The 144,179-nt window shown below is 39.1% G+C and overlaps 8 protein-coding genes, 1 long non-coding RNA gene and 1 other non-coding gene across 11 annotated transcripts in view; 5 read left to right on the plus strand and 5 right to left on the minus strand.

Annotated features, from left to right (window-relative positions):
- LOC110901904 (blue copper protein 1b) overlaps positions 1-305 on the plus strand; it is a 703-nt gene extending 398 nt beyond the window's left edge. Inside the window, exon 2 of the mRNA XM_022148663.2 lies at positions 1-305. This exon is cut by the window's left edge and continues 97 nt beyond it. Within this exon, the coding sequence (XP_022004355.1) occupies positions 1-235 (235 nt within the window). The 3' untranslated portion in view covers positions 236-305.
- Positions 306-374: 69 nt separating this feature from the next.
- On the minus strand, positions 375-3,374 carry LOC110899644 (TVP38/TMEM64 family membrane protein slr0305). Of its 2 annotated transcripts, none has more exons than XM_022146534.2 (4): positions 2,946-3,374; positions 1,628-1,895; positions 1,325-1,550; positions 375-760 (listed from the first exon to the last, which is right to left on the minus strand). In XM_022146534.2, the coding sequence occupies exons 1-4, from the start codon at positions 3,186-3,188 to the stop codon at positions 574-576; spliced, it is 924 nt and encodes a 307-aa protein (XP_022002226.1). In that variant the 5' UTR covers positions 3,189-3,374; the 3' UTR covers positions 375-573. The 2 variants fall into 2 exon arrangements, with proteins under 2 accessions (XP_022002226.1, XP_022002227.1); XM_022146535.2 differs by having other exon boundaries at positions 1,325-1,542; positions 1,659-1,895; positions 2,946-3,367.
- A 23,926-nt stretch (positions 3,375-27,300) lies between these two features.
- On the plus strand, positions 27,301-30,958 carry LOC110899645 (probable sodium/metabolite cotransporter BASS5, chloroplastic). Its single transcript, XM_022146536.2, has 8 exons — positions 27,301-27,465; positions 27,562-27,689; positions 27,855-27,982; positions 29,097-29,290; positions 29,375-29,627; positions 29,909-30,162; positions 30,518-30,600; positions 30,714-30,958. Exons 1-8 carry the CDS (start codon positions 27,363-27,365, stop codon positions 30,774-30,776), a joined length of 1,206 nt encoding a protein of 401 aa, XP_022002228.1. The 5' UTR covers positions 27,301-27,362; the 3' UTR covers positions 30,777-30,958.
- Positions 30,959-32,141: 1,183 nt separating this feature from the next.
- LOC110899646 (putative F-box/FBD/LRR-repeat protein At5g22610) lies at positions 32,142-37,986 on the plus strand. The gene is made up of 5 exons (XM_022146537.2): positions 32,142-32,281; positions 33,553-34,556; positions 35,168-35,356; positions 36,743-37,603; positions 37,735-37,986. The coding sequence occupies exons 2-5, from the start codon at positions 33,618-33,620 to the stop codon at positions 37,792-37,794; spliced, it is 2,049 nt and encodes a 682-aa protein (XP_022002229.1). The 5' UTR covers positions 32,142-32,281; positions 33,553-33,617; the 3' UTR covers positions 37,795-37,986.
- Positions 37,987-57,269: 19,283 nt separating this feature from the next.
- LOC110903353 (protein cornichon homolog 4) lies at positions 57,270-60,005 on the minus strand. Its single transcript, XM_022149360.2, has 4 exons — positions 59,851-60,005; positions 59,023-59,204; positions 58,773-58,895; positions 57,270-57,593 (listed from the first exon to the last, which is right to left on the minus strand). The coding sequence occupies exons 1-4, from the start codon at positions 59,920-59,922 to the stop codon at positions 57,557-57,559; spliced, it is 414 nt and encodes a 137-aa protein (XP_022005052.1). The 5' UTR covers positions 59,923-60,005; the 3' UTR covers positions 57,270-57,556.
- A 9,473-nt stretch (positions 60,006-69,478) lies between these two features.
- On the minus strand, positions 69,479-70,514 carry LOC118485475. Its single transcript, XR_004876257.1, has 2 exons — positions 70,424-70,514; positions 69,479-69,899 (listed from the first exon to the last, which is right to left on the minus strand). It is a non-coding gene; the product is annotated as an uncharacterized LOC118485475 (long non-coding RNA).
- An 8,660-nt stretch (positions 70,515-79,174) lies between these two features.
- LOC110901911 (eukaryotic translation initiation factor 5B-like) lies at positions 79,175-82,045 on the minus strand. Its single transcript, XM_022148668.1, has 6 exons — positions 81,985-82,045; positions 81,758-81,913; positions 81,170-81,427; positions 80,033-81,102; positions 79,668-79,958; positions 79,175-79,594 (listed from the first exon to the last, which is right to left on the minus strand). Exons 1-6 carry the CDS (start codon positions 82,043-82,045, stop codon positions 79,175-79,177), a joined length of 2,256 nt encoding a protein of 751 aa, XP_022004360.1.
- Positions 82,046-88,361: 6,316 nt separating this feature from the next.
- On the plus strand, positions 88,362-88,455 carry LOC118486210. The gene has a single exon (XR_004878064.1). It is a non-coding gene; the product is annotated as a small nucleolar RNA snR60/Z15/Z230/Z193/J17 (small nucleolar RNA).
- A 696-nt stretch (positions 88,456-89,151) lies between these two features.
- LOC110899652 lies at positions 89,152-91,971 on the plus strand. Its single transcript, XM_022146542.2, has one exon. It carries the CDS (start codon positions 89,323-89,325, stop codon positions 91,678-91,680), a length of 2,358 nt encoding a protein of 785 aa, XP_022002234.1. The 5' UTR covers positions 89,152-89,322; the 3' UTR covers positions 91,681-91,971.
- Positions 91,972-136,236: 44,265 nt separating this feature from the next.
- Positions 136,237-142,009, minus strand: LOC110899651 (primary amine oxidase). The gene is made up of 4 exons (XM_022146541.2): positions 140,320-142,009; positions 138,961-139,074; positions 137,121-137,668; positions 136,237-136,553 (listed from the first exon to the last, which is right to left on the minus strand). The coding sequence occupies exons 1-4, from the start codon at positions 141,604-141,606 to the stop codon at positions 136,340-136,342; spliced, it is 2,163 nt and encodes a 720-aa protein (XP_022002233.1). The 5' UTR covers positions 141,607-142,009; the 3' UTR covers positions 136,237-136,339.
- Between the last annotated feature and the right edge of the window lie 2,170 nt (positions 142,010-144,179).

Raw genomic sequence — 144,179 nt, forward strand, 5'->3', positions numbered from 1 at the left:
TGGACGAGACGTCATCACCCTTCAAACTCAAGGAAGGAAATGGTACATTTGTGGTGTCGCGAAGCACTGTAAGTTGAGAAACATGAAGCTTGTGATCACGGTTCTTCCACAAACGATGAGTCCGGCTCCAACTCCGGCTCTAAGCCAATATGCATCGTCCGCATTGGCGGCACCAACAAGTTATGGGTTTGTAGTTGCGTTGTTGTTCGGAGGTCTTATGTCACTCTTAATTTAAAATGTCTTGTGTTAAAATATTTCAGCATTTGTTTATTTATTTGTAGTCGTTACTGAGTTTTACCTGCTCTTAGATCCGAATTTCTAATCACACATGACACGAAAATGAATAAACAAAAGGCGTCAAGCCATTCGAAGCATGAGAAACAAATTATATACAGTACTAAAGACGAGAAAGAACAATTGCGAGCAGAGTAAAGAAACACAGTTATATACTTTCTTTCTGTTAGTAACCGTTGAGCTCGTATCCACCACAGAATTGAGTAAATCCGTTTGAAAAAACATCTAATGTCTCAAAGTTTCAAGCGAATCAAACTAAACGATAACTGACCTTTAATGTTACTGTAACAACATCAGTTGTTCATCTTTTGTCTGCAACTCACTGAGCCGTTTCTTTGCATAAACCGTGACTATGATTGTACTAACGATCGTTATAACAAACCCACAAACCGTGAACACGATCTGAAGGGGTGCAAGCGATCTTTGTTCTTTCGAGGCATCTGCCAAAGTTCGTATCATTATACCCCTGCAAAAAAATGAGCAAATAATAAGATTTTTTTAGCACAACGCCTCACAAATGGGGGTGTGAATTTCTGACACGACCCGAAAACACAGAACCTAACACGAAATTCGTGGGTTTGGGTTTAGTCTAAACAGGTTCGGGTCATTTTCAAGTTGAACCCGCGAACCCGTTTAGCTAACGGGACAGGTTCGCCTTTTAACCCATTTATATTATATTATATTATATTTTTTTACAATATGTATTATGTCACAAATTAAATTGGGTGTGTATTTCGTGACATAATTATAACTTGAAAATAAAATTTGACATAAAATGTATAATTTAAATGTAACTGTATTATATACATTTGTGTTTTTATGTAGTGAATTTTAACTTCAATATATTAATTTGCAGAAAAAAAAAATTAAAATTAAAAAATTCGGGTTGAAGTGTTGAACGGGTCATGTTCGGGTCAACCCACAAATATTTGGGTCGTGTTCGGGTTCATATGTACACGACCCGTTTAACACCCCTACTCGCAAACATGATGCGGCTTTTAACCAAGGTAAAAAAGCACAAAAATCTTACGTGTAAATTGCGACAACAACCTCCGGCACCATCCCGAGAAGTGTGCCAAATAAGTAAGGAACATACTTAACACCGGTAGCCACCGCACAATAATTGTAAACAGCGTACGGAAACGGGGATATCCTCAATAACGTCACAGCTCGAAACTGATCATACGCGTCTCCTTCACCTGCTAACCGTATAAGCGATGCTTTCCTCGGATATCGTTCTAACCAACCCTGCATAACTTACAAAAAGAACACCTTGAACTATCATCCGTGCAAAAAAAAAAAAAAAAAAAAAAAAAAAAAAAAAAAAACTTACTGTGATGATAAATTGATAATAGGATACTCACTTGAATTTTGTCGTAAAATAGGGAACCAATGAAATACGGAAGTGATGCGCCGATAGTGACGCCGCACATTATTAGTAAAAATCCCAATACATAACCGAAACTCAAGCCTGCGACCCACATGGAGGGTGTAGATGGTATAAATACGGTTGGGAATATTGCGACTGAAGAAAATATTATGAATGCTAACACGGGCTTGCTGAATGTCTCGGTTTCCCAGTTTAAGATCGGTATAACCTCCTACAAAATGCGCACATATATTAGTTCGGATCGAAGAATTGTTGTTGTTATCTGGATCTTAATTCTTGCAGCTAGTTCATCTTTGTCTATGGATAACTGATAAGTAACCGAACCGAATAACTAAATAACCAATTCGGTTACAGTTACGAACCAAATAGCCGAATTAGAATTCGCTTCAGTCCAGTTGGTTTTTGGTTTATTCGTTTCTAACCGAATAACGAACACCCCTACTTGCAACTGGATCTTTGTTTATGGATAGATGATAACCGAACCGGATAACTGAATAACCAATTCAGTTACAGTTATGAACCAAACAACAAAATTAAATTTCGGTTCGTTTTTTTGGTTCTAGTCCAGTTTGGTTTTTCGGTTTATTCCTTTCTAATCGAATAATGAACACCCCTACTTGCAGCTACTTCATCTTTGTCTATGGATAATTGATAACCGAACCGAATAATCAATTCAGTTACTGTTACAAACCGAATAACCGAATTACATGTGATTCGTTGTCTGTTCCAGACCGGTTTGGACCGTTTGGTTCTTGGTTTATTTGTTTGAATCGTTTCTAACTGAAAAACAATAACCCCGACCTGCAGCTATTTCATCTTTGTCTATGGATAATTAATTACCAAACCGAATAACTGAACAACCATATCAGTACTGTTATGAACCGAATAGCTGAATCATAATTCAGTCAGGTTTTTTCGGTTCCAGTCCAGTTCCGTTTTCGGATCATTCCTTTCTAACCAAATAATGAACACCCCTGCCACTCTACCAGCAGCTGGTTCACCATTGTCTATGGATAACTGGTAACTAAACCGAATGACTGAATTAGAATTCGGTTCTGTTTTTTCGGTTCCAGACCAGTACAGTTTTTGGTTTTATTAATTTCTAACCGAATAATGAACACCCCTACTTGCACTTAGTTAATCTCAAATCCATGGATTAAAAAAAAATAAAAAAAAGTAAACTTTTATCTTCAACAAACAATCATTGTCCAATATTAGGGTTTTAGAACTATCAATGCACTTTCAACAAACAAAATCATACCTTTTCCATTACATATGGTCCAATCCACACGAAGAAGCAAAACCCTAAAACCGCCAAAAACAAAACCAGAAACACAAGCTTTCCCCACCACCAAAACGACCACCAGATACTAGTACAATCTGCAGACGACGAAAACGACGTCGTAGCAACACCTTCCGGTGAGGCTATGATGACGTAATCAGGTCTGTGGTCTTCACACTCGACGTTTAATCGTGAGATTCCGGCATTGCTTTCGATCGTCATGCAGATTGAATTGAATTGAACCCTAAAATTTGGGGGGTTTTGAAATGGAGGTTATAATGTGGAAAGATGGATGGATTGCTTTGTGGTGAAGGGGATAAGGGAGGAAACGTGGATTGGAATGAAGGTATGATTTTAGAGGTTTAATGGTGGATTTGGTTATGGCGTCTTGATGCTTCCATGCTAATTACGTTATCGAAGGATTATTTTATTTAATTTTTTTTTATTGGTTTTGGCTTAAAATTTTATTTTTGAATTTCGCTTGATTTCGGTATTGGTAAATTATGGTACTCGTTTAGGAGATATAACGGTACTGTACCATACGGATACCAACCGAACAAATTTGGGACGGTGTTTGTTTTAGGTTTCAATTAATAGGTACCAATCAGTCGAGTACTCCCTTGTTAAAATAATAATGGCATAACTCATCTTCAATGTTTAATAGTTAATTGATAATTTGGTTTATCTGGATATATCGGAATGATAAACTTTTTAACAATGTACCTCTCTTAGTTTACAAGACGGTGGAGGAAATCAAAATAAACTCATTTAGATGGATTAAAATAGAGGAGTAAACTGCAATTTGCGTCTCTCTGGTATGATAGGTGCGATAAACTTGCATCCCTAATTTGAAAATGAGTGAATTTTAAGTTTTGTCCTTTATCTTTATAGTGAATTTCAGGCGGTGTCCTTTATCTTCCAAATTGACGAGTCTTGTACTTAATGTTTTAAAATCTTGCATGTTATGTCCTTTAGCCCTAACCCAATTAAATTTTTCTGTTAAATCTGATCATGTGACTTGCACATAAGGGTATTATTGTCATTTCACTTTTCAGAGACTAGTTGTGCAACAACATAAGTTCATCCTCAAGAGTCCACACCCTCTTAACCACTGCTTTCTTTTCCTCATCAACACCCCCATTCAAAACCTTAATTTTCTTGTTATTGTTATTGTTGTTGGTTAAGCAACGGCGTTTTGACATTGGGGTCTCTCAAAAACATCAAAAGATTCAATCTTTTTTCCTTTATGTTTGAATTTCTTTACAGGTGATGTTTTTTATCCCTAAAAAGATTACAAAAATAAAGGATATTCATTGTAAAGAAATTAAAACATAATGAACATCTACTGTAAAAAACATCTGTTATAATTTTGTTAGTTAAAGAAAAACACCTGAAATATTGTTGAAACTTGACATAAAATAAAATAAAATAAAATGGAATTTACCCTTATTTAAACACTAGGAAGTTTTGTTCAAAATTTTATAAATGGGCTTTCTATATAGGCCCATATGTGAAGATGAAGCAGCCCTATTCAACTTTCAAGTACGTACTACGTAGCAGTATAGTACTATTTTAGAGAGTGGCCCAATACAGTCCACTGTCATGTTATAAATATAGACTATAGTGTCTTTTAGTTTTTATTTTCTGAATTGAGAAACTTTAAATTTGATTTATGACGGTGGTTGCAGCTTCAATTTTGCAGGAGATTTCAATGGTGGTGGTTTCGGTTGGGTCTGAAAATGTATGACACGACTCGTTAAAACGCTATAACTCGACATTAAACTAGTTGGTGTTTTGGTAAAGGTCCGAGTTATAAACGGGTCAATACTATTAAGACATGTCTAAACAGGTCCCCTTTATGAGACACATAACACATATAGTCTGTCGTGTTAAATAGGTTAATAGGATGACACAACATGTGTATGACCTGTTTATGAGGTAAATTGTATTTTAATAATCCTGACTATAGTTTTCTCTAGGCGATAAAAATCCACACTAAAACTGTGTTTTTGAGAGGTGAAAGGTGAAAAAACTTGTAGCCACATAGACAAGAGTGGTTTACCTTTTCACTAAGGTGTGTTACGGTAACGTGATAAGTGAGTATGAGTAATAAAAAATGAAAACAGAAATAACAAGATCCTAAATGATTGGTTTGTCAATTGTTAATAATCAAAACAAATTAAACAACTTTCACATCAACCTTGCAATGGTCTCCAAGGAAAAGGCAACACCCCTTTCACACCCTAGGGAGGGAGTGTTTCGCGCTTCACAGTGGTAATCATTTCACCACCACAAGGCATAGCCTAATAATGTGACAAATGACACTCCTAACTTCGCTTTTGTTGTCAAGAACAACTCCACTCTAATGCGGAACTAAACATATTTCCTCTTAACATTCATTTTTGCCATTTCAAAACAATTTATAACATCCTGGTTGGAATAGAAAGCAGACAGTTGTTCATTAGGAGTGGACAAAGTTACTTTTCCGTTTGACTAAACTTACCCTTGCCAACATAAATGAAAGTTGATATTGGAGTTTTATGTTTAATCATGTCAAATGTGTCGTGCCATTCGTGTTATTGAACTAGTTACATTTAATCATGTTAAAAATATGTCGTGTCGTGCCATTTGCTTATCAAAAAGATGAGTCGTCTTTGGGTTAACCAGTCATTTTAAAACGTGTCGTGTCAAACACAACCTGTTTAACACAACACGATATGTTTTTCCAGCTACGGTGCAGGTGGTCCGAAGGCGATGGCGGTTTTTGTTGAAGATATAGGTGGTAGTGTTGGGGAGGGTGTGTTGACTGTCTGATTTTGGTGGGCGGAAATTGGAGGTGACTAACATAGTAACATAAGGTGGTGGTTGTGTTTTGTGTTCCTTTCATCATTATTATCATAGCATACAAATGTTGAACAATTAAAAACACCGTACCCAAAAGTTCAAATCAGAGGAAAGAAGAGAAAAAGGTTTTCGCTTCTAAAGTTCTATATAAGGACAAAACTAACAAGAATTTACAAAATAATACTCAATATCCAAAATATAATTTGAACAAAATAAAAAAAAAGCTACATAAAAATATAGTAATTGACAAAAGATTTTTAACTTTTTATAGCATATGGTTTTCTTTTATGGATGAACGGATTGTATAAATAATAAACATTACCATAACCATAACACAAGTTAATCTATCTGTCGAATCCCCAAATCCCTGAGGTCGTTCAGAGGGTTTGACGGTACTAACCTTAGATTCGGTGAGCTCCGGTTCAGGTTCGTCCTCTCGTTGTCACGGTGACAATTCCTCTTGCGGAGTGTCGGATCCCAGGCTGCATCCACATGAAACTCTAGTTAGAGGGCCCGAGGGGGTTCACCCCGTGGGCACTCCGACGCTCAAGTCAGTATCTTGTGTGGTGAAGATGTTATAAGTGCAAGTATAATTTGTAGAGAGGGAATAGAGGGACATGAGTAATATGAGAGAAGGGGGGGAAGTAGTAACCTCAAGTGGTGGGAGATGTAATCTGTCCCTTCTTGGAGAAGAGAGTCTTCTTTATATAGTGAGACATTTGGGCCATAGCCCTAATGGGCCGACCCAAGAGTGGGCTTATCAGGACATGGCCCACTCAAACCAACTAAACATACCGAGAAAGGCACAAGTGGGCTCAAGCCCAGCCACCAATCTAGGGCGATGAGCCCGGACGAGGAGCTCAAGCGCGGATCCTCGTCGTCAAGTCATCCTTAGTCCAAGTCTATTTACTCATGAATGGGCGCAGGACTTGTTCCAGTCCCTGACAATCTAGGCGGGTTGTTATCCGCCCTTCAGCCGTTCCCTCTATTCGTCGGGTAAGCATAGCCTAAGGCACGTCATGCCAAACCAATCTACTTTGTTGTCCTTGGGGTGACCTTGCATTTAGTACTTAAAATAGCCAGGTGACCCCTTAAGTAGGGTAGCCCAATACCTTACTTCAATTTATGCCTCCTTGAAGGCATTTTTTCCAATGCACTTGTTCGGTAGTGCTTTTTTGTAGCGTTTATGCTATTTAGATCATCTTTGCATATACTTCTTAGATGCATTTCAATCAAAGTACTCGTTCGAGAGTAATTTCCCAAAGGGCATCGACCGGGATGCCTTATTTACCGTGTTGTACTCTTTTTACTGTGTTCCTCTAATGAGGGTTTTTGTATTGCTTGAGCTGTTAAAACTTATGAGTTTTCTTTGTACCCTGTTTAAGCCGTTAAGACTTTCTATGGGTCGCTTTGTAACTTTTTTAGTTGTTAAAGCTTTGTATGGACCCGTTTTGTGACTCGTTTGAAACTTTGTATTAGTTTGCTTCGTAGCTTGCTTGAGTTGTTAAAACTTTCCTATGAGTTTGCCTTGTAACGTGTTTGGGTTGCTAAAGCTTTCTATAGTTTGCTTTGTCGCTGGTTTAAGTTGTTAAAGCTTTGTACAAGTTTGCTTTGTCACTCGTTTGAGTTGTTAAAGCTTTATATAAGTTTGCTTTGTCACTCGTTTGAGTTGTTAAAGCTTTATATAAGTTTGCTTCGTAACTTGTTTGAGTTGTTAAAGCTTTGTACAAGTTTGCTTCGTAACCTGCTTGGGTTGTTAAAGCTTTGTACAAGTTTGCTTCGTAACCTGCTTGGGTTGTTAAAGCTTTCTTTAGTTTGCTTCGTAACTTGCTCAAGTTGTAAAGGCTTTTCCTAGGCCCGCTTTGTAACTTGTTTTAAGTTGTTAAAGCTTCTGTTGGGCCTGTTGTCCAACGGCGTTTGGGCCCCTTGGACTTTCATATGCCTGCTTCGGCGTTTTTTGGACGTAGTCGACTTAGTCCTAGCCCCACGGCCGGGCTTTGCCTTGTTTTGATTAAGGCGGCATGTCTGTATGCCTATGTACATGTTCATTTTATTGTAGGATCGTTCGGCACGTCTGCCTAGATGATCATGTTTGACCCGTTAGCAAGGTCCTCAAACCGTTCAGGTTTTTGTTCTTCAAGAAGGGGTGGCATCTTCTCCTTTTGGAGGGGTTTTATGAGGCCTTTAAAAACACTTGTTATGTAAAGGGAAATTTCCTATGTGAGTCCTTGTTAAGGGCTCTTTCCTCCCCTGAGGGGTGTTGTAATTCTCTAAAAATGGGTGCCTATGGAATGTGCAACCCACTACTCTTGGAGAGACTTCTTTAAACGTATGCGACCCCGAGATGGGGCTCCTCTTCTTTGGAGAGATACTTTCTAAAACACAGACCTGTGGTGGAGATCTTTTCTTTTCAAGGAGAGGATTCTTCAGATTCGAAGTCCTTTGTCGAGGGGGCTCTCCCCCCTCCCTTTTTTTTGAATAAGTTGTTCAGGTGCGAAATTTCAAGGAGGATTTTTCTCATATATCAAATCCCAGGGATGTACTTTCCCGTCCTTAGAAGTAACTTTACCAATACTTGATCCCGTAGCCGGGTGCACTTCTGTTTGTTGAATAGACTTCTGCAATACTTAATCCCATGGGAGGGGACACCTTCCTTTTCTTGGGAGAAAGTTGTTATTGTTCGTTGAAAAGACTTACGAGACCCCTAATCACATAGGGTGGGACATCTTCATTTTTTCGGAGGCGGCTCCTCCAAGGCTTAATCCTCAGAGATACTAATCCCCATCGTGAAACTCCCACTTTAATTACCTCCCATATTTAAGTTTCAAATAATGACACATTGGATCCCCTACTCATTTACTCCCACTTTAATTACCTCCCACATTCTTCTTGTATTTTCATTCAATTCAACTTTTAATTAATGACCGAACGGCCCCTGTACTTCCTCATTTCATATTCTTGGGAGGGATTTTTTCAAGGCTGATTCTCGAGTGAGGGATATGTTCCTTCCTATTCTTGGAAGGAGTTTCTTCAAGACTTAGTCCCGAGGAAGGGGTATGTTCCTGTTTACGAAAGGGACTTCTAAAATACTTGATCCCAGATAATGGGATATTCTTCATATTCTTGGAAGGAACTTTTCCTGGACGTAATTCCATGGAAAGTATACGTCCCTGTTCTTGCAAGCGACTGCTGAGGTACCTTATCCACAAGAGAAGGGATTTTCTTGTTGATGGAAGGGACTTCCTGTAACACCTCGAAAAAAAAATTTCGTCCAATAATGTCTTGACACGTGTCATAAGGTTCCGTTATGTGAAAACATACTTTAGAGGGACTAAAAGTGACAAACAGTGAAAACTATGGAACGTAAGGGTCCAAAGTGTCAACAATGGATAAATAGACTCTATGATAACCCTACATAATGTTTATAACCTTAAACGGATGGTTCATGGATCATACGACGCGGAAATTGCACAAAAGTGAAGTATTGCAAACTATAGGGGCCAAAAGTGTCAACATGTTTAATTTATACCTCTGAGTGAACTTTTGGCAGACCCGAAGCTTTGAGAAGCTAAAATATACTCACTAGAATATGTGGTTAAAATTTCATGAAGTTTCGTCAACGTATGAGAAAGTTATGGCCAAAACCGTACTTGAAGGACTAAAAGCGTCAACGTCGAATTTCAGGGTTTTTCGGTTGAGCGCAAAATGTTCCGAGGACATTTCCATGTTGGTAAAAGTCCTAAGGTTCTTAGAAATCAAGTTTGGGGGTTTACGGGTCGAGAAAAGTAGCCGAAACATCGCGTACTAGCTCAGGGACCATTTCTGCCAAGAATGAAACTTGTTTGGCTGAACCAGGGGTCAGGCGACCCGCCTGGTAAAGCCCAAGCGGGCCGCGTGGGTCTGCCAGCGACAGAATTTGCAATATAGGCTGATTTGGGTCCGATTTTGGGTTGTAAACAGCTGGTCTTGCCTCCAAATGCTCCAATCAAGTGCCATGCATGGCTACTACAACAGTAACCTACTTCAAATGCTCTGGATCCTCCTTTAAATCAGATTATCATCTCATTTCTTGGACATTTTCATTGTGAACAAGAGCTCTCAAGACTTGCAAAGGTTCTCAAGACTTTCTGGAGTTAATCTGATCATCAAGGCCGAATCCTAGTGTTCACTAAACACCTATAGGACTCTTGTAAGCTCTCAATTCAATCTTTAATCCGTTATTACCTTGATTATTGCTAAAAGTCAAACTGGGTGTTCATAAGCTTTGACTTTCTGATTAAACGGGTTTCAATCAGTCATTTCTCGAATTGAAACCTGATACATGTTGGTAATATTATGGGAAACAAACCCTCTAAAGGGTACTCTCTGATTCCCACTACATGCATGCTAAATGTCGAGTCAAACCTATTTCTAAAAAGTCAACAGAAGCGATTTTTGTGAAAAATGACATGAATAATGATATAGATGACATGCAATCTGTTTGATCTTCATAGAAAGCTTTATTATGAATATAAGAATGTATTTTACCACGATCAACTCGACGATCTTTAGTGTAAACCCGGATTGGAACCGAAAGTCTTAATAAACGACTTTTTCGTAAACTATCGGTTCGGATCCGTACATGCATGTGTGAGATCTGTATTTTAGAGCATTCTTGACTATTTTTATTTTAGTTAAACTTTCTGGAAATTTTATGTCATAAGTCTATGCTTAGCCGATTCGAATGCATGTTTCCGATTTATGCATAAAGTTGACTATTTTGCCCTTTTTGATATAAAACGTGATTTTTGGAAAAGTGAAAGAGTAGAAATCTTTATTTCTAATATATAAACTTGCACCAAAAATTTCGGATCAGTTGGTGGTCCAGATTTTGAGTTATGGCCATTAGCGTAAAACTATATTATAAATTTACATAAACGGTCCTTTTCGCGTAGAACCCGTTTCTGGCCACGTTTTGATACGAAACTCTTTACCAACAGAAGTAATATAATATTCTGGGAATTTTAATGATTTTTAATTAATTTTTGGCTGAACGGATCCTAGATCGCCTAGTCATTTCGGCTTATGTCGGTTTTGACCGTTTTAGCCATAAAATGAGTTTTATACATCCTTTTGACCCGAAACCTTTTTCTACTGATTTTATATGATGAATAAATTATTTTAAGTATTCTGGAAATATAAAAATCTCAGATTTAATTTGAAAACCCGAAAACGCCCTTAGATCGCATATTTAGCGTTTTAAGCGCATAGTAAGCGTTATACTTGTTTTAAACATGTAAGACTTATACCTACTGATGTAATTAGCCTATTTTCATATAATAACAGTAAGTATAAGTATATGATCTCAGATTTCCAGTTTTTGGCATTTTTAGCCCTTGTGAAATTACTAAAATACCCCTACGGTGCATAGTTTGGTTTTAAATGATAAATTTGGTATATGGGTCATACCCTACTGATATAATATGTTATATTAAGTATATTTTCTGTATAAACCAGACCCGAAACTCAGATTTCTAATTTGACTCTTGTATAATCCTTTAAATGACCAAAATGCCCTTATAAGGCATAAATTGAGTTTAAAATTATTCCGGGCAATATAAAACCTAACTTACTGATATTATATCATATTAGAAGCATATTATCTCAGGGAACTTGCATATGACTCTTTTGCCTACCCGTAACGCTCTTTAGCGCTCGGTTCGGTTTATGTAACTAGTTTGCATAAATTGACCGAAACGGGTCAAACGTTATCATTTTTGTCTCAAAATCCAGAATGTATTTAGTATACCCATATTATACAAGTATTCAAACTTGTCGGGTCTAAATCACGTTCTATCCGGTCTTCGCTTAATCTTGCGCTTGAACCGTATATTTCCTTAAAACTAACCGGTCTAAGCTTAGGCTTAAATTAAAGACCCGTTAGTATTCTAATTGGTTATTTATACCATCGTTCCAGACTAGAGCCTTCCGGTAAATTGTACCTACGCTTACTTAAGTGAATACGGCTGAGTTATTATAATTCTTGCAATTTAAGACAGGAGCTAGCTCAGGTAAATACTCTTAACTTATTTTCCCTATTACGGGCTTGGGATACGGTAATATAAATACCGCATGGTCAGGTATGGGATTCGAAGACCAATGTGTCGGGAAGTCCAAATAACCTGTTTTTAATTCGTATTGCTTGACTGAAACATTGGGGATTAATGCGACCGTGTCCTGGATATCCTTGACTCATTAATTGCAATGGCCACGACCTAAGCACGGGGTGTAGGCATACACCTGACAGATGCTTCATGCTTATTATTTGATTATACCCAATAAGGGATTCCCAATAAGGGAATAGTGGTGTGTCGGTTAATCTTGAACCGGCATAGGACCGGGCCCCGCATGTAGAGCAAGTTATGTAAAACTGATAACATGAGATATAGTTTGTCCCAAGTATAAAAGATTAATCTTGCCTTGTGCAACTTAATCGAGTGTCAAAATAGTTTTATGCCTTGTGCGCCTAAACCAATTTTCATAAACTCTTTTCAAATGAGTCAGTTGAGTGTATTTACCAGTGAAAACTGACGTATTTTCCAAAGTCTAAGTGACAGGTACAAGTACGTAATAGGCTGGAAGCTGCTCAGGGCGTTAGTAAGGAATCTTGCAAGTTCTAGGCGTCTAAAGTCTGTTGAACATTTATCCTATTTTATTTGATCCGCCTGTGGATCTGTTTCAACTACTTGTGATATTAAATATTACGTTTATGTAAAGTTGAAATGAATCTATTTCTGCTTCCGCTGTGCATTTATATATTGTGTTGTTTGACTGTGATGTTATCAACTACGTCACGTTACCCCCACCGGGCCCACCGGTGACACGTGGAAATTCGGGGTGTGACAGGTTGGTATCAGAGCCAACATTGAGTGAATTAAACACTAGCCTTTTGTGTTTAATCTCAATGACACAATAGCACATTCCTTAACCTTCTGAGTCTAGACTTAACATAGGAATACTCCCGATTCTAATTTGGATTTTATTGCTTCCAATTATTTTATATATTGGATACGTCGCCAAGCGAAGGAGCCGTAATAGGATTTCTCCACACCCGGAGTCCCGAGATGCTAAGCTACGTACCACAGCTAAAGTGAAATGAACATCCAAGGAGAAAGCATTCAGAAATGAAATGAAGAAGAAACTCCTTTTACTAAAGATCGTTTCCTTATTAGTCCTTATAAGGACATATTTATCTTTCTGTCCCTGCGAGGACAACATTATTCCTTTCAAGTCCCGCTTAGGGCAACTCTATACTTTTATTTTTATATAATGGAATGATTACGTTTGGACTTTCATTCTAAATAAGAAATACTAAATAAATGGAAAATATCAATTTTTATTTGATTTGCCATTTAACAAGAATCTTAGTAAGGTAAAACCTAGCTTGAATGTCTTAATAAAGGCCTGGCCAATATGGTAAAACCTGGTTGAAAAGATTCAAATTCTCTGTTAACATATGTAAACATGTTAACACTCCTGGCTAAGCGTGACCGTAAAATCACACAAGCCACTCTTTTTATAAATTATCTACAGATTATATCTGTATACAAGTCTGATAATGACTTGATGCCTACGGGTAATAAATTTGAAAATTTGGAATTTATTTAAAATTCCCTGCAAGTAAAATAGCCATCCATTAAGGATGAAGTACCTACGGGTAATAAATTTGAAAATTGGGATTTATTTAAAATTCCATGTAAGTAAAATAATCATCCCTTAAGGATGAAGTGCCACGAGCTATAATACACTGTCCGATTGCGACATAGACAGTTGTGAATCTTTTGAGATTCCCTGTCCTAAGGGGGTGAGCTATGCTCAAAAGCCCTCTAGACAATAATCTGGTCGTCATGTCATTATTATGACCGCTGAATGACATTTGATTTAAATTAAGTACTAATCCTGCCGTCATGTCATCATTATGACCACTGAACGACAGTTGATTAAATTAATGACACTGATCATGACGTCATGTCATTACTTTGACCGCTGAACGTATCATCAGTACAATGACTATATGTCTTAACATCTTACGAGATGTTAATTGATAGGCCCACGGGCCAGGAATTTTAATAAATACAGTGGTAGCTATGACTCCCTGTTAGAAAAAGGTAATGAACTAGGTTCAAACCTCAAGGCTTTGATTCTCTGAAATCCTAGCTTATAATTTATAAATGTCCTTGTGACTAGGCCTTGGTGCCACCCCAATATCCGTAATGTTTTATAACTAGGATAAATTGTAATGCCTCGATTCTCAGAAATCATGGGTTATAAATTAAACTTGTCCACGTGACTAAGCCTTTTGTTCTATTACTAAATGCCTCGATCCCAGACGATCATGGCTTATAAATTAAACTTGTCTACTCGACTAGGCCATTTGTGCTATTACTCACTCATAAATTAGGATTCATGATAAAAATCCTGAATAAAATAAACTTTATTCCTTTTCTGTTAAGTGTATGTATTAAAGGAGAATCTTAAAAGGTTTGACCTAGCTTGAATGTCATTGAAGACCTTGCTAAGACGGTAAAACCTGATTAGAAGAGATTCAGATCCTGATTAACACTTGAAAACGTGTTAACACTCCCGACAACAGTGATGCGATAAAATCGCGATTGTCACCTTTATATTAGGAACTTCCAAACCCCTTAATTAGCCTATATGATCGATAGGAATCATGGCTAATAAACGTCGAACATGATGTACACATCTAAACATCCACTGGGATGTATACCTACGGGCAAAGATGCATACATGAAAACGATAGTATTATTTCATAATTTCTTGTCAAGACAATGAATTATGAAATTTTCCGATCCAGAGGAATCATTGATTATGTATTAAAAATTTCCTAGTGACAAGGCTTCTGTACCATCGAAAAGTCCTATGGGACAAGCCGTTGTGCTATTTAAGATGTCGCTATGACATTGACAGTCGTGATTTATGTCCCCTGTCTAGTAAGTATAAAGGATTTATTCCATTTAAACGCCAAAGATGGTTTATTTAAAATCTAGGCAAAACATGATCGAATAAACTAAATACTATCTATTAGCCTATATGGTTTGTTTGCACCATGGCTATTTAAATTATCAAGTTCGACAATTCCCTATAATTAAGTAAGCTATTACATCATGGTTAGTTAGCCTTCAAAGCTTCACCATGGCTGACTCCTCTGGGGCTCACAATCATCTAGTTAGTCAGAATGATGTACATTGACTAGCCTTTGTGGCAAAATAAATTATCTTCCACAAGATGACGGTTGTAGTCTTTGACTCTCTGTCCAAAGGTGAAGAACTATATTCGAACCTTAAGATCTCTGATCCAATAAGATTGCAGCTTATATATTAATGCTTTATGTACCATATTTTGTATGTCCTTTATGACAAGGCCTTCGGGCCTATGAATATTAATGTCCTTCATGACAAGCCTTCCAACTATCTAAAGATTGTCGTTATGACAAAGACAGTTGTGACATTGTGACCCCCAGTCAAAAGGTAATGGACTCGGTCCAAACCATAAACGCAATTGATGGTCCTTTTTGACCTAGGCTAAATATAATTGACATACTTTCTAGTAGCATACTATAAGGAAGTTGTAAACCAAACAGCCATTATGGTTTAGTAATACCATGACTTTATAAATCATCCATTACGATGATCTCATAATAACTTGCATCTAAGCATACGTTATTTTTGGTGTTAGTACCAAGGCTCCAGAATGGAGGTTTCCGACGAAGCGCACAGCAGTGCAGCGGCTAAAAACAAGAATGCAAGTATAAATATAAATGTTAATGGCACTACTCTTCAGGCCTTGATTAGCGCAGCAATTAGTGAAGTGGTGGATAAGGCACTTGAGAACAAAAAGGAACCGAGTGTCACTCACTCAAAGATCCATACGGAAACGAATACACCAGCTCGTAAGGAGAGCTCCGTTCACTCTTCAGATGAAAAGAGCAAACCTCAGGAGTTAGTACTCTATGATGAGCCCCGTTCAACTGAGGGCGGGTGCACCTACAAATATTTCGTCTCATGCAAACCCAGAGATTTTAATGGCGAAAAAGGAGCAATTGATGCTATGGAATGGCTTGAGGAAATGGAAACGGTTGTGGACATCAGCGATTGTGCTGATAAAGACGTAGTAAAATTTGTTTCACAATCTTTTAAAGGAGAGGCTCTTGTATGGTGGAAGGCCATGATGCAGTCCACGGGGAAAATTCCCCTATACCTTATGGGATGGTCCAAGTTTGCGGACCTTATCAAAGAGAACTACTGTCCACAGCACGAAGTGGAAAAGGTGGAGACAGATTTTCTGAATCTCACAATGAAAAACCTAAATTGCCAGCAATATGTTACCGACTTCAACTCCCTATCTAGACTAGTACCCTATTTAATCACCCCGGAACCAAAACGCATTGCGCGTTTCATCGGTGGTTTGGCACCAGAAATAAAAGGGGATGTTAAGGCTTCAAGGCCAATCAACTACAGATCAGCTGTAGATCTATCCTTGTCTCTCACTCAAGATGTAGTGAGACAAAAGTCGTTCATGAATGAAACTAATGACAAAAGACAAAGGGAGGAGGATAACTCTCAGAATCCTAAGAAGAGCAAATCCAAGCTCAACAATAACCAACAGGATTCCAACAAAAAGCCTACATGCAAAACCTGCAAAAGAAGACATTGGGGGCAGTGTCGATTAAGCCAAAAGATAAGGCAATGTGGCATCTGTAAAAGAACTGGCCACCAGTCCCACGAATGTAGGGACATGAAGGATGCAAACTGTTTCAGCTGTGGTGATAAGGGGCACATCAGTACTAATTGCCCTAAGGCTGCCAAGAAAGGAGCAGCTAGGTCTGGAAAGGATAAGAAAGGAACCGCCTAGACTATCGGTTGAATACCTACGGCAGTGCACATCGATAATAGCAATAGGTACGTCCTATACCATTTAGCATTGATAATGACTGTCAAGTATTTTTGCATTGATGCAAGGGATAATAAACCTTTAGCAACCCATAAGCTTAGCAAAACTCTGGATTACATTCATAAGGACTTCATATATTAAATATGAGGTATAATTTACCAATGGAATCTTTAATGACCTCTCTCCCATCCTCGGAGATAATCCTTTCATAAGAATCTGGAGTACTCTTCCCCAGAAAGAGTACGACAATATATATTATTTATTTTATTTTATTATTTTTCTCATTGTTTTCTATCGTCTGCGAATGCCAAACTATGTTTGATAAGAGTACCATATGAGGATTTGCGTATCCTAGTGTGTCCCATAGATTGCTTCCATGCCTGATCAGTATGGAGGTTTAATGCATGGGATCCCCGAAGATATCCTAATGGTCATATTGTACTAAAGTCGACTAGTAGTATTCAAAGGAGATATCCAATATAAAAATGTCCTTATAAGTATCTCTACTTAGGGCATCTTTGCAATGGTAAGGGAATGTGTCATTTATCTGACACCGACAGCGATAGATGAGCCAAAGCCTGAGAATGCGGAAATCTCTAACATCTCTATGTGTCATAATTAGCTTCTTTATAAGAATTATCATGTTTACCTTCTGAGAGGCAAGAGGATGTTAGGACAAACATCCCGCTTAAGGCTGCAGTTATTGTAAGAATCTTATGTCTGTTATTACCAACGAAATAGGAAGAACTAAGAGCCAAATAAATAAGTTTTGGATAAGGTTTCGTAAAGCCAAAATTCAAGGTTCTAAGAACTCCGATTTTTAGTAAATGAGAAAGACGGTTCATCTTGCTTATGCATTGACTACCGCAACCCTATTTAGGCAATAACTAGGAATCCCCAGATTTCTGCCAGGATCGTCGATTTATTCGACTAGCTGTAAGGAACAACTATTCTTTGAGATTAGTCAAGCAGTGATTGGAATAACCATATCGCCTTAAGATAAGCTTTTCGGTAATAGTTGTTATATAAGTAGCAACGCTGCTCCTTTGGGAGACCTTGTAAAGATAAGATGTTAAACATCTATTGCTAGGCAGAGAATTGGTAAGTCCAATTATCAGGATCTAAAGGTTGCCTTGGGAACAACGAATAAGATTGAGCAAATCCATAACCATCTATAAGTTGCCAGTATTCGGCAGAGAATCAAGGATTCATGGAAATAGCAAACCTTCTAGGTTTTTTGCTAAGAAATAAGGTTCAACAAAAGATATCACCCTGGAAAGGTGTGCCAAGCTGTTAATTGTCAGGCTAGTAAGCTCTGAATATATGAAACCATTCGAAGTAAACGAATATATCGAGATCAAATAACTTATGAGCTAAAACCTATTTAAGGAGCTTGGTGGAGCTCGCAACGTATTACACCCTAAGGATTAAAGGATATGTTTCGCCAATAAGTCAAGAAGCACTGTCACATAACGGTTGGCAGACAGACGGACAGAGCGAGCGTACCATCCAAACATTGGAAGACATGCTTCGAGCATGTGTGATTAATTTAGGTGGCAGTTGGGATAACCGCCTACCCTTGATAGAATTCTCCTATAAAAATAGCTACCATACTAGTATTAGGGCCGCGCCTTTTGAGGCCTTATACGGTAGGAAGTGTAGATCGCCTATATGTTGGGCAGAAGTTGGAGATGTCCAACTATCAGGACCAGAAATCGTTTTCAAGACGACAGACAAGATCGTTCAGGTTCGCGATCGTTTGAAAGCTGCCAGGGATAGGCAGAAAAGTTATGCGGATACTAAGCGCAAGGATTTTCACTTCGATGTAGGTGATAAAGTGTTGCTTAAGGTATCACCTTGGAAAGGTGTAATGCGATTTGGAACAAAAGGCAAGCTAAGCCCGAGATACATAGGACCTTTCGAGATAATCGAACATGTCGGGGCAGTCGCTTATAAGTTAAACTTGCCTGAGGAGCTTAGTGCTATTCATAATGTGTTCCATATCTGTAATTTGAAGAAGTGTTTCGCTGACGATTCACTGGTTATACCGCATACAGATATACACATAGACGAAAGTCTAAAATTTGTGGAAAAACCTTTGTCGATTGAGGATCGACAGGTAAAGAAGCTTCGAAGGAAGCACGTGCCTATTGTTAAGGTCAAGTGGGATGCCCGTAGAGGTCCCGAATACACGTGGGAAGTGGAATCCACGATGAAAGAAAAATATCCCCATTTGTTTGAATAAATCTCGGGGTCGAGATTTCTTTTAAGGGGGTGAGGATGTAACACCTCGAAAAAAAAATTTCGTCCAATAATGTCTTGACACGTGTCATAAGGTTCCGTTATGTGAAAACATACTTTAGAGGGACTAAAAGTGACAAACAGTGAAAACTATGGAACGTAAGGGTCCAAAGTGTCAACAATGGATAAATAGACTCTATGATAACCCTACATAATGTTTATAACCTTAAACGGATGGTTCATGGATCATACGACGCGGAAATTGCACAAAAGTGAAGTATTGCAAACTATAGGGGCCAAAAGTGTCAACATGTTTAATTTATACCTCTGAGTGAACTTTTGGCAGACCCGAAGCTTTGAGAAGCTAAAATATACTCACTAGAATATGTGGTTAAAATTTCATGAAGTTTCGTCAACGTATGAGAAAGTTATGGCCAAAACCGTACTTGAAGGACTAAAAGCGTCAACGTCGAATTTCAGGGTTTTTCGGTTGAGCGCAAAATGTTCCGAGGACATTTCCATGTTGGTAAAAGTCCTAAGGTTCTTAGAAATCAAGTTTGGGGGTTTACGGGTCGAGAAAAGTAGCCGAAACATCGCGTACTAGCTCAGGGACCATTTCTGCCAAGAATGAAACTTGTTTGGCTGAACCAGGGGTCAGGCGACCCGCCTGGTAAAGCCCAAGCGGGCCGCGTGGGTCTGCCAGCGATAGAATTTGCAATATAGGCTGATTTGGGTCCGATTTTGGGTTGTAAACAGCTGGTCTTGCCTCCAAATGCTCCAATCAAGTGCCATGCATGGCTACTACAACAGTAACCTACTTCAAATGCTCTGGATCCTCCTTTAAATCAGATTATCATCTCATTTCTTGGACATTTTCATTGTGAACAAGAGCTCTCAAGACTTGCAAAGGTTCTCAAGACTTTCTGGAGTTAATCTGATCATCAAGGCCGAATCCTAGTGTTCACTAAACACCTATAGGACTCTTGTAAGCTCTCAATTCAATCTTTAATCCGTTATTACCTTGATTATTGCTAAAAGTCAAACTGGGTGTTCATAAGCTTTGACTTTCTGATTAAACGGGTTTCAATCAGTCATTTCTCGAATTGAAACCTGATACATGTTGGTAATATTATGGGAAACAAACCCTCTAAAGGGTACTCTCTGATTCCCACTACATGCATGCTAAATGTCGAGTCAAACCTATTTCTAAAAAGTCAACAGAAGCGATTTTTGTGAAAAATGACATGAATAATGATATAGATGACATGCAATCTGTTTGATCTTCATAGAAAGCTTTATTATGAATATAAGAATGTATTTTACCACGATCAACTCGACGATCTTTAGTGTAAACCCGGATTGGAACCGAAAGTCTTAATAAACGACTTTTTCGTAAACTATCGGTTCGGATCCGTACATGCATGTGTGAGATCTGTATTTTAGAGCATTCTTGACTATTTTTATTTTAGTTAAACTTTCTGGAAATTTTATGTCATAAGTCTATGCTTAGCCGATTCGAATGCATGTTTCCGATTTATGCATAAAGTTGACTATTTTGCCCTTTTTGATATAAAACGTGATTTTTGGAAAAGTGAAAGAGTAGAAATCTTTATTTCTAATATATAAACTTGCACCAAAAATTTCGGATCAGTTGGTGGTCCAGATTTTGAGTTATGGCCATTAGCGTAAAACTATATTATAAATTTACATAAACGGTCCTTTTCGCGTAGAACCCGTTTCTGGCCACGTTTTGATACGAAACTCTTTACCAACAGAAGTAATATAATATTCTGGGAATTTTAATGATTTTTAATTAATTTTTGGCTGAACGGATCCTAGATCGCCTAGTCATTTCGGCTTATGTCGGTTTTGACCGTTTTAGCCATAAAATGAGTTTTATACATCCTTTTGACCCGAAACCTTTTTCTACTGATTTTATATGATGAATAAATTATTTTAAGTATTCTGGAAATATAAAAATCTCAGATTTAATTTGAAAACCCGAAAACGCCCTTAGATCGCATATTTAGCGTTTTAAGCGCATAGTAAGCGTTATACTTGTTTTAAACATGTAAGACTTATACCTACTGATGTAATTAGCCTATTTTCATATAATAACAGTAAGTATAAGTATATGATCTCAGATTTCCAGTTTTTGGCATTTTTAGCCCTTGTGAAATTACTAAAATACCCCTACGGTGCATAGTTTGGTTTTAAATGATAAATTTGGTATATGGGTCATACCCTACTGATATAATATGTTATATTAAGTATATTTTCTGTATAAACCAGACCCGAAACTCAGATTTCTAATTTGACTCTTGTATAATCCTTTAAATGACCAAAATGCCCTTATAAGGCATAAATTGAGTTTAAAATTATTCCGGGCAATATAAAACCTAACTTACTGATATTATATCATATTAGAAGCATATTATCTCAGGGAACTTGCATATGACTCTTTTGCCTACCCGTAACGCTCTTTAGCGCTCGGTTCGGTTTATGTAACTAGTTTGCATAAATTGACCGAAACGGGTCAAACGTTATCATTTTTGTCTCAAAATCCAGAATGTATTTAGTATACCCATATTATACAAGTATTCAAACTTGTCGGGTCTAAATCACGTTCTATCCGGTCTTCGCTTAATCTTGCGCTTGAACCGTATATTTCCTTAAAACTAACCGGTCTAAGCTTAGGCTTAAATTAAAGACCCGTTAGTATTCTAATTGGTTATTTATACCATCGTTCCAGACTAGAGCCTTCCGGTAAATTGTACCTACGCTTACTTAAGTGAATACGGCTGAGTTATTATAATTCTTGCAATTTAAGACAGGAGCTAGCTCAGGTAAATACTCTTAACTTATTTTCCCTATTACGGGCTTGGGATACGGTAATATAAATACCGCATGGTCAGGTATGGGATTCGAAGACCAATGTGTCGGGAAGTCCAAATAACCTGTTTTTAATTCGTATTGCTTGACTGAAACATTGGGGATTAATGCGACCGTGTCCTGGATATCCTTGACTCATTAATTGCAATGGCCACGACCTAAGCACGGGGTGTAGGCATACACCTGACAGATGCTTCATGCTTATTATTTGATTATACCCAATAAGGGATTCCCAATAAGGGAATAGTGGTGTGTCGGTTAATCTTGAACCGGCATAGGACCGGGCCCCGCATGTAGAGCAAGTTATGTAAAACTGATAACATGAGATATAGTTTGTCCCAAGTATAAAAGATTAATCTTGCCTTGTGCAACTTAATCGAGTGTCAAAATAGTTTTATGCCTTGTGCGCCTAAACCAATTTTCATAAACTCTTTTCAAATGAGTCAGTTGAGTGTATTTACCAGTGAAAACTGACGTATTTTCCAAAGTCTAAGTGACAGGTACAAGTACGTAATAGGCTGGAAGCTGCTCAGGGCGTTAGTAAGGAATCTTGCAAGTTCTAGGCGTCTAAAGTCTGTTGAACATTTATCCTATTTTATTTGATCCGCCTGTGGATCTGTTTCAACTACTTGTGATATTAAATATTACGTTTATGTAAAGTTGAAATGAATCTATTTCTGCTTCCGCTGTGCATTTATATATTGTGTTGTTTGACTGTGATGTTATCAACTACGTCACGTTACCCCCACCGGGCCCACCGGTGACACGTGGAAATTCGGGGTGTGACACTTCCGAAATGCTTTAGTCTTTAGGAGAGAATATCGTTTTGTTCAAGGAGACCAGGGTTTCTTGAGCACGAAAGACCGTAGAAGGACTTCACTTTCCCCTAAAGCGAAGATGCACTTATTAAGGTTTCCCTTTCTTTCTTTTTCCCTGTAGAATCTTTGTAGATGGGAGCTGATGGAGGGAGCTTATTTCCATCTGAATACAGAATATGAGTGTTGGGAACTTACCTCTCGTGTTGTACTGCTCGGGTTCTTTCCTTCTTCAAGAAAAGGATTAATAATACAGCTCAAGGGTTCTTTCTTTTTCAGGGAAGGACCGTCCAGGGTTTCCTCAAGTACCAACAACGTAGTCCAAGGAGTCTTCCGTCTTCAAGTAGAGCGTCTGGATTTTTCTTAAGGACTAATAACATAGTCCGACGATTCTTTCCCCTTCAGGAGGGGAGTCAGCTGCGTAGCCCAGACTCTTCCTTTCTTCAAATGGAGGATTGATAACGTGATCCTCTGATTTTTTTTCTTTAGGGAAGGAGCCAAATACACAACCCAGGCTTTTCTTTTCTTCCAGTGGAGGAATTAGTAAGGCAGTCCTTGCCCATTCCCCCTCCCTCTTTTTTTTTTTTTTTTTTTTTTTTTGAGATCTTCGAACATGAGAACTTATGGTGGGGCTTAATCCTTTTCGGATGAGGTAATACAAAAATAAAGATCCTTTCGAGAAGTCTTCAATATAGGATCCCGTGGTGTTATACCATGCTAGCTCCCCAGTTCAGTGTTGTTAAGCGTAGTTGGCAATACTGAATCTTATAAAATAGGCTGTCCCTGAGCCCGTCTGTCTAGACCCTCAGTTGTGAGTGAAAAACATAGTTACTTTTGATGAGTATCGGAAGTCTTCTAAATCATAACCACTTCTAATGAGTGATGTCTTTATCCGAGACACGATAGCACGCAAGGATATAACTGATAGATGTATCCGGCAGATGATTCTTTGTTGAATGAGAGTAGCCCGAGGTTAGCAAAAACTTTGTCCCACAATATCCCCCTAGAATACTAGTCCCCCAGTTCAATGTTGCACAAAGGTATTTCTTGCTTTTACTAATGTTGTGTCACTTTCCTCCTACCCGAAGCTATATCCTTGTTTAAGGATGTTTAAGGTGATCGCTATTTTTCAATGTCTTTTCAAAGATCATGCCTTGTTTCTCTGGTACATATCATCCAGTCCAATATTAGCGTTTGTCGACCTATCCCGTAGATCGTGACTAATAGCTTTTTGTGTTGCTCATGTTCATACTTCGATACTTGCCACGAAAACACTTTCAAAGAGGTAAGTCATACCAAAGATCAATTTACTTATGTATTAAACATGTTGTGTTGTGTGTACAAGTGCTTGTGCCTTTTTGTGAAGACGTGATGTCATCATATCATTAAGGGGGTAGCATACGTACCCTAACAACGTTGTAATGGGAACAATAAATCTGTGTTAGAAGTGGTGTACGATGCAAGACTTCGGAGAAAGGCCTTGCGTAAATGTTTTGTGTTAGGGTATGGAAAAGGACCTGGCGGAAGGGTCTGAGGAAAGACCTTGTGAAGAGACCTGAGGAAGGGGCTAGTGGAAGGGACCCTGTGAAAGGACCTGGGGAAAGGACAGGTGAAAGGGCCTGAGGAAGGACCCGGGGAAGGACCCGGTGGAAGGACCTGGGGAAAGGCCAGGTGGAAGGGCCTGAGGAGTGACCCGGGGAAGGACCCTGTGGAAGGACCTGAGGAAGGACAGGTGGAAGGGCCTGAGGAAGGACCCGGGGAAGGACCCTGTGGAAGGACCTGGGGAAAGGCCAGGTGGAAGGGCCTGAGGAATGACCCGGGGAAGGACCCGGTGGAAGGACCTGGTGAAAGGCCAGGTGGAAGGGCCTTGTACTAGCAAAATATTATTATTTTTTCATAAGAAAGTCAAAGTAACCTTCTTTTCATAGGGAAACTTTACCACATTGATAAGAGTGAGGCATCACATGTTTCCAAGAAAAAGGGTCGCATCATGTCAAAAAAGTGTCTTTTTCACAAAAAGGGGGTGTGCCATGTGCAATATGACTTGTACATTTTCCCCCCTTTTTTTCTTATAAATAAAAATTCAAGTATTACTTATAAAAGTGTGAAGGTTATGAAAAGTTCATATTTTCATTTTCCTCAAAACGTGGGTGTGTATACGTATCAGTATATCTTATTATGCTGAATGTTTAGAGGTGTTGGCATGTGCTTGTACTTTTGAGATACATGTAAATACTCAACCATATCCCTAACTAAAAAGTTATGCTCGAACAATATTTCTGTTCTTTTACCCTTCTCTTTTTTACTTTTGTCTTTAAAGTGTCAGAGAGAGTAAAATACGTATGATGATAACTTTTTGTGAAAAGTCACATGTCATAATCTATGACAAAACCTTATGTGAGAGAGAAAGTCTCTTTCATTTATTACATTGGTCATAACACACTGTTACCCTAAAGATAATCCAAACCACAGTTCTTTAGAGTAATGTTTTATGAGCCCCACATTTTCAGCATGATCTTGAAATGTTTTTATTTTTTATTTTTGATCAACAAAACTTTGCACCGTATATCCATGGTTTTTTATCCGTAAAAATGTAATATTTTGGAGAGAAAAACTCATTACGTTTCTTTCAAAAATAAAAGTCCGTAGTTCTATTTCTAGGTGTGTTAGCACACTTTTTGATGGGTACCGATTGTTTGTAACTTATGCACTACTCCATGTACCGTACGTCTAATGCACCATCTCTAATCACTTTAAAGACTTACCTTTTTTTTTTTTTTTGCTAATTGAGCATTATCCTTTTGTTGAGTACACACTTGTATTGTCGTAAGAAAGTACGGCAAAGTGCGTGCTTGCACCAACTGAGCATTATATATGCAATCTATGGAGTGAACATATTTTATCAAGCAAGTGATTATATCAAAACCAAAGTTTGTTACAGTTATCTTTTCTTTGATGTCTTAAAAAATTGTATTCTGTAGTTATCTTTTCTTTGGGTATAAACCTGATAACTTTTCAAGATCTGTAAGTAAAATTCTAAATAGCCAACAAATTATTTGCATAGAACAGTTTACAAGATAGAGGTGTGGAACCTGTTAACCGGAGCTAAAAGTGCAGATCTGAACATCGCGGAGAGGACAGATCCAGGCGTTTGTAAGAAGGAACCGAGACACGCTTGTGCTCGGTCCCACGGATGGCGCCAATGTCGAATCCCCAAATCCCTGAGGTCGTTCAGAGGGTTTGGCGGTACTAACCTTAGATTCGGTGAGCTCCGGTTCAGGTTCATCCTCTCGTTGTCACGGTGACAATTCCTCTTGCGGAGTGTCGGATCCCAGGCTGCATCCACATGAAACTCTAGTTAGAGGGCCCGAGGGGGTTCACCCCGTGGGCACTCCGACGCTCAAGTCAGTATCTTGTGTGGTGAAGATGTTATAAGTGCAAGTATAATTTGTAGAGAGGGAATAGAGGGACATGAGTAATATGAGAGAAGGGGAGGAAGTAGTAACCTCAAGTGGTGGGAGATGTAATATGTCCCTTTTTGGAGAAGAGAGTTTCTTTATATAGTGAGACATTTGGGCCATAGCCCTAATGGGCCGACCCAAGAGTGGGCTTATCAGGACATGGCCCACTCAAACCAACTAAACATACCGAGAAAGGCACAAGTGGGCTCAAGCCCAGCCACCAATCTAGGGCGATGAGCCCGAACGAGGAGCCCAAGCGGAGATCCTCGTCGTCACTATCATATAAGCTCAAATTCTACTGAATTTGAGTTTGTTTAGTTTCAAGCTTGATTCATAAATTATTTACATGCTTGAGACATTTGCATTATTAATTTATTAGGTTAAAATCCCATACATTACATGAATTTTATTAGTAAACCTGATTTTATATAATTTTAAATATGTGCAATCATCATCATAAAGAATTTTTATTATTTTTATATTAGTTTTGTTGTATCATATAATTTTTTTAACAGTGGGATGGATATTTGGGACTTGGTACTGGTATCATACGAATTTCCCGTATTGATTTTTTTTGGGTAATGATTCAACACCTACTTTTTGATGTTTTCGGTACTTGTATTTTACCGAATTTTACACACAAAGACCGGTACCATATCCAACGTTTTCGGTACTGGTACCAATACCCATTTTTTAGCGAATTTCGCTACCGATATCATCCCTACGTTAGTACTAAAATATTCAAACAATTATAGCAAGACCGTTTAAACACAAACTCGATATATAAAAGCTTTGATGTAAACTCATACAACCTCAACTCAATTCAACTCAATTCAAATTTTTAACAAACTCGTATCACTGTCTCCCAAACTCATAGATCATTTATATTGTTATCACTCTAACATATACAAAATAATACAATCAAAATAAGATTTCACTAATTATCGTATGAGATATTACATATTGATATATATATATAGACACCTAATATTATTCATGGTGGCGGCGTGAGTTCATTCAACTAAAAGTGCTTAGAAAAGAATCAAAAGTTTGACTCATCATCAATTGTCAAACATGGACACCTACATTTCTCTTTATTTATTCCTGCACCACATACATTCTCTGTATTTATTTATTCCTTCCTTCATTCATCTGCACCTTTAGTGACAAAACTAAAAACCGTCACCAGCATGACTAGTATCTACACTAATCTTCTTCAGCTTCAGCTTCATCACCATAACCAACAACTTTTTCCATCTTTCCCGCCAAAACCCTCATCAATCTCCTCCACAGGTACACACACACATTCATTATCATTTATTATTAACGTGTAAAATATTGCGTATAGATTTGTTTAACTGATTTATAAAACATTGCTTCATTTTGCAGGAAACCGTTGCTTAGGATCTCCGGTTAGTCTCCGATCTAGATCGTTAATAGTAAGATGTGTTTCAAGTAGAACTGCGAATCCGTTTGATTCAGATGAGATTCCGGAATACGCACCAAAACTAACTCAGGTAATTGTTTTCTAGGCCGTCCCTGAGAATCCCTGAAAAATTCAGAAGCGGGGCAGTAGAAAAAATAGGCCCCTATATATATTTAGAAAAATATATAAAAAGTTTAAAAAAATATATATATGTAATGTGTTAGTTTGTGATTTGAAATTGATTGGATTGTTGCAGAAATCTGTGAAGACGAGATCTGTTCTTGAGGTTTTGCAGAATGCGAATTCGATATTGCCTCAAGTGGTTCTTATTAGTACGATTTTGGCGTTCATACGTCCGTCTTCATTCACATGGTTTACAAGCAGGTAAACATTGATCGGGTGGTTAAACTGGTGGTTATGATTATGATATATTTGTTTCATTTGAGTTAGCGAGCCAAACGGGAAGCCGCCGTTAGTAGGTTACACCATATTAGCTTGCTAAAAGCTTGAAACATGTCAAGTTTAAACAAGGACGTGCCTAAATTAGAGATTATTCAATAAATTAGTCTGAATTTGAGGTTCAGGTAACGAGCTTGACTAGGCTTATCAGCCTAAACAAATATACTATTTATATTAATATAATAAATTTTATTTTTTATAATATATATAGTTGCAAAATATTATTATTATATTATATATAAAATTATGAATTAAGTAATTAAAGATTATATATTGTTATACTATGTTAAGTTATATTTATAAATAATAAATCACCCGAATCCGAGCTTTAGGCATATACGTCAAGATAATCACATATAATAAATTAAAATAAAAAAAACATTTCAACATAACTACTACAACATGCTACTTTTTACATATACAAAAAAACTAAAAAAAAAAAAAAGATTTTAGAGTTAACTGTCATTTTCGTCCCGAGGTTTGTTCACTTTTGCCATTTCAAGCCAATTTTAAAAAATGCACCAGTTTCCTTACTGCCATACTAGAAACGTGTCACCTCAGTCAAAAAATTAAAACCCAGTTAAGTCCGACAGGTTCAATGAAGGATATTATTGTTAATTCATATATATTTTATTTTCACCTTATTTTATGAATTGACAATAATACCCTTCATTTAACTTGTCTGACTTAACTGAGTTTTAATTTTTGGACTGAAGTGGTACGTTTCCAGTATGTCAGGGGGGAAACTGGTACATTTTAAAAAAATGGTCTGAAATGGTAAAAGTGAACAAATCATATAGACGAAAATGACAGTTAACTCAAGATGTTTAATTTGATAGCTATAGCTATAGTCGAATTAAAGGAAATTTAAATCAACAATTTAATATTAAACAAGATAACTAAATAAATGCTTGAATAAATAACTTATTTCATAACATAGAATGCTAGAAAATGATGTGAGCATAACTTAAGGAAATTTTGGTTGAAGTTGTTGGTGTTTTGATGTTCTTTTTTAATATGAAGCATGACCATAATGCAGGTACTATGCCCCAGCTATAGGTTTCTTAATGTTTGCAGTTGGACTTAACTTAAAGGAAAAAGATTTTGTTGAAGCATTTAGGAGACCAGCACCTATCTTTGCCGGTTATGTTGGTCAATATGTTCTAAAACCATTTCTTGGTTACCTTTTTGGAACACTCTCCATGACACTACTCGGGCTTCCAGCCGCCTTAAGTACGATCTTTCTCTCAAAATTCCTTTTTTTTAAAAGAAATAAAAAATAAAATGGAAGTTTAATTTCAAGAAATTTTGATACAGGTCACGGGATCATGCTAACGTCTTGCGTTAGCGGGGCAACTCTCTCGAACTATGCCACTTTTCTAACTGACCCGGAAATGGCACCTCTAAGCATTGTTATGACATCGTTGTCGACTGCTTCTGCGGTTTTTGTCACACCGTTGTTGACCCTTTTGCTTCTTGGAAAGAGGCTGCCGATTGATGTACATGGAATGGTTTCCAATATTCTCCAGATTGTCGTTTCGCCTGTTGTTGCTAGCTTGCTTCTTAATCGGTAAGATAATGTTGACTTTTCGGGTCAATGACACAATTTTTTAAATTACAAAAAAGATATGAATTTGGAACCTTTTTGAATCTTTTTTTTATAAAACTTATCTAATATTATAACCAAGTACTAGTTTGAAACAGTAATTGTTGAACCTGTGATGTAATTTGTATCATTTTTCCATTTGAATGTAGTATTGTTTGACCTCAAAAGTCAAAGTGTACATTTTTAACACACTTCTTTGAGACCAAAAGTCTTAACAAGTGTGCTATTGAATTCATGTTTCACAGGTTATTTCCTCGAGTTTCAAGTGCGATTCGCCCGTTTCTGCCTCCAATAGCACTTGTGGTGAACTTTTTCTGCATTGGAGCTCCATTAGCAATCAACATGAAGTCAATTGTATCCCCTTTTGGGATAACTATTGCATTGCTTATGTTCGCGTTTCATTTGTCGGGATTCATCCTAGGACACTCATTTACGGGCATTGTCTTCCGCAACGAGCCTGATGTCGAACCGCTCCAAAGAACGTTATCTTACGAAACAGGTAGCAACTTCAACCTGTTTATTTGAGAATGGGTCAATTCAGGTTATGTTTTATCTCTAACTACGTAAATATTAAACAAAAAAAATTGCTACCCATAATGTGGTTTTAAAGTGAAAATATTAAGATACTTTTATCAGTAAAATGTCATTTTCGTCCTTGAGGTTGGACCATTTTTACCACTTTCGTCCCTGAGATGTCATTTTCATCCAAAAAGTTTGAAATCGTACCATTTTCATTCCTGAGGGCCAAATTTCTAGGGATGAAAGTCGCAATAATTTGCTAAATGCAAGGATGAAAATGACAACAAAACGCAAAACTGTTTCGTATAACATAAAATGAATACATTTTTATGTAGGTATGCAGAGCAGCTTGTTGGCACTTGCATTAGCTAATAACTTCTTCAAAGATCCACTTGTGAGCATCCCTCCAGCAATATCAGTAAGTTGGCTTTTTTATACATTTTGTAGTCAAATAAAGGTAAACAATTTTGACTATTCAAGTCAAACTGACTAACTTTAATATTTTTTTGTCCTGTAACGTATTTTCTGCAGGTCATAATCATGTCATTAATGGGCTTTTCAATGGTCAAGATCTGGGCCAAGGAAAAAAACTGACGGAATATATGATCGCTATTAATTAACAGAGTTTACTAAACTTTCATGACAAAATTGTAACGGCGTTACTAAAAGAAAACTCGTTAAAACATGAGTTGATAGAGGTAGGTTTATGCTGTATATTTTTTTATTAAAAAAATTAAGTTTGTATACAAAGTCGGTATTGGGTTGGTTCGTCAAAATACGAGAACGACACAGACACTTGGAATAACAACCGAAAGAGATACGCCAAAGAGGATATTGACACGTGTTTACTATAAAAAACGAATACATGTACTAATATCGATGTTGTTTGAACAGTATCGGTTTAGTTCGTCACACTCACAATATCGATACGTTACCGGCACTCGCTATAGCTTACCATACCAAAAAAAAAACTTTGTAGCGAATACAACTCTATTTTCAACAAAATTTATATCGGAACGTTGAGAGAACCATATAAATAAATAACAGTACCGATATTGATCACCGATGTTTAGTTATCGTATCGGTTCGTCACTTTAAAGAACAAAAAAGTCATTTATAAATGATTTAATCGATTTTGAATAATACTTGTATAGAAACGTAGATAAAAATAAGAACGGCGCAACATTATATTCAAATTCTTATAAAGCGTTATATTACATTATTAAAAAAGGAAACAAGAAAACAACGTCACTTATTTAATCGATTTATGTTTGCGATTTGATCACTTGTAAAGTACTATTCAAAACTCGGTTTTGAGTAAAATTTATATTGACATAGAGATAAAAATAAGAACATTGCAACTACATATTCGGGACTTTATAAAACTATCGTATTTTAAATTTAAATGTTATAAGATGAAAACAAAATATGGTTACAAGTAATTATAATAACTAAATAAAAACAAGAATAAGTTACTCTTCATTGAAGAGTAATCATTTTTTAATTGTTGTTATACAAATACTGGTATTGATACTCATGTTGTTTGGACACACGATTGTTTCACTTCGCCATGGTAAACAATAAAAATCAGTTATATTTGACTTGTTTGAATATGAATAAAAATTGTACCAAATATAGGTAAAAAGGTACACATCGCAACAATATATTCGAAATTTTATGTCGTTACATTACATGATTAAAATAGCGAAAAAGAAAAAAGATCTCATTTTATATATAAAAAAATAAACCGTGAAACAACTTTAATATTATCATATACATTTGTGTTTTAGCTAGTTGTACATTGCTAGTCAGTAGTCACAACCACGTTTTGAGCATAATTGTTACGATACGTAGATAAATATAATTACATCAAAGTAATTTTTTTTTTACATCAAAGTAAATTACCTGAAAATTTAATATAATATTCAAATTTTTTTTTACTCCCGCTCCCTCGAATTTTCCAACTTGTTCCCGCTCAAATTCGGATTCTTTTTATTCGGTTCTTCCGTACATACATACGTCGTCTAGGTCTCACTTCTTCTTTGGGAGACACTCACCATTGATCGAGTTCTACATTCCACACAAACTCCTTACAATAAGTTCTCTTTTTCTCACTCTCTTCTTTGCATTTGCACATTTAATTGCTGATTTTTGGGGTTTGGGTTTTCAAACCCTATTATGTTTTGTTTCACGCCAAGTTAACCGACATGAATGATTTATTTTGACCTAGACTAACTATCAATGTTTAAAGCTTAGGTTCACATTTTGGGGTAAATCATTCAAAATATGTTCAATTTTGCCATTATTTTAGCCATTTTGGCACTTCATATCTTCGTTTTGTCATTCGCATTTTAGGGCATGTTTTGGCTAAGCTTTTTAAAACAACTTATTGATTTATTTTGGTTTTTTCAAAAAGCCAATAAGTCAAAATAATGTTTGGACAAAGGAAAAGAGTTTTTCAAAATAACTTTTTGCCTAAAGTGGAAAAGTCATTTTAAAAAACTAGCATATATCCTGACTTTTCAAAACTTTTTGGCTTATTGGTTTTTTCCCACCATATAAGCTAATCCATACATTTTTTTTAAAAAACTACTTTTTAGAAACTCATAAGTCAATAAGTACTTTTAACAAAAAAAAAAAGAATTTCATTTTTAGTTAAATAAACTTACCCAAACATGCCCTTATTATTTTCTTGTGACTTGGATGATTAAAAAAAGTGAATATAGGTATGAAGTTATAGTTCGATTATTTTAGCGATTTTGGTACTTCATATCTTCCTTTTGTCATTAGCATTTTATTTTCTTGTTTTTTGTGACTGTGATGATTAAAAAAGAGAGTAAATTACTTTTTGAGTCCGTGTTTTATTGCTTTTAACCACTTGAGTCTAAAATAAAAAAGTTTAACGTTTCAAGTCCCTAACTACTCATTTTATAACATTTTGAGTCTTTGTGTTTTAGTGGTTTTAACCATTTGAGTCCAAAATCAAAAGTACATGTGTTGAAAAATTGGACTCAAAACATTATAAAATGAACGGTTAGTAACTCAGTGCGTTAAACTTTTAGATTTTGGATTCAAGTGGCTAAAACCACTAAAACATAGGTACTAAAAAAACAATTTACTCAAAAAAAATGAATACAGGTATGAAATTGTAGTTGCTTTCTCAATTGAACATAGTTCTATAAGTTTGACCATGTTATATGATATTGCATTTTCATAAACAAAGCATCAGTAGTATTAATTTAAATGGATTTTCAAGTTATCATACCCATTTTTGTTCCTTTATCTTTCTATCTTATATATGTTATTGTTTCGAGTTTTCATTGTTTCATTAGCTACTTTTCACTAATGGGTTGATAATACTTTAAAACAGTTCAGCTCTTTAAAGGCAACACAGGATCATATCTAGATTTGTGGATTGAGCAGAGTGGTGAGCAGATGGAATCGATAAGTGACGGAGCAAGCGTCATTACAGAAGACGACGACAGAATAAGCAATTTACCAGATGATATCATACATCACATTCTCTCTTTCCTTGACCTGAAATACGCCGTTCAGACAAGTGCATTGTCTTTGAAATGGAAGCATCTTTGGACTTTAATGCCTCAACTTAACTTAAACAGCGACACATTCGATAGTTTGCATAGGTTTGGCAAGTTTGCGGCGCATGCACTATCTAACCGCAACAGCCTTACGGAAGTTTCTACGCTTACACTCAAGTTTAGAGGATCCCTGACACGCCCCTTTGTTACGGATATTGTTAACTATGCATACTTAAGAAATCTAAAGCAACTGACTTTGTGGCACAATGGGACCGCACATGAACTCCCGCAATGCCTTTTTGTTTCTCGCACACTTAAGCATGTCACTCTTGTTAATCCATTCGCTATGTGCAGAAGCTGTACACCGAACTCGGCTTGGGATTTTCCCGCTTTAGAAACTCTGAATCTTACGTGTATCCGGTTAGGTGACGGTAGTGAGAAAAACCTCAATCTTTTTTACAAATGTGTGAACTTAAAAGACGTCACTTTACATCAGTGTTCGATGAAAGGTTTGGAGGTTTTCAACGTTTGTGCTCCACACCTTTCTAGTTTCACAATTACGGAAGCTTCTGTATTGCCGAAGGTTCTTAACATGGTTACCCCTCAACTTGAGACGCTGACGGCATCAGCGTCGGTTGCCATTTGCTCTGAAGGACTGGCTGCAAGCTCTAATTTTCTGCGTTTGTGTTTGGAGGGGTTTAATGCTTTAGAGAAAGTGAATATCTCTATGTCGAATAGCAGGCTGAGAAAGGAAAGACATGTTCCTAGTCTACTTGAATTGTTCCGGACGCTTCGTACTGTTAAATTTCTGATCCTTGACGTGGACGTCATTGAGGTATACAAGGGTTATGTCACTTATTACTAGTTGTTTTACTGTCGTTTGTTATAATGTTTACGCAGTGTAGAGTGGATCCAGTTTTAATGCGCAGGGATAAAGACAAGGTTTACGGTCATGGTTTTAAAAAGACGTTTGAGGCACGTGCCTCGAGGCGAAACGGCAAAAAACAAGTCTGAGGCGCGCCTCATGGTGTTTTTAATGTATATGCGCCTCAGAGGGGCTGAGGCGCTAAGAAAGCTGCGCCTCAGGTGTGCCTCAGGGGAGTTTGATAGTTGTTTTTGATGTTTTTGACTTTTTGTGTCAATTTCAAGCATTTCATGTCTTTTTTAAGTGTGTTTTTGATGAATCTGATGATGAAATTAGTTAGTATTATTATATTTATAATATATATAATTTTATTTTTATTTATTAATACCGCCTCGGCCTTACGCCTCGTTTCGCCTTGAGACTTACACCTTGTGAGGCGAAGGGAAAACGCCTCGAAACTCATTTCCGTTCTTTTAAACTTTGTTTACGGTTTAGTTGCTTAGTTTGCATCAACTATTAATCCCTTTGACTTTATTGTTAACAAGCCTCAGTTGTTTATGTGTATTTGCATTTGTATCTAGAGTCTCTCTTCATGCTTGGATCAACTCTCCGGTGAACCTTGCCCTTTTGATAACTTGAAGTGTTTGAAGATAAATACGACACCGACACAGCTGAAGCAAAGGGACTGTATACCAACAATACCCACTCAAGTCCGAAAGTATTTTCTTGAGAACTCTCCAAATGCCACTTTCATCATGGATTTACCTCAGGTATGTTACATGACCGCATGCTCTCCGTATTTGTCATCGTATACTTGTAAAACGCTTTTTGACCTTTGGGAAGTTTATTTATTAGTGAAGTTGCAGATATTATTAATTAGTATTTGTCGAATGCTATTAGTTTTTACTTTGTCCTGTGACACAACTGTAGCGAATACATCAGGATTTGGAAAAGACGACCAGGGGCGGTTTTGGGCCTGTGCAGGTCGGGCCACTGCACAAGGCCCAAACCAGAAAGGGGCCCAAAGTTTTTATATACTACGTTACCTTATAATCAGATTTAATGAAAGACCCCGTATTGCATTTACATTTAACTTCTTAACTGGACATCTGGGCCAGAAAACCTTATAAATCATAATCAGCTTTGAATTTGTGATTTAGGCCCAATTAAACAATAATCCATCAAACATCCATTATTATTCCATTTAATTACCCAAATCAGATTTGGGCCCCTCCCTGATTCACTGTTGGCGGGGAAAAAAAGACGAACAACATTCAACAACATCACCGAATAGCGATCCTTCAAGCAATTCAAGGGAGGTTTTGGGCCGACATCATCACTCATCAGGTATTATGGTTATGAAATTGTTAATGTTGAAGTATAATTTTGCATTATTGTTTCATAAAATCGACCTATGGTTGCATTCTTTTTTAGAGTTAGGCATTAGCCTTTGAATTTTGATGTTTGTAACAATATAGTTCTATTTATTGTAACTTAGTGATTTTGAAAGTAACATTTCAAACATTATGTGTGAATTTTGAAACTTTGAAGTTCGATTAATGATGTTTAAACTTTTGCAAGATGAAACTTAACGTTTGAACTTTAATGTTTTATTGTGCGTTTGTTTAATTGTTTGATTTTCAGGAGAGCTTTGCTTCCAAAAACATTAGGAGAGTCTCACGATTTGCTAGAGTAAGTTAGTTCGATCATTTTGCTACACTACTATTGTTTTGTTTATTTTATAACAATTAATCAATTATCGTTGTATTGTGATTTTTGTATATATAAGTGATAAATTTATATTATAGAGAGGGGCCTAACTTTTTTGTCTCGCACGAGGCCCAAATTTTTTTTATCATTCTCGAGGACGGCCTTGAAGACGACCTTTTCATAATTAGAAAAAGTGTATCGTACAAAATGCCTTAACGTACGAAGCGTATGCTATGGCAAGATCGCATGTTAAAAAAAAACTTTCGCATGTTAAAAAAAACTTTCGCATGTTAAAAAAGAAATCGCATGTTGCTGAAAAAAAAACAAAATTGCATGTTCAAAAAAAAAAAAAAATCGCATGTTGATACTGCATCTCGTACACAGCGTACGTTAGGACAATTTGTACAATAACCGGCCTCTTCATAATTAATCTGCTTCTATCGAAGGTACCGCAGAAGAGATCAAGACAGCAGGTAGATAGTGACCCAGTGACGAAGGTTGCGAAACTGGAGGCAGAAAATAAGCTACCACAAACAACGGCCGAAGAGACGAGAATGCAAGAGGCAAAAACACAATGGCAAGATCAACTTACTGCACAACAGAAGGCACGGATACCTATGCAATCTCAAGTTAATGGACAGCAGACGGAAAATATACGAATGAAATATCAACAACTTATTGCAAAACGGAAGGAAAAATTTCAAAAACTCGTGCAACTTAACGAATATCAGATGAAAAAAATACGAATGCAAGACGAAGTCATTGCACAACAGAAGGCAAAAATACAAACGCACGATCAAATTATTGCCCAGTACAAGACAATGTATAGGGCAAAAATAAAAAGGCGAGATCGACTTGTTGCAAAACAAAAGGAAACGTACGAGGCAAAAATGCAAACGCAAGATCAGGTTATCGCAAAGCTGAAAGCCAGGTTGGCGGCTGAGAGTTTGCAGTATGAGAAATTGACGTCTCAGATTATTAAGTGCAAAATGGCGGAACTGAAAGCACAGGTTGAGAGCGGGAATCCAGACTATGAAGTCATTCGTTTGGTGGGGCGTGACGTCGAATCGGCTATGGACTTGATGCCCCAGAGCTTAAGGGCGCGTGCGGAGACTGAGTTTTCTTTTCAGTATGAGATGTTGAAATGTCGCCTTTTGACACGCGTTGATGCTAGCCAATGGGAAAGGATTGAAACTGGCTTAGGGAATATAAGGCTTTCCGAGAGGTTTTCCTCCAGTCACAGTCACAGTCAGTCGCATGTTCATGCTGCTGAACTTCCTGCAGCACCAAGAGTGTCTCCAGCTAATGTAAGCTTTCCATTTACCTTACGTCCATGCTTATATATATATCTATGATTCAAGTTTTAAGACTCGTAAAATATGCACTCAGCATTTAAATTAGTCATTTTTTTCTGAATGCTCTCTTGCTACATTGACAGATGACTGCATTCTCAAGAGTCACGTCAGCAGGAACTTGGGGTGTGCAGAAAACCGAGTGAACCGACCCATAACTGAATTAACTGGAATGTAGTTTTGACCATGTTATCGTTCATTTATATTTTGCTTTCGTAATTTTCCCACATGTTGATGGGTTGAAGTAAACGTTTGTTTGTTAGATTTTAACTTCGACTTTTGTTTGATGTGTAGACTTACTTCAGTTGTATTCTGTGTTGATCAGTGATCACAGTTAATGTTGGTTAGCTGTTTTGATCTTGAGAATGAGTTTAAAAATGTATGGAAGTAAAAATACAAAACAATAATCTTAAATGAATTATAATAAAAATGATAAATAAAATTTAAGTTATATAACTAAAGTAAATAACAAAACTAAAATAGAGATTTTTTTGACATACTTGAGAAAGTGTAACTGCAGTAGCATTGTTATTATTACTGCTACTCGGGGTGTCGAGAGTCTTTTGGTTTTCATGATTGGTTCGGTTCAGGTTTGATTTTTTGTTTCTTATATTTGGGCTTGAAAGTTTTTTGGCTGAAAGAAAGAACAAAAATTATTGAATACAGATTTAAATTTTTTTTTTTTGTTAGTTAATAATCAATTTATTATTACATATTTTAATATTTTAGATTGCACCATTTGTTAAATTCTTATGAATCACTCAACATTCAAAATTAAAATTGCACCATTTGTTAAATTCTTATAAATCACTCAACACTCAAAACTAAAATAATCCAAATATTCAATAACAAACATTAAAAATAATCCAAATTAAGAAGGGTTAACTTTGTACAATAGTAACCAAGTTTCAAAAGTGTTCTAATTAGGTCACTCATAATTTTTTTTGTTCCAAATTAAGAAGGGTTAATGATAGGAATCATACTCTGGTTTATCGTTAATTGTCACTTGTCTATTATAGGAGGGTGTAAAGTGTATTTCTATTTCTATAAATAAGGCATTAGGGTGAACGGGGCACTCCCCTAAGAGGGGAGTCCCCTCTCTTACGCACGGTCAATCAGGTTATGCCACGTCAACTCCCCTCATAAACTCCCCTAACACCCTCAATTTGATGGCGCCACTCCTCTCTTAACTCCCCTTGTTTTTTTATTCAAAAAAAAAAAAAAAGAAATGTTTTGATTGGTTGAAAATGAGGCTGGCCCACCATCTCTCTCCCTCTTCATGCGGTGAGGGTGTAAGGGGTGCTCACATAAGAGGTGAGTCCACTCTCTTACGCCCAACCAATCCTCGTGTGCCACGTCAACTCCCCTCTTAAACTCCCCTAACACCTTAAATTGATGGCGGCACTCCCCTCTTAGGTGAATTGGTTTTTTTTTTAAAAAAAAAAAAAAAAAGAAAAGCTGTGATTGGTCGCCGCCTCTCTCTCTCCTCCCTCTCTCTTCGGTGAGCCGCCACCGGTTTTCTTCCTCTCTCTACATCACCGCATGGATGGCGGTGCATTTGCCGATCGGGAAAAGGGGTCCCCGATATGAAATCGGTGGACACCCCCGACACCCTGAGTTCTCACCGATCTTGCTCCCCTAATTGCCTCACCTAAGTGATGGCGGCGGTGTTCCCCTAAGGTGACTTGGGTCACCGAAGGTGCCCCGCTCACCCCTTAGTCATTAGTGAAGGAGAGAAAGAGAATTAGTTAGTGATTAGGCTCATTGCCTTGTGCATGAGAAGGGCTTAGCCCTGGACCACTTCGATGGGTATTATTGTGTATCTTCTTCTTCATTCTATCCGTATAGTTACTATTGTTAACTTTGTACAATAGTAACCGGTTTTGACAGTGTTGGACCGGTGGTGCATGTTATATGGCATAAGTTAGTTTTCTTGTTATTCTTTTGGATTTAAATCATTTAATGGGTGTCAAAATGTAGGGTTTGTATTTAATAATTAATGGTGGCATATAACTGGATAGATGTTTACTTGTTCGATTTTAGTTTGTTTTGCTATTAGATTATCGTCTTTGACATCTTGTATATATTTTTGGGTGCAACCAACAACTAGGATCTACCTGAACATTATCGTCTTCGGCTCTTACTAACATTCAATCCTGGTCGACCTCAAACCATTGGTGATCATGGTTCGGTTTCAATGGTGGAAAGATATATGCACGCCCTTTATCCAAGAGGTGGAAGGTTTAATTTCTGCAAGATGCATGTATAGATGGTAAATATGAGTAAGATTAAGGTTACAAGTCATTCTAAAAAAAATTGATCTATTTTGTTGTTTTTTTTGTTATCTATTTTGTTTTACACATAATTAATTTATTTAGTTCGTTGATCTGTTTTAGTGTAGGAACTAGGTTCACTTTTTATTAGAATATATTACAAAATATATAATAACGAGACTATCGTTATTTGTGGGAAACTATTCTAGTACAATACCGGTTACATAAACTAAGTAAATAAAAGTAATATACAATTTAATTGTACCAATCTTGATCCAAGTCGATGCTTTAGAAGAACTGCAACCGCACCTTCTTGTACGAAACTCCGCTGCAAGACAAGCAAAATATGGTTGACGCTTTTGGTTGAGGCACGTGTTCGACACGCTTCCCTTAAAACAGATTCCGCGCCTCCTCTCAGACGGTCTGTCTCCCAGAGTACAACAACCGGAACAGTATGTGTACTGCCGGAGATGGTGTTGGTGCACTTGTGTCTGTACTTTGTCTGTATTCGGTCTGATATAAACGATGTCCTGATTTGTGTTGTAAGTTGACCAAGTCAACCATCCTCCGGTTTGACTTGGACAACAGTTGAAAGATGTTCTGATCGAAGGATAGCCTCGAAGGATACACCTGATCCTTCGAGGTGATCGAAAGATATGGTTCGACCATGGTTCGACCATTAGACCTCGAAGGATGATCCTTCGAGGTCCATGCTGATCTTTCGTGTGACATGTGGTCGACAGATGATCCTTCGGACCATCTGTCGAATCCTTCGAGCAGACCTGCTGAGCTGGGTATATATACCCATGCATGTGATGAGTTCTAGAGTTCTGCCATTTTTCACACACCCGAGAGATAGAAGCTTAGAGAGCATTCTGCCCAGAACTCACTCACACACTTAGAGAGTTTATAGAACACTTCTGTAAACATTGAGCTTGTAACCGAACCCTCATTGCATTAATACAAGTTGTGTTAATCGGTGAATCTTGTGTGTTTGTTTCTCTACTTGCTACTAACTCGGTTTGCTTGCTAGCTTGGATTCCGCACTCGCTAGTAGGTTCGTATAACAAGGTTTAGGTTCGTAATCCTCCGCGAAAAGGGACCTACAAGTGGTATCAGAGCTAAGGCTCTTAACCTTGTTTAAAACCGGTTTTTTTACAAGTTTTGGTGTGTTGAAACACTTGGTTTTGCACCTGTTTTTACTAAGTTTCTTGCATTTTCCTTGAGTAAAAACGTGTCTAAACTAACCGGGAGTGTTCAAGGTTGGGTTGGGTAACATAAAAATTGGTTTTTAGAAAACTTTGTGTTTTCCGGTGGTATTCCGGTGTGTTTCCGGTGACTGAACTTGAGGATAAGATTTTGCCTTTTTGGGTATAATTTTTGAAAGTCAAAAAGTTTGGTGGAAAGTTGTGCAGAAACATCCCTTCTGCCGAAAGCAACTTCACCAACCCCTGTCACCTTTTCACCAACCTTTCACATCAGATCAGATTGTGTCAGAGCTCTCGAAAGATATCTTTCGACATCGAAAGATCATCCTTCGATATCTTTCGATCAAGGAGGGCTCGAAAGATTTATATCCTTCGACCCATCCTTCGAAGTCTGAAACATATCCTTCGACAGAGGAATCTTTTCGAAAGATTAGTGTCCGAAAGATTAGGATCCTTCGTATTGGTGAATCTTTCGAGATCTGTTATTCGAAAGATAAAGAGTTAACTCGAAAGATAAGGATCTTTCAAAAGGGAATCCTTCGAGCTCTTGAATCCTTCGAAGTCATTGTTCGAGAGTCAACAGTAATCTTTCGAATACTGTTGATCCTTCGAACAATAAATCGATCTTTCGACTGTGATCAGTTTACTGCTAACAAGTTTCTGTGATTTCAGATCCTTCGACCAGGATCTTTCGGTTGTGTTATCTTTCGGATCATTCTTACTTAGCATTTATTTTGCTTATCTATCATGAATCCGAGTTGGTGGGGAAGTCCGGCTCCAGACAGTGGAAAATACATGAATACCAGTCAATCTCCATCATGGGCCGAATCTCCGGTATCTACATCCTCACAAACAAATGCCACTCCAGCTGGTCAATGGGCGTTTGTTTCAAATCAAACTCCGAGTATTCAAAGTCTTCTACTAAGCGAAAGTGAAACTGGAAGTTTGAACAGGCCTCCAAAGTTGATGCATCTTCATGAATATCCAGGATGGGTTGATCGTTTCCATACATACATTCTTGGTCAAAATACAGAGTTGTGGTTACGGTTCATTACGGAATTCGATCAAACTATCGAGGTTGCTGCTTCTTCGACAGCTACATTTGCCGATCTTCCTGATGAACAAAAGAAGACGTATGACTTAGAAAAGAAAGCATACGCTATCCTCACTCAAGCACTGAGCAAGGATATTTATCATCAGTTCGTCAGTTTCAAGACTACGAAGAAGCTGTGGGATGCATTGAAGACAAGAGGAGTAGGTAATGAAGCCACACGTCAACTACGACGAGATCTACTGAAGAAAGAATTCGATGGCTTCACATGTATGGATAAGGAGTCCTTGGGAGATATGACAAGCCGTTTCTATCACCTGCTTACTGAGCTGACAAACTTTGAAGTCACAACGACTCCAACAGAGGTGGTAAAGAAGTTTGCCGATGCATTGCCTCCTCAATGGAATAACTTCCTGGAAATCTTGAAGTACAACGGAACGTTGAGAACTACAAATATCAACGATTTCGTGCAGCTTCTGGAGAACAAGGATCAGGAAGAAACGTTGAAGGCAAAGAGAGTTGCAGTGCCACAGAATCCAGAGATGTATTATGGCACCTCCACTTCTTCATCTGCAAAAGCCGGTTCACATGCTCCACTTCAAACGGCGTTTGTCACAAGCACGGATATGTATGGCAATCCAGTGCAAGTTCCTGTAAAGCCGCCTCCAGCCACAAATTTGTATGGAAATCCAATACAACCACCTCCTCCTCCTCCTGCTCAACAACCACAATATGCATGTTATGGAGGAACATCATCTGCTGCAGGTCAACAATCAAAGTCAAGTACAGTGCAGCTCGACACGTCAAGCTTCTCTAAAATCAGTGTAGAAGTAGCTAAGGAACACATGGAGCTGCTTAACACTGTAGTGAGCGCGTACTGTGGGTTGATAGAAGGTCAGATTGGAAACATTAATCTGACACAAGAAGATTACAGGCAGATTGATAAGGAAGAGATGGACTTGATGGACATCAAGTGGGCCTTTGCGAGTGCTGTGAGAAGAGCAAAGGATTGGATGGAAAGTACTGGCAGAACCAGCTTGGAAAGTAAGCGAGACACCAAGTATGGGTTCGATAAGCAAGCTGTTAAGTGCTTCAACTGTGGTGAACGGGGCCACTTTAAACGGGAGTGTACAAAGCCAGCCCAGCACGGGAATCAAAACCCCTTCAGGAACCAAGGCAACCAGCAGAACAGAAACAATGATCGTACATTGGTGCCTGTCAACAACCAAACCAACCGAGCACTTGCAGTTCAGGTGGATGAAGGTTGTGACTGGTCAATCCAGTTGGGTGGTGATGCTCCTGATGGAACAGCATGTTTTGCTCAGATTGTGAAGGAGCTAGTTCACACTAGTGGTGGAGAATCTTCTGCCAGTGGTGATGAATCGTCTGAAGATGAAGACTCCTCTGGATACAGCAGGAGTGTTGATGAAGAATCATCCAACTCTGGTGATGATCATGTGGGTGAGACATCTAATGTTTCGGATGATATTGACATTGATGAACTCTTGGGGGAAGCTGTAGCAGAAACTCAAAGAAGATCTATTCTGGTGGATCAAGCTGCTTATACTTCGTCTTCTCTCCATTCAGCCTTTATGGCTAAGGTCGACGGTTCATCAAGTCAGGTATGTGTCGATGAACCCACTGCTGTTAATTGTGATGAATGTGCTAGGATGCATGCTAGATGTGCTGAAATGGAGAAAAGTATGTCTGAGTTGCAAGGCAAACATGATGCTTTACAAGCTAGTTTGTTTGACTTGCAAGACAAACATACTACTGTGAATGAGAATTTGAGTGACTTGCAAAGTAAGCATGACGCTTTGCAAGAGAACTATGATGTGACCTTTCTCCACAATCAGAAATTGACTGTGGATCTCTCAAAATGCACAGAAGCCAACATGTTTTATGAAAACCATGAAAAGGAATTTAAGTCAGTAATTGAAACATTAAAGAAAGATAAAACTGAACTGACTAAAATGGTTTCAAGAAAACAAACTGATATTAATTTGTATATATCTCGCCTTGAGAATATGCAAAAAGAGATGGCTTGTGTGAAAACCGAAAGTGATGCGATCAAACTCAAGCTAGACAGTTATTTGAGTTCTAGCTATGTGTTAGATCACATCATTGACGTTCAGAAGGAAAAGAGAGATGTCACATGCATAGGCTACAAGAAGTGTCCACCACCAGTGAGACATAATTATGACGCCATGCCTGATGAAGAGGACAGAGTTTTCTTTGAACCTTCTGTGCCTCTAGATGTTAAGGAGTTTGCTGCAGGGCTCGGATACCAAAAGGAAGTATCCTCAGATTCGGATGTGTCAGCAGATACATTTGTGAGTGCTGAACAGAATCAAGATCCTCCAGTTGTGATTGAGGATGCTGATTCGTCTGATGATGAATCTGACGATACTGTCCCAGCAAAGTCTGATGCGGTAGCCAAAAATGAGGACATACCTCTTGAGAATCACATTCTATGTGATCCCCCTGTTCAACCCGCTAAGACTGTTGCAACTGAGTCCTCATCTGCAGGAGAGCCGGAGAGTGTGAATTTGCTGTACACTCTAGTTGGTGATGATAAAATTTACTCAGACAAAGATTTTCCCATTAAGAACGTTAATCAATCCTTAATCTGCAAAGTCTTTGAGAATTCGACGAGTAAGTTCTTGGGAAAGGCAGGACCTAAAGTTAAAGTTACACAGTGTCCTCCTATTCCAAAGGCTGAAATTCGAAAACAATTTGGCAACAAGAAATTACCAACAATGCCAACACAGCAAAATCACACCAAACCCAAAGGTAAAGCACCGGCTCAAGCTAACAAGAAGCCGAACCAAAAGAAGAAGAAAAATGTTAACTTTGTGAAATCGACGGGAACAGACAAAATTGAAAAGTTTGAAAATCAATCTAACTTAGATTTTGTCAAGAAAGCTATTGTCGAGAAAAGAAATGAACCAAGCAGTTCAAAGCCTAGTACCTCGGGTTCACAAAGTTCAACATCATCGGCTAGACGATCACATGATTCTTCGGGGTTTGTAGAACGAAGATCATGTTTTGAGTGTGGAACCATTGGGCATATTATTAGAAACTGCCCATATCTTCATAAACAAAAAGGAAAGGTTGATGATCCCCGTGGCAAAACTGACCGTAAGCCAACTGTTTCCACAAAACAAGATCCCCGCCTTGTAAAAGAAAGGGAAAAGAAACAGAAACGCCAACAGGTCAAAAAGATTGAAAAAGCGATTAAAACCGATGTGGTTCAAAACCAATCTGTTGTTGTAAAACCAGAAAATTCTAAAACTTCAAATCATCAAGAAGTTAAAATTTTAAAGAAAAACACTGGTGAAACCAAACAGACTTGGAAACCAAAAACGGTTACTGAATCAGGGGGACCATCACAATTCACCAACCATCAAAGACAAGAAGTTATTGTCATTGATGAAAATGGAAGACCCAAGACCACAATGGCTTGGGTCCCCATCTCCAACTAATTCATTTGAGTTCATGTGCAGGGTGCTTCAGGAGGAACTATCAGTAGTCATTGGATTGTTGATAGTGGGGCATCCAGGCACATGACAGGCGACATGAAGCTTCTCTACGACGTTAAATCTATTAGAGGAGGTTATGTTGCTTTTGCTGGAGATAAAGGTGGATACATTACGGGAGAAGGAATGATATCTAACGGGATTGTCAGCTTTGACAAGATCAATTTTGTGCAACAACTTGATCACAATCTTCTTAGTGTTTCTCAAATTTGTGACAAGAAATTTTCAGTACACTTTGATGCTAATGGATGTTATGTGCTGAAACCCGGCTTCAAAATTCCAAAAGAATGGATTCTCTTGTCGGCTCCAAGGATAAATGATTTGTATGTCCTTGACATGAGCCAGGCTATTACTACGTCTGCACAAGCAACTTGTTTCGTTTCCAAAGCCACAGAAAAAGACACAATCTCTTGGCACAGACGAATGGGTCACATTCACTTACGAAAAATGAATCATTTGGTTTCAAATGAATTGGTGAATGGTGTACCTCTCAAAAATTTCCATCTTCAAGACGTCTGTGTTTCGTGCCAGAAAGGAAAGCAAACAAAGAAGAAGCACCCTATAAAGAAGATCAACACAGTGGCAGTTCCTCTTGAACGTTTGCACATGGATTTGTTCGGTCCTGTCAAGCACAAGAGTATTCGGGGTGATCAATACTGCCTCGTGGTTACTGATGATTATTCAAGATTTTCTTGGGTTGCGTTCATGGCACACAAGAGTGAAACCTTTGGCATTATCAAAAACTTGATCATTCAGATTGAGAATTTGTATAAGTTGAAGGTTAGACGGATACGTAGCGACAATGGTACTGAATTTAAGAATCATTCCATGGCAGAGTTCTGCACTTCAAAGGGTATTCTTCATGAGTTTAGTGCAGCCTATACTCCTCAACAGAATGGTGTCGCTGAACGTAAGAACCGCACATTGATCGAGACTGCTAGGACAATGTTGGTAGAGTCGCAGCTACCCATTCCATTCTGGACTGAAGCTGTGGCCTCTGCATGTTACACATTGAACAGAGTCCTTACAGTCAAAAGGCACAACAAGACCTGCTTTGAGCTTCTTCAAAAACGGAAACCAGATTTGTCTTATCTAGAACCGTTTGGAGCTCCATGCACAATCATCGATCCTAATGGAAAGTTTGGAGCAAGAGCAATTGATGGATACTTTCTTGGGTATGCCACCCCTAACTTACGAGTCTGGAATCTAGAGACTAAAAGGATCGAGGAGTGGTCTGAGGTCAGAGTACAAAGGCACACCTTGCCAGTCAAAAATCCGGGTCAACCTTGGATGTTTGAGTACGATGACTTCTTCAATTCGATCAATGTTGAAGCCGTTGAAGAAAATGCTGCGGCTAGGATGTTTTTCGAGAGTGACAATGCAACAGTTTCACCGGTGGTTCGTCCAATCCTTGTTAATCAAGAACCATCTTCTTCGGTGAACAATAATACTCTCAATAATGAGGATTTTCATGATGCAAACGAATTGAACGAATCTTCAGAGGATGATGAATTTCTAGATGCAGATCAAGAAGCTCCTACAACAGCAGTTCATGGTACTTCTGAGGGTACTCCTCCAGTAGATACACATAGAACAGCTGAGACTACTGCATCATCCTCTTCGTCAATTCCGGGTCTTGAATTGGTTGTTGATCTTAATCTCAACAATCTGGGTATAAATGTTCCAGTTCCAGATAATCCAGAAACAAGGATTCATAATACCCATCCTCAGCAAAACATCATTGGAAATGTGCAAAGTGGCGTACAAACAAGAAACATGTTGCGAAACAACAACAATGCAGGCTTGTATGCAGCTATTCGAGAATCCGGGCAACAAAACGACTGGTCCTTCGCGTGTTATGTTTCACAAGAAGAACCAAGAACGTGGAAAGAAGCCTTGAAGGATAATGCTTGGGTTGAAGCAATGCAGGAAGAACTGCAACAATTCCAGAAGCTGGGTGTCTGGAAACTCGTAGAGAAACCTGCTGGATATAAGAAGATTGGTACCCGTTGGGTTTTCAAATGCAAAAAGGATGACCGCGGAGTTGTTATCCGAAACAAAGCACGTTTAGTCGTTCAGGGTTTTCGTCAGATTGAAGGGATCGACTACAACGAAGTCTATGCACCAGTGGCACGTCTCGAAGCAATTCGAATCTTTCTAGCCTATGCGTCCTTCAAAGGATTCAAGGTTTATCAGATGGACGTGAAAAGTGCATTTTTACATGGTGTGGTTGAGGAAGAGGTGTACGTCGAACAGCCTCCAGGTTTTGAAGATCCTATCCATCCCGATCGGGTTTGGTTGCTCAACAAAGCTCTTTATGGTCTTCATCAAGCACCACGAGCTTGGTATGCAACCTTATCACACTATCTGCTGGAGAACGGTTTTCGTAGAGGTCTTATCGACTGTACTCTTTTCATCAAGGAACAAGATGGAGATCTTCTTCTGGTACAGGTATACGTTGATGACATTATTTTTGGTTCTACTAATGATGTCTTGTGTAGGGAATTCGAGCGCATTATGCAGGATAAATTCGAGATGAGTGCTATGGGGGAAATGACCTTCTTCTTGGGCCTACAAGTACAACAAACGGAGTCTGGGATATTCATCCATCAGACTAAATATGTTGGTGACATCTTGAGCCGGTTCCAGATGTCTGATGCAACGCCCATTGGTACCCCATTGCCAACTAATCACGGAATTACTCCAGATCTGAAGGGAGAAGCTGTTAGTCCCTCAAACTATCGCGCTATGATCGGATCTCTCATGTACCTCACAGCATCAAGGCCAGACATAATGTACCCGACGTGCCTGCTTGCCAGATATCAAGTTAACCCGAAGGCCTCACATCTTGCTGCTGTTAAAAGGATTTTTCGTTATTTGAAGGCGTACCCTGACACCGGTCTGTGGTACCCTAGGGATAATAACTTTGAATTGGTAGCTTTCAGTGATTCTGATTTTGGCGGATGCAAAATCGACGGCAAATCCACAACGGCTGGATGTCAGTTCTTAGGAAATCGCCTAGTCACATGGCAGTGCAAGAAGCAGACGTGTGTAGCTACATCAACATGCGAAGCTGAATACATTGCTGCCTCAAGTTGTTGCTCCCAAGTTCTTTGGATCCAACAACAAATGCGGGACTACGGTTTTGAATTCCTAACTACTCCTATTTACGTTGATAATTCTGCTGCTTTAGATATCACTAGAAATCCTGTGCAGCATTCAAAAACCAAACACATCGAAATCAAATATCACTTCATACGTGATTGCTTTGAGAAAAGGCTAATCGATGTTGTTAAGGTCCACACCGATGACCAACGTGCCGACTTATTTACCAAAGCTTTTGACAAATCAAGATTTGACTTTTTATTATTGGTAAACGGCATTAAGGTCAAGCAAGAGTAAACCAACATCGGAAAATCATTTTTGTAAATACCTTTGCGTTTTAAATTTGTCTTGGTTTATTGATTTTAGGGGGAGTAAATCCAAAAATTTGAAAATCCAAAAACATCGAAAAATTTCAAAAACACAAAAACAATAGAAAAACAAAAATGAGTTTCCTGGCGAGCAAAAGAGAAAATGATAGTACATCAGTGGTCTATCCAAACCTCTTTAAACCTTAAATGAAAAACGATAAGCAGCTCTATATAAGATGTATCGGTAGGCTCACAATCATTTTAAAGTGTGCAGGGTGATATAAATCTTAATCGACTGAAGACCAGGTGGGAACCATTCATTGGCATATGGTCTTAGTACCGAAATTTCGTTTGATAGATTGCCGAGGTTCTGAGATATTCGGTCTTTATGCTGCTTATCATCTGGGTATCATGGTTGTATCTTTTACCGAAAAATAACGGGGACGCAAGTCTAGATCTTCCATGATACTATACATACGTGTACATATTACATTCTGCATTCGACCTCAATAAGTGATAAACAATCACATGTCCATATCAAATAAGTGATAAAAATATCACATTTTTCCGGGTGTCAAGTTCGTCTCTCTGCTGTACGGAAGTACTGACCTGTTCACGGACTTGCACCTGTGCCCTCATGCATATGAAAGTCAAGTTCCTCATCAATAAGTGATTATATCACAAAGGGCTTGCTTTCAAATCAAAATAAGTGAGTATCTCACAATTTATACGGTCAAACAGATGATAATCAGTATACTCACCGGTAAGATGAACTCTCGTGCATACCTTGATACGGGAATGTGTCGTGATGTGGATGAACACCGGTCGATCAGTATAAATCATACATTAACGTATCCTCTAAACATGATTACATCTGATAAGTTGAGCTTGAGTGGACAACAATACCGATAATTGTTATAGGATGCTTATCTTAATGTTAATTAACTGAACAACAAGAGTGTTTTGGCATGACCGTACACTGATATGATTCTCTTACCCTCGAAACTCGCAAAAAGAATGTCTGTATATATTTATTTACTGCTTAACTTTTATTATTTCTTTTAAACAGTTTCGTCGTTTGGTGCATATCAACACGACATTAGCGGTGATGTCGTTTGATAACACTCAAAGGATCTTAAATTGTTGTCTTTTAATTTCAAAAATACCAAAAAGATTTTAGGTTTGTTTTAATATAAACTTTATAAAAGCCAAAAAGATTTTATTTCTGCTTTATTTTCGATCGTACGATGTTGGAGCTCAAGTCTTCGTTGCCTGAAACCTGACTGAAAACCGAACTGACTAAATCTTCATAAACGGTCAGAAATTTGCATGTTTTGAAAGTTAAAGACTTAAATTGACAAATTTATTAAACTTTCAAACTGTCGGACGGTGTTTGATTATGACATGGTCATTCGTGTGTCATTTGTTTATACTATATTCCAAGCAGTTGTTCTCATTACGCGTTTAGATTTCTTGCATGTGCAGATTCTAAAGGCTAGGAGAACATGGTCGATGACAAGCCTTGGAATGAAGACACGACGAGAAGGCGCTCAAGTGATGAAAATGATCGAGTTGCCGCTGCCCATCATCAACACCACAAGGATCTTACTTCATAAAGTTAAAGTATTTCACGAGCATAACTCAAGGGGGAGCTTATGTTAAGGGGGAGTTTGTCAACACACTTCCTACATAATACGGGTAGTTTGTTGATACACTTTCTACTTTCAAGACGTGAAGACTTTGAAGATCCTCCGACATTGAAGACATGATAGGACATCAGAGTCTTGAAGACCTGAAGATCTGAAGATCAAAGACTGTCGAAGTTCAAGACGAGTCTACACTTTCAGAAGAACAAGACAAAGCTTAGAGATCAAAGACAAAGCTACAGCCAAGGGGGAGTTTGTTGGTGCACTTGTGTCTGTACTTTGTCTGTATTCGGTCTGATATAAACGATGTCCTGATTTGTGTTGTAAGTTGACCAAGTCAACCATCCTCCGGTTTGACTTGGACAACAGTTGAAAGATGTTCTGATCGAAGGATAGCCTCGAAGGATACACCTGATCCTTCGAGGTGATCGAAAGATATGGTTCGACCATGGTTCGACCATTAGACCTCGAAGGATGATCCTTCGAGGTCCATGCTGATCTTTCGTGTGACATGTGGTCGACAGATGATCCTTCGGACCATCTGTCGAATCCTTCGAGCAGACCTGCTGAGCTGGGTATATATACCCATGCATGTGATGAGTTCTAGAGTTCTGCCATTTTTCACACACCCGAGAGATAGAAGCTTAGAGAGCATTCTGCCCAGAACTCACTCACACACTTAGAGAGTTTATAGAACACTTCTGTAAACATTGAGCTTGTAACCGAACCCTCATTGCATTAATACAAGTTGTGTTAATCGGTGAATCTTGTGTGTTTGTTTCTCTACTTGCTACTAACTCGGTTTGCTTGCTAGCTTGGATTCCGCACTCGCTAGTAGGTTCGTATAACAAGGTTTAGGTTCGTAATCCTCCGCGAAAAGGGACCTACAGATGGCACTCACGCCCGAGATCACACCGGGTATCAGGGTGTTTAGAATTGTTGATGGAAATATGAAGTTGTGAATAATTTAGAGAATGCTCTTCTCTAAAATATCATAAGATGTAGAGATTGCTCTTGAGTATCTTTTCCTTATACTCAAATGAATAAACAATATTCATTTTATAAAGAGATACATCAAGACTCATTCAACCCCTTAATGTTTGTCATAAACAAGGTCATTAATCTTGTAATTAACAAGATAATTAATCTTGTAATAACAAGAGTTTAAACTTTAAATTAATGGATATTAAGTGGTAGTAAAAACAAAATTGCCATTCAACTTATGGCACCAGTGGAAACCGTCTAACATTAACTCTCTAGTAAGTAGACTGGTTTGAACGGTCTAGTGCGCATGCAGGCGCGCCTTAGTTGAGCCTACACTACGTTTCCGCGGAGACACACCTTTTTGCACCACGCGCTAATTGGATGCCACTACGCATACCAGGACGCCACCTGGTTATGTGCCATCCATATTTGTGCGCCACTTGCAGTCTTCGCCATAGCCAATGACGTGCGCCATGCGCCATGCCAAGGCATCCACCTACGCCACCCAAGGGTGCGCTATAAGCGGACCCGCCATGTATTTGACCACGCGCTCATAGGCAAAAATACAAAGGCGGTGTGCGAAGTTCAAAACGCGCCACATTGGGTTTATAGCCCACATCACGCGCGCATATGTGCAGGTGCGGTGCACCCTTTGGTCCCCACTAGTGTTTGCCTTCAAGGAGTGCTCCTCCTTATATACCACTTTAAGTTTTGTCATTCCACCTATGTGGGACAAGGTGACAAATCTCAATCCATTTTTCTCATCTTTGTTTGTTCCAAACATACAACTTCAAGCTTCGATATCTCATTCATCTTAGCTCTAGTTGGACATAGTTTGAACACAACCTATAAATAATTATTTATACAACACATATAAATATTATTGATGTCCAAAATATTTAGTGAAAAACTCATTTTCACTAAATTTCCAACATTTAGTAATTAAACTAGTTTTTCTAAATTGATGAATATACTTTGTATTTGTGATTTTTTTTGATGATTATGGATGCTTAAACCGGTAATTGCTTCTAAACATGGTCTTTCTTAACTGTTTTTTTATTCATCATTATTAGGATAATATCATGTAAAAAAGCATAAGTACGTTTTTGTAAAAATTATTTTTGTTTGATATAGCAATTAGATTTTGTTTGATATGTCTTTGTTTCGCTTTTGTTTGGGTTACTAAGACTATACGGAGTGGGAGGACATGAAGAGGTGGCATGAAACATCATGTGGCAGTTGCGTCAGCGCGCTAGGAGGAGAGCGGTTGTGGGGGTGGTAAGAAAAGCACGGAGTGGGAGGGGCGTGAAAGTGACGTTTTAAAAAAAAGTAACCCTCAACAACCAAAACAAAGCCAAACTATACCCACCAATCAAGAGGCTTCACATCACCAAACCAAAGCCCCCCACGCCAGTGCAGAATCTCCGACCCCTCCCCCACGCCACCCACGGGCTGGTGTGCTCAGCATGGAGAGGCTTCCACGCCTCCAAACCATGCTCACTCCGTATGATCTAAATATAGGTTCTGACTTGAATTTAGCTTTAACCAAACAACATACGGACTTTTTTAACATGCCTGTTAAAAAAAATAAACATGTCCGCTTCCATTTATGTTTGTTCATTAAACGAACATAATTGAACACATACAAACACCAATGAAAAGTAAACAATAATATTTGAATTAAAGTCTGAATACAATATTAATCATGGCATGATTCAACAATAACCAATATTCTAAAAGGTAAACAATAATATAAGTAGTATTTAAAGTCTAAATACAAATTAAAAAAATATGTTAACTTCAAACTTCAGAATATTCATACGGAGAAAAAAATCAAATACAAACATACTTATCATACAAAACGTACGAATATGGTAAAAAGGTAAAAAAACGCGGTGGCATTTTCGTAGTTATTTATTCATAGAGTAGTTATCAAAATTACCCTACAAATGATCTTGTAGGATAATTTTGTAAAATGTTCTTTTAGTGTAATTTTGATCCTGTAGGGTTATTTTGTAAAATGTTCTTGTATGGTAATTTTGATCTTGTAGAGTAATTTTGTAGAGTATCATAATTACTCTACAAATGATCTTGTATGATAATTTATATCTGGTAATATAATTTTGATCTTGTAAGGTACTTTTATAGAGTATCATAATTACTCTATAAGTGTATCAAAATTACCCTACAAGAACATTTTACAAAATTACTCTACAAGATCAAAATTACCCTACAAGAACATTTTACAAAATTATCCTACAAGATCATTTGTAGAGTAATTTTGATAATTATCCTAGAAGAAAATAATTACGAAATGCCACCGTTTTTTTTTTGGCTTTTTCATGTCTTTCGTACAAAAATGTACGATAAGACTGTTTTGTACGTAAACTTAACTCTACATACAGAAACGTACTGTGTTTGGCTCTAAATTTATTTTGGAAGATAGGCTAATTCTAAGTGAGCCACTAAGTATTAACAAACAAATAAATTTACATAAACTAACATATACAAGTAAACACATAAACAAATATAAACTAGAGACACAAACATAATAAACGAATTTTTACGAAGAAAAAATATCAAATGAATCATGTGTTCATAGTTATTCGATTAACTAAATAAACAAACAGTTTTTGTACATAAAATTTACTGAGTATGATGATGATAATTTTTGATATTGTTTGTTTATTACATGAACAAACTACATGCAAATGGCTTGGACACATACTTAGAAGAGCCTTAGGGGCGTTTGGTTCGCAGGAATTCAATGGAATTTAAAAGAATTGGAATTTGAATTCCATTTCTTTAGATGTTTGGTTCACAGAATTTGATGAAATTGGAATCCCAATTCCAATCTTTATGTGTTTGGTTGACAATGGAATTGGAATTAGGCATGAAGTCCTTCAAATTCCTTTAACTAAAGGAATTCAAAATCCTTCCTATATGTGAAGGAATTAAAGTAAATTCATTGGAATCTTCGACCTGTTCGACCCGCACCGTTTCAACACGTACCGTTTTGACCCGAACCGTTTCGACCCGAACCGTTTCGACCCGAACCGTTTCGACCCGAACCGTTTCGACGCGAACCGTTTCGACCCGTACCGTTTCGACCCGAACCGTTTCGAATCGAACCGTTTCGACGCGAACTGTTTCGACCCGTACCGTTTCGATCCGAACTGTTTAGACCCGTACCGTTTCGAATCGAACCGAACCGCTTCGACACGAACCGTTTCGACGCAAACCGTTTCGACCCAAACCGGTGATTGTGGGTGCCGGGGTGATGGATTCCAATTTATTTGACAACCAAACACAACAAAAATGGAATTGACATTACAATTCCAACAATTTCCAATTCCAATTGGAATGTTTAAATTCCAAATCCAGTTCCTTCAAATTCTAATTCCTATACAAATTCCAATTTCAATTCCGAATCATTCCGCGAACCAAACGCCCCTTAGAGTGTACGAAGGCATACATTTGGGCTTCATTTACTAGCCTATGTTTTTTATTAACTCTAAGTATGAGGCCCAATACCAGCTATTTAGCTTGTTTAATAAAAAACCTAAGTTAGTCTAAATCTGTTTGGGTTTTGGCTTTCTTGGTTTGGATAATTTCGAATAAAGCCGAAACGAACTGAGTTCAAAGCTGGTAAAACCAAATTATAATTTAGTTCGGTTTAAAAATCAAAGAACTTGATGTGCTCATCGATTCGGATCTCGGCTTCCTCAGTTTTGTAATGGGCTAAATATTTAATAAGTTGTACAAATATGAAAATTCATAGCCCAATACATGTAATTTTGGGTTCCTAGGTTCTAACCGAATCGAGTTTCTAGAGCTGAATACCGATTACCTAATTTGATAATTGGGTTTGGTTTCACTTAGGTTTTCAATTTAGTCAGTTTGAAACCGATTATTCGGCTTAATCTGTTTAATAGGGTAAGCTTGGGCTTACAAAGTGAAATGAGTCAGAAATTGAAGTTTTATCTAAAAAGACGACTTAAAGTCACCTCATCCATACTAGATTAATTAATTTTTTTTAACGGCCACCTTTTAATTAATTAATTTAATAAGAAACTTCTTAGAGTTTGCATGGTAGTTTAATTAACTAATAATTAATTTAATAAGAAACTTCTTAGAGTTTGCATGGTAGTTTAATTAACTAATTAATTATTATGATCTTCATGTATAATAAGTTTCCATGAAAATTCACAACCTTTTGGGACAAGCAAGTGAACAAACTTATAAAAACACACCATCCATGTATGCTTGTTAGATTTATGTTTGATCGAAATAAATGAAAAATAGAAAGGGATGAAAAACATATGGATATACACAATCCCACTACTTGTTTTGTGTTTAGTTACTTGTCTTCCGTTCGTCTTGATTTTTGGTGTTTCATGGTGGCGGTTTCTTGTTTTCGTGACCTTCAACACTGCTTTAAGCTTTGTTATCAACAGAAGTTCAAGATCGACTGACGATGAAGATATATATGAGGTATTGATAAGCTCTTTTACGTACAAGAACAAGGAAGTTGAAAAAGATGTAGATAGTTGTGTTAATATTGATGAAGAAGACCATTTTTATAATCATTATCATTATGATTATGATGATGGGTGCATGAGTGCACCCGATGATGATGAAAACAAGAATACACCACATGGTGTTGATGAAAATAAAGGTTTGGCCCAATATATTGACGAAGAAGATCATCGTCATGATTATGATGATGGGTGCATGAGTGCACCCGATGATGATGAAAACAAGAACGCATCACATAATGGTGTTGATGATAATAAAGGTTTGGCCCAATATGTTGACGAAGAAGATCATCATGATGATGGGTGCACGAGTGCACCCGATGATGATGAAAACAAGAACGCACCACATGGTGTTGATGATAGTAAAGGTTCGGCCCAAAGAGTTAATGATGATCTCAAAAGAAGAAGTGAAGAATTTATCGAAAGGGGAAAGCAAAGATGGAGAGACGAGAAGGAGAGGGATCGAGATGAGATGATGAACAAATGATCCTATTCTCTTTGTTAAACAAGTTAAGGTACTTCGTTATGCGACTCGTAAATAAATAAATACTCAAACTCGAAATGATGGCCCGTTCGATGAAATATGAAGTCGAGTTCTTTATTATTCCTTTTCTTTATTTTTTTTTTTTAATAAATTTGACATGTAAAATGTAATCTCCTAGTTTTTGGTTGTGAGATTAGATGTTGAATTTACTACCTAGTTTTTGAGCTGGGATTTTTAGATTATAGTCTTGTACATCACTACATTGTAAAAAGTTGTAATAGTCCCTACTTTATGTGCTTGGTTGTTCATAAGTATGTAAAAAGCCAACAAACTAATTTAATCATATTTTTTTTAATATTGTAAGATTTAATATTGTAAGTTGTAACGTTTACCAACACATCTTTAGGCTATATACATAAATGAACAATCAAACTAATTTGTTGATTTGTTTTTTTTTTTTTTTTAATTTCACGAGTGAATGAGAAACAATAGATATTACATTTATCTAATTTTTAAAGCTGAACAACAGATGAATGCTTAATTTTGTTCTATGTGCTGGCATGTAAAAGAGAATAGAGAGAGTTGTCTCACCTCTTAGAATATAGAAAATAAAAAATAAATCCAAAAACTATATAGAAAAGTGATAACTCATAATTCATAAACCCACATAGCTCACAAAAGTGTAATATTACAAGTGATGAACATCTGAGCCACCCAAAAAACTTAGATTGAACTCTGTTGCATATGGCTGCAATTATGGATACTTGTTGATCTACATTTCATCTTCTTCCAATGCATTATAGATCATCCTACAATGAGCACAAAAAAATAAAAACCATTAGAGACCGCACAATGGTCCGTTCATTTTGCGTATTGTTTTTGTAGGTAGTGTATCTCAGACCGGCCACCATAAAAAAACAAAGTCAGTGGGTGAACCAATTTTGATTCTTTTCCCCATAAGACTATGTGTAGTGGTTTAACTAAAAAGTGTAAAAGTTACTTCATGTCATGTCCTTGACACGTAAGCAGTGGGGCTTTAACTAAACTACACAGTCTAACTCTCACAAGTGTGTAGTGGTTTATAACTCATCATCATCATCATCATCATCATCATCATACTCAGTAAATCCCATCAATAGCAAAGCAAAGGTAGGGTATGAGGAGGGTAAGATGTAGACAGCCTTACCTCTACCCCGTAGGAATAGAGAGGCTGCTTCCAGTGAGACCCCCGGCTGGATAGTAGTTTTGCATCAAGCCTTGGACATAAGGCACATAACACTCAGCAATCAGGACAAAGACCGATTAGAGCATGTACCCTTTTGTCTTTCAGCTATCAACACCACCACATGATGCATGATTAACCGTCCTCGGCTTTTAACGTTATTTTCACGAAATTAGTAAAATAACGTTAAAATTAGTGCACTTTCACTTTTGCCCCCCGATGGCCCACACATATATACATTATATGCGCATACCGCAAGCGGGGCGTTGTGTAGTGGTTTATAACTAAAAAAATTTAATTGCACTACCTCCCCTCACACCCATTAAGGGCTTAACACCACCAGCCCTTTGCCCTCCTTCACTTAATCACTTGTATGCTGAATTGGTTTCACGGGCGCCATTTGCTAAGGTGTAGTGAGGCGCTAACCCACTACACAACGTAGTTTTAATGCAAGATCAGTTTGGTCATACCCGTTTTGATCCGGACCAAATTGATACGTTTCTAATGGTTCATTTCGTATTTATTTATTAATGCAAATAGGAGAATAAAAAAGACCAGAAATCGACTAAACCAATTAGGGGTGTGCGTCGATTACTGGTTTGTGGGTTGGTCCGGGCTGGCTACTTGGGTTTCTCAGCCCGAGCCCAGATCTTGCTCACCCCTAAAACCTATAAATCATAAACTTCTCTTCAAGTGCATATTATAAAACAATAGCTTGTGAACAAGAGTAAAATAAGATACTAATCATAAACCACTTAGTACTTACCAAAATAAAGTGATAAATAAGAGGAAAATGAGATGACCAAGTTTAAAAAGCCGCTCTTTTTTAGCCCCGTCTAGTTGGTTAAATATTTCTGTAACGTCGACAAGGTGTTGTCTCCGGGTATACCTATAAACAACAAAGAATCTTTTAAACACGACCACTTAAAGAATCTTGTGAACCCAAATCAATATATTTCATAACAATATAATGAAATTAATCTGTGGATAGTACAATGTAACATAGAAAGACTTACAGTCTCGTATTATAGTAAAGGTACGGGGCAGCCAGAATAAACATCATCCAATGCCCGGTCATAAGATACAACAAGCATAAAACGCCTTGTGTGATATATTCTGGTAAAATCACTTTGTTTATCCGCGATGCAGAGTCATAGGGATTAAGGTAATCAAACTCTAAATCTGCAAGACATATAAGCTGCAAAAGAAAGAAAGACACATAAATAAATATCATTACTATAGCTTTTTAAATTTCCTTTTTATTTAAATTGTCGGTTCTTATTCTTTTTTTTTTTTCTAACCATGAGAACCCGTTACCATAAAATTCACAAAACCTCACCAATACTCTGCTAACCTATAGGATCTAATAAATTGTGTCAGGCAGGTGGCCTTCAAGAGGCTTTGATAGGAAACCAGTGAAAGCAAGATTGTTACAGTTCCTAATTTATTTTACGGTCGTATTTAATTTGTTGGTTACTTTACAGTTACCAAAGTCGCCTTTATTATCTTTTTTGTAATGTAATGTTTATGACAACATTTGACGTATGATAATAAACTTTCTAAACGTTTGCTAGAACGTATCTAATCTTATTTACACTCTCACGTTGCATGATACGTGATGGATTGCAATCAAGTCTATGACTTAAACCAGCCGATCACTAACTCATCGATTAATATCATATATTCATGAATGAAATAAACCATGGACAAAGATATCAATCAAGCAACAAAATCCTGAAGAACCTTAAATTTAATCAACACATCATAATTCACAAATAAAAACTTTTATCACATCAAATAACTATAAATTATTCAATTCAAATACTGTAAATTGTATAATTCACCTGATAAACAACAATAACAAGGATGGCAATGAGCATGAAGAAAAACAGTAGCCATGAAAGCGTTTCCCACATCTCAATCCTCTTATTCTCTCTCTCACTCAATCTAAATTATATAATTTTATTATTATGAGGCAAAATAAATAAATAAATAGACGGTAATCTGATCGCCGGGAAGCCGGAGAAATTATCCGCCAAGATTTTCCGGTGGATAAACGAGGATTTAAGAGATCAAATAACGATGAAGGGGAGAGTGATCATGGATTAGTGTTGTTTGATATTTGTATTTTATGGGGGTGGTTTTGGTTTATTTTAGTAAGTATAGGGTTTATTTTGTGGAGTTGTTATACTAGTTTTGAATAGTTTATCTTTTTTTTTTTTATATTGGATTTAAATAATTAAACTTTCAGTAATTCACCTGTATCATTCCCAACTTTCATCTTTCAGTAAATTCTTTTGGACCGCAAGTAGGGGTGTTAAATGGGTCGTGTTCGCGGGTTGGTAGGTTCAATCCGACCCGAACCCGAAAATTTTACACAAATCCGAACCCGACCCGAACCCGAAAATTTTGTTATGCATATGAACCCGAACCCGACCCGAATATTCGTGGGTTGACCCGAACACGACCCGTTTAACCCAAATTTTTTAATTTTTTTTTAATTTTTTGCCACAAATTAGTATATTAAATTAAAATTTACTTTAAAAACACAAATGTATATAATACAATTACATTTAATTTATAAAAATTTATATGAATTTCTCTTTTAAAGTTATAATCATGGCATAAAATACACACCCAATTTGATTTATAACAAAAAACATATTGTAAAAAATATAACATAATATAAAGAAGTTAAACGGGTCAACCCGCTAACCTGACTTGGTTGACCCGAACCTGACCCGTTTAGCTAAACGGGTTCGCGGGTTCAACCTGAAACTGACCCGAACCCGTTTAGACTAAGCCTAAACCCGTGAATTTCGTGTTAGTTTCGTGTCGTGTTTTCAGGTCGTGTCAGAAATTAATACCCCTAACCGCAAGCTTTGAACTGCTTGAAGCTAAAAGAAGCTTTCGGCGAATCTGTCCGGGACTCTTCAGACGACTTGCTAGCGTTTTCATTCAGTTCGCTAACAATCTGGGGAATGACTTTCGCCATTTGCTTTGAGACGAGGGCGGCAATACGTTTGTTATCCTGGTTTCTTCGGGCAGCGCGAGAGAGACGGGATCCAGATGACGACATTGTCTGCAATAGACATCGCCATAGGACTTCAGGCACTATATAATCGAATCTCACCTCACACGTACTACTACTAAAGCTCAGGAACACAGTCAACCATGCAACCACATAAGCACAAAATCACATAAGCACAGAACACGTAAGCACGTAAGGCACATAGAGCACATAGAAGCACATAGAAGCAGTCAGAATACAGAAACCGATCATTCAAAGTCCGCGCGTGTTCGGGAATAGCGGTTGCGATTAGCGAGTACACAACGAGTAACATAGCATGCGATTATCCACAAGTAGTAGCGATTTGTTAGCGTATTGAGATAGAAGTGCAATGCGAATCGTGTGTGTCGATCAAAGCAAAGCGAAAAGCGAATAAAATCACCAAAAATCGAAACACATAAACAGGTAAAACCACATAATAACATAAAATCCACATAAAACGACAAATTATCAGAGTCAGCGGCGGCGAGTTCCAGAATCGAAACACATAAAATCGAGAAATAGATTGTCTAAGGCTCGATAGATGTCGACTACCCAAAGCGATTCGACTATTCACAAGGACTTTAGGTACACACTTTGACTTTCAGGACTATGCTCTCGCCTCGTTTTGGGCGAACGACACACATCCTTCCAGTTACAGTGTGACTTCAAGTCGTTGGAGTCCGTCGAGACTTTGATGAGAGTATTGTAAAACCAAAATAGAGATCGGAAAAAGTCGTCAAGGTTCGGGTTTCACCCCTGACTTTACAACTTCGTTCCTGTTTGATAAAATGGAGAAGAAAATTTGTGTTAAAGTGCGGATTTCACTCCTGATTCAACACAAATTCTCCTGTTTATAGATAAAAATGCGGGTCAAACAGGCGATTTAGTCGAGAGTTTGCGGTTTTCACACCTAATCTCGACCTAATCACTTGTTTATTTTCGAAAATTAGAGTTAGTGATAGTGTAGTGTAAGCGAGAATAGCAAGTAAGCTCGTACAAATCCCCTACAGGGTATGTACAAGTCGGTCTGTGGTTACTTAGACTATAGACTAGGTCGTTTCTAAGACATCGACCCGGACTAGGTCGAGTCTTGCCTAATTCCCTATAGTTATGGCTCTGATACAAATCTGTCACACCCCAACCGATGACGGAAACATCGGGGCATGACACTGAGCGAAACAGATTGTCCAGGAGAAATCCATAACAACTAGTATTACCGAATATTTAACGTTAAGTCCCATACCAAAACATATTCAGCAAAAATAATTATTACAGACATAAAATCTCAAAGACAGGAAATTGTTTCGACAACTCAGATTTAAATAAATTGTTTGTTTGTTTCTAGATTCTTCCTAACTCGATTCCACATAGCAAGCATCCTAGCAGATAACATCCTAAACACCTGTCACATACGTTAAAACAAAGGTCAATACACATAGTGTAAAGGTGGGCATACAAGTTTGATAATAGCATAATAGAGTTCAAAATAGTTTACGCAAAACCAGCATGAAACATGTATAAAGTGAAGGCAAGTAGGTTACCAACAGAGAAATATGCACAGACGTGACTGCGAGTTGTAGAATGCGCAACACATATCCCCACTGGGACACGTGAAGTAAAGCCCTTAACAACCCCTATCCACGACAGGTGCTGAGTCCAAACTATAGTACTATCGTTGCTAAGGTTTCAGGCTACAATCGTTGTGTTAACATAACATACAAGCATTCATCGAATAACACGTAGCATGCATAAGCGGTTAGCGTATAAATAGTGTTTGCGTTGTGTGTCGCTTGTGGTTTGAATATAGATAACATATTTAACACCGAAAAGTGCGTAAAGCAAAAAGTGATCGAGTATACTCACAGATTGTGTTTAACAAGTAAACACGCTCTTGGATTGAAGGGAGCGCTGAGAGAGATTAGCCTGAAAAGTTAACGATATCATAAACGATAAGCGGCGCGTAAAACGGTGCAAAGTGATGAGTGTCAGATGGTAATCCGATCGGATGGCAATCCGATCGAATGGCCATTCGATTGAATTGACATTTTGATGTGTTTGTGTATGATGGTTTGTCTTTTGAAGTTTTCGTTGTAGCATTTTGAAAACAAGGAAGTATCTCTACCCTTCAGATCGGTCGATCGAATGGCGGTTCGATCGGGTGACGATCCGTTCGGCGAGGTATTTCTCAAAGAACAAGTTCACAGCAGTGTTGACACTCGATCGGATGGTCTACCGATCGGGTGGCAATCCATTAGAACTGGTAATGTATTGAACATGTTTGAAAATTGTTTAAGTGTTGAAGTCCCAAACGTCTCATGGTTGGATGGTCGTTCGATCGGATAGCAATCCGATCGGACGGTAATCCGTTCAACGTTCAGTCCTTTGAATACTCAAATAAAAAGTTTATGTATGAAACCAAGTGCAAGCCGATCGGATGGCTGTCCGATCGGATGGCAATCCGATCGGATGGCAATCCAATCGGACGACAATCTGTCCTGACGACTCGATCGTCTTTGACACTTGTTTGTTTTGAAAGTTTTGCGGTTTTCTCGAGACGGTATGACAACGTGCCAAACAACAGAAACCCCATCAACACCCAGGTGATCCGATCGGGCAGGAATCACCCTAGTCCGTTTGGTCAACTGTTCGAGATGATGGTTCGTGTTTAACTCGAGGTCGGTTGTCTCTTTGATAGAAACCAGATCTTGAACAAACACATCACTAAGAAGGAGTAGAAGATTAGAACAAGCTCCGATTCTATCAGTTTCGTGTGTATTGAGTGTAAAAGAGTTGAAAGAAAGTTAGAGAACCATCTTTCAATCCTTTTCACCTTGAATATGTTCAGATCTATGCAAGATCTTTGTTTATTCATGTGGAAATCGACCATATCTAAGTTGTTCTGGTGGATTGAAGCCAAAACATGAAGTTCATAAGAACTCCATGATGACATCATCCTAGAACACCTTAAATCTAGTGATTTCACGGTTAAAAGTTAAGATTCAAAAGAGAAAAAGATGAAGGAGTGCGTGTAGATCATAGAAGTACAAGATTTAGGTTGAAAACTTACAAGAATCGCGAGAAATCGAAAGAAAAAAGAGCTTGAGTGCGGCTGGGTCGAGTGAGAGCTGTCACATCAAGTGATGTGACAGTTGAGGGTATTTATAGGGTTTCCCAAAAAGGAAAGTGCCCAGGGGTCGAGTGGGTCACCGATCGGATGGCTGTCCGATTGGATGGCAGTCCGATCGGATGGCAATCCAATCGGTTGACCATCCGATTTAGCAGTCACTCGATCGAGTGGCTCCGACGATTTGAGTCTCGGCGTTTCGTTTCGTGCATTGAGTTTTGCGATGCGTTTAAGCGAGTTTGCGAATTAATCCCAACTACTATATCTAACATACAATCACTATAATTAACTTGCGTTTAGCGTTTGCGATTCGATTGCGATAGATTTGCGTTTGCGTTTCGATTAATCACCACAACATAAACATAAATAAACATGTACAAGTAACACATAATTAGCACACACACGTAAAACAATATCCAGAACACATAATTCGGGTGGCGAGTGCGATTGCGATGCGATAAGCGATAAATAGCGATTAAACCTCGATTATTAACATGTACTCCACATAATACAACTAATGCGATAAAATAAATAGATTATCTACAAGTCAAAGAAGTCAAAACAGTAGTTGAGCAAGGAGTGACAGATCGCAATTAGCAATCTTTTCTTCCTTTGACTTCAATGTTGACTTTGACTTTGACTTTCGAAACACGGGGTGTTACAAAAAATGCAATTAACCTTTTTTTTATGATGATAGATGTATATAAAGTTGTTGTACCTGTATATTCATCTAATCGACTAATCATCAACAATCCTACAATTTCTTCTACTAGAACGGTTTTATCTTGACACAGATAGTTTTATAAAGTTACAAGAAATAATACAAGATAAAGTGAAAAAAAGCGAAAGCTATGGCTATTTTTCTACCTACAAATGCTCCATTTAGTCACGCATAAAAGTGTAACAAGTAAGATTGTTGAATTAGATGAGAATCGGGTCGTATGACCTTTTCCTCATAACATGAAATAGAAAGAAAACATGTTAAGGGATGAACCTTGTAAGTTATTTTGACGCTCGATTCAAGTATTGATAAACATAAAAGCATCAAGTATACTAAACCAACTGGGGTAGCCCAGTTGGCCACCGACACTCACCTCTTCCCAGAGGTACTGGGTTCGAGTCTTGGGAGTGGCATATGTCGCCCAGGGTAAGAACTTGACATGGGGAAGTCACCGCGGAGCTAGCTTGGTCGGGTAGCGGCTCCCGGAGTGAGATCACTCCGGCGGTTGGGAGGACCGTGCACTACCCCCTAAAAGCATTAAGTATACTATAGATAAATACCTCAAAGGGACTACATCCCCTTTCTTTGTATGTATCATTGGTCTTCAAGAAGACAATACAACTATAAATTTGTGAGCAAATGGTAGAGCATGTTGTCATAGCCAGGTACTACCATGTCATGTTATATTGTGACATATTTTCTTATAGAAGACCTGTTGTCTAATCAACATTATTATATCCACAGGTAATCTAGATCCCCCAATGAGAAAACCACATGAGTGATAATAGGACTTGAATAGTTGAATCTAATATCATATCATAGTAGTCCTCGTAATAAAGTGTTATAAGAATTGCTAGGCGCTAGTCGGGTGATGGGGTACCGACTAGCGATTAATCGAGATTAATAGGGATTAATTGAAATTAATCGGATTGCGATTTTTATATGTAATTTTTTAGTTATATATCTACACACACATTTTTCTATGTAGTTTTATTTTTTTTTTTTTTTGAATGGCTCAGCGGAACACACCTAGACGAAGTACCTCCGCCCCCCGGGATCGACCCCCGGGCCCCCCCTAAGGTCCAGCCCACACCAGCTTTCGACCGGCTGGTAGTCGACCCCTTAGCTCACCCGTGCGGGAAAACCGCTCTAGCCCGGGATCGAACCCGTGACCAGAGGGTAAAACCCTCACACCTCCACCCAGCTGAGCTGGGCTTCATTGGCATGTAGTTTTATAAATTAGACATATTTTAACCCCTCATTGACTTATTTTTTAAAGTAATTAGAAGGAATTTATAATGTTTGGTCGAAATTTGGCCTGCGTCTGACCAAAGTTTGGTTAGAATAGGACCGCCATTGACAGCCTAGCAATAATCGGCCATTAATTAGTGAATCTCCGATTAGTGATTAATCGACAACTAATCGAAGACTAGCGTGTATGTTCCGTCTTAGGAAGAATGTTATCACTAATACGATATTAAATTTTAATGTTGGACAACAATTACAAATGAAATAGTGCATACACTGAAAATTGAGGTCAATAAAGCTTTAAATTATAGAGAATAAAGCTATTAGTCGTCAATTTATGACATAATAATATAATGAAGATTTTCTAAATTCAACATGATAATGTCATAATTATGTAATATTTGTTAGAAACTAGTTATTGGCCCGCCCGCGTTGCGGGGCATCAAGCCGAATATTTCCCTCTCATAACATGTACGTCTATGTTTTGGTTACCTGTACATACTACTTGTACCACGTTCTCAAAAAAAAAAAATTACATCGACTCAATCAATTAAAACAAAACACTATCATACTTTTGAAAAAACTTAGCCTTAAAATCAATGGGGAAGTGCCAGGCAGCTGTCTGCACTATTCCCCTCCATGGAATATGTAGTGTACCAGTTTTTTGCCCCGCCTGTGTTGCGGGGGCACTAAGCAGAATATTTCTCTTTCATAACATATACGTCTGTGTTTCAGTTACTTGTACATACTACTCATAATACGATCTTAAAAAATTATATCGAGTCAATCAATTAAAACAAATCATTGCCATACTTTTGCTAAAAAAATTAAAACAATGGAAAAGTATATTTTTAAAGTGGGGCAAAGTTGTACGTTTTTAGGACAAATGAGCGTGTGTCAGGAGGCTGCTTGGCACGAATAAAAATTAAACCGAACCAACCAACTAAAACAAAACACTACCATAGTTTTGTCAAAAAAAAAACACTAAAACGATGGTATGTCTGCAATTTTACATTGGGGGCAAAATTGTAATTTGACAGAAAAAAAAAACGAATGGAAAACTATAAATTTAAAGTAAGAATAAAATTGTAATTTAGCTAGGAGAAGAAAAAACACAACCAATAAAAAAACCATAAATTTATATTCAGTCAAATTCGTAATTTGACTGAATAAAAAAAAAAAAAAAAACCTCACCAATAGTGAGCTGCCACAAAGGTGGCAGTCACTTTCCCCCAAATGGGTTTTGTATATGTTGGAACTGGAAATGGAAATAGAGAAAAATGCCTGGATAGTCCTTGTGGTTTCGCATTTTTTTCATCTATAGTCCCCAACTTTCTAAAATTACCTGAATAGTCCCCAACTTTTCATTTTTTGTTCCCGGATAGTCCCTGGGTCTAACTTCAGTTTGTTTTCACTGTTAAGTGGGTGTGAAATGACCAATTTACCCTTTCCTTTAAAAGGCCAAACCACAGGGACTATCCGGGCATCTTCTTCATTTTTAGAGAAAAACCCCACCACCACCACACTTCATCTTCAACCTCCACCCACCATCACCCTCCTCCACCCTCCACCATCACCTTTAGTCCTTAACGCCGGCTACTCCCACCCAAGAACACTAACCTTTTCACTAAACTCCCACACTGTTCTCTCTCTATATATCTCTGCAATTCCTAAAAAAGATCGAATGCCCAACACCCCCGACCATCAAATGAGTTCCAGGGTTTTGATTGTTTATGTTCATACATATGATAAAAGTGATAAAGATTCAATCTTTTTTAATCATTTTTAGGAATTTAAGGAACCCAGTTTAATAAACCTATAACTAGTTAAATTAATCTCCAAGATTCAATAATGGCGGTTTCTTTAAGCAAATGTATGCTTACTGAATCTGATGATGGCACAAATCCATTTGTTGATGAATAATTGAATACCATGAACATTAAACATATAAAAATTTATAAGTGGGTTTTGATCAATTGATAAAAAGATTAAATCTTAAATGATGAAAGCTATGAAGAACTCAGAATCTTGAAAAATCAAATTGCTTTTTTTTTTACAAATAAAAACAGAGGGGTTGAAGATTATTATTACCAGGTGAGTTGCTTGTTGAAAATGGAAGTCAGAAGCCCAATTCACTCATTCGTTTACTTGATGGTCCCTCTCTGTCTCTCTATCTCTATATATACGAATTGCAGAGATATAGAAAGAGAGAACAGTGTGGGAGTTTGGTGTAAAGGTTAGTGTTCTTGGTTTCCCCACCAGCGGTGGGTAGGAGGTTGCCGGAAAAAATGAAAGTGGCAGGAAAGGTGGAGGTGTGTAGTCGAAAAGGGTGGAGCTTGAGTGAGAGTAGCCGACGTTAAAGATTCACCGGAGGGTATGGTGGTGACTTGTAGGTGGGTGATGGTTGGGAATGTTGGTGATTTGACTTATTATTAAATGCCCGAATAGTCTCTGTGGTGGTGATGGTGGAGGGTGGAGGAGGGTGATGGTGGGTGGAGGTTGAAGATGAAGTGTGGTGGTGGTGGGGTTTTTCTCTAAAAATGAAGAAGATGCCCGGATAGTCCATGTGGTTTGGCCTTTTAAAGGAAAGGGTAAATTGGTCATTTCACACCCACTTAACAGAGAAAACAAACTGAAGTTAGACCCAGGGACTATCCGGGAACAAAAAATGAAAAGTTGGGAACTATTCAGGTAATTTTAGAAAGTTGGGGACTATAGGTGAAAAAAGACGAAACCACAGGGACTATCCGAGCATTTTTCTCTTAGAAATAAGTTAATCTTACATTTACGTGAAAATGTTATTCAAATAAATGTTCAATTGCTCGATTTGACACCCAAAAGCATACTCATTGATTCCAACTGCTTTCACATGCTTTACTCATTAATGGAAAGTCAATGGGAAGGTTCAAATGTTCCATTTTCTAATTTCTTACTTGATTACTTTCTAGAATATATTCAAAAGCTAATATCCCTAAATAAATATAATAGAATTTAGAAAATTCCAAAAACATAGCTAACTAAGGGACTTATACATAAGAGAGAGGGTTCAGCCCCGGTTAATGCTTTAGGATTTGAAAGTCTGTTAACCAAAGTTACTACTAATAGAACAAATGATGGTGTATTTAGTATTTACATCCAAGAAATTACCAAGTGTGTACTATGATGTGTATCTTTAGTGTTTTGGTCTTTTTGCTTTTATTGAACATATATAATTTTATGACATTTCAAATATAAAGTGTTAGTATAGATTTAAATCAACAAAAATATAAACCATATAAATACCCAAACAAGCACAACGTACAATTGTTGATGTACAACAACCACAAACACAAAAAATCACCAAATTCATATCAACAGACACAAATACTAGAAACCATTTACTAATTGATAATGTACAAATACACAAAACAAATCTGTTAGCCATGAAATAACATTCTGCATACACAGATGGCACTATTAACCAAACATTTCTAGGCTCGGCAACTTGTCATGGGCACATGAAATGATGAAAGCATGCCGAGCCAAATGACAAGCACCATCATCGCCATCACACCAAACAATTGCGATAACTTTCGAATGATCAAGAAGCCTACATATAGTAAGCCTACACCCCTTTCTACACAAAACAAGATATTCATCGGTAGAACCAAAGTAAGCCTACAACCCGAATGCATACAAAATGCCATTTTCATTAGCAGAACCAAAGCAAGCCTAACACTCGACCAAATCGCATCACCGGCTTAAAAGCCTAGCCATAAACAACAGAACGCAAAGCAACATCACATAAGCTTACCAGAAGACCAAATCGTATCATCGACTCAAAAGCCTAACAACAAACAACAGAACGCAAAGCAACATCATTGGCTCAAAGCCATAAAACACATTCAAGAATACAACCAACGTCAGCTCAAAAACACCAGCGACCCAATCACCAGAAAAATGTGTTCAAGAGTATATCAAGGATCATCGGCTCAAAGGCTTAGTGACAAACAACAAAAATAAATGCAAAGAAACCATAGTTTAAAAAATGCCAGGCAACAGGCCAAAAAAGGCATCTTAGATTGAGCCATCAAGCAAAAATCACCCAAAAAAACATATGCAACCACAGATAATAACGTCTATTGCACAAACAAGACCAAATAAACCATAAAAATATAATGGTGTATACGACGAGCCAATAAACACTCATCTGAAAACCCTACTTAGGTAAAGGTGAGACCTTTAAAACCCTAAACGGGCCAGGGTGAAAACGGTACAAAACATAACATTTACCTGAGTTCGAAAGTTACAACATCGAAACACAGAAGGCCAACACAGTTGTCAGATTGCCGGAGAAGAAAGGCGTACAAGAGGTGGAGTGTTGAGGTGCAAATGACACACCCCACAAAAAGTAAACAACTTACATACACAATCAAAGTTCAAGCCAAATAACAGTATGTACAACACACCCAAACACAAAACATCACAGTATCATTAGGTACAACCTAGTAACGTATAAACAAGTTACTAATTGATAATATATAAATTGTTTTTGTTCTTATAATATATGTGCATTATTGTTTTTTTTTTTAATTTATGTTGGCAATACTGATTCAGACAAAAAAAGCGATGATTTGTATAGCAATTTTTTCCATCACAAAATGTAGTGAAACGAGCCTCCATATCATAACCATTGAAGCATTAACTCATTACTAGCACAATCTAAGGGGCACCAATGTGCCTTACGCGGTTATACTATTAATGTCGTGAGGGTTTGGGTGTGTGGCCCAAATCACAATTTAACCAATCAAAAAGTATTTCCCATTATATATATACATTAAACCCATTAAGTCTAACTACTTTCCAAGTCAATATCTACCGTCGGATCATGCTGAAATGAAATCTCATCCGTTTAAACTCACAAAATTAACCGCTATGATGGCGGTTCAGAGCGGTTGTTTACGGTTTCCCCAGCAGGTGGTTACATCCACCTTTTCCTGCCCATTATCTCCACTAGAGAATTGCCAGTTAATACAGAAAAAACTGTAATTTGGGCTGATCTTGACCACAATAACTATTTAGTTATATTTAAGAACGAATCTCAGCCGTTCAAATGCAAAAAAAATTTGACAGTTTTTATTTTTTAATGCCAGTTTTCACCTCCTAATTTTATGCTTATATGCAATTATGCCACTATCCGGTAATTCCAGCGTCTCTCCCCCATAAAACTCCCTGTCATCAAACATCGTCATCAAACCTGTTCCCACTATTTTCCAAATCATCATCAACACATATCCTAGGTATTTCTTTCTTCGGTCACATCTCACCTTCAACCACCAACCCCAACGAACCTACCACTACACCTTCGCCTCCCATCCCCTAATTTCTCATCAATATGAGTATCATCGACTCTTGGCGGGGTAATATCCGGAAGGCTCGTGGCGGAAATTAAAGTTTCTACCATTGCAGCAACCGTGATTTTGCAGCCATGCGGTTCACCGTATTCTACTGTTGTATCATCGACTCTTGCCTGCTCACTTCGGCCACCACCTATTCAACCTGCAAATTAGGATTTCAAATTGTGGTTGATGATGTTCTGCTGCAGTGGCACTTCTTTCGCCTCCCAACCAACAATAAGGAACTATGTACTGGATTCGATTTTGATTTGAATACAGCAGTTGCATTAATTGCATAAGAAAATGGTACGATTCTTTCTATTTTTTATTATGGATTTTAGAAACAACAGGCAGCGGAATATGGGATTATCAGTTAGTTTCTTGTCTTTTTTTAACGTGTTGATTCTACAATGTTCCATTAACAAGCTTTTTTTCGTAATAATAGTGGGGGACATTATTAGAGTTGGGAGACCAGTGTACGAGGTCCGGTGGTAGGTTCTATATTGTTTTGACCATGGAAAAACGAGACTTGACACACGCCAAATGGTCTTACCAGGTTTGGTCCACTCGTGTTGACCCTCTTTATGTTGTATGTTCAAGTTGTGTACTAAAATTCTACTCTTGGGTTCACTCAGGTTAGTTGAAGGGGGAGGCCATGGATGTGGTTTCCACAAAGTATGCATTCTATTGAAAGGGGGAGTGTTCAATGTTCACTAATCCCACTTTTCCATTCTTTTTATTTTCTTTTTGCTAATTTGAAAGTTATAACTTGTGCAAGTGAATGAGTGTATTTTCACAATGAATTGACGAAAACAATGTGAGACGACTGGACCTTGAGTCTCTTATCCAGTTTAATAACCGCAAACTCGCAAAGTGATTCTTTATATCGATGAGACGAAAAAACCACCGGTCGGACAAGGCCTTAACAAGCCCGCTAAAGTAACACTTCTGAACATCAAGTGTTTTGATAAAAAGACGGGGTGCCAATTCATTGAAGGACCTAGAATTGTAGAATATAGGGCCAATATTTTAAGGTTGAAACTTAAAATTGTTGGATGTTTTTTTTTCTGAAAATCATTTGATCAAGTTCTTTTGGCAAGTCCATTTGATCAAGATGATAAGCAACTTAGGTTGTTAAAGCAAATACCTCTATACATCATCATTTTTAACAAGCTGGCGTTGTTGAGGTTTCTGAGGAAATCGTTATCACACTTTTGGAAAGTCTTGGTTTTTGGATTACAGATTTTGATTTAAATTAAGGTTTATGTTGGTGGTTTAGGTTATTTATAACAGGGGGATTGATCAAAGTCGGGATTTTGGGTTTGAAACAATGAGTACTGTAGAAGAAGCATAGAAGGCTATTGATATGTTCCATGGTTATGTAAGTTTCTTCATTGCTTTTGGATTGTATAGTAATAACTTAAGTCGAATCTTGCAACCGAAACCAATATTTTGAAAACCGGTCGGATTATAAACCGTCACACTGTTAGATAACTGGAGGGGCAACCGGTCAAACTGACAGGATGATGTCACAAATAATTTTTAAAATATTTATATATATTACCTTAAAATTTGAATAGTATATTGTTATATTTTTTATATTTAAAATATTAATAGAAGCATATTTTTTAGAAAGAAAAGAAAACGTGAAGAGGTTTTTGTTGAAATAAGAGTATTAATTTATCTACACCACATGAAACAGAGAAGAAAGTTACTGAAAATCAAAGTTCGTCCAGCCACTAAACCAGCTCACACACCACTCATAAAAAAGGGTCCGGTTTATAACAACATTAACCAAATTAAGCATTAATGAGCAAGGGATTGAGAACTTTTGAAGATGGAATTGTTTCATTTTGTTTGAATCAGGAATTAGGAAGCAGGATCTTAACTGTGAATAAAGGCTGCTACAAAAGGATCAAGATCCGATCACATAGAGCGTGCACCCCAATCTTCTGGGCCTTCATACACAGTGTATGTCGGGAACCTACCGTGGGACACAGATGGTGAACGTCTTGAGCAGATTTTCAGAGAACACAACACGAGAAGGTGGTCAATTCATGCATTGTTTCCGATAGGGAGAGTGGGGATCTCGTGGTTTTGGGTTTGTGTCAATGGCGTGGATAGCGAAATGAATGACACTATTGAGAATCTTGATCGACAGGTATTGCATTACTTTTTACCTTTTTGGAATATACCATTTCGCCCTCGAAACTTGCATTTGTTGATTGCATTTTCTGGGTGGGAGAGCGATTAGAGTGAATGTAGCAGAGAGACTAAGATGTGGTGGCTTTTGACTGACAGGAACTTGATTAATATTTTTAAGAGTGGTAATTGTCTATTTGCAGGATTTACATTGGGTAATAATTGTGTAGGACATATAGAGTTTAGATGTCAAGATATCTTAGCTCATATATCGTTTTTTTTTTGTTGCAGCAGTAATTGCCATGCTTGTGATCTGATACGGAGCTCTGGTCTAACATATTACCCACCCGGATCCCACATTGAGCAATTAAAAACCATAATTTGCAGGCGAATTGAGCCAATGTATCCAGCTCTCTTCAGCTACAGATTCATAATTTTTTCTCTAAATATTGTCATGTAAATGTATACTGTAGATCTGAAGGGTGAGCAATGAACACCTATGCCCTTTTTGCTATTGTAAGCTTTGTTCCACTTGAAATGGCATTCTATTTTTTTTTTTTTAAATAGAATGACTTCTTTTTTATTTCAAACTACAAACATATTTCTAGCAATCAGAATAGCAGCATGTAATAACACTAAATGTGGTCATGTAAACTAATAATATAGGAGACTGACATCGTCAAACTGCACTCAAGTTTACTGACGAAGCCATCCGCAGTTACGAAAATAATCAAGTTTTGGTAATTTTGATTGGTTGGAAGGTCTGAGACCGCATGTTTTCTCTAAAAAAATTATACGTATGTTATGCCTACCGTTTACTTTTGCATTAAAATGACATCATTTCATGTTTTAGTACTCTATCAGTTTTATTTTCTATCGTTTTGTGGTTGTAAACTGTTGACGTTCGTTTTCCTCTTATAAATTAAAGAATGATGCTTTTGTTTGTAAAGTTGTTTAAATTTGTGTACACTTAATATAGGTTAGCTTTGTTTGTTACGCTGTTCAACGTAACCCGTCCACCGGACGGGTATTAAACTAGTTTTTATTAAATAAAGATTAAAAACTAACTCTGTGTTTAGTTAACCCACTACACCCTTATAAAAAATAAGTTAGTTAATGTCTCAATACCTATATTTTTTTGAAGGGTGACTTTCTATGTACAGGACCTATAGGTCCAGGTTCTTGTCAAAGACAATCCCCCGTCAGTCCGTGTTGCAGACGCAATGTTCTATCGGGCCCCGGCCGCGTACGGGAACTGACCTTCGCCCGGAAACCATACTGCCCCCACACGGGTAAAGCCGCTGGGGTAACAGCTGGGTGAAAACCGGATTGCCCTCCGGATCGAACCATGCCTTGGTAGGAGCGATCCATCATAGGGACGTCCCCCCCCCCAAAGTGCCACAGCTAGGAGTCGAACCGGCGACCTCACAAGGAGGGAACCAGCCCAACCCAACCACTTGGGACCAACTGGGCTGGGAAGGGGATGTCTCAATACCTATATAACAATAACACAATACACTTTTTAATTAACCCACTACATATAAAACAAATAATAATGTGTGTATCAATTGTTACTTGAATGGCACATCGTGATTTTCAATCATATTGCTTGCTAATCTACACAAAAAGAAAAAAATCACATTCGATGTATGAAGGGGTATGGTCCCAAAAAGTCGCGCAAACCTCCGCCCAGGTTGCGCGCGAGACCATACTCCTTATTTCAGAAAACTTATTAATAATATCCACGCGCGACCTACACACGTTGTAGTTTATCCCGCGCGAGGCAAGGCCCACAAGAGGCTCAGATATCAGCACTTAGCATAAAACAATGGAACAAATGAGCATGCTAACCCCGCGCGGGTTAGTTGCTGTCCAACAAGAGCCACTCAGTAGGGAAGCGCACGGCTACCTACAGTGGTACATAAGGTACAAGTGGCAGTAAAAGGAGCCAATGAGCGTCTAGCAGGCTCTGGTCAATCGTGCGCCACGATCGCCTGACGAGAAGTACACAAGGACGCCTACGTGGCACCAATCAAAGGACGGAGACAACTGTCCCACGATCTCCACTTGTCTGCTGATGACAGAAGGACAACAGGGCCGACAACAATGACACGTGGCTCCAATCAAGGTGCGCCAGCACCGACGAACGTCTAGAAGCCACTAAGCGGTCGACGCCAGTGAGACAAAGAGCATATCCGTTTTGTTGTCCGCTTCCGGCCCAAGGCCCATCAGCCCATAACCCCTTACACCTCTCCGACTATAAATAGAGACCTCATTCCACAGGTTAAAGATTCTATTCCCTCTACTCTCACTCTTAACACTGAATTACTCTCAAAGCAGTCGCTTATTCTCACGCCGGAGCCTGGTTAAGAGGGAAACTCCCACATTCCCCTCTTAACGAGTAACGGTGTTCTGTTTTGCAGGATCATATTATCAAGTCGGAACTCAAATATCCATAAGAAGATTAACCATCATGAAAGGAACATAAACCAATCTAATTAACTCCCTAATTAGATCAGTGTTTCTTCATTGGCGCCCACCGATTTTTTCTATAACCACCCTCATCTTCTTTTATTTGAGCCTTTGACATCTTTTTCATCCTTCGACTATGACTGGTCAAGGAACCATTCCAGAGTTCGGTTTCGGAACCAACTCTAACACGGCGTTGGGTGAAGGAATCCAAAACTTCCAAGCCCAACAAATCGAAGAAATCGGCGAAGTTGAAATCAACAATACTGGGGGTCCGCGCGGGAGCTTCACCCGCATCACCCAAGTGGTCACCCCAGGGAACAACGGAGAAGGACCTTCGAACACAGCGCCACCTCAAAATGTATCTGCATTACTAGGCTTACCAGAAGGCGAAACCCCAGCCTCGTGGTATGCCAAGAACATCGCCACCATCAATGCAGCATACCAGTCGCTGATCGCGCAGCAAGCAGTTTTGACGGCAGAACCGTCCTTGGGCACCCCTCAGAGTCAGGGGGTGCGCCAAATGCCCCCGCCAGCCAATCTACAAGGCAGAATCAACAGGCCTCCCCCTACAAGACGTTTAAGCGTACAGGACACGCGCGATACAAGAGGGGAAACGGATAGTTACTACGACTATCCGTCGAACCTTCAACGAGGCCCTGTTCACAGCCGGCTCACGCCGCGCAACATGAACAACGAATGGGAAGAAACGGACCCGTATGATCCCACATGGGAAGGTGACGAGGAATCGTCAGTCTTTAATCGTTTACCAAAAAACCATGAGTACTACAAGCCAAGACAACACATTGGCTACACGGAAGAAGCTGAAAGAGATTTCCGCCTGGCATACCGACCAGCGGAAGCTGCGGAACACTCCAAGTTTATCCCGAAAATCGCACTCGCGCCGCTTTCACGAGAGAAGCTACCCCCGACTGTTGGGAAATTCAATGGGTTGACTGATCCAGACGATCACGTCAGAACATTCACGAGTGTGGGCTGCATGGGAGGTTGGAACATGCCTATGTGGTGCCACCTGTTCATTCAAACTCTTACCGGAGCGGCTCGCGCCTGGTTTGACAGCCTTCCGCCGGGGAAGATTAAATCATGGACAGATTTCAAGACGCAATTCTTGAGCTACTTTAGCCAACAACGTCGCTACCAACGCGACACAGCCGAAGTAGAAGATATTTGGAGAAGAGATGGTGAAGGTCTGGAGGACTTCATCACGCTTTTTAACAAAGAATGTCTGGAAATAGGCGGCGTCAGTGAGCAACTCATGCGCTGTCACTTCAAAAAGGCTATACGCTGCGATAGTCTCATTCGAACCATCACAGGCAAAGATGGAATGCCAAAGGAGTGGGATAAACTAATGGAAGCCGCAAAAATCGTCGCGCAAACTGAGGAGTCCCTTGCTGGTGGAAAGGGCTACTACCCTGAAGATCGATTCTCAAGAGGAAGTACGCGCGACAACAACAACAAGCGTAACAAATACAAGAGTCATGACTGGAAGTCCGAGAGACCAAGAGGCCGCGACGACAGGCCGCGCTACAGAGAAGATGCGCGAGAAACGATTGACCGAATTGGTTACAAGAAGGCGGTCAGAGACGACAATCGTGACAAACACTGGACTCCGCTCACAAAAACGCCTAAGGAGGTATTGATGACGGAGAATTACGATTTCAAGGCTCCCAGGCCAATGACAAACAAGAAAGGGCAAGATCCCAACTTGTACTGCGATTTTCACAAAGATTCAGGGCACCTGACCGACGACTGTTATAGCTTGCGCCAAGAAATCGAGAGAGCACTCAAAAGCGGTAAGCTAAGCCATTTAGTGAAGAATGTACGCAAGGAAACTCGTCAACTCCAGCGCCACGACGAAGGGAACCACAAAAAGGTCCAACGACTAGAGACTCACATGGTCAACGGACCCAGGTATAGCGCGAAAGAGAAAGGCAAATGCCCCTATGAACCTTCTTGGCAAGAGCAGCAGGTGATATTTCCGGTAGTACGCGGCGGACCTCGCGCCACACGTCCCGTCGTCATTACCGGTATAATCGGGCATTATGAAACTGACTACATATTCATAGACCCGGGAAGTACTGCCGACATCATTTACGAACAGTGTTTCAATCAGTTGGATGAGGAGGATAAAGCGCGACTCGAGCCAGTCGATTATCCTTTGTCTGGATTTTGCAACGAGATGGTTTTTCCACTCGGACAGATCAGTTTCCCCGTCACGCTCTATGACGGGAACACTCAAGAACAACAAATGTGAACTTCATGGTAATGCCAGTGAAATCGAGGCATGATGTGCTTATTGGGAGGGAAACACAAGGCGAGTTAAACATGGTGACTTCAACGCCACATTCTGCGATAGGTTTCCCAACCAAGACAGGAGTAGCAATCATATATGCCAAGAAAGAAGTAATGTCAACTGAAGAGCTGCGCCCAACAAAGGCGGCGAAGCTCTCCACGGCCGAGCCAGAGAAATGGGTGAGCAGACTGTGACAATTGGCCATGCCATTTCGTCAGACATCAGAACACGTTTAAAGCAACTGCTGTTTCGAAACATGGATATATTTGCCTGGACCCCGGCAGACATGACCGGTGTCCCGCGCAACATCAATCGCTCCGAAAACAAGCCAGCTGATGCCTTGAGCAAGGCCTATGCGCCCATTCCAGACTTAATGAAAACATACGACATGTTTTTCTATTACATTTTTTCGTTACAAATGCATGCTAAACTTTTGATTAGCGCGAAAACACTCCAGCATTTTAAAAATTTGTTGACAAGAACCGCCTCCAAGGTCCTCCGTGAACAAAGCGCGAGACCGGGCGGTCACCTTTTACTTAAAAGACACTTCCATTTATTCGAGCTAATTTAACCTAAGTTTTGACAGCAATGCAATAATTGCAACGGAAAAAACGAAAACGATTCATATAATAAACTTGCGCAACAGCGCAGCATTTACAATCAAGTTGCAAAAGACAATTACAAGGCACAAACGCCTATCAACAACCTATTCAACAACCTATTCTATTCATCGCGTCGATCACCATCATCCTCTCCGTCATCCTCACCATCGTCATCGTTGCCATCATCATCACCATCTCCACCGTCATCACCAGCTGGTTCTTCATCGGATAGTTCGACAGTAACTGGCGGGTCGAGGACTGCTTTAAGACGCTGGCACCAGTCGTCTTTTTTCAAAGATTCCACAACCAGATCCATGATAGGCAAGGTAAGGTTGTCATACGAGTTTTCAGCATGTGCAAGCGCAGCATCAGCACGTTCAGTCACCGAGCAATGGCTTACATCAAATTCTTTCCCTAGCACCTGCTCAACGTGACTGACACATTCCAAGTAACCTCCTCGATGACCCACCGCACGCGCCGCATCCGTGAGAGCAGCAACAGCGCGATCGAGCTCGCCAGCATTTAAGATGGAGTTGGCAACCTTCAACAAAAGAAAAGCGTTAAGGACAACCCTTAACCAGATGGAATCATAAAAGACAGAAGTACAAACTTACCAGCGCTACTCCACGAGTGCGCATCCATTCAGCCTCCGAGACAAGCGTGTCAACGATGCCTAGGGCCTCGGAGTAGTTGGTCTGAGCCACGTTAAGCGCGGCAGTGCTGACAGCACGCGCCTCCTCAGCTGTAGCAGCCTTAACCCTCTCGGCCTCCAGGTCGATCTCCAATGACTCACATCTATCGATTTGCTCGTTCAAGCGACGTTTGAGCTCCGCAATCTCAGCGTCCTTGGCGTGGAGATCTCTGTCCTTGCTAGACAGCTGCACCTTGGCCTCAGATAACTCAACCTGGAAGCCGACAAAACAACTTAGGCCGGTTTGTTAACAACATTGCAAGAATAAATGAAAACAAATAAACTAACCTCCATCTGCTGCTTGGCAGCCTTCTCTCCATGCGCCTCCTCTACCTTCGATGTCAAATCAGCAACTTTAGCCTCAAGATCAACAATCTTCTGTCGAGCCGCGTAGGCGCGCTCGTTGTCTTGGGCGCAAATACGTTTAAACTCGGCCTTCTCCTTGGCCAGTTGCTCCTCAACATTGTGGAGTTTCTTTTGCAGGCCCTCGCGGCCCCATTCTTCGGCCTTCTTATCGGCTTCAAATTTGGCTCTCTCCTCACCAAGAGCAGCCTTGGACTTTTCAAACTCAGCAATACGTTTTAACGAGCGCTCACGATAAGCCTCCCAGTCGGCGCGCTCTCTAACCATTGTCCGCCATTCGCGAACTATTTGGTGATTGGCAGCACGAGCGTTGGCCTCTCCAAGTATAAAGGTGCGATATAACAATTCATGGGGTTTCGCCCTTTGCCGGTTGACCTCTGCAGGGGTAAACGAATTCAAAAACCACTCGCGGCAAGCGCCAAATTCATGAAATGTATCTTTTTGCTTTAAGCTCCAAGGGGCTTGGTGAGGAGCATCGCCGCGTTCTTCTTCATTGTAAGTTTTATAGTAGATATCGCCAACGGTGTCCTTCGCCCCGATCACGTTTGGGTTAAAACCCCCTGCACCACCAGAGCTCGCGCTGCTGGAAGCATATCGACCCGCACCCTTAGAAGTAATGACATGCGCGGAGTGGGTAGGGTTTGTAACCTCAGGCCCTTGAACATTAACAGGCTGCTCCATAGCCTTCTTCTTTTCCAACTCCTCCAGGGCCCTCTTTTTCGCCGCTTCGGCCACCCTCTCCTCCTCCGCTTTCCTTTTTCTCTCCTCCTCCTCCTTCCTCTTTCTCTCTTCTTCAACCTTCCTCCTCTTCTCCTCCTCAATCTTCTTCTTCTTTGCTTCTTCTCTCCTCTGATTCTCCTCCGCCTTTCGCTGCGCCTCAGCAGCCTTCGCGGCGTCCTGAGCAGCAGTATCAGAGGACTTGATAGTAATCTTCGGCCTCTTCGACGCAGCCTCACTGAACGTGACACCCTTCTCAGGGGTCTTCTTCTTGATCTCTGCAAAAATAATGCAAGTACATTTAAGCAAAGAGAAAAGTATTAAGAAGAGAAGCAAAGAACATACCCGGAGAAAATTTATACAACGAGCGCAAGTTGCTCGTTTTCCCAACCACGGGAAGCACAACAGCAGTAGGCGCGGAAGCCACACCAGCCGTGGTTTCGCTCCTACCTCTCTTCCTGCCAATCAGTTGGGCAGCCGCATCTTCTTCTTCCGCCTCATCATCTTCAGGGGTCGCGCCAGCATCAGGGTTACGAGAACCCGCGCTCCCAGAGCTTTTCGAGCCACCTGCACCAGTTTTTGCCTTAGCTGTACGCGACAAGCCTTCAAATGAATCGCTGATTATCACATAATCATCTAAGTCACTTTGACGAAAGCGAAGAGTACCTTTGACAGCAGTAGTAGTTGCGCGACTCGGGCCAGTACCCTTGCTGGTCACTTCCGGATCGACCTTGGTCTTCTTCTTCTTCAGGGGTTTCTTTTTCTTCTCCTCTGGGTCAATCCCCAGGTCGCGCAACACACCTGCAAAGATTTTAGACCACGAACTTAGCTCGCCGTTGGAAGACCCTACTGACTCCTCGCTGGAAAGATAGAGAATCTCTTTCCCAGCAGAAGTCACAGAGCGCAAAGGACGAGGTTTAGGATATTGCGCACCTTCAGTAGCGGTTGGCGGCGAAGCAAAGGCACCTTCAACCGGAAACATGAAGTTGCCCTTAATCTGGTCATACCAGCTTTCTTCATCATCGCGCAATGGGCGCACGCCCATGGAACCACCAAATGTAGAGAAGGCAGCTTGATACAGTTGCGCCTCTAAACGTGAATGTAAGTAAGTAACAATTAAAGCAAAGTACTTGAAAAAAGAAAAAAAAGAGATAACTGACCTTGATCGCCGATCTTCAACACCGGAACCTCCCTTCTGTTGGGTGACCACTGGTCACTCATCTTAGCCGCTACCAAAACGTTTTCCCCAAACACCCGATTTGGGGTTGGGGTCAGCTGTTGATACCACTAGGCCTTCTTAGGAATCGGAAGGTCTTCCTTCGGTATCGCCTCAGTCCAATCCCGGAAGGGCATGGCAATCGGCAACACCTCTTCACGGATGAAGAAAAACTTGGGTTTCCAGTCATGGAAACTCTTGGGGGGATTTAGCAGAATCTTCTTCGCCGCACCACGGCTCGCAAACGAGAAAAAACCCATCGTCCTCTGCAACTGGTAGAAGGCCCGAAACTTCTCTACCGATGGTTCGATGCCATGAGATCGGTATAGGAATTCGAAATGACGAACCCTAACCATCCCAGGTGGGCTCATCTGTGACAGATGGAAGTTGTAGTAATGAAGAATATGCCCCAGGAAGTTTGTAGCTGGTAACCTAAAGTTACCCTGAAGGAAAAAGTCTTCATATAGGGTAATATAACCCGGTGGTGCATCAGCCGCGGTCTGGCCCTGAGCCGGATACCGGGCATCCCACTCCGGTGGGAATCGGAAACTCCGAACAATCTGTTCGAAGAGACCTAGATCACATTTGAGGACAGGCACTGGACCTTCCTCAGCAGCAGCAATTTCTTGATGTTCTTCACTCATATCGAGAAAAACTTCTGGAAAAACTTGAAGATTTGAAGATATTTTGAAGAACTGAAGAACCAACTTTGAAGATTCAAAGAGAAGTTTGAGAGAGACTAAGAAGGCAACGAAGAGAAGTGAGAATCTCTCACCTCTCTTCGGATATATATACCCATCGCATTTAATGCGATGGGTAACCGTGCCGCTTTCGCCGCTAGGCTAACCAATGAGAAGCTGCCACGTCAAGCGGGAAACCAGGGGTGACGGTTGCCACGCGTGCGTGGGCCTCACTCTCCTGACACGAAGTGCAACCGCCGCAGACGGCATGATGACACCCGTGCCAGTGGTCAACTCAAACGTCGCACTCAGCGACTTATCCAACCAACTTGTCAGAAGTTCAAATTTCGAAGTTTCCCGCCATAAAAATAACAAGTAACTTCATGCAAAAGTTACATGAGCCGCGCAAGCTAAACGTCACCTCCAATAAACCTGCGCGCCTGATCAGACAAACAATAATCCCTAAAGACCTGCCTTGGTACCTGCGCAATTGAAAACAACATTTTCCACATGCGCCACATCAATCAGGATCAAAAGAACATTTCCCCTATTACACTTATTTCTCTTATTTTTATTAAGTCCAGAGCTCCAACCACTTGCGTTGCGCATGGTGCAGCACTGGACTGGGGGGACTTGAAGGGGTATGGTCCCAAAAAGTCGCGCAAACCTCCGCCCAGGTTGCGCGCGAAACCATACTCCTTATTTCAGAAAACTTATTAATAATATCCACGCGCGACCTACACACGTTGTAGTTTATCCCGCGCGAGGCAAGGCCCACAAGAGGCTCAGATATCAGCACTTAGCATAAAACAATGGAATAAATGAGCATGCTAACCCCGCGCGGGTTAGTTGCTGTCCAACAAGAGCCACTCAGTAGGGAAGCGCACGGCTACCTACAGTGGTACATAAGGTACAAGTGGCAGTAAAAGGAGCCAATGAGCGTCTAGCAGGCTCTGGTCAATCGTGCGCCACGATCGCCTGACGAGAAGTACACAAGGACGCCTACGTGGCACCAATCAGAGGACGGAGACAACTGTCCCACGATCTCCACTTGTCTGCTGATGACAGAAGGACAACAGGGCCGACAACAATGACACGTGGCTCCAATCAAGGTGCGCCAGCACCGACGAACGTCTAGAAGCCACTAAGCGGTCGACGCCAGTGAGACAAAGAGCATATCCGTTTTGTTGTCCGCTTACGGCCCAAGGCCCATCAGCCCATAACCCCTTACACCTCTCCGGCTATAAATAGAGACCTCATTCCACAGGTTAAAGATTCTATTCCCTCTACTCTCACTCTTAACACTGAATTACTCTCAAAGCAGTCGCTTATTCTCACGCCGGAGCCTGGTTAAGAGGGAAACTCCCACATTCCCCTCTTAACGAGTAACGGTGTTCTGTTTTGCAGGATCAGATTATCAAGTCGGAACTCAAATATCCATAAGAAGATTAACCATCATGAAAGGAACATAAACCAATCTAATTAACTCCCTAATTAGATCAGTGTTTCTTCAATGTACAATGTACATGAGCCGGTATTTATGGTTATACGTTGTCTTTGCACTACTTTTTTTTTTCAGTAAATGTCTAATCATATATTATATGTATTGTAATTATAGAGGTCGGTTATTGTATAATAAGGCTTAACGCACGCTGCGTACGAGATTGTTTTTTAACGTGCGGGTTTTTGCTTCAACATGTGATTTCTGATATAATACAACATGCGAAATTGTTTATCACAACATGCGATTTCTTCATACACACAAACATGCGATTTTGCAGCTTTTTGTATACACTAACATGCGATTTCTTCATATACCACAAACATGTGATTTCTTCATATACATTAACATGCGATTTCTTCATATACCACAACATGCAATTTTCATTTTTTGTAACATAACGTGCAATTATTGTACGATATATTGTTTCTATATTTTTATATTTATATTTATATTTACAACTAAATCAAGTAATTCTCTCACATAAAGGCTATATGTCTTTTCTTTACTTTATATATTATTCCCTTTTTTTAGCAAAAGAAAAAAACTTATTTTAAAACTACGTATTCACCAACTTTATGGAGTTGAGTAATTATCACTCTAATTTTTGTTAAATAATTTTTGATAGTTAATAGATCTTCATAATAGTTTACATCATATGTTACTTGCACCTTAGTAATTTGTATCTTGTCATGGATTTAGTCATTAATAAACCAAATTATTTTTTTTAAGTATAATCACAATTTTACCCTTATATCATTACAAACATAAAACATAAACCCTTTATATCGCTTTATAAACATAAAACATAATTAAAAAAAACCCCACTCCCCCTACAACCCTTCTTCCACCTAAATACAAACTTCCCACTTTGATGCTCTTCTTTTGCTTCTCAAATATCCAACAACTAAGAGATTGTTTTTTCAGAGAAAAGCTTTCTGCCCTCTTATGTCTGCGTTGCACAGACCACGCGTAAACGTGGGGGTTTGAAGACTGTTTGTTTTCTTGAAAACCTTTCATAAAAAACATCTGCGCGTCCTCCTTTTGGTGCAGATGTGGGAAAGGCTCTTCAAACCTTTTCTTCCGTTTCTTTTTACCCTGATATCACAAAACACACATTCAAAACCCTAGCACACCTTCTTCTCCTCCACCACCCATCCATCGCCGCCGCCGGCCTCCTCCCTCCACCTCCACCGCCCCGGCCGTCGCACAACGTTTTCTTTAGGGTAAATTACTTTTTGGGTCCTTGTGTTTTATGAGTTTTAACTAGTTGAGTCCAAAAACAAAAAGTTTAACGACCTAAGTCCCTATAAGAATTTTATTTAACCATTTGAGTCCAAATTTCTAACACTGTTAAAATTATTCTGTTAACTTTTGTTAAATGACCAAATTACCCTTTTTAATTAAAAAACCATTTTATTATTAAATATATATACATGTTCTACACCATCTTCATCCCACACCATCTTCATCCCACCTCCAGAACTTTCTCTTCTCTCTCTCTACATAAACCATCTTCATCCCACCACCACACCCTACCATCAACACCACCGTCACCACTGCACCTCCACCGTTACCACCATTGCTGCACCTCCACAACACCCACCACCGTTGCACTTCCACCGTCACCACCACCGCTACACCGTCTCCACCACAACACCCACCACCGTTGTATCTCCACCGTCACCACCACCACTACACTGTCACCACCACAACTCCCCCACACTTCCTTCATCTTCAATCCCCATTTCAATGGCTTCCTTTTAACCTTATTCCATCCCCTTTTCATCACCCACAACTTCAATCTCTGTTGCAGATCGAAAATCAACCAACATGGATCAAGAAATCATCGCCGTAGCTACTGCGACACCCGCTCGCACCTGGGTTCCGGTTTCAGAGCTCATCGCCTCCATACGCAGCGAAGAATGGGTCACTCAAACAGATACAGATGTACAAAATATATACAATATGTTTGATATTTAGCGTAAGTTTATAAGTTGTGTTGTTTTTTCTGGTATTATTTCTATGAGTTTGATTAAGGTTTGAAACAAATTCATACAGAAGTAATTTTTTTACATTGATATGTGTTTGATTTTGTTGCTAACAATTTGTATTGTTATGTGCCAATAGATGTTATAAATGAATCCATTTGTTACCTTTAGTTTTTATTTGATTTGACCTTGAGTTTTGACTTGGGATTTTGCTTTTTTGGAGATGATCCATAATACAATACCATTAACAATATTTTCACTTTATTATATGTATGTAAACACCATTTATACCATCCAATCAACATATTACATAAAAAATTGACAACTATAACCAAACCATCAACCACTAGATATAACTAACCAAAAAACATGTATATGCGCACAACGTTTTCTTTAGGGTAAATTACTTTTTGGGTCCTTGTGTTTTATGAGTTTTAACTAGTTGAGTCCAAAAACAAAAAGTTTAACGACCTAAGTCCCTATAAGAATTTTATTTAACCATTTGAGTCCAAATTTCTAACACTGTTAAAATTATTCTGTTAACTTTTGTTAAATGACCAAATTACCCTTTTTAATTAAAAAACCATTTTATTATTAAATATATATACATGTTCTACACCATCTTCATCCCACACCATCTTCATCCCACCTCCAGAACTTTCTCTTCTCTCTCTCTACATAAACCATCTTCATCCCACCACCACACCCTACCATCAACACCACCGTCACCACTGCACCTCCACCGTCACCACCATTGCTGCACCTCCACAACACCCACCACCGTTGCACTTCCACCGTCACCACCACCGCTACACCGTCTCCACCACAACACCCACCACCGTTGTATCTCCACCGTCACCACCACCACTACACTGTCACCACCACAACTCCCCCACACTTCCTTCATCTTCAATCCCCATTTCAATGGCTTCCTTTTAACCTTATTCCATCCCCTTTTCATCACCCACAACTTCAATCTCTGTTGCAGATCGAAAATCAACCAACATGGATCAAGAAATCATCGCCGTAGCTACTGCGACACCCGCTCGCACCTGGGTTCCGGTTTCAGAGCTCATCGCCTCCATACGCAGCGAAGAATGGGTCACTCAAACAGATACAGATGTACAAAATATATACAATATGTTTGATATTTAGCGTAAGTTTATAAGTTGTGTTGTTTTTTCTGGTATTATTTCTATGAGTTTGATTAAGGTTTGAAACAAATTCATACAGAAGTAATTTTTTTACATTGATATGTGTTTGATTTTGCTGCTAACAATCTGTATTGTTATGTGCCAATAGATGTTATAAATGAATCCATCTGTTACCTTTAGTTTTTATTTGATTTGACCTTGAGTTTTGACTTGGGATTTTGCTGTTTTTGGAGATGAGTTCTTGTTGGCGATTTTCAATTAAAGATGATTTTAAGATTTTGTTGGCGATGTTGAATGTTGATTCCAAATGGGTTTTCTTGTTTTGACTTTTGAGACACTGTTTATGGTTTATGTATGACAGACTGTAAGTCTTTACTGTTTTTGGTACTTGATTATGAACTTCAAATCTAAACATGTTTTGGCATCTGATGATCTCAATCTTTATGTTGTGGTGGTGCAGTGATGGTAGCGGTGGTGAAGTGTCTGTGCAGGTGTGGGTATAAAAATATATATAATATTAAAATATTTATGTATTAAAGACTTGTTCCTTATACTCTTATGCATATAAGACTTGTACTTTTGTGTAAATGACCAAATTACCCTTGTAGTTAACAAACTTGGTGGATGGAGTTAGTAATTTAGACTCAAATGGTTAAAGAAAATGCTTATAGGGACTCAGGTCGTTAAACTTTTTGTTTTTGGACTCAACTAGTTAAAACACATAAAACACAGGGACTCAAAAAGTAATTTACCCTTTTCTTTATTATTTTAAGTTCGTTTAATTTTATTTTTAGGTCCTTTTTTACTTTCGATTTGTTTGGCCGATGATTAAATTCAAAATAAATGACAAGCATATGTCTGAATCATACTGTGTTGTTAAATCTAATCTATGAGGCCCATCGTTTTCCATTGATTTTTAAACAAATAGTGAGTTAAGATTTCTGTCTTTTTTTTTCTTTTGTTTTTTATTTATTTAATTTTTAAATTTGAATCGAGAAGCTCAAGTGATGATCATTTACATAGTTCAAATGACAATATATTGTGATTATAATTCTTTTGCTGGTCTTTCGCTCCTATCTGATGAGCTTTTTGTTTTCATTTAACTCTATATGTTTTTTTGTTTGTTTTTGTTAATTTTGATAGCTGAGAGATTCAAACGATTGTTTCTTTTTACCCTATTTTTTATGATGTTAGTTCTTGATTGTTTTTTATGGTGTTTGTTCTTGATTGTTTTTTTATGATGTTTGTTCTTGATTGTTTGCAGAAGTTAAAAAACAAACAGTTTTCTTCTTGCAGATTGCAGAGGTTTGGTCCAACTCTTTTGCTACAGATGTGGTCCGCTGACTGCAGACGTTTTACCTCTGAAAAACCAAACAACACCCAACACCCTTGGTTCTCCCCCCTTTAGTTTTTTAACAACGTCCATGCACCATTGCGAACTCTTCCCCTACTTCTCCACCGTTCATGCTTGCAACATCCATTTTCCACTCTTCCTCTTCTCATGCGTGACAACATACAAAGAAACGCAAAGACCTTAGAAAAGCAACAGACTAAAAACGAACAAGCGCGATAAATGAAATTTCTATGACTCTTTAGTTACAAACATATGACATTATTATTTCTTAAAGTATCACATTGCGTCTAAATTAAGAACCAAATCCGTAAAAAACTTTAATTAAACCAATTGGACCATTGTTGTACAATATTCTATAGTATTCCAACAAAATCTATTGATAAAATAATAAAAACATGTCCTAAAACAACATAAATAAACACAAACAAAAACAACCCTTATTTGACTCACTCCCACTCTCACTTCCACTCCCACTCAGCCCCTCTCTCTCTCTCTCTTCCAACAACCCACTTTCACCTCACCGGAGCCACCATGGACCACCGCCACCACCAACTCCGGCCACCGTCCCCCACCACCCATCACCACCACTCCATCTAAAAACAATGTCAAAACTCCACTTTTCCACCACACCCACAATCTTTTTCCCTCATATTTCCCCACCCCCAAAAAATCTTCAGCAAATGTCATCAACACCACCACAATCACCACAACCACCACCGGAGTCAACGGAGTCAACGGCAGCAAAAACTCTAACCAAACGCTACGAAGGCCTCATGATGGTCCGTACAAAAGCAATAAAAGGCAAAGGAGCATGGTACTGGACCCACTTACAACCAATTCTCATCAACTCCGATACCGGCGTCCCTAACGCCGTTAAACTCCGGTGTTGCCTATGCGACGCCGTTTTCTCCGCTTCAAACCCGTCTAGAACCGCTTCTGAGCATCTTAAACCCGGAACATGCCCCAGTTTCAACCATGATCAAAACCCACAACCAATTTCATCATTTTCACCAACCGGAATGATGACGTCATCTCACCGGAAACGTAACTCCGGCGGCCGGAAACTTACCGGAGCTCCGATCACTGACCCGGGAAAATTCATGATCCACGGGTCTTACCCAACCCGACCCGGATCAGAATCAGGGTCCGGGTCTAGACCCGGATCCGGACCCGAACCGGATCACATACCTGCATTACCGGCGCCGCCGGTGCATAACCAGCAGTATGTTAAGTTATCCGGTGGGAAAGATGATTTAACGGCGTTAGCAATGTTGGAGGATAGTGTGAAGAGGTTAAAATCACCAAAGACACTACCGGGTCAAACGTTGACCAAAATGCAAGTTGATTCATCACTAGAGTTGTTGACAGATTGGTTGTATGAGAATTGTGGGTCAGTTGCATTTTCAAGTGTAACACATCCCAAGTTCAAGGTTTTCTTGAACCAGCTCGGGTTGCCCGCGATCTCCAGTCAAGAGATCGCGGGTAACCGACTGGATTCCAAGTATTTAAACGCGAAGGCCGAGTCCGAAGCTCGGATTCGGGATGCATTGTTTTTTCAAGTGTCATGTAATGGATGGAGATCAAGAAATCAAGAAAGTCAACAAAGTCAACTTAATTTATCAGTGAATTTACCAAATGGAATGAGGGTGTTTTGGAAAGGTGTGTTTGCAAATGGGTATGTGTTTTCTAAGTTTGTTGAGGATGTTTTGATGGAAACAATGATTGAAATATGTGGGAATAATTTGGAAAAATGTGTAGGGATTGTGTCAGATAAGTTCAAGTCAACGGCGTTGACCAACATTGAGAATCAACATCAATGGATGATCAATCTTGGTTGTCAGTTTCAAGGGGTTTATAGTTTGATCAAAGATTTTAGTAAAGAATTGCCTTTATTCAAGAATGTGGTTGATAATTGCTTCAAAGTTGCAAACTTAGTTAACACTAGTTCTCAAATTAGGAATCTTTTTCTCAAGTATCAGTTTCAAGAATCCGGGAGAGCGCGGTTGATGCGAGTACCGTTCGGCTTTGTTGGCAACGAGTTTGAATTCGAACGCGTGTTTGGTATGGTGGAAGATGTTTTAAGTTCAGCCAGGACATTGCAATTGGTGTTACATGATGAGGGGTACCAAAAGGTTTCGATGGAGGTTGACGAAACGATTAGAAATCCGCAGTTTTGGAGGGAAGTCGAAGCGGTTCATTCGTTAGTTAAGTTAGTTAAGGATATGGCCCAGGAGATCGAGAAAGAAAGACCGCGAATCGGGCAATGTTTGCCGCTTTGGGAAGAAGTTAGAGTGAAAGTTAAGGATTGGTGTATGAAGTTTCAAATGAATGAGATTGTTGTAGAAAAAGTGTTTGATAAAAGGTTTAAAAAAAACTATCATCCTGCTTGGTCAACTGCATTTATACTTGATCCATTTTATTTGATCAAGGATAGAAGTGGGAAGTATTTGCCCCCTTTTAAATACTTAACTCCTGATCAAGAAAAAGATGTTGACAAGCTTATAACTCGGCTCGTGTCGCGCGAAGAAGCTCATATCGCGCTAATGGAGCTTATGAAATGGCGGACCGACGGGCTTGATCCGGTCTACGCTCAAGCCGTGCAGCTTAAACAGAGAGACCCCGTTACGGGTAAGATGAAAATCGCAAACCCGCAAAGTAGTAGGTTGGTTTGGGAAACTTATTTAACCGAGTTTAGTTCTTTGAGGAAAGTCGCGGTGAGGTTGATCTTTCTTCATGCTACTTCATGCGGGTTTGAATCGAATTCGTCGTTTTCGAAATGGGCCCGATCGAAGACGGGTGTTGAAAAGGCTCAGAAGTTGATGTTTATAGCGGCTAATTCAAGGAGTGAGAGGAGGGATTTGTGTAATGATGATGAAAAAGATGGAGACTTTTTTGCAATGGCTAATGATGAGGATGATAATATGATCAATGAGGTTTTGTTTGATGCATCCTCTCCATAAAGATTCAATCTTTTTCATGTTTTTGATGATATTGTGCATAGTTTATGCAGGAATTTTGTTGGGTATTTTGTTTTGATCAATTTTTTAGATGATTTTAGTACCATTTCTTGAGGTTGAAATGGTAGTTTTGCAAGAATTGACCTTGTTTGACCAACTCAAGATTGTATTTATCATAGGTAATGATTTTGAATCTTGATAGTAAAGAGTGAGAATTCCCATATTACCCTTTTCTCAAGTTTGTTGATTCTTTTTGTGAATTTGTGCAATGAGAATTTATGCTTTGGAGACTTGTACCTTATGCTTCAGGAGTGGTACACATGGTTTTGAGGAAATGAATCAAAAAAGCAAGATTCTTGAATAGATTTATTTCTTCTTCTAGTAGTGTTTGGACATGGGTTTAGTAAAAGAAACACAAACATTGGAAGGACTAAAGTGCAAATTTTTTTCTACTTATGAGAGGTTGATTTCACAAGTTTGTTTGTTTACTGCCAACCAATGAAAAGAAAGCTAATTTTGACCTTTTCTGTAAACCAAGACAAAAGAGGGACTAGAAGTGGAATATCATGAATCTTTGAGGGGCTAAAAGGTTTGATAGAAATAAAACAATCAATTATTTATATTATTTGGCTAAAAGGTTTGATAGAAATAAAACAATCAATTATTTATATTATTTTGATTTTATTCGAAATTTGGAAACAAATGTAGTCGAAGAAACCGAAGCCTAGGAAGATTGTTGGACCAAAACAATGCATAAGGATGTTTTCTTGGTGATTTTATTTTACTTATAACAAAGGTTGAATTTCTTGTAGTTTAATAAGAGTTTTAATATTTTATTTGATGATGTTATATATGTATTCACATGAATCATGAGATGCTCTTTATTCTGATGTTGATCTTTGGATACTTATATATTGGGAAATCTTTAAAAAAGATCATGAAAATGACTTGAAATAGATTCATAATAATTTTGCTATACGAGGGTATCTCATCAATAATGATTTTGTATTAAAAACGAGTATTACGATGAAATGTTTCTGACTTCATGTGTCACGACTACAGGAGAGTAGATCTTCAATCGATTTGTTCATTATAAAAGACTAACGTGTCTTCGTATGTTTGTATGTTCTTGTAACTACGATAGGTAATGCACATAATTTTTTTTATATCAAGCGTAACTTTAAATCAATCTTTTACAACAATGTGTTCACTACACGAAACAATGAATATGCTCATGTTAATAGGTCTTGGCCGCTCGCTACATACACAAAGTGTGGTTAATGAACTTATGGCTATTTAGTCATAATGGTTGTATTTAAGTACTCATAATTGTAAGCCTATGTTAAAATACTTAATTTTTATAATTTCTACTTTTAGAAACAATAACTAAATTAGATGTTACTATTATATGAGTAATGATCACAAATATAAGTGTAAAATGAAGTGTATTTTGCTTCACAATATCATACATTGAATACTAGCACAAATCCTATTATTATTTCTTACAATATTTTAACCCCATATATATAATGATTTATAAAAAGTAAAAAAAAAATGATTGCAAACCATGTACATGCAACTATTCCAAAAGGCCAATTTGATCATCATAGTGAGTCATTGCCAAAGGATGGGTGTTATGTCACATACCCACTTTATAAAAAAGCAATACCTTTCAATAATAATAATAAAAAAAAAACTTCCACATTAATATTTAACTCTTATAAGTATTTTCCACAAAACCTAATTTCAATATTTACGACTGATCCAATGTGATTACATGATTATTCAATTGGTATAACACTGTTTACGTTAACTACAAAGAGCTCATAATTAAATTTTATTTCGAGTGAAATATTACCAAAAGATCATCCACTCTAAGATTACTCTCTTCCAGTCACGCTTAATGTTTCCCTCTCAATAAAAACAATACACATATAAAATGTTGGTGGTATTTGAAATGAAACATTTCTTATGAACTCAACATCTCTGATTTTCACAACCAATATGATACATTTCTAGGATACACAAGTATTACCAAAAGAATTGATTACAAGTAGAGGTGTACAATTCGGTTTTTTTGTTTTTTTTTTCCTTTTCAATACTGGTTCTGGGTACGGTGAAGAGAATCAAAAACTGGGTTTTGCAATAACTTGTTTGGGTGTTGATCAATCCGGGTCAGGCATAACCAGGTTGGAACGACCGGTTTCAAATTATATGGTATGGAATTAATAAATTGCCAAACTGGTAGGGCCAAAGGAGTCAAGTTTGAACCCAGGTACGAAGAAACTAGTTCTTTTAATACTTGGTTTTGAGTTTTTTCTTCGGGTAAGATTTAATACTAGTCTTTTTGTGTGCCTCTAGTTACATGTTTAGAATCAAATGTAAAGATTCTAAAAAATAAGAAGTCGTACAAAGGGTATCAAACGAACTCTTATTGATCTCATTCAAGCGGCATTGGAACCGTCCCATCAGACTCTACGATGTGATATTTTAGGTTTTCACTTTGAATTTATAGGTTGTACATTTTAGAATTGTTGTTTATTATCACTGTGTCTTTTGTTTATCATTGTGTCTTTTCAATATTTCCCACGTGTTTCTTTTTTTTCGACTCATTGTGTCTTTTTTCCTTGTTATGTCTTTTTACCTCGACATTGTGTTATAAGTTACCACAAGGCCCTCTTTTGTCTCAAAGATAACGGATTAGACAATAATACCTTAGATGCAACTAAATTTTTGGAGTAATTTTAAATAAATTAGGTGGGTCGTATGATAATCTATTCTAGAAAAAGCTGAATAAAGAAATGAGATTAGATGTGTGACATAAAAATCACTTTTGGGTGAGTGAAATGAGTATAGAAGAAATAATTGAGGGCGTAAAAGGCAATAGTACAAAACAACTAGGTACCTTTTTATAAACGAGGGGCCAGTTTCGTATTATTCACCTAATTAATTACCCATTTAGTGGACAAATTCAAATTATTGTCGGCAACACCATTTTTACAATAATTTTTTATGATATTAATACCGAATTCTCAACTACTATTGTTAGCAAGGAAAATGTATAATAAGGTGTAGGTAGTGACAAAATTTGTGAGATCTACCATATACGGTTTTATGATATTTACGCTATGTTTCCGAGTTTCACTAAATTTGAAAGATTATAATTTTTAGTTGTATTTTAAAGTTTTATTAAAGGAGAAAAAAATGAGAGTTTTTCCCCGAAAATTAGGGCATGTTTGGCTAAGCTTATTTAACCTAAAAAGAACTTTTTATGAAATGGACTTATTAACTTATGACTTTTTAAAAAAGAGTTTTTAAAAAGAGTGTTTGGATTAGCTTATATGGTGGGAAAAGCCAATAAGTTAATAAGTTGTTTTTTAAAAAGTGTTTGACTTAGCTTATTGATGTAAAATGACTAAAAGAGCTCAAAAAGTTATAAGTTGCTCAAAAAGTCACATCATCCTAACTTCTTAAAAATGACTTTTTCTCCTTTACAAAAAGTCATTTTGAAAAGTTCTTTTAGGTTTGCCAAACACATAATCTGCTTATTAGCTTTTTGAAAAAAACTAATAAGTCAATAAATTGGTTCAAGAAGCTTAGCCAAACATGCCCTTAATATTTCCAGTTTGGAAGGCAATGGGGAGAAAAGAAAAGAAAACGAGAGAATCTTTTCTTTTCTCTACTTAAGTTAACTTAGGAACACAACGTTAAGGATATAAGGATTGTCCAATCTTAAATATAACAAACACGTTTTTTGGAACATTAGTTGTGAATTAGAGAATATGGTTAAGTGTGTTCAGTGGGAAACAATTCATGATGAGTGACACCTTATCCTGATAACAAAATGTAATTTCGTAATCTTTTCGTGGACAAATCATACAATATTGGTGCATATGCGACCTAAAGTTACATTTTCGATATAGTATGCATATATTTGATGAGGTAATTATCGTTCGGACTTTAGTAAACCAAATCTCTTGCAATTACATTTTTTATGACTTACAACCAAATATCTTATCGTCAACCATATACACACATTACAAAAAGCTTATTTGAACCTTCAAGGTATGGTGCAATTGTAAGCATATGATCTCCTCTAAGAGAGGTTTCATGTTTGAATTTGGCTTCCACTGGTTTTGTATCATAACCCCTTGTAGGTTACCTGCCAAGAAGAAGTTGTGATTTACCTGATTTTGTTGGTTAGCAGGGTATTGACAGACTCCTTTAAATTTTTTGGTACAGGTTCTCATGGTTATAAGAAAAACCCCCGTCTAGGGCTGTTCATGAGCCGAGCCGAGCCGAGCCAGGCCAAGCTCGGGCTCGGCTCGATTAAAAACCGAGTTGGCTCGGCTCGGCTCGTTTTTGAAACCGAGCTAAAAATCTATGCTCGGGCTCGGCTTGGTTTTAAACCGAGCTAGCTCGGCTCAGCTTGGTTTGGCTTGATTTTATAAAGAAATATTAATATAAACATCTTAAAATTCAGTAGCCAAACATATTATTCAATATATTCAAAATAAGTTCAACCAAATACATTAAAAACCAAAATCAAGTCCAACAACTCAAAATAAGTTTTAATTTCAATGAAATACAATTTCATTAGTATGGTAATCAACCTTCAAATATGACATAGATATCAAATTACAAACCTATATACATGTAAATAGTAATCAGTTTTTTTTGTAATATATTATAATGTATATAAAATTAAAATTTATTATAATTAAAATAATCCGAGCTAAACCGAGCCGAGCTACAAAGCGAGCCAAACCGAGCCAACTCGGCTCGTTACGAGCCGAGCCGAGCTAGGCTCACTTTCTAACCGAGCCGAGCCGGCTCGGCTCACTTTTAAACCGAGCCATATCAAGCGAGCTTTTTTCGAGCTAAATCCGAGCGAGCTTCGAGCGACCCGTCTTCTCCCTTCCAAACTTGTAAAAAATTTCATTCTTGGAACCCTCACATACACAAGCACACAAATTGTACCCTAAACACCCAAATAGAACCCCTAACAAAACCACTAACATTCGATGTCACCATTGGCCAAGAGTTTTCAAAGTAAAAATGATTTAGGGTGAGGATATGATGAGGAACAAAAGAGATGATTACTATATTTGTTGCTAATTTAAAGTATCATTCTTACTAAATATACAATAAACTAGTAATAAGAACCGCGCGCGTTGCGGCGCGGGTACATCGCAAATATCGAATGAATTAGTTCAAACGTTATGTGATGTGTTAACCATATGAAAGCACGCGTTTCGATATATCTGATTGAACTCAATATAACCTATATAAGCATTGCGATTAGATCAAAACATAAAGTAAATCGAATTTATACCATACAATAATAACGTATTATATGTCACTCAAGTCATACATAGGGAATGCAACGTGTATAACGGAAAAGCTGACACATATATTCAAAAGAGATTAAATAGATTTTTTGAAAAAGGGAAAAAGGAAACCACAATTTGACTCCATTCTGTTCGAAACAAAATTAACAAAACATTCATAAAATTAACCACGAAAACATATTATATTTGACCTTGCTCGTTTCCCAAAAAAGTTTACGACAAAACATACACCAACTCGAATTTATACCAAAACGCACATAAAATATGCACGTAAAAATGTTTTTCTTAAACGAAAACGTACTATATATGACCTGACTCGTTTCCAGAAAAAGTTTACGTCAAAACGTAGAGCAAATCGAATATATACCGACATGTATATAAAAATATGCACGTAAAAAAATAATTTTTCTTAGACTAAATTTCATAAATCAACCTTTATGTTATACATAAACTATACTTTATATCTTTCACTATGAAATCGACAAAAACCCAACCTTTGTGTTCATGTTTTGTTGCATGTGAGGGCTTTTTAGTCATTTTACTTCTTTTAAAATTGGTTTTTACTTAGAATTAGCGGGAAACTTCAAATAAAATATTAGTAAAAAAACTAATAGGTTAAATACGTTCGTAAAATCGTGCCAAGTAGCACTAATGTCATGCTAACGTCAGCGATTACCAACATCAGAAAAGCTCAAAAAAATAAAATAAAATAGTAAATAATAACACTGAACGAAAAACCGATGTAAAATTGTTGAACCACGCACACCCGTTGTGGCGTGTTAATGCGAAGAAATTAGACATAAACGTAAAACGCAGAAGATAATAAGTAAGTGGATCTAGGACCCGCACGTTGCGACGAACTTGTCAAACGGAGAAAAATACTGTCAAACGGGAAAAAACAAACGAAAAACGTGAAACCCCACACGCACGTTGCGGCGTGTTGACTCGCAAAATTTAGAACGAAGCGTAAAACGAAAAACTTGCGAGAGATAAAAAGTATGAGAAACCAAATTGAAAAAAAAAAAGTATTGGGGTTAAATCACAAAAGATGAAAAAATTTGGATAAAAAGTTAAAAAGTCATTGGGTTAAAATTCAAAGAATAAAACCTTTAGGTTAAAAGTGCAAATTGCCTTATTTTTTTTGAAAACTACCCTAAGCCATGAGTACAACCTTATTATGCATAAAATTGTTGCAAATTTATAACTTCAAATAAAATATTAGTAAAAAAACTAATAGGTTAAATACGTTCGTAAAATCGTGCCAAGTAGCACTAATGTCATGCTAACGTCAGCGACCACCAACATCAGAAAAGCTCGAAAAAATAAAATAAAATAGTAAATAATAACACTGAACGAAAAACCGACGTAAAATTGTTGAACCACGCACGCCCGTTGTGGCGTGTTAATGCGAAGAAATTAGACATAAACGTAAAACGCAGAAGATAATAAGTAAGTCGATCTAGGACCCGCACGTTGCGACGAACTTGTCAAACGGAGAAAAATACTGTCAAACGGGAAAAAACAAACGAAAAACGTGAAACCCCACACGCACGTTGCGGCGTGTTGACTCGCAAAATTTAGAACGAAGCGTAAAACGAAAAACTTGCGAGAGATAAAAAGTATGAGGAACCAAATTGAAAAAAAAAAGTATTGGGGTTAAATCGCAAAAGATGAAAAAAATTGGATAAAAAGTTAAAAAGTCATTGGGTTAAAATTCAAAGAATAAAACCTTTAGGTTAAAAGTGCAAATTGCCTTATTTTTTTTGAAAACTACCCTAAGCCATGAGTACAACCTTATTATGCATAAAATTGTTGCAAATTTATAGTGTGAAAATATACTAATAGTTCCCTAACTTCTATGAGAAAAAACCAAGCTATGACTTTTTGACGAACATGTGTTTCTTCATTTGTTACATTATATTAATTTTTAGCTCTTTGAATAAAGGTAAAGCATGTATAATGATTATTGCAAGGATGACAATTTTCCCTTTTATTAAAAGAATCTATCTTTTTCTATGCTATACTTGGTCCCATTAATATTTGGTTCTGTATGACTAATAGAATTAACCAATTGTATTTACTAATGTTCTAACTAAATTCATTTGTAAATAATCTTTTTATAAATACTAATAGTTACTTTCGTAAACTATTAACGTAATTCCAAAGTTACATATTTTGAAGAAATGAAAATCACCAAAAAAAAAAAAAAAGTTTGTGTTGTTTGCATATCTAATCACAACTTATTGGTGGGAGGGTTATAATAAAAATTAATTCTAGATTCTATCAACAGCTACTAATAAGGTCCTACTTGATTTTTTATTAAAGAAATACTAAGATTTTTCTAAAACAATTTCAACAAATTTCGGTGACCAAGAGATAAATGGACACCCTGACCCCTCTTCATATTGTATTTTTTCAAAAGCTTTGATGATACTTTTTACAATTAAGATAAGTTGAATTGGTAAAAATTTAAAAAATACAAGCTATAGCATTTAACATCTTAATATCATCTTCTATGTATGCAGCATGCTTATATACTTAAATAGGGATTGCCGGATGGTTTATATTGGAAACCGCTTAAGTTCAAAAAATTCATTAAAATCCTACGTAACAAACCATTTTTATGAAAAAAATAGCATGTAATATACATATTTTTAAGCGTTTTGAGGGGAAAAAACTAAAAAACATTGAAATAATTTTTTTTACAATAAATAAATAAATTCCTAGCGTAACAAATGTGTAACACCGTCTTTACTAAACAACACATATGTTACAAACAAGTTACGTATTTTTACTTTTTTTTTTCTTAAGACCCACTCAATGTTTTTCTTTTGTTTATTTTGCTCAAAGCGCTCAAAAATACATATATTACATGCCCTAATTAAAAAACAATACGCTATGTTATATAGTGTTACACAAGGTTTTCACGATTTTCTCAACTCAAGTCATTATCTTATATATTGTATAAAATAAAATGGCAACATCATCAACGACTTTAATCTGTTGCTATGGACGGATTTACCGACAAGTGACTTAAACCAATAAAAAATGACTTTCGCCGGCATAATTATCCAATGGAAACTATTGACCGATCACCAACACAGTTTAGATTCTGGATGAGATTTTGGTCAAACTTTTGTTGGACTTACAAAAGAACAGATGATATTCAAAAGCCAAAACATTACATTCTGATCAAGAAATAAACAGTTGATGAAACATTCTCCTCCAAAAGATAATGAATCTTGAAAACTAATCAAAACATCTGTTGAAGACATTCAAAGATCTGTTTGAAGCCTTGGAACCAATGTTGAAGATGAAGAAACCATTGTTTAAGGCAAAAGCTCCGTTGAAGCAAAACACTGATCATGAAGTTCAAACATCTGTTGTGGCCAAACAGATGTTTGATACAAGCCAACAACAATTTGAAGAACAAATGTTTACTCAATGTAATAGTACTTAGCTTAGAACATATATTTAATATAATAGATCAGATGTTTGCTAACATCTATCAAGGTGACGACAACTGATTGCAAACAGAGCTTTTGTACTTGTATAAATAGATCTCATGTGTTAGAGATCTATTTCATTACACACATTCCTTTCGTACGAACGACAAAGTTAGTGATCAGTTTGAGAGGGAGTTTGTAAAATCATTGTACTGTAATTGAAATCATTTGGAATTCAATAGAAAACAATTTTGATGTAACTTCCTACTTGTTTGTTTATCTTATTTGCATTACAATTTACAAATTGTTTGTTCTTCAATTGTTTAAACTTACAAGTATAACAAACTCATATCCAACAGTTGGTATCCGAGTTTGGTCACATTAAACTTGATGTTAGAATCTGAGTTTGATATTTGCAAATATATAGTGATTATCACAATAAAATTCACAAATAGAGAGATATTCTCATAAATTGTTTTTCTAGTAATTCATATATTCAAAAGTTTTACAACAATGATTTTACAATCACCCCTCAGCCGATCACTCACTAGAGCTATTCGTACAAAAGAGAATGTGTGTGAAGTAATGATAAGATCGCTAGCATGTGTGATCTATTTATACAAGTACTAAAGCTCTGTTCGTGATGTCAGCTGACGTCACCCTGATAGTGACATCACATTCCTAACTATTAAAGATTCTCAGATGTTCACAAACATCTGAGCAATCTTATCATCTGTTCTAGGCTATTCTAAACATTGTTGAAATAAAATATGGTTACATTGAATAAACACTGTCTAAAGCTAATCACTGATGCAGTTGTCCAAATATCTCTTTGGCCTAACAGATGTTTGGTCTTCTTCATCCGACCTTTGCTTGATTAGGGCTTTGGTCTTTAGCAGATGCTAGCCTTCAACAGTTGTTATACTCTTGAACAGCGGTTCAAAGTCTTCAACAGATGTTAGCTAAGCTCCTGAACAGATGTTCTAAACATGTGTTCAAGATTCACTATCTTTGGGGAAAGAATTGCTTCATAGGTTGTTTATTTCTTGACCTGAGAGTCATGTTTTAGCTTTTAGATATCATATGTTCTTCTATAGGTCCAACAATCTCCCCCTAGAACAAATGATGCCAAAACAGATGATTATTTGTTCAACTTTTATTCTCTCATAAACTGTTCTCTTATTTGACCTTTGAATTGTAACTCAAAGTCAAGAGAAACAGTGTCTTTTGGGTCCCTTTCCAGTGGTAGACTTTTTAAGTTTTGGAGATCTTCAATTTTTAGGCCTGGGGCACTTTTCATTGTGTTCTTCTCCACTTCTCCACTAGCCCTGAGCAAAGTTAGTTCATGGGTGTTTTTGTCTGACTTCCATTTTAAAATTCTTTGACTAGGGAGATTTGTTGGGGCCAGAGTTATTTATGAAGAGTTAGGAGATACTGTGCGAGCTAGAACTTGTTTTCTAGTATCATTTATGTTTCTTTTTAGGAAAAATTACAAGTTTTGTCCTTTATCTTGATAACATATTTCAAGCGGTGTCTTTTTCAACGAATTTTGATAGATTTTGCCCTTTATAGAAAATTTTGATGCATGTTTTGTCCTTTGACCCTAACCTAGTTAGATTTTCTTGTTAAATCTGTTCATGTGCAAGGCACATGAGGGTAGTTTAGTCTTTATACATATAAAAGGACAATTTTTGTAAATACTCGTATATGTAATTCAAGTGACCACCGCTCCCTCTCTCCACCGGCGACTGTTTCCGGCCAACGTCCATCGGTCCCCTCCCTAAACATAGCAAACCGCCTCCTTAAACATCAACCTCTGACGATCAGTAAACCATGACAGATTAACACACACACTTTCTCTTTTTTTTTTCGCTCTCTCTATGCCACCCCAAGCACTACCTCACCACCTGCCTACCACCACCACCACCGCTACCAACTATCCACCACCTGCCGACCACCACCACAAACAATCGGCCATTTGAACCCACCCCTACATATCAACAAACAAAAACAACACCGCAAATCCCAAGTCGGTATCCAACCCAAATCAATACCCAATCCCAAATCGGAACCTACCATCTTCATAACCAACAACCACAACCGTCGCCCACCCATCATCGCATGTAGTATCCAACCACCACCAACTTCTGCCACCAGCTCACCATCATCTCGCCACCAGCTACTCCAACCAACGACGGCAAGAACAACGTTAACCACTTGTAAATTCGCCATAAGAACCCTAGAGAGAGATGGGTTTGGGGCTGTGATTTACACAAATCTCTTCATCTCTCTGTTTGATTTTAGATAAGATCTTTCCATCTCTATTCGGATTTAGATATGATCTGTACATATCTGTGGTGGCGGCTGGTGGTTATTTTGGGTTCAGACGACGGTAGTGGGTTAGGGGTTTAGGTTAGGGAAGATATAGGTGGTTGGGGGTTTAGATTAGGGAAGATGTTGTTGGTGGTGTGGTACGACGATGGCTGGTGTTAGTGTAAGGACCTTCAAAAATGTCTCTTGTATAACCGTATACGAAAACCCGGACCCTAAAACCCTAACCTACATGAAAAATCAAGAAAAATCAGATTTTTTGGGTTTTAGGCGGGCCGCGTAAGAGATAACTTAATCTCGACGCGGGCCGCTCCAACTTAATAAAAAGACCGGATAAGTATTAAGGGTCCGGGCGGGCCGCATAAAAGATTATGTAAGTCAATGCGGGCCGCGACAACTCATAATTATCCGGTAACACATACGGGCCACGTTATGGGCCACCTGTTAACCCTAGCCCATGACTAATCAGGCCCATGCCTAGATTAGGCGGCAATGCGGGCCGCGTAAGGCCTACGCGTAATCCACGTGGGCCGCGTCAGGGTCATTTTCAGGCTATAAATAGCCTAGCCCAGGAGCTTTCATTCCGTGTCGTTCAAAATTGTTTCCAAACGAAAGTATACTGTGAAAAATCATAATTTTCATATAGTAGCGAGGTGCTGCCACATTACCGGGTAATAACTTGACCGCTATTACGATTCGATATCCGATCGATTGAAACTATCCAACGAGTGTTTAAGTGCTGCTCAATCTGGGTTCATACTTTGTTATTCGTCGTGATTCCAACAGGATATTTGAGCTATGCTCTGTTATTCGTTGTGAATCCGCTGGATATTAAGTATCGCACTTTGTCATTTGTTGTGAGGGTTGTATCTCGTGAATTATCATAACTGCTGTATTAGTTACTAACCTGGTTGTGTGCATTATTGTTAAACTAGGTTATTCAGCTTATCAGCAGGCTAAGTACTGCCCGTCTAAACTTGCAAAGTGAGTCATTCTCTTTTTTATCAAACTGCTTTCCAAAACCTTATTTATTTCAAAGTTATAATTACAGGGATTAAGTTTATGTAATCTTCAATTACTGCCGGTATGTGGGGTTTTGTATACATTACTTATTTCCCGTCACCATTGGACAACGAGTTAGCCAATGGGTGATCTGACCATAGTCACAGAAACAAGTCGAGTGACAAATACCGATTTGGGGTAATTGGTTGATAGAAACATTGTAATTTCCCTTAATACTGTGAATTATAACAAAGTGTCCTTTTTGTTAAAATGAATGATTCACTCAGTATTTCCCCGCTGACAAAATATTTTTACAACATGTTTCAGGTGACCTACTTTGAATCAAGTACAAGTGCGCAGGAGCACTCTGAAGCTTAAAGTAGTGGCTTGAATAAATAAATAAACACGTTTGTAATATAAAGAAATTATAAAAATTTCTCCACTGTAAATTACAGGGTATATCCCGAATTATAAATAAATAATACTCGGCAAATTTCAAGTTTAAAACGATCCTGATAAGACTTCCGCTGTGAAAATGAATACCACGGGTTTTCTGTCCCACGGCTCCTGGACCGGGTCAAACCGGGCACGGGGGCCGTGACAGAAAAAGGTGGTATCAGAGCCACTGATTTAAGCCAATTAAGTATTTTAGAAATACTTAATTTATCTAATTGCTATTCTGTGATTTTGTGAAATTTTAGTTTACAAAATTTTAACTTAGGATTATGTGCGTCTTCATGTGTGTTAACAGCATGAACGAAATATCAGAAGCTCTACAGAATATTTCAATCCATAGTTCAGATATGGATACCACCAATGTCACTACTGGGTACCAGGCAGAAGTAGACGAACCAATGGTATTTAGTTCCCAACCTCAGGCAAAACCAAAAGTAGTGAAAAGAGACATAGGTGGGCAGGATGGAGGCGTGTGCGTAGGAAGAAGCCAGCAACCCAGAAAACCATGAAAAAGGACGACCCAAAAGACAAAGGAAAAGGCATAGAAATTGGAGAGAGTTCTAGACAAAATCAGGAACCCCAATCTTGGGAAAAAGAGCTGGACCGTAAATTGTCACTAGGTGATATCATCGGACCTGCCAATGAAACTCCCTTTAGTTACCCAGCAGAAGCCCTGTTGCCTGTTAACCTAGAGCCTTCTATTCCAGACCCAATTATGCACCATAGACCTTTTCCAGGAACCTTAGAACAGTGGTGGTCTGCCGACTGGCAATTTCAGAATATCATGAATAGCCCTAACACTTTTCTCCCTCAATTCGACCTGGAACCAATGCCAAATCCACCCATGAGTAATGAAAACCTAGCCGAACTCCGCCACTACGGTGAGGAGTTGGTGGATGCAGGAAATAGAATTCAGGAGGTATGTAACACCTCGAAATTTTGTGTCCAATAATGTGTTAACACGTGTCATTTGTTTACACGTGGCATTTGATTTTAAATAAAGGACTAAAGCTGACAAACCTTGAAAGTATGTAAATTCGAGGGTTATAAACGTCAAACAAGGGTAAGTATACTGTATAGTAACCCTAAATGATGCTCGTACCTTCAAACGAATAAATCATGGATCGTACGGAAATGAAACGCGGAAGAAAGTGAGAGATTACAAGCTGCAGGGGTTAACTGTGTCAACATGTTTAATTATACCTCTGAGTGACCCTTTGACAAACCCAAGGCTTAGTAACAGTAAAATACGCTCACTAGAATGCACTATATAAATTCCGCAAAGTTCCGTTTTAAAACGAGAAAGTTATGATCAAATTCGTATGAGAAGGGTTAAAAGCGTCAACAATATAAATTAAAACTTTTCGGATAATAAGTAAACTATCCGGGGGCTTAACAATGCGGTAAATAACGCGAGGTCCTTAATTGTAATTAACCGAGGGCTAAATCGCAAAGTTACCCCTTCAAACCCGAAAGGTCAGGTTATTAATTACCAAGATTTTGGTAATCATTGTAAAAAGATTTAAAAAGATTTTTTCTTAACCCCTTACGGACCGTAAAGGTCATGCCTTACGGACCGGAAGGGAGCGCATGATTGATTTAGATCCGCCACAGGCTTACGGACCGCAAGGCCTAAGCCATACGGTCCGTAAGCGACGCCCAGCGACAGAAATGTGGCTATTGGTTCTTTTAAGCGGCAAGACAATTATGGATGGGTTTTCCAGAGGCATGGGCGCCCCCTACTCGACCCATAGCACCTTGGGACACCTGCCCATCATCCATGAGCACTTATAGGCCAATGTGGGATGATCTTGAAGCCTTGCTTGCACTATAAATAGACCTCATTGTCCACAACTTAGAACACACCTCAAACACACTTCTTTGATCATTTCTAAAGCTCCAAAGTGTTCTTCTCTAGTTCTAAGTCTTACATCAAGCCTCTGTAAGTATGCCATACCTCCTATAGCTTTGTTTTTGCTTAGTTTAGCCTAAAAGTCAATCCATCGTAACTAACGATTGACTTTGCGATAAATCACAAATGGTCCAGTGAATTGTCGGATCAAAAGTAGTTATGTGTTGGTATTTATGTGGGTAATAAACTCCTAAAAGGGTTTCCCCTGATCACCACTCTAACAAATTCAAATGTCGAGTCAAACATGTCACACCCCCAAAATCCACCTGCGGATAACACCCGCTTCGAGGGCGTGACTGACCAGGATCCAGCCACCAATTATACTGAATAATTAAGTTGATAACAAAAGTAATACTTACTAACCATAAGATTAGCAAATATCAAGTTCAGAGTTTAAGGTTTTAAGTTCAAACAGTTAATAAGTAGCGGAAGCATAAGTAAGGCAGTTTAAACAAAGTTCATAATTCAAAATAAGGTAACACCCAACACAAGGGTGAACAGACACTACACGTTCCCAAGCAGCAAGCTCCTTCGTCACGGGTTACCTGCAAAGCATGCAGTAAGGGGTCAACAATAATGCTGAGTGAGTTCACTAGTTGTCCAGTTTTAATTACCAAAAACTTGTTTCACCAGTTAATTTATCCGTTTATACATGCCATGGGGAGCTACCCCAAAAGTTAGCGACTAAACTGTTTTTCCAATACCGAACACTAGGTAACCGAATGCGTTTCCGCAGGATGCCCCGATGTCAATGTTCTATCATCATTGACGGATGCCTGAGTACATTAGTTCACGACCGATCCCAAACCAGGGCACGGTGTGAGGCTGGTAAAACCTAAATAGCGCTATCAACTAATAACCCGTTCGCCTGGCCCCGGCGACTAATCGGTATTTGTAGTAGGGACTTGAGTGATAGAGTTTCGTTTAGTGCCGTTAGTTGCAATCCGTATAAACAGTAATTAACCAAAAGGTTTCCCAATACCCGGGAAGGAAAAGTAAGTTTTGTTCCCAATAACTAGGGAAGGTATGTAAATGGTATCCCCTTTTACAAGGGGATAGGGTTGTTTGAGTCTCGTGTCCCAACCACCGGGACGCATGCTTTTAAGTTGTGAACTCACCTTGGGTTGCTCGGTAGGTTTAGGTTACTTGGTCAAACACGCTGGTCACCACGTCCTAACATGGTTACCGGTATAGGTCAGATTCGGTGTACAAGCATTCACGTAAAACACATACAGGTACGTAACATGCATACAAGTAAACAGTCATGGGGTTATTGGGCCGGCCTAAACATTTAAGCAGTTAACAGCAACACATAACCCAGTCAACAGATAGCCCATAACACATAATGGCCCAATAACCAAAGTGGACAGCCCAGTCGCAACCAGCTGGTCTCGAGTCGCAACCGGATGGTTTCGGCTTGTCACGCTGTGGTTGCGAGTCGCAACCGAGGTCTCGAGTTGTCATGTTGTGGTTGCGAGTCGCAACCGTCGTAGTCTCGAGTCGCATCGAGTGGTTTCGAGTTGTCACGCTTTGGTTGCGAGTCGCAACGGCGTGGTCTCGAGTCGTAATGCCGTGGTTGCGAGTCGGAAGCTGTCCCTTTCATGTACACGTGAAGATGCAGATATGACAGTCCAATTTGTACCAAGTAATCAGGCCCAAATCGGGCAACAGCCAATGAGGTTTCACAAACAACTTTTCTTAATCTGACCACTAAACCAAATAGATCAAACTTTGCCATTTTTAAAACCTTCAAACCATATTCAACAAGTTCATCTTATGTTCATAGTTTTCTAGGGTTTTCATGCCAACATAATCACACATTTATGAACCGAAAATCACATATTTTTAACAAGATTATTTGCAAGAAACAATGAAACATTCATTTTATAATCTTGAACATAGTTTTGGTTGGCATAATCAATCCTAAATCACTATTCTTTAGCCATCTTTAAACATGTTATATGAGGGTTTTCACATATGACCAAACTTCACAAATCCTCCTAAAGATCATGCAAAATACTACTAACCAAGCATTTCTAGTTCATTTAACCCACATAAATTCTATGCACATAATAACAATACTAACCGGTTGTGAAGAAGAAGAAGGAGCCGAAAACAAAGAGAAAGGAACCGAGAAGATGAAGTGTCCGAGTGACGATCTTGACCGAGTCCTTGTCCGAGATCCTTGCTTGAACCGAGATTTTGGAGAAGGGAAGTGGTGTTTGTAGAGGGTTTTCTAGTTGAGAGAATAGGAGGAGTGTGTGTTTGTGTGTTTGTGTAAAGTGAAGGAAAGTGGGGAAGGTTAGGATTATATACCAAGTATCAACAAGGCTAAGGGGTTTCGGCCCAAACCGGTTACGGCCCAAAGGCCCACTCGAGACCAAGCGGCCCACTCGCAACCGGGTGGTTGCGAGTCGTGGTCTCGACTCTCATACATATACATACATATCACACATATCATGTAAAAAAATCACGTTTCCATTTAATAATATTTATATACACACAAAATATTACAAGGTGATCGTTCGGAAAAACCTAGAGTGTCACATTATCCCCAAGTTTTAAGAACTTTCGTCCCGAAAGTTAAGGCAGCCACTGCCAAGCTAGCGTGTTTTAACGGGGTGTCACATCATCCCCCCGTTAGTTTGGAATTTCGTCCCGAAATTCAGTTGTAGCTTCAGTGCTGGGGTTTTCGTTTGGGAACAACTGGGGATACTTAGACTTCATCTGGTCTTCCCGCTCCCAGGTAAACTCTGGGCCGCGTCGTGAGTTCCAACGAACTCGCACGAGAGGTATCTGGCTACGTTTGAGGGTTTTGATCTCTCGATCCGTGATCTCAATCGGTTCCTCAGTAAAGTGTAGCTGTTCATCAATAGTGAGTTCCTTGAAAGGGATTATGAGCGTTTCATCTGACAGGCACTTCTTCAGGTTAGATACGTGAAATACGTTGTGTACTGCACTCAGCTCTGCAGGCAGGTTCAATCTATAAGCAACCTTACCGATTTTCTCGGTAATTTCGAATGGCCCAACATATCGTGGATTCAGCTTTCCTCGTTTACCGAAACGCACCACACCCTTCCAGGGTGAGACTTTAAGTAGAACCCGGTCCCCGACCTGGAATTCTAGCGGTTTCCTACGCTTGTCAGCGTAGCTCTTCTGATGGTCACGAGCTGCCGCCATGCGTTGCCTGATCTGGGAAATCTTTTCCGTTGTATCTACCACCAGTTCTGGGCCTGTGAGTTGACTATCACCGACTTCCGCCCAGCAAAGAGGTGATCGGCATTTACGACCGTACAATGCCTCAAAAGGTGCCGCCTGAATGCTAGTGTGGCAGCTGTTGTTGTAGGAGAATTCCACCAGCGGTAGATGCTTCTCCCAGTTCTTGCCAAAATCAATCACGCACGCTCTAAGCATGTCTTCCAGGGTTTGGATGGTGCGTTCAGACTGCCCATCCGTTTGCGGGTGATAAGCGGTGCTCATGTCCAAACGTGAGCCAAAGGATTTGTGCATAGCTTGCCACAACTCGGAAGTAAAACGAGCGTCTCTGTCGGAAATAATAGAAGTTGGCACCCCGTGCCTGGAGACTACTTCCTTTAAATAGATTTCTGCTAAGGTAGAAAACTTGTCTGTTTCCTTAATGGCCAAAAAGTGTGCAGACTTAGTCAATCGATCTACTATCACCCAAATAGTATCATTCCCGCGTTGGGATCTAGGTAGCCCTGTAACAAAATCCATGGAAATTTGCTCCCATTTCCATTTCGGGATTTCGGGTTGCTGGAGTAGGCCTGCTGGTTTCTGATACTCGATCTTGACTCTTGCGCAGGTCAAACATTTGCCAACGTAAGCGGCTATGTGGGCTTTCATGCCAGGCCACCAGTATGTGGTTTTTAAGTCGTGGTACATCTTATCTGAACCAGGATGTACTGAATAACGGGACTTATGGGCTTCGTCCATCACAAGCTCTCGTAGATCTCCGTAAAGTGGGACCCAAATGCGCCCTGCCACATAGTAGGCGTCGTCTTCTTTCTGTTCTAGTTGCTGCCTCGATCCTCGCAGGGACTCAGCCCTGATGTTTTCCGGTTTCAGAGCTTCAATCTGGGCATTTCGGATCTGGGTAGGGAGGTTAGACTGGATGGTAAGTTGTAACGCTCGCACGCGCTTTGGTATAGTGTCTTTTCGGCTGAGGGCGTCTACCACAACATTGGCCTTGCCCGGATGATACTTGATGGCGCATTCATAATCATTCAAGAGTTCGACCCATCTACGTTGTCGCATGTTTAGTTCCTTTTGCTTGAAGATATGCTCGAGACTCCTGTGATCGGTGTAAATGGTGCACTTGGTACCGTACAGGTAATGTCTCCATATCTTAAGCGCAAAGATCACTGCTCCCAGTTCCAAGTCGTGTGTTGTGTAGTTCCTTTCGTGTGTCTTGAGTTGTCGGGATGCATAGGCAATAACTTTCTCGCGTTGCATTAACACACAACCGAGCCCATGAATAGATGCATCGCAATAAACTACGAAGTCGTCCGTTCCTTCAGGTAACGAGAGAATAGGAGCACTGCAGAGGTTATCCTTTAGTTTCTGAAACGCGGTTTCCTGAGCTTCACCCCACTTATAAACCATACCCTTCTGAGTAAGAGCCGTGAGAGGCTGAGCGATCTTTGAAAATCCCATGATAAATCTTCGATAGTATCCCGCCAGTCCCAAGAATTGGCGGACTTCAGTCGGAGTCTTAGGGGTAGACCAATTCTTTATAGAGTCGATTTTTGCAGGGTCAACGTGGATTCCATCCTTGTTAACCACGTGCCCAAGGAAATGGACTTCTCGAAGCCAGAAGTCGCATTTCGAGAACTTGGCATACAGTTGCTCATTGCGAAGGAGTTCGAGGATAAGGCGTAGGTGCTGTTCATGCTCTTCCTGACTTTTCGAGTAGATCAAGATGTCGTCTATAAACACGATCACGAACTTGTCGAGGTAGGGTTTGCATACCCGGTTCATGAGATCCATGAACACTGCAGGGGCGTTGGTCATTCCGAAGGGCATAACGAGGAATTCATAATGACCATAACGAGTTCTGAATGCAGTCTTGGAAATATCTTCACTACGGACCCTTAACTGATGGTAGCCTGATCGCAGGTCAATCTTAGAATAGTAGCTTGATCCTTGCAATTGATCGAATAGGTCATCGATTCGCGGGAGAGGGTAACGATTCTTGATGGTAACCTTGTTCAACTCACGATAGTCAATGCACATTCGGAACGTGCCATCCTTCTTCTTAACAAAGAGTACCGGTGCTCCCCAGGGTGATGAACTAGGGCGAATAAATCCTTTATCCAAAAGTTCCTGTAGTTGAGTAGAGAGTTCCTTCAATTCTGCGGGGGCTAGTCGATAAGGTGCACGAGCTATTGGCGCTGCTCCGGGAGCTAGCTCGATTTGGAATTCGACCTGACGATGGGGAGGGAGTCCAGGTAGTTCCTCAGGAAATACCTCGGGATAGTCGCGTACTACCGGAAAATTTTCAATCCTCTTTTCCTTTTCCTGCGTGTTGGTGACAAGTGCTAAGATAGCGGTGTGCCCTTTTCGTACACACTTCTGGGCCTTCAAGAAAGAGATAACGCCGGAGATTTCTCCACCTTTGCCACCTTGTACAATGAGGGGTTTGCCAGAACGGCGAGGAATACGAACTGCTTTCTCTTGACAGAGGATCTCAGCGCGATGCTTGGATAACCAATCCATACCAATAACGACGTCGAAGCTTCCAAGGGTAACAGGGAAAAGGTCGATACTGAATGTCTGACCAGACAACTCTAGTTTGCCGCCTTTGATAACATGTGAGGCCTCGATGTTTCTACCATTAGCTAACTCGACGATATGAGGAGAACTTAGTAACGAAAGCGGACGCTTAAGCTTCTTACTAATACGTAGGGATACATAACTAGCATCGGCACCGGAATCAAATAACACAGAAACATAACGATCATCGAGTAGGAACTTACCCGTCACGACATTGGGGTCATTCCTTGCTTCACCAGCTCCAATCACGAAAGCCCTTCCTCTAGCACCATTCCCAGCATTGTTGTTCTGATTGTTGTTCCCAGCTCCCTGATTATTGTTGCGGTTCTGATTCAGTTCAGGACAATCCTTCTTAAAGTGCCCTGTTGCCCCACATTTAAAACATGCTCGGTCGTTTCCCTGCTGCTGTTGCTGTTGAGGTTGTTGCTGATTCTGTCTTGCTGGGAACTGACTCCTACAATCCTTGGCTTCGTGCCCCATCTTGTGGCATCGCTGACACTGGCCCTTGTTACATGCCCCATTGTGGTGTCGATTACACTTGTTGCACTTAGGGTAGCTTCCCCGGTAGCCACCCTGTTGCTGAGTGCCTTTGTTGTTTTCAGTTTTCCTTTGCTGTGCTGGGGCCTGAGTGGGGTTAGCATCCTTGCCCTGACTTCCTTCCCACTTACGCTTGTTGTCACTAGAAGTTCCGACAGTAGCACTGATCCTTTTGGGCAATCTGCCCTCTTCTACGGCCTGATCAGTAAGTTTGTGAGCAAGTCGAACAATTGGCTGAATGGTAGTGTGGTTGGCTGAAGTTACATGGCTTCGAATTTCTGGAGCCAAACCCTTGATGTACAGTTCGATTCTTCGATACATAGGTCGAGACATGTTTGGGCAAAGAGCAGCATAATCATTGGACAGTTTGGTGTAGGTCTCAATCTCTGACCCAACCATCTTGAGCTCATAGTACTCATTCTCAAGCTTGTGGATGTCATCCCGGTGACAGTATTCATCCTTAATCATATCCTTGAAATCCTCCCACGCAGTAGCATTTGCAGTTTCCAATCCAAACATCTGAATCTGCGCCTTCCACCAAGAAAGCGCGTTTCCTTCAAGCGTAGCAGTAGCAAATTTTACCCAATTCGCAGGGGGACATTCGCAAACAGCAAAAACAGCTTCAATTTTCTCAATCCAATGCAGAAGACCTATGGCACCCTCAGTGCCGTTGAAAGGGAGAGGCTTGCAATCCATGAAAGTTTTGAAAGTACACACTGGTGGTTGCGCAGGTGCATGCTGACCTATAGGGTGAGAAGCGAAACGTATAGGTTTAGAGGCGAAAAGACGATGTGGCGGTAGGATCTAAACATCCTAAAACAACGAGCTTACCTATAGGGTGAGCTGCGAAAGCTGCAGCCACTGTGTTGAGTAGGTTAGTGAACTGAGCCTGAGTCATGTTGATGTTTCCCCTTCCGCGTCCACTCATTGTCTTCATAACCAGAAAACACAGTATGAGTGTGATGTCGTAATGTAGCGAGAATGAGATAGAAGAGAGAGGTGTATCTATCTAATTAGGTGTCACACCCCCAAAATCCACACGCGGAGTATCACCGCTTGGGAGCGTGACTGACCAGGATCAAGCCACCAATCATATTGAACATGTAATTAATATCAAGTAAAATAAATGTAAACCATCCATTCAATACGATAGGTGTTCAAACATAACCATAGTTTCAAAGTGTAGCGGAAGCATAGTAAATAAACCAACAATAGTTAATAGTTTTAAATGTCATAATAGTTCAACGTAGAAACCACGATCCTTGCCCACAACGACCCGCTTCTCCAGTGCAAGCTCCAAGTACCTAACGATCTGCAAGGCATGTAACAGAATGATCAACAAACTAGTTGAGCGAGTTCACAGTAAGTAAATGCGTAACAGTAAGTAACGGGTGGCTCTACAGGGCCAATAGTAAGTTATACAGGTGGGGGCTTCCCATGTTATGTGACCACTAGACTATTCGTATTATCCCTGTTCTTCGTCCGAGAACAGTAGCGCGTATGGGGTGTGCGTAGGTTTTACGCACGTATCCTTCATAACCGAGGATAGAAGTAAGTAATGCGTACACGTAGGTTTTACGTGCGTGCCTGACATCCGAGGCAGTAATTGGCATGTGACCACGTAGGTGTTATCCCAACCTACGGAACCGTCCTGACATCCGAGGACCATGATAGGTGATAGTCTAGGAAAAGCATATATACGTTCTTAGTCAATGATAACCTTTAACCCATTCCCACAACCCGGGAATCCCATGCCTTAGTAGGAGTGTGAACTCACCTTGGTTTGCTCGGTATGCTAGGTTATGCACTCACAAGTAATTAATCACGTCCTATTGTATGCACGTATAACAAATCAGTTCATGTTCGCAATGATACGCATGCAATCTAATGTCACATAGTGCTTGATAGCCAATACCATGCATCAATCATGTATCACATAACAGTCAGTTTGCATATCGGCACAACACGTATCATTTCACATTTAATCATCAGCTAGTGTACACGAATACAAATGTTAACATTCATCACCAAGCATGGCATGCCAAATAAATCAAGCATACATTCCATCATTCAAAGTATGTTTATAACCCCCCATTATCTTTCGACCCAACTGTTATCTTTCGACATATTAGTTATCACAGTTATCTTTCGGACCAATTGTTATGCTTCGAACCAAATGTCATCTTTCGACCACGCTGTTATCTTTCGGTCAACACTACTATGGTTCGGTCAATGCTATCCTTCGGTCAACACCAACTATGTTTCGACTAACAAGTATCTTTCGGTCACAACTATGTTTCGAATAACTAATATCTTTCGATAAATATCAGTTACGTTTACTCAAAGTTTCCAAGTTTATCCGTGATTATCAATTAACACAAATTCAAGTATTCGGTTACCTCAGAATCGATCAAACAGGGAGTTTCATATTAAACCTCATGAACCCTAATTTAACCACATGAACAATAATAACACTTAATCATATTATGTTCCGGTTCCATGAACAATAAAAATTCCGAATTGCATAATATCACAGCCGATCCACAAAACATTATCATTAAACATCATCACAACAGATCCGATTAACATACACATCCGATTAACATCCATATCCGATTAACATACATATCCGATTAACATCCATATCCGATTAACATACATATCCGGTTAACATACAAACAACATATTGCAAGACAATTGATAAATCATGAAATCATATACACTAAAAGCATCATCTATTAACATAAACAACATCACACACTAACCGGAAAAAATCTGGGTTACGGAACGAGATCTTCGAACAGAGAATGGGTCTGCTATGCCGTCACACACACACAATGGAACTAGGGTTTTTGAAATAACTGTCGACTTACATGCATTCACGTATATAAAACGTATCACAGGAATGGGCCAAGCCCATTAGAAAGACTGGGCCGAAAGATGTCGAAGGATCCTATCTTTGTTCGAAGGATAGAGTCCTTGGTCGAAGGATATGTTTCGTGATCCTTCGAACCGAAAGTTGATCCTTCGAATCGAAGGTTATGTTTCGTGATCCTTCGATCTGTAAGTCATGTTTCGTGATCCTTCGAAGGATCTTTGTGTTTCACACTAACAAGTTCACACATTTGACAAGTTTCACAAATACAACCAAACAATCAAACCATAAATAACTTCATGGTAATCAATACATGATCGTGCAATAAATACGAAATAGAAATTTTGGAAATTTGAGTTGTCACATTATCCCCAACTTAAAAGAAATTTCGTCCCGAAATTTGGCGCACTCACTGAGGAAGCTGGGTAAGTTACATCGTTCACTGGTTTTCCTGGGGTGTCACATCATCCCCCCGTTGATTTGGAATTTCGTCCCGAAATTCAGTAGTAGTAGCTTCAGCCTCAGAAGTGGATGCATTGGTTTCGAATAGCTGGGGGTACTTTTCTTTCTTCTGGTCTTCGCGTTCCCAGGTATACTCTGGGCCACGCTGGGAGTTCCAACGAACTCGAACAAGAGGGATTCTCTTGTGTTTGAGGACCTTAACATCCCGGTCCGTGATTTCAACTGGTTCCTCGACGAACTGCAACCGCTCGTCGATAGTGAGTTCCTTAAAAGGAACTATAAGGGTCTCATCTGATAGGCATTTCTTCAAATTCGACACGTGAAATACATTGTGAACTCCACCGAGTTCAGCTGGTAGGTTTAATCTGTAGGCTACTTTGCCAATCTTTTCTAAGATTTCGAATGGTCCGACGTACCGCGGATTCAGTTTGCCTCGTTTACCAAATCGAACCACACCCTTCCAGGGTGAAACTTTCAATAAAACCCGGTCCCCGACCTCAAATTCCAATGGCTTTCTACGCTTGTCCGCGTAGGCTTTCTGACGGTCGCGTGCTGCCGCCATGCGTTGTCGTATCTGCGCAATCTTTTCTGTGGCGTCCACTACAATCTCTGGACCCGTAATTTGACTATCCCCCACCTCTGCCCAACAGAGAGGTGACCGGCATTTACGTCCGTACAATGCCTCGAATGGAGCGGCTTGAATGCTGGTATGATAGCTGTTATTGTATGAAAACTCCACTAAAGGGAGGTGCTTTTCCCAGCCGTTGCCGAAATCGATGACACACGCTCGAAGCATGTCTTCTAGAGTTTGGATAGTTTGCTCAGACTGCCCATCCGTCTGAGGATGATATGCTGTGCTCATGTTTAATCGTGAGCCGAAGGATTTGTGCATCGCTTGCCAAAGCTCTGACGTGAATCGTGCATCGCGATCCGAAATAATAGAGGTGGGCACTCCGTGCCTCGAAACAACTTCTTTAAGATAGACGTCTGCGAGAGTGGAGAACTTGTCCGTTTCCTTGATCGGCAGGAAGTGTGCAGACTTGGTGAGTCGATCAACTATGACCCATATTGTATCGTTCCCACGCTGAGATCTAGGTAGACCTGTAACAAAATCCATGGAAATTTCTTCCCATTTCCATTGCGGTATCTTAGGCTGCTGAAGTAGACCAGCTGGTTTCTGATATTCAACCTTGACTCTCGCACAGGTTAAGCATTTTCCAACGTACGTAGCGATGTGAGCCTTCATACTAGGCCACCAATAAGTAGTGCTGATGTCGTGGTACATTTTATCCGACCCTGGATGTACCGAATAGCGAGACTTGTGAGCTTCATCCATTACAAGTTCGCGTAAACCGCCATAAAGTGGGACCCAAATACGCCCCGTTACATAGTAGGCGCCGTCTTCCTTTTGTTCCATGCGTTGCCTTGAGCCGCGTAAGGCTTCAGCTTTGACGTTTTCGGGTTTCAGTGCTTCTAACTGAGCAGCTCGTATCTGTGCAAGAAGACTGGACTGAATAGTAAGCTGTAGCGCTCGCACGCGCTTAGGTAGAGTGTCTTTCCGACTGAGGGCATCAGCCACAACATTGGCCTTGCCTGGATGATACTTGATGGCGCATTCATAGTCGTTTAGAAGTTCAACCCATCTCCGTTGACGCATATTCAAATCCTTTTGCTTAAGAATATGCTCGAGACTCCTGTGATCGGTGTAAATCGTGCACTTGGTACCGTACAGGTAGTGTCGCCATATCTTAAGCGCGAAAACAACAGCTCCCAGCTCTAAATCGTGCGTCGTGTAGTTCCGTTCATGAACCTTGAGTTGCCGCGAAGCGTAGGCAATAACTTTATCCCGCTGCATCAATACACAACCAAGCCCCTGTATCGATGCGTCACAATAAACCACGAAGTCATCCGTGCCCTCTGGCAATGAGAGAATAGGTGCGCTGCAAAGCCTATCCTTTAAGTACTGAAAAGCGGTCTCTTGCGTATTACCCCATCTGTAAACGACACCTTTCTGTGTTAGCATAGTAAGTGGTTGCGCGATCTTTGAGAAGTCTTTAATAAATCGCCTGTAGTAACCCGCCAAACCCAAGAATTGGCGTATTTCTGTCGGTGTACGTGGTGCTGGCCAGTTTCTGATCGAATCAACCTTGGATGGATCGACATGAATCCCATCCTTGTTCACCACATGGCCTAAGAAGTGGACTTCACGAAGCCAGAAGTCGCATTTTGAAAACTTTGCGTACAATTGCTCTTTTCGAAGAAGTTCCAAGATAAGACGTAAGTGTTGCTCGTGCTCCTCCTGACTCTTGGAGTAAATCAAAATGTCGTCGATGAAAACGATAACAAACTTATCAAGATAAGGTTTGCACACCCTGTTCATAAGATCCATGAAGACTGCAGGCGCGTTCGTAAGCCCGAATGGCATGACAAGAAACTCGTAATGACCGTAGCGAGTTCTGAAAGCGGTTTTGGAGACGTCCTCATCCCGGACTCTCAGCTGATGATACCCTGACCTTAAATCAATCTTGGAATAGTAACACGACCCTTGCAACTGGTCGAATAGGTCATCTATGCGCGGAAGAGGATAACGGTTCTTCACCGTCACCTTATTGAGTTCGCGGTAGTCGATGCACATCCTGAACGTACCGTCTTTCTTCTTCACAAATAACACTGGAGCTCCCCAAGGCGAAGAGCTTGGACGAATAAAGCCCTTTTCCAAGAGCTCTTGTAGCTGCTTCGACAGTTCTTCCAGTTCGGTTGGAGCTAAACGATACGGTGCGCGGGCTATTGGTGCTGCTCCAGGAGCTAACTCAATCTGAAACTCGACTTGACGATGAGGAGGTAAACCAGGTAAATCTTCAGGAAACACTTGAGGAAAATCACGCACAACTGGTATATCCTCCAGCTTCTTTTCCTTTGCTGATGCGTCAGTGACAAGTGCCAGAATGGCAGTATGTCCCTTTCGTAAACATTTCTGCGCCTTTAAGAAAGAGATGATGCCAACCACAGCACCACTCTTGTCACCTTGTACTTCGAGAGGTTCTTGACTGGAGCGAGGAATACGAATAACTTTTTCTTTGCATAAGATCTCCGCGTGATGTTGGGATAACCAATCCATACCGATGAAGACGTCGAAACTACCCAAAACTATGGGTATGAGATCAATCGAGAAGGTCTGACCCGCTAGAACAATACTACAACCCTTGACTACCTGTGCGGCTTCTACACTTTTACCATTGGCTAGTTCTACGACGTGTTTGGTGTCTAGGGGTGTTGGTGTACGTTTTAATAATTTACTCATTTTCAATGACATATAGCTTGTATCAGCACCCGAATCAAATAAGACAGTAACATAAATATCGTCGAGAAGAAACTTACCCATAACCACATTGGGATCATTCACTGCGTCACCCCGACCTAGCACAAAAGCACGACCCCGAGCTTCGTTGCCATTGTTGTTGTTGTTTCCCCCGTTATTGTTGTTATTGTTCCCGTTGCCCTGATTGTTGTTGTTGTTCTGGTTCCTGTTTAGCTGAGGGCAGTGTCTCTTGATGTGACCTTCAGCACCACAATTATAGCACCCCTTGTTGCCCTGTTGCTGATTCTGCTGTGCCGGTGGCTGCTGCTGATCCTGATTCGCAGGACGAGGGCTTCTACAGTCTTTGGCCTCGTGACCCATCTTGAGGCATCTTTGACAACGGCCCTTGTTACACTGGCCGTTGTGGTGCCTGTTGCAGTTGTTACACTTTGGAAGGTTTCCTCGGTATCCACCCTGCCTGTGGCTACCTGACGACTGCTGGTTAGGGCTTTGATAATTGCCAGTCTTTCGCTGCTGATTCTGGGACTGAACCGAAATTGATGCTTTGCTTGAATCCCCCTCCCATTTCCTCTTGTTATCACTGAGGGTAACGGGAGTAGCTGAAGGAGTGACTGTAGCAGTAGCGCTGACGCGCTTAGGCAGTTTATTCTGATCCACTGCCTGATCGGTGATGCGATGAGCGAGACGCTGGATTTCCTGGATGTTGTTGAGGTTAGCCGAGGTAACGTGGCTCTGTAATTCTGGTGCCAAACCTTTGAGATACAACTCAATACGCTTGTATGGAGGGTCCACCATAGTTGGACATAACACAGCCAACTCATTCGATCTCTTGGTGTAAGCTTCGATTTCCGAACCAACCATTTTCAAGTTATACAACTCGTCCTCCAACTTGTGAATGTCTTCTCTAGTGCAGTATTCCCTCTTGATCAGTTCTTTGAAATCATTCCAGGGTGTGGCGTTAGCAGCTGCCAACCCTAAGATCTGCACTTGTGCGTTCCACCAAGTGAGCGCAATCCCTTCAAGTGTGCCAGTGGCGAACTTCACCCTGCGAGCCTCAGGGCATTCACACATTTCGAAAACCGACTCGAGCTTTTCAAACCAGTGGAGGAGTCCAACTGCTCCCTCCGTGCCACTGAACGAGCTAGGACGACAATCCATGAAATTCTTGAAGGTGCACCCAGGTTGTTGCTGAGCGGGTTGACCTATTGTGTACGAATAGGGCAAAGTTAAGTACGAGAATTAATGTAGGATCTAAAGATCCTAGTGTCTATACTGCAGGGTATACTACCTGCTTGGGCGGCTGCAACTGCCGCAGCAACGAGAGCCTCTAGCTGGGCTTGAGTCATGTTAATTCGTGCGGCCATTGATCTTCACATCAAAGGCAACATAAGTGAGAAAGGTTCGCGAATAGTGCGATGACAGAAGAGTGTAAGCACATAAGTATTCTCATGCAATGACAAGTTGTGAGCAAGGTAATGTAAGCATACTACGAGCAAAGTTCTATGCAAATTCTAGCATGTAGGCAATAAACATAAACCTTAGTACCTAGGAAGTTGAGTCTTGCACGTGGAGCGAAGCGTCGTTGTGGATCGTTGAGAGCACTGTTCTGGTTATAGTCTGGTTTTAATAAAAACGTTTTTCCATATTAAAACCAAGTTCTCTATAACCAATGGCTCTGATACCAATCTGTCACACCCCCAAAATCCACACGCGGAGTATCACCGCTTGGGAGCGTGACTGACCAGGATCAAGCCACCAATCATATTGAACATGTAATTAATATCAAGTAAAATAAATGTAAACCATCCATTCAATACGATAGGTGTTCAAACATAACCATAGTTTCAAAGTGTAGCGGAAGCATAGTAAATAAACCAACAATAGTTAATAGTTTTAAATGTCATAATAGTTCAACGTAGAAACCACGATCCTTGCCCACAACGACCCGCTTCTCCAGTGCAAGCTCCAAGTACCTAACGATCTGCAAGGCATGTAACAGAATGATCAACAAACTAGTTGAGCGAGTTCACAGTAAGTAAATGCGTAACAGTAAGTAACGGGTGGCTCTACAGGGCCAATAGTAAGTTATACAGGTGGGGGCTTCCCATGTTATGTGACCACTAGACTATTCGTATTATCCCTGTTCTTCGTCCGAGAACAGTAGCGCGTATGGGGTGTGCGTAGGTTTTACGCACGTATCCTTCATAACCGAGGATAGAAGTAAGTAATGCGTACACGTAGGTTTTACGTGCGTGCCTGACATCCGAGGCAGTAATTGGCATGTGACCACGTAGGTGTTATCCCAACCTACGGAACCGTCCTGACATCCGAGGACCATGATAGGTGATAGTCTAGGAAAAGCATATATACGTTCTTAGTCAATGATAACCTTTAACCCATTCCCACAACCCGGGAATCCCATGCCTTAGTAGGAGTGTGAACTCACCTTGGTTTGCTCGGTATGCTAGGTTATGCACTCACAAGTAATTAATCACGTCCTATTGTATGCACGTATAACAAATCAGTTCATGTTCGCAATGATACGCATGCAATCTAATGTCACATAGTGCTTGATAGCCAATACCATGCATCAATCATGTATCACATAACAGTCAGTTTGCATATCGGCACAACACGTATCATTTCACATTTAATCATCAGCTAGTGTACACGAATACAAATGTTAACATTCATCACCAAGCATGGCATGCCAAATAAATCAAGCATACATTCCATCATTCAAAGTATGTTTATAACCCCCCATTATCTTTCGACCCAACTGTTATCTTTCGACATATTAGTTATCACAGTTATCTTTCGGACCAATTGTTATGCTTCGAACCAAATGTCATCTTTCGACCACGCTGTTATCTTTCGGTCAACACTACTATGGTTCGGTCAATGCTATCCTTCGGTCAACACCAACTATGTTTCGACTAACAAGTATCTTTCGGTCACAACTATGTTTCGAATAACTAATATCTTTCGATAAATATCAGTTACGTTTACTCAAAGTTTCCAAGTTTATCCGTGATTATCAATTAACACAAATTCAAGTATTCGGTTACCTCAGAATCGATCAAACAGGGAGTTTCATATTAAACCTCATGAACCCTAATTTAACCACATGAACAATAATAACACTTAATCATATTATGTTCCGGTTCCATGAACAATAAAAATTCCGAATTGCATAATATCACAGCCGATCCACAAAACATTATCATTAAACATCATCACAACAGATCCGATTAACATACACATCCGATTAACATCCATATCCGATTAACATACATATCCGATTAACATCCATATCCGATTAACATACATATCCGGTTAACATACAAACAACATATTGCAAGACAATTGATAAATCATGAAATCATATACACTAAAAGCATCATCTATTAACATAAACAACATCACACACTAACCGGAAAAAATCTGGGTTACGGAACGAGATCTTCGAACAGAGAATGGGTCTGCTATGCCGTCACACACACACAATGGAACTAGGGTTTTTGAAATAACTGTCGACTTACATGCATTCACGTATATAAAACGTATCACAGGAATGGGCCAAGCCCATTAGAAAGACTGGGCCGAAAGATGTCGAAGGATCCTATCTTTGTTCGAAGGATAGAGTCCTTGGTCGAAGGATATGTTTCGTGATCCTTCGAACCGAAAGTTGATCCTTCGAATCGAAGGTTATGTTTCGTGATCCTTCGATCTGTAAGTCATGTTTCGTGATCCTTCGAAGGATCTTTGTGTTTCACACTAACAAGTTCACACATTTGACAAGTTTCACAAATACAACCAAACAATCAAACCATAAATAACTTCATGGTAATCAATACATGATCGTGCAATAAATACGAAATAGAAATTTTGGAAATTTGAGTTGTCACATTAGGCACACTAGTACATACAGTAAAACAGGGAACATAAAGTAAGCAAACAAGTAAACACTGGTCCGAGCTATGAGGTCAAAAGTGTTGAGCCTTGCACTTGGAGTGTAGTGTCGTTACGAGTCACGGGTTATAGTCTGGTTTTTCTCCAAAAAGATTTTCCCCTTTTTAAAACCAAGTTCACTATAACCAATGGCTCTGATACCAATCTGTCACACCCCCAAAATCCACCTGCGGATAACACCCGCTTCGAGGGCGTGACTGACCAGGATCCAGCCACCAATTATACTGAATAATTAAGTTGATAACAAAAGTAATACTTACTAACCATAAGATTAGCAAATATCAAGTTCAGAGTTTAAGGTTTTAAGTTCAAACAGTTAATAAGTAGCGGAAGCATAAGTAAGGCAGTTTAAACAAAGTTCATAATTCAAAATAAGGTAACACCCAACACAAGGGTGAACAGACACTACACGTTCCCAAGCAGCAAGCTCCTTCGTCACGGGTTACCTGCAAAGCATGCAGTAAGGGGTCAACAATAATGCTGAGTGAGTTCACTAGTTGTCCAGTTTTAATTACCAAAAACTTGTTTCACCAGTTAATTTATCCGTTTATACATGCCATGGGGAGCTACCCCAAAAGTTAGCGACTAAACTGTTTTTCCAATACCGAACACTAGGTAACCGAATGCGTTTCCGCAGGATGCCCCGATGTCAATGTTCTATCATCATTGACGGATGCCTGAGTACATTAGTTCACGACCGATCCCAAACCAGGGCACGGTGTGAGGCTGGTAAAACCTAAATAGCGCTATCAACTAATAACCCGTTCGCCTGGCCCCGGCGACTAATCGGTATTTGTAGTAGGGACTTGAGTGATAGAGTTTCGTTTAGTGCCGTTAGTTGCAATCCGTATAAACAGTAATTAACCAAAAGGTTTCCCAATACCCGGGAAGGAAAAGTAAGTTTTGTTCCCAATAACTAGGGAAGGTATGTAAATGGTATCCCCTTTTACAAGGGGATAGGGTTGTTTGAGTCTCGTGTCCCAACCACCGGGACGCATGCTTTTAAGTTGTGAACTCACCTTGGGTTGCTCGGTAGGTTTAGGTTACTTGGTCAAACACGCTGGTCACCACGTCCTAACATGGTTACCGGTATAGGTCAGATTCGGTGTACAAGCATTCACGTAAAACACATACAGGTACGTAACATGCATACAAGTAAACAGTCATGGGGTTATTGGGCCGGCCTAAACATTTAAGCAGTTAACAGCAACACATAACCCAGTCAACAGATAGCCCATAACACATAATGGCCCAATAACCAAAGTGGACAGCCCAGTCGCAACCAGCTGGTCTCGAGTCGCAACCGGATGGTTTCGGCTTGTCACGCTGTGGTTGCGAGTCGCAACCGAGGTCTCGAGTTGTCATGTTGTGGTTGCGAGTCGCAACCGTCGTAGTCTCGAGTCGCATCGAGTGGTTTCGAGTTGTCACGCTTTGGTTGCGAGTCGCAACGGCGTGGTCTCGAGTCGTAATGCCGTGGTTGCGAGTCGGAAGCTGTCCCTTTCATGTACACGTGAAGATGCAGATATGACAGTCCAATTTGTACCAAGTAATCAGGCCCAAATCGGGCAACAGCCAATGAGGTTTCACAAACAACTTTTCTTAATCTGACCACTAAACCAAATAGATCAAACTTTGCCATTTTTAAAACCTTCAAACCATATTCAACAAGTTCATCTTATGTTCATAGTTTTCTAGGGTTTTCATGCCAACATAATCACACATTTATGAACCGAAAATCACATATTTTTAACAAGATTATTTGCAAGAAACAATGAAACATTCATTTTATAATCTTGAACATAGTTTTGGTTGGCATAATCAATCCTAAATCACTATTCTTTAGCCATCTTTAAACATGTTATATGAGGGTTTTCACATATGACCAAACTTCACAAATCCTCCTAAAGATCATGCAAAATACTACTAACCAAGCATTTCTAGTTCATTTAACCCACATAAATTCTATGCACATAATAACAATACTAACCGGTTGTGAAGAAGAAGAAGGAGCCGAAAACAAAGAGAAAGGAACCGAGAAGATGAAGTGTCCGAGTGACGATCTTGACCGAGTCCTTGTCCGAGATCCTTGCTTGAACCGAGATTTTGGAGAAGGGAAGTGGTGTTTGTAGAGGGTTTTCTAGTTGAGAGAATAGGAGGAGTGTGTGTTTGTGTGTTTGTGTAAAGTGAAGGAAAGTGGGGAAGGTTAGGATTATATACCAAGTATCAACAAGGCTAAGGGGTTTCGGCCCAAACCGGTTACGGCCCAAAGGCCCACTCGAGACCAAGCGGCCCACTCGCAACCGGGTGGTTGCGAGTCGTGGTCTCGACTCTCATACATATACATACATATCACACATATCATGTAAAAAATCACGTTTCCATTTAATAATATTTATATACACACAAAATATTACAAGGTGATCGTTCGGAAAAACCTAGAGTGTCACAAAACATATGCTTAAAAAGTCAACAGAAAGTCATTTTGCGATTTCTTGCATAATCGGTAATGTAGATGATATGAAACCTGTTTGAACACTTATAAAACATGATATTAAGTATATAAACTTGTCTAAACTTGTTTGATTCGACCATTTGCTATATTGACCCGGTTCAGAACCGAATGTCGCAAAAGTTTGACTTTTGCTTTGACCTCAGTTCTGACCCGTTTTAGTGCACTGTAGATATGCCTTAGGACTCTCTTAGGACCAGGTTACATGATGGTATAAACCTCTGTGACCGGTTCGTTGTTTGTCCGAGTCTTTTACGCATTTCCGTTAATTACTTAAAAGTTGACCGTAACGCCCTTTTTAAAATAAAACGAGTATTTCGGACATGTGAAGGGACCATAACCTTGCTTACTAAATTCTAAGCATGTCCCTAAGGTTTCACGCCAATCCGAGGTCTAGAATGGGAGTTATGCTAAATAGCGCATTTATATGAAACTTTTGTAATAAACGGCGCAATTAGCATAACGCCTACCTAAACCAAGATTTCGCCACCAAAACTTTTACCCACTGTAGTTAAATAATATTTTGGGATTTTTAAAGATTTTTAATCAATTTTAACCTGCTCATAACCTGCGGTTATGGCTACGGTTCGGTAAATACCGAATATGCCCTTTTCGGCCAAAACTTGAGTTCTACAAGGTCTTTTGACCCGATTCCAGTTGCTACTGATTTTAAATAATAAATAAGATATTTTAGACTTATTAAACTGATCGGGAACCTCAGGTTTTCTGTAGAACTCAGAAAGCCCTTTAAAAGCCTTTAAAATGACCGGAAAACCCCTACGGGGCGTTTAATGAACTAGAACTCGTTACGGGGATTATGGAAGGTATCCTACTGATACCACAACCTCTTTAAAGTATATTGACTTAGGAAAACAGTGTAGGACTCCTACGGTTACCCTTTGCGCCTATTGCGCGCACGGTTCGGCTTATGTAACTAGTTTACATAAATTAGCCGATACGGGTCAAACCATACCATTTTGACCCCAAAATCCAGAATGTGAATATTAAACCCATATAAAACAAGTCTCCGAACTTGTTGGGTCAGAATCACATTCCATTCTCGGTTTTCGCCTTTCACGCGATTAAACCGTATCTATCCCTCGAAACTAACCGTTCTAGGCTACGGCTACTATAAAGACCCGTTAAGATTCTAATAGATTATTTTAAAACCTTCATTCCAGAATAGGAGCCCCAGTAAAAGATATCTGTGATTTAACTGATTAAGGACAATACTTGCAAAGGTAAATACTTTTAACTTATTTTCCCTTATACGGGCTTGGGTTACGGTATATAAAATACCGCTTGATTGAGCATCAAATAATTCCATCGCTTAGGTGGTTAATTGAATAGTTTGATCGGCTCATTTAAACAGTCTTGTTACTTAAAATCCTTTGGGGGGTTAATGACCATGTCCCGGATATCCTTGGCATCATTTTACGAAATGGCCACGACCTCGACACCCGGGTGTAGGCGTACACCCGGTTGATGTCTATACTATTAAAAGACGTAGCCGATGGTTTACCCGCCTCGGTTTTACGCAATGTGGTGTGTCTATTGATCTTTAACCCGGCACGATCCGGGCTACTGAACGCATAGAAGGAACATGTAATTCGTTCACAAGATTATAATTTTAAATAATTCTCCCAAGTTAAGCAAACATGTTTATGCCACGTGCATCCAAACCAATTTTCAATCATTTTACAAAATGAGTAAGTTGATTGTATTTACCAGTGTAAACTGACGTATTTTTCCAAAAAGATTAAGTGCAGGTACTACACGTAATTGGCTGGTAATAGCTCCCTAGCATCTAAAGAAGTCTCGCAAGCTTGATGTCTTATCTGTTGAACAATATTTTTATTTATTTCGATCCCTCCTGTGGATACTATTCAACTACTTGTGATACATTTGATATTACAGTGAAAGGTTGAATTATATTTATCTTTATGCTTCTGATGTGCATTTATATATTGTGGTTTGACTATATTGTTGCCAACTACGTCACGGTAATCCCCCACCAGGCCCACCGGTGATACACGTGGAAATCGGGGTGTGACAGGTTGGTATCAGAGCCAACATTGAGTGAATTAAACACTACCCTAATGTGTTTAATCTCAGTGACACAATTGCACATACTTGAGTCTAGACGAGAACATAGGACAAGTTCGAATTGTTATTCCAAGTTGTCTTTTTCTTTTATTATTGTTATTTAAAGTTTTGAAAGCAGGAATTATGCCGCCAGTGATTTTCCGAGGTAGAGGAAGGGGAAGAAGAGGCAGAGGAGAGATCGTTACTTATCACGATCACGAAGCCGGACCTTCAAATACAAGAGCTCCTTCGACCACAAGGAGTGAAGAACCGCAAAGGCGAAGAGACCTTTATGAACCTGCGAGGCATTCCACCTCGCATAGCTCGACGCCATCATACCGGCACTCATTCGGGCCAAACTCAGAAAATGATCCCAACAACCCGCAACCCTCCTTCATACCTCTACAGCGTTCGGTGTCACACCGAAATTTTGACGACCCTACTCCATACTTCAGAGGTCAGTTTAATCCAGCTGACTACATCCAGGAACCTTCAGGCTTTGTTCCGTTAGGGCCGCAAGATCACTTCTCCGAAGATCATATGGACGAGGATACTGATCCGACAGAACCTGCTCGTGGTACGCCCACGCACCCAATAGAAATCTCTGATGGGTCATCCTTCCATGGTGCACCCTATCAGGGACCAGATAGTTTCATGGCGCTGTTTAATCAACACGAGTGGTACCACACGCCACCGACATCACAACAGCCACAACATCCGCGAGATCCCTCCGAGGATCCACATTTCGTGGCAGTTACGCCACCACCTCCGCCACCGGTACAGCCAGTAATGCCTGACCCGCCAAGGCGTAGGAGGACAAATGCCCGTATGTCCACACGAGGAGGAGGGGATTTCCACTTCAGCACCCCTCGACACTCTAGTAGTAGCCACTACCCGCCACTACAAGAAGAAGGACCTTCAAGTCCTGTACAGGAGGCGAACTCCGCACCAGCTGCACCAACTTCGCCACCATTTGGGTATGACCACCCAATACCTGCGTACACGGGTCCAACGGCTTACAACCCGTTCGAACTGTCATCACAAGCCCATTATAATTACAACTATGAGCGCGACCCATACGTGGTAGGGGCTAGGTACAATGCCCGCTATCCAGACGGGGCATATGGAAACATGGGAGTACCGGACTACTCAGCTCATGGGTACCCAGCACCTCCTAGACCTCCAGTTCCGCAACAGGCGCCACAACCACGTTTCTCTCCTCCTGAACAAGAAGAAATACTCCACCGTTTGAGCCGTGTGGAAAGAGAATTTGAGGAAGAACGTAAGAGCCACCGAGGATTCCTCAAGGGCTTAGCAAACCTACTGAAGGGCAAGAAGAAGAAACGTGACCATTAGTCCTTATGTGTGTTCTAATGTAATGGTTATTTTAAATAAGTCCCTGCGTGGATGTTTATCGTATTTTAGTCCCTACGTGGACTTATCTTTAGTCCCTGCGTGGACACTTATCTGATATTAGTCCCTGCGTGGACCTGCCTTTTATTTAACCTCTATGTAGGTATGTACTGTTCAAAAGTCCCGTTTAGGGCGGTATGTAATCGTATTAAAATTTTGGAATGATATATTATGAATTTCATGTTGTTATTATTAGATATGGAATAAATCAAAACCATTCCTTTTTAATTTGATCTGCCTAAATAAAGAATCTTAAGAGTGAAACCTAGCCAGGTGTCTTTTAAGATCCGGCCAAGATGGTAAGACCTAATTAAAAGATTCAGATCCCCTGTTAACCTCTGTAAGCATGTTAACAATCGTGACAGATGTGATTCGTCAAAGTCGCACACGTCATTCTAATACAAGAATCCTTTAAAGGATTCCAAAGCCCAAATTAATGATATAATAAATCATGGGTTGAACCATCCATAAGTGATGTAGTGCCTAAGGGCCAAATTATCGAACATCCGTTAGTGATGTAGTGCCTACGGGCCATAATTGCTGTCATAATAAGACAAAAGACAGTGGTGGTCTATGACTCCCTGTCAGAAGGAGTAAAAGGACTACGGTTCAAACCTTCATACCTTGATTCTCCGTAATCTCGGCTAAATATTATAATAACGTCCTCGTGACTAGGCTCTTATGCCACAAGCAATATTAATTGTGATTAGGATAAGTATGTTCAAATCCTAAATGTAAAGTGAGTAACAAATTAACCAGATATGGTCTTCAATACCATGGTTAATGAATTGCCATAAACGACAATTCAATGATAAACTCCTAAATAGAATTTTCATTATCTTCTGCAGCAGATACAAGCTACTATGGCGAATCCAAATGGAGGAAGTAGTCATACAAATGAAGATGATTATGATAATGCCCAAATAAATCTAACGGGCGCTCAACTCAAGGCTCTTGTCGACAACGCTGTGCAAGCAGCTCTGGATCGACAATATACAGAATCCCGAAGCAGAACAGTTTCCAAACCACCATCAAAGCCAAAGACACACTCAAAAACCCACAGCAAACCACTATCCAAACCTAAGAAGGACGACGATAACCACTCGTCCAAGCCCAAGAAAGACGACGACAATCACTCGTCGAATGAAAATAGTGTTCGTCGCGAACGGGAGTATACTGATGCTTCCCGTGCCAGGGGCTGCACATACAAGTACTTCGTATCTTGTAAACCCCGAGACTTTACGGGGGAGAAGGGTGCTGTCGAATGTATGACATGGTTGGATGAGATGGACACAGTAGTGGACATCAGTGGCTGCGCTGAAAGGGATGTAGTGAAGTTTGTGTCACAGTCATTTAAGGGCGAGGCCCTAGCTTGGTGGAGGGCGCTGGTTCAGGCCTCAGGAAAAGCTGTGCTTTACAGAATGACGTGGGAGGAATTCGTTTCTCTCATTAAGGAAAATTACTGCCCTCAGCATGAGGTGGAGAAGATAGAGTCCGATTTTGTGTCATTGGTAATGACAAATCTGGACTGCCAGGCCTATTTGACGAGCTTCAACACGATGTCTCGCTTGGTTCCTTATCTAGTCACCCCGGAACCAAGGAGGATTGCTCGTTTTATCGGGGGGTTAGAACCCGCGATAAAGGCTAGTGTGAAGGCCTCTCGGCCAACGACCTTCAGGTCTGTGACTGACCTCTCTTTGTCCCTCACGATGGACGCGGTCCGACTGAGATCGCAGAGGAACAAAGAGGCCGAAAAGAGGAAGCGTGAGGATGATACCTCGCGAAGGTCGGGAAAGAAGCACCGTGGGAACGGTGATGGCAAGAGAGGAACGGAGGCGAGAAAAGAAGGGCAACAAACCGGAGAGAAGCCCAAATGCAAGAACTGCAAAAAATTTCACTTTGGGAAGTGCAAGTTTGGGCCAAACTCACAGTCCCAGTCAAAGACGCATACTTGTGGACTGTGCAAGTCCAAAGATCACAAGACTGTGGACTGTAAGAAGATTAAAGACGCGACCTGCTACAACTGTAGTGAGAAGGGGCATATCAGGAGCAACTGCCCCAAGTTCGCCAAGAAGACTGAAGAAACCAAAAAGAATAACGCCAGAGTCTTCAAAATGGATGTGAAGGAAGCGTTGCAGGACGACAACGTAATAACAGGTACTTTTCTCGTGAATAATGTATTTGCAAGAGTACTTTTCGATTCAGGCGCTGACAAATCCTTCATGGACCAAAAATTTTGCAAACTGTTGAACATGCCTATCAAAACCCTAAATGTGAAATACGAAGTAGAGTTAGCAGACGGCACTGTAGAAACCGTCTCCACTATATTAGAGGGATGTATGATATCCATTAAGAACCATTCTTTTCCTCTATCTCTGCTTCCCTTTAATCTAGCTGGTTTTGACATCGTTCTGGGCATGGACTGGTTAGCGCACAACCAGGCCCAGATAGTCTGCAATAGAAAACAAATTGTGCTAAAGACCCCGACTGGTGAATCACTCACTATTCGAGGGGATACGTAGTATGGGTTGCCCGAGAACGTAACCATGCTCAAAGCTTCAAGATGCTTAAAAAGAGGTTGTGTCATCTACATGGCACAAGTGATCATTGAAGAACCCAAATCAAGGATAGAAGACATTCCTGTCATTTCGGAGTATCCAGAAGTTTTCCCTGAAGACCTACCTGGGTTGCCACCAGATAGGCAAGTGGAATTCAGGATAGATATCATCCCTGGAGCAGCTCCCATTGCTAGAGCACCCTACAGGCTAGCACCGACTGAAATGAAGGAATTAAGGACCCAGCTGGATGAACTGTTAGCAAAAGGTTTCATCAAGCCTAGTTCGTCTCCCTGGGGAGCACCTGTCCTGTTTGTAAAGAAAAAGGACGGATCGATGCGTCTGTGCATCGATTATCGTGAACTTAATAAGGTCACGATAAAGAATAGATACCCATTGCCAAGGATCGACGATTTGTTTGATCAATTGCAAGGAGCTAGCTATTTCTCGAAGATCGACTTAAGGTCGGGCTACCATCAGCTGAAGGTCAGAGATGAAGACGTGCACAAAACAACATTTAGGACTCGCTACGGTCACTACGATTTCCTAGTGATGCCTTTTGGGCTCACAAATGCACCGGCTGCGTTCATGGATCTCATGAATCGCGTCTGTAAGCCGTACTTAGACAAATTTGTCATCGTATTCATCGACGACATCCTTATCTATTCAAGGAATAAAGCCGACCATGAGAAACACCTACGATGTATTCTCGAATTGCTGCATCGCGAGAAACTCTATGCCAAATTCTCTAAATGTGAATTCTGGCTACGAGAAGTTCAATTTCTTGGACATGTCGTAAGTGAGCGTGGTATCCAAGTGGATCCCGCTAAGGTAGAGGCGGTCATGAATTGGCAAGAGCCAAAGACGCCCACAGAGATCCGTAGTTTCCTGAGATTGGCAGGATACTACAGGAGATTCATTGAGAATTTCTCAAGGATTGCTGCGCCCTTAACTTCTCTAACCAAGAAGAAGGAAAAGTTTATTTGGGGCCCTAAGCAGCAAGAATCCTTTGATATTTTGAAACAAAGGCTGAGCAACGCTCCTGTGTTGACGCTACCGGAAGGTACCGAAGAGTTCGTAGTTTAATGCGACGCGTCACACACAGGCATGGGGTGTGTGCTCATGAAGAAAGGCAAGGTGATTGCCTATGCTTCACGACAGTTAAAGGTGCACGAAAAGAATTACACCAACCATGACTTGGAGCTGGGTGCCGTTGTATTCGCACTAAAACTGTGGAGGCATTATTTATATGGAATCAAGTTTGTGATTTGGAATTCCAAGTAGGAGATAAGGTACTTTTAAAGGTTTCTCCTTGGAAAGGAGTAGTGCGATTTGGAAAGAAAGGAAAGCTAAGTCCAAGATACGTAGGACCATTCCAAGTAATTCAACGAATAGGACCAGTTGCTTATCGTTTACAACTACCAGAAGAATTATCTGGAGTACATGACGTATTTCATGTATCCAATCTCAAGAAATGTCTATCTGACGAATCTCTGGTAGTACCTCTCCAAGATGTACAGGTAAATGAAAAGTTGAAGTTTGTTGAGAAACCACTCCAAATAGAAGATAGAAAGATTAAGTTCCTCAAGCATAAACGACTAGTGCTAGTCAAGGTTAAGTGGGATTCAAAGAGAGGACCTGAATATACTTGGGAGCTGGAATCAGAGATGAAACGCAAATATCCACACTTATTTCCATAAATCTCGAGGACGAGATTTTTATTAAGGTGGGGAGAATGTAAGGACCTTCAAAAATGTCTCTTGTATAACCGTATACGAAAACCCGGACCCTAAAACCCTAACCTACATGAAAAATCAAGAAAAATCAGATTTTTTGGGTTTTTGGCGGGCCGCGTAAGAGATAACTTAATCTCGACGCGGGCCGCTCCAACTTAATAAAAAGACCGGATAAGTATTAAGGGTCCGGGCGGGCCGCGTAAAAGATTATGTAAGTCAATGCGGGCCGCGACAACTCATAATTATCCGGTAACACATACAGGCCACGTTATGGGCCACCTGTTAACCCTAGCCCATGACTAATCAGGCCTATGCCTAGATTAGGCGGCAATGCGGGCCGCGTAAGGCCTACGCGTAATCCACGCGGGCCGCGTCAGGGTCATTTTCAGGCTATAAATAGCCTAGCCCAGGAGCTTTCATTCCGTATCGTTCAAAATTGTTTCCAAACGAAAGTAAACTGTGAAAAATCATAATTTTCATATAGTAGCGAGGTGCTGCCACATTACCGGGTAATAACTCGACCGCTATTACGATTCGATATCCGATTGATTTAAACTATCCAACGAGTGTTTAAGTGCTGCTCAATCTGGGTTCATACTTTGTTATTCGTCGTGATTCCAACAGGATATTTGAGCTATGCTCTGTTATTCGTTGTGAATCCGCTGGATATTAAGTATCGCACTTTGTCATTTGTTGTGAGGGTTGTATCTCGTGAATTATCGTAACTGCTGTATTAGTTACTAACCTGGTTGTGTGCATTATTGTTAAACTAGGTTATTCAGCTTATCAGTAGGCTAAGTACTGCCCGTCTAAACTTGCAAAGTGAGTCATTCTCTTTTTTATCAAACTGCTTTCCAAAACCTTATTTATTTCAAAGTTATAATTACAGGGATTAAGTTTATGTAATCTTCAATTACTGCCGGTATGTGGGGTTTTGTATACATTACTTATTTCCCGTCACCATTGGACAACGAGTTAGCCAATGGGTGATCTGACCATAGTCACAGAAACAAGTCGAGTGACAAATACCGATTTGGGGTAATTGGTTGATAGAAACATTGTAATTTTCCTTAATACTGTGAATTATAACAAAGTGTCCTTTTTGTTAAAATGAATGATTCACTCAGTATTTCCCCGCTGACAAAATATTTTTACAACATGTTTCAGGTGACCTACTTTGAATCAAGTACAAGTGCGCAGGAGCACTCTGAAGCTTAAAGTAGTGGCTTGAATAAATAAATAAACACGTTTGTAAAATAAAGAAATTATAAAAATTTCTCCACTGTAAATTACAGGGTATATCCCGAATTATAAATAAATAATACTCGGCAAATTTCAAGTTTAAAACGATCCTGATAAGACTTCCGCTGTGAAAATGAATACCACGGGGTTTCTGTCCCGCGGCTCCTGGACCGGGTCAAACCGGGCACGGGGGCCGTGACAGTTAGTGGTAGATTGTGTAGATTGTTGTTGGTGGTAGATGAAGGTTGAGAGAGAGACTAAAGAGAAAGAGTTCTGTGTGTGTGTGAGTATAGAGAGAGAGAGAAATTTTTAATTTAGAAAAAATACCCTTGATTAGATTAAATTTCCTTTTGTTTTATTTATTTAAAAGATTTATAAATAAATGGGTACTACAAAGACTAAACTACCCCTGTTTGATTAGATTTAACAAACAAAACTAACAAGGTTAGGGTCAAAGAACAAAACGTGCAACAAAATTTCCTATAAAGAGCAAAATCTGTCAAAATTCGTTGAAAAGGACACCGACTGAAATATGATATCAAGATAAAGGACAAAAATGTAATTTTTCCTTCTTTTTAAGGAATTTGAATTAACTAAACTGATGAGCTACTAGTTTCTTTGATTTCAAATTCGATTATATTTTACGAAGCATTGGTATGTGCATTGATGCTGTCATACTTCACTTGGGCTGTCTTCATAGAATAAAATACTCATCAAGTATTAGAATTAAGATGATAGGTTTTGTTTATTGTTTTTATTGGGCTACAGATTCGGATTTTAAATTAAGTCGGACTTGGGCTTGGTTATAGTGATGGGTCTGCTTTGTCTAGGTTAGTAGCTTACAAAACAATACATGCAATATTTTTAGGCTGATTTGTAGTTTTTGAAGGCCCTTAGTTTTTTTGTATTTGTATCATCATATTTACCCAAAATAAAATACATTAAAATAAAAAATTAACGAATATTATAGTTTCTAAATTTGTGTAAAGAGAAAATCACGAAACGAGATAGTATAAGGTGTATATTCTAACTCCACCATGTGATACAGATTATTAATCATATACTTTTTCTTTTTATCAGATGCATACAATTTATGTTACTAATACTAGCTAACCCACACTTGATGAACCATTTTCAACATCAGGGCCGGCCCAAGGGTAAACCAAATGAGGCTTGGGCCTTGGGCCACCAAAACTATAGGGCCTCCATAATTTGATGAAACCACAATTCATTTATAAAAGATTTAGGGTGTGAGTTATCAACAGATTGATGGTTGGTAGTGTAGTGGTTTTGTGTATGTATGGATGTTTGTGAGGCCAGGGTTCGAATTCTTGGTTCACCATTTTTTTTCTTGTTTTTAAATTTTATCACAATCTTTCAAATAATTACACTTAGGCCCTTCAAGTTTAACTTTCAATTACATACATTTTTTTTGGAAAAAAGGCCACAAGATTTTACTTCGCCTTAGGCCACCAAATGGTTGAGCCGGCCCTGTTCAACATATAAGCATCATAAAACAACAATAGATCAAGCGAGCCAACATACACGGAAATTTGGACAAGAGATCAACCAAGAGACAAAAATGCCTCAAACCGTTATTAAATATTGACGAATTCGGTTCTACAACTTCCTACATTGCCAAATATCTTTTTAAAAGTTTAAGCAACTAAGCAGCGGAAGCAGCCGCGTTACAAACTGGCAAATCTTTCTCAAAATGTGGTGGGATGTTGAGAATAGGATTGCTATCGTAAAAGTTAACGGGCTTCAAATCAAAACTCGATGATACAGTCGGCATGATTGGGTAGTCCTCTTGGCACGGAACATGATGAAACCCTAATGTGTACCACATTACAATGTCCTTGTTTTCTATAGCTCGGTCCCTGAAAAGATTCCAAAGGTAGTACTTGTGTAATTGGCAATTAGGGGTGTAAAATGTAAATACATAGAACCATAAGGGAGTTTTATACATTTATTGAACCAAATCAAACCGGAACTTCAGTCAATTAGGTCAATAACCGGTCATATTATTGGTTTATTGGCGGCATCGGTTTTTTCATATTATTCGTTCATTGGCAGCATATGGTTTTCAAGAACCAGATGACGTCACAAATAATTTAAAAAAATATATGTAACTTTTTAAAAATAAAACAAAATATAAAACTATTTTATCTTTTGATGTGAATTTGCAATGTTAACAAAGCACAAAACTTGAAATAATAAAGAATATGGAGTTGAAGTATAGTAAATTAATTAGTAAATGTATTTTTTGAAAGGTAATATTTTTTTTTTGAAATCCGGTCCAATCACACAGTCCAGTTCAACTGTCCAACCGATTCAAATGAGCCCAACCGGACCGGTTATCAATGGAATTAACTAATCTGGTTTACCAACGGATCCAATTCAATTATGAAGTTAGTTTACAGGAGGAAAATGTGGAAAAAACTTACCTTTCGGACCAAACGGCAAGAGTGTCATCGCCATGACTCTGATAAGTAAATAATCCGCCGGCCCACTCCTCACTTTTGTTATACGGGGTAACCCAAATTTGATTATTTGTAAAGGCACCTCGTTTCTGAGGCGGGTCATCAAGATCTAGTAAGCTAGCAGCGGTCCCACCAGGAACCAACTTGTACCCGGTTGGATTACCCACCCGTGTCTTTTTAGATGGGTTAACAATATGGTACTCAGACGGGTCATAAAGTTTTAGTTTTACTTGTGCGTCTTTTTCAGTCTTAGCGACATTTCTAACGGCTTTCAAGTAACTTAGCCTAGGAGACTCCTCAGGCGAGGTTGTTTCCCGCTTAAGGTTAACTTTGACAAAAGAGTTGTCGGGCCCGTCTACATCCATGTCGAGGTAGAAGGTGATGTAGTGGTCGTGGATGACTCCGACGACATTTTCCGATAAGAGTGTGCCGTAAAGATTTTCCGGTTGGTTTACTTGGTTCATGTTGTCATAAGAAGTGCCTTTCACCATCAAGATTCCACTCAAGCCAACCTTAAAATGTCAATTTTTGAAACTTCAAATCAAGATTACGTCCATAAAGATATTTTATGATAAATCAGTGACAGAATAGACCGATCACTAGAAAATCAACTTGTAGCTCTTTTATTTTGCTAAAATTCCATAAAGAATAGACCGATCACTAGAAAATCAACTTGTAGCTAGTCTTTTATTTTGCTAAAATTCCATAAAAGACAAACCATTAAATTATTTTATTTTAGAAAATATCTGAAACATGTTTTAGAAAGGATAAAATCGGTATCGAATAATAAGGTACAAAATGACCTCTCAATATTGAATTGATGTTTTCGTATTTGTTGTAGATCAAATTATTTTATCACTCTAAATTAAGTCCGACCACTTAAACATGTATCCAAATATTTTGAAATTTTAACATAAAAAATATAATCACGTTATCATAAAATCTAATAGATTTTGTTTTTTTGAAAATTAAAAAAAAAAGATAGTTGTGTTAAATTTCAAGATTCTTTCAATTTGCAATAAAATAAAATAAAAAATAAAACTAATATTATATATAAATAAATAATAATGTTAAATCATGAACGAAACCGATGTTTTAATAGAAAAGCCTAAATTGATAGAAACATTACATTTAAAAAAGTAAATTTGTGGAGAACAAAAAAAAAAAAAAAAAAAAAAAACCCATAAAAGAATTTAATTCATACACGAGTGCACGAACGTAGATAATGGATCTTCTTAGAATAAAAAAGAAAAAAAAAAGACAAAAGTATAATATTTTTATTTTCTATCAAGGAAAAAATTATTGTTATAATCAATATAATATTAGATGGTTGATGAATAAAGTATGAACTCTTAAGTAAATCTCTTAATAAAAAATAAGTTATCACTTGCGTTACATGATACACAGAAGAGGTTCATTGAGAAATTATAAAAAGGTAGGAAATCATGAAATTATTAGTTTTATATGTAAAAACTAAAAAAAAAAAGTAATCTTACATAGAAAAAACCGAGAAATTATTAGTTTTATATGTAAAAACTAATAAAGAAATTATTTTTACATAGAAAAAAAGAACATCTTTATATTTTTATAACTTTTACATATAAACACATATATAAGCCGTTTAAATAAAAAATGTTTTTTTATTTTTTTAATTTATTTTCTAACTGATTTTTAAACCTTTGTTCTTAATTTTTATTATTAAACAGCTTTTACGTGTATTTTATGTAAAAACTTCGAAAAAGATTAAGCAAAATGAATTATTTACATGGAAAAATGATTTTTACGAGTGTTTTCCATGTCTAACCTTGACTCGGATCAATCCGTCCATTTGAAACTCCCAATCGACTATATAATCATAATTAGCGACGGAAGCTGCCATCCTTACAACTAGCGTCACCTTTGGTCTCACTTCTCTTATCTGCAAATTTCCATCACAATTATTATTATATTTTGTCACTACTTATTTAGAATATTCAAAAATCAACCACCCCAAATTCAAGATAGCGACATCTCCAATAACCATCACCAGAATATTATTCAAGATTCCACTAACATTCAAGTATCATTATTAATTAATGCTTTTCCCATAAGTTAATATCTCACACTACTAGATGTTTTTTAAAAAAATGGCAAGGAACTATGTGTGAATCATCATGATACCGGACATTGTGGTTAAGGTTGACTACTCGACTGTCGCCAGCCCCTTGTCTCTCTCAGATGCGTGGAAACCCGACCTCCACCCGCCCGAAAGCACGACAGTGGAATAATCGGTAAAACCTCACCTCTCATCCAACACGAACCGGTGCCACCCGTATTCGCGCTTCACCTGGATGTCGTAGAAAATAATGGGGAGAGTGAGAGTCGAACCTGCGTCACAAGGAACACCAAGTCTTTCCCCAACCACTCTACCACTACCTCACTGGCGACGGTACCAGATGTTAATGAGCCAAGTTATTCACGAACTAATCAAAATTGCCTTTGATAAAAGCTTAAATTGAGTTGAGTTTAAACAAGCTCGAGTTTGAGCCTAAAAATAAGCCCCTTTAATAAACAAGTATAACCCAAACAGTGGCGGATCCAGGAATGTTTTCTACCAGGTTCCTTTTGGTAGATTCTCATTAATTCTCACTATTTTTTTCTAAATCATATAAGGTTTCCACTAACTTTTTCCATTTTTTTTCAAACCGAGGGGGTTCCCGGGAACCCCCAAAACACCCCTGGATCCGCCACTGAACCCAAACTTCGCTTATCATTCCCGTTATCTCGAGTAGGCTCACGAGTCAGAGTCACGAGCCCAAATGAGCATTAAATTTAAATAATTTTTATTTGTTATATTGAACACAAATTCGTATAATAATTATTATATGTAAAATTATGATAGAAGTAATAAATAATATATATTGTATTATATATAAAAATACAATTATAACTATATATAAAAATAATTATACATCCTTTACCCAAAAAAAATAATTATACATATATGAATTTTGTGAAAACATTTAATAAATTATAAATGAGTCGAGTCAAGTTTGAAAAGCTACTCACGAGCTGAGCTTAAGCTTTAGAATTAAAGCTCAAAACGAACCTATATAAATTAAACGAGCCGCTCGAGCTCAGCTCATTTACCGATTTACGCCCTTGTTTGAGACATGTATCTTACCTCCATTCCGGTTATCGGACTCTCCGAGTGTCGCCACCCTATATCTCCTGCGTAACTCTCATAAACACAAACCATATTCTCTCGAACGTACGGTTTCCCATCACCCGCGGCAAACACCCCATCCATATAATACGCGTTACGTGGGCAATCATTAAGCGGGTCGAGCGGCATCGACTGAAGCCCGAACCCATATTCGCCCGCATCCATATAAGTCTTAAAATACCAAGCGTCGGTAGGATCCATATACGGAACAAATAGCTCCGAAGTGAACCCTTTATACATCACATTCCTTATCTCCCCCGTACCCGGGTCCTTAACCCGGGCCCGAGAAATCACCACACCCGCCCTCGGGTCGGATTTAAGGTGAAATTCCCAATTTGCCCATTTCACTAGATGCTCATTTTCTATAACAAAACTTGGACCTTTTGGTTGCTCTATGGATATTGGGTTAACTAAATTATGTTTAGTGTTTTGTGCGGAGAAACGATAGTCTGTACCGGCGGCCTTTGGTATCGGGATGTTCCTCCCCTTATCACTAATCTCAACCACTTGTTTTGTATCCATATCAAGAACAACTGTCAGCCCTTCGATCGGTCGCATGTAAAAATTAGCTGTACCGTCCATTGAATAACATTGTACCTTAATCAACCGTCGATTCTCCTCTTTTTTTCCGAACCACCCTAGTGAAATAGGGAGACAAGCTAGATCCTTTAGATCAATGCCACGTGCCATGATCGTACGGTTGAACTCCGCGTTCCCAAGCGGGGCCCATGTCGAGGACGTCATGTCCTCAATAGTCATGGTGGGGTAACCAGAGTGTTCCCCTACGTCCACTGGAGTTACCACTCCAGTGGTAATGTCAACGGTGAGAACATGAGTCTTACCGTTGACACGTGCGATGATTGACGCCTTTCTAGGTGGCAGTGCATCGCCGTGGCTCCACTCCAGCACGACAGTCTTGTCTGGCTCGTCGAGGACGATGGAGTGGAACGCGAAAGAGTTGGAGTTTGAAAAGAGGGCGTGGGAGAGGAGGATGGAGCGGACTTTGTTGAGTTCGGTTAGGGTGAGGGGGTCGAGCGGGTGGTGGGGTAGGTCGGTTGTGTGGAGACGGGTGGTGGGTTTGGGTGGTTGTTTGATGGTGCACCGCCGTGAGTTGGTGGCGCAGTCGAGTAACGCGCTGTTGTCGGAGAGTGGGAGGGGATAGGGGATGTTGGTGAGAGTGAGGAGGAGGAGAAGGGCGATGATGAAAGTGAAGAAGAGAAATCGAATCAAGTTTTTTGAGTCCATTTGTGCAACTCAGTGAGTGTGTTGGATGTTGCATACAACACTACATATATTACAAGTGATGAACAGTGTAGAAGAGATAACAGATACTTACAAAAGTATATACCAACAAATGAGTTGACACATATTTTGTTACCAAGTATACAATTAAAATGGTACATTGGTACGTGTATAAAATTGCCCAATTACAAAGACATGTCTTATTTATACCTATTATAAAAGTACATCTAATGTACAATATTAAGCCCAAGTTGCATAGATATGATGTATGAACAAATTGTCTTGGTTGTTATTATAACTGGTGCGTATAAATTATAACTTTTTGATTAGCAAACGCACCTACACTCACCTTAAAATACATCAAGTTTGCCATCACAAATTCACAATATATGAGTTACCATAGTTTTGATTTAAATGAGATATAGTGGAATGTATAGTGTGCTTAACTTATATTGACTATTTTGGTGGTTTTATTATAGTTTTTATAATATAATACCTTTTACTTTTTTTTTTTTTACATTAAATATAACAGTTGCTAAGATATATAAATAACACTACAATTGAAACAACTTGAGTTTAATTTCCTAAAACAATTTCCCATACAAATCTTTTGTAATATCATTACTAGAAAATCTAAACTTTTTACACCAATTTTCGTAGAAAATGCGTTACAAAACAGGCTTTCACACGCATTCGTGACAAATATGTGATGTAGGAAAACGCCTCGTAGAAAAATTGTTTCCAACGCATTTCCTACGCAACTTCCTACCCATTTCCTACAAAACCACCGCGTCACAAATAGCTACGGATCTCCTACAACAATTCTTAGTTATTATTAATCTATTATATTTTGGTATATTTTTGGAATTTTTTTAGCTGCACATTTTCGACAAAAAAAAAAAAATAACAAAAACATTCATAAAACATTGTTTGTGACATAATTCCGACAAATAAATAAAAACAGTTGTTACAAATTTCCGACAAAAAACAGTATTTTTTGAGACAATTTTTCAACAGATAAATAAAAACAGTTGTTACAAATTTCTGATGAAACCCAGTATTTTTTTGTGACAAATTTCCGACAAATAAAAGAAAATTAAAAATAAAAATCTACTATTTTTTTACTGTTTTCCGACAAAAGTTTGTTTTATGTTGTGACGTATATCCGACCGAAAAAAGCAAGGTCATTATTTTTGGTGTGACACTTTTCCGACGACCTAATCTTTTAATAGAAAAAATTGCAAAACAAAATTAGAAGTTACATTTTTTGTGGCAAAAAAATGTAGGAATAGTATTTGATAACAAGAACCTGATTTACGAAATTCACCAAAGTTACAATAACACATTCAAAAATCATGTGTTGTAGTGCAAGTTTAAATATGTTTAAACTGTAAACTAATACAATTTAACATATTTCTTAAAAGATATCAGAAACTATAACTAACTAGAAGGAGGACACCAATTATTCATAAATTCATAAAGTTATTGAAGTTCTTTCCATACTTTCCTTTCTCTGTCAAGCCGAGTTGCAAATAGATTCCTTTCTTCTTCAAACCGAATTTCAAAATCTACCATTCGGGTTCGCATAAGTTGAACCCAAAACATTGTTAAAATATATATTGATATAATTAGTAAATATATTTTGTAAAGAAATAGTTGACGCAAAAGAAAGTTATTTATTAGTTTAATTTCCAAAGATAATAATACATGTATACATTCTAATACAATAAATTCTAATGGTCGGGTCAGGTTTTATGCGGTTGGTTTTTAATATGAAATGACATGAACCAACATTTTTAACTTTTAGTACTATCAACTGGTAATAAAGATACCTCTTCTTGAGACCGTTGGTACTCTACATGCAATGGTGCAGACCCAGTAGAAGAAGAAGATGTCTCGCTCACCAAGTACTGTAGATTCAAAGATCCTACCCCGTATACCTGGCACGTGCGACCTTGTCCAATCACACGTGCCCACACCTTAGGGTCATCTGGATACTCGCTATAGTTCGGCCCGTAAACATCACATGTCGCACTCAAATAACCCCCTACAATGTATCAAAACAACGTGATTGTAACTAAAATAGATACGCATATTATATAAAAATAATACGAGTTAACTGCAGCAGCAAAGAACAATTTATCTGTTGTGTTTATCAGCGTAACTATGCTGATGTCTTTTTTCCAGCAAATTGTGCCGATGTTTATCAGCAAATTGTAACAATTTCAGCTACCAATTCACAGCAATTTATATATATATATATATATATATATATATATATTCAATTTTCTTTTAACAAACTTTTCAAAAAAAATATGAATTCACACCATTTTTACAAGGAGAAATACCATATAAATAGACCACTAGCTCATGGGTGTAACATGGGACTTCAAGACTGACTCCAATGTCGCTATTTTTTATGATGATAAACTATCTTCTAAATCTGAACCTTTTTTTTCCACTGCGAGACTTGAATTGTCACTATATGGAGAGGGACACCTTTTCCAATACCGTTAAGCAAAGAGCACTGTGGTTGCCATTTAATAGAATTGTATAATTTAATTCCCAACAAAGAT

This window comes from Helianthus annuus, chromosome 13 (assembly GCF_002127325.2).
Source record: "Helianthus annuus cultivar XRQ/B chromosome 13, HanXRQr2.0-SUNRISE, whole genome shotgun sequence".
Classification (NCBI taxonomy): domain Eukaryota; kingdom Viridiplantae; phylum Streptophyta; class Magnoliopsida; order Asterales; family Asteraceae; genus Helianthus; species Helianthus annuus.

Bases quoted from the DNA above. Each gene is read 5' to 3' on its own strand.
- LOC110899652 (XM_022146542.2), top strand. From the start codon at position 89,323: ATGTCAAAACTCCACTTTTCCACCACACCCACAATCTTTTTCCCTCAT.
- LOC110899646 (XM_022146537.2), top strand. From the start codon at position 33,618: ATGGAATCGATAAGTGACGGAGCAAGCGTCATTACAGAAGACGACGAC. The intron at 34,557-35,167 runs GTATACAAGGGT...ATTTGTATCTAG, and splicing joins TTGACGTGGACGTCATTGAG to AGTCTCTCTTCATGCTTGGA. The intron at 37,604-37,734 runs GTAAGCTTTCCA...CTACATTGACAG, and splicing joins CAAGAGTGTCTCCAGCTAAT to ATGACTGCATTCTCAAGAGT.
- LOC110901911 (XM_022148668.1), bottom strand. From the start codon at position 82,045: ATGAGTGACCAGTGGTCACCCAACAGAAGGGAGGTTCCGGTGTTGAAG. The intron at 79,959-80,032 runs GTTAGTTTATTT...GTCGGCTTCCAG, and splicing joins CTGCCAAGCAGCAGATGGAG to GTTGAGTTATCTGAGGCCAA. The intron at 79,595-79,667 runs GTAAGTTTGTAC...CTTTTGTTGAAG, and splicing joins GCACTCGTGGAGTAGCGCTG to GTTGCCAACTCCATCTTAAA.
- LOC110903353 (XM_022149360.2), bottom strand. From the start codon at position 59,922: ATGTGGGAAACGCTTTCATGGCTACTGTTTTTCTTCATGCTCATTGCC. The intron at 59,205-59,850 runs GTGAATTATACA...TTTCTTTTGCAG, and splicing joins TTGTTATTGTTGTTTATCAG to CTTATATGTCTTGCAGATTT. The intron at 58,896-59,022 runs GTAAGTCTTTCT...TGTTGTTTATAG, and splicing joins CTTTACTATAATACGAGACT to GTATACCCGGAGACAACACC.
- LOC110899651 (XM_022146541.2), bottom strand. From the start codon at position 141,606: ATGGACTCAAAAAACTTGATTCGATTTCTCTTCTTCACTTTCATCATC. The intron at 139,075-140,319 runs GTAAGATACATG...GGAAATTTGCAG, and splicing joins GTCCGATAACCGGAATGGAG to ATAAGAGAAGTGAGACCAAA. The intron at 137,669-138,960 runs GTTAGACATGGA...TGACATTTTAAG, and splicing joins ACGGATTGATCCGAGTCAAG to GTTGGCTTGAGTGGAATCTT.
- LOC110899644 (XM_022146534.2), bottom strand. From the start codon at position 3,188: ATGACGATCGAAAGCAATGCCGGAATCTCACGATTAAACGTCGAGTGT. The intron at 1,896-2,945 runs GTATGATTTTGT...CGCATTTTGTAG, and splicing joins GACCATATGTAATGGAAAAG to GAGGTTATACCGATCTTAAA. The intron at 761-1,324 runs GTAAGATTTTTG...ATTTTTTTGCAG, and splicing joins GTTGTTGTCGCAATTTACAC to GGGTATAATGATACGAACTT.
- LOC110899645 (XM_022146536.2), top strand. From the start codon at position 27,363: ATGACTAGTATCTACACTAATCTTCTTCAGCTTCAGCTTCATCACCAT. The intron at 29,291-29,374 runs GTACGATCTTTC...ATTTTGATACAG, and splicing joins CGGGCTTCCAGCCGCCTTAA to GTCACGGGATCATGCTAACG. The intron at 29,628-29,908 runs GTAAGATAATGT...CATGTTTCACAG, and splicing joins GCTAGCTTGCTTCTTAATCG to GTTATTTCCTCGAGTTTCAA.